The sequence below is a fragment of the Microcebus murinus genome, chromosome 2 (genome assembly GCF_040939455.1).
Source record: "Microcebus murinus isolate Inina chromosome 2, M.murinus_Inina_mat1.0, whole genome shotgun sequence".
Lineage (NCBI taxonomy): Eukaryota > Metazoa > Chordata > Mammalia > Primates > Cheirogaleidae > Microcebus > Microcebus murinus.
Genome location: NC_134105.1, coordinates 80,380,198 through 80,493,976, shown reverse-complemented (window position 1 = coordinate 80,493,976; position 113,779 = coordinate 80,380,198). Strand labels below are relative to the sequence as shown.

Genomic DNA, 113,779 nt, shown 5'->3' with positions numbered 1-113,779 from the left:
AAGTATCCCACAAATGGAAAAACAAGCACCACATATACTCAGCATCAAATTAACTGATCACACATATATATCACACATATCACACTGATCACACATATATTTCACACACATATGTGCACATATAGTAATAATATTCACAGGATGTTGGGCAGGTGGGAGGGGGAGGAGGGGATGGCTATATACACACCTAATGGATGTGGTGTGCACTGTCTGGGGGAAGGACATGCTTGAAACTGACTTGGGTGGAGCAAAGGCAATATATGTAACCTAACCATTTGTACTCAGATTAGCCAACTATTAACTCAGGGCATGCCAGAAAACCAGATAGGCTCCATGGCTATGTTTATTTTTTATTTATTTATTTATTTAGAGAGAGAGTCTCACTTTGTTGCCCTGAGTAGAGTGCTGGAGCATCCATCAGCCTGGTTCACAGCAACCTCAAATTCTTGGGTTCAAGTGATCCTCTTGCTTCATCCTCCTGAGTAGCTGGGACTACTGGTGGGTGCCATGAAGCCTGGCTAATTTTTCTATTTTTAGTAGAGAAGTGGTCTCGCTCTTGCTCAGACTGGTCTTGAACTCCTGAGCTCAATCAGTCCTCCCACCTTGGCCTCCCAGAGTGCTAAGATTACAGGCAAGAGCCACCACGCCCAGCCTATGGCAATGTTTAAAGAGACTTCTGTCTCCTGAAGCCAGAGGGCAAACTGTGTGAGAATAAAACCCATGCTTCAATCCTAAAGGTGGCAGGGCTACAAAGGAATGTGCAGTTTTGACAGGTCACTTAGGCTCCAGTCAGAGCCATGAAAGGAAAGGAGTCCCTTGCACTTGGAATAGGGGTATTGCTGAAAGAACCTCAGAAATGTGAACATCCAGATTTCCCAGAACATTCCAGGCCAGTAGAAGGGGCTCTCTCCTGCTAGAGAACAGCTGCCCATTGCAAAACCACTCAACTGAGGCTGATGCTTTAATGCTGTCCTCCTCAAGATCTGTTTACTTTACCTCTCATTGCCTCCAGACAAATAAGTAACATAAGGTCTTATCAAACATAGTTCCAGCATGGAAATTTCAATTTCTGTCCTGGGAGGAAACAGACTATTCACTGAACGCCTTGGAGGACCTGGGTAATGTGTTCTGGCATGATCCAGGGGACCATGTGTGGGAGTGGGGCTTGAGGCTGTTGGAGGGAGGGAAGTATAATAGGGCAGGGCAGGAGAGAATTGGCATGGGAGTATCCTCCTTTAAATTAGGGTTTAATATCTTGGCAAGAACACTGAAGAGTAACATGCTGTACACATTTTTATTAGTCTTAATATTAAGATTCTACCTTGTTCGCAGGAATTGGTTAAACATTAGATCAGATCTGTGCTCTTTGAGAATATAGAGAGTCCTCTATCCAACACCCCTTAAAGACTAATCCGTTATTGTGCCATGGGGTTCCCACTGAACTGAGTGAAAGGATGACAATTTAAGAAGACTGAATGTGCCAGTTATCATCTGCAAGGTCATGTGCATTGTCAAGACACTCCAAACCCAGTCCCCAAATATGAGGATCATTATTGCATGCATGGTTTGGATATGTACAAGGGTTTGAAGTCTCTACCAAACCAATTAAATTGTTCCTTAGCAGGGAAATGTAGTTGCCTTGAGGCATTATTAATTTGAGATGACATGCTTACCTGTCAGAGTTGAAGATGAATATTTCTGTGATAGGGTACAATGGCTTCCTAATCTTTGTATTAGTAAAATTACAATCCAGTCAATATAATAGAGTCAGGATATTTTAAATAACTTTATTCTGAAATTTAACAAGCTCTTATTAGAAATGCTTTGGTATCAATACAATAAAAAATGCTGGTTTTCCCTCCATTGAATCTTGTCAAGTAACTGGAACAGTTAAGCATCTGTTCTCGCCAGTTTTTTGGAACTGTTCACAAAGAATGACTACTACTTATTCATCTGGTCTAATATGGGTATACTGTAATTATAAATTTTTGGAGTTCAGAAAAAAATAAACAAAAATATCCAGAAGAGAAATTGGCAAACATTTCTCAGTTTCTTCTTCAAAAGATGTTTCCGCAGGGGTTGCATCTCTCAGATCACTTTTTTCCCCAGCTTTGCCATTCTCATCCTTAAAGCTGCAAGTTAAAGGAAAAAAAATAGAGAGTTATAAAACAAAAGCCTCAATTTTCACTCTAAATGACCATTTCATAGAATGCAGGAAAGTTTAGAACATACCTCAGATGGTTTTATCCAACAATGTGAGCATTGATTTAGTAGCACAAAAAGATAGTAGAAATAATAAGCTATGGTTAACTTAGGGCAGAAGCAGGTTCAGAACTAGAAGGAACCTATTTCTATAAAGACTAGAAAAATTAGTACAGCAAACATAGTACAAATAGAATAAATATAGGATTAGCGCACAATTTTACTATAAGTCATACATACATATGCCTATAGGTCACTGTGTTTTGTGTATATTTCTGAGCTATGTAGCACTGAAAAAAAAAGGTGTTGACACAAACTCTATTTTATGATTGTGTTATCTTTTAGTTCATTAAACTTGGCTGTCCAAACAAGCTCTGGCCTTTGGATATACAATGACAAAAAGAAATTTCTTTATGAATGAAACAACATGAACCAGTAATTAAGAGTTGTGTAATTATAAAATGTCTTTGTCAAAATATAAGTATACTTTCAAATGGCAAATATATCTTTTTGAGTAAATTCTACTGCTAATGATATATTGGATGTAAAAAGCATTTTTTAAAATGTGGATTTAGAATTTACAACGCTCCTCTAATATTCTGGTATTATGCCCTTAATATTTAGGACTTCAGAATATAGCTGCCTCAGTCATGTTCCAAAAGTTGAGAGATGCTGTCAAGGCACTGATCTAATGATTATATTAATGATCTAATATTACATTCACATGTAATATGGCCCAAGGACCAGCTATTTAGCTGATCGTACAATTTTGTTTAGTGAAAAAATAAAAGGGAAGACATACGCTCTCATTTCTATGTCATATATTAGTTATCTACTAACAAAGGAAATGACCCTATCTCTAAGAAGCCCTTTTGCACAAATACGAGAGGATGGGGATCCATCCAATCTTGTAACAAGACCATGATCATTTTCGTTGTCACTCCATTTATATGAAATACTTTCATTTCTGTGAAGTTAAAGAGGATTATTTCCCTTGAAACTTTCAGAGGAATGATCATTTCTAGTGGCAGGGGCACCACGAACAACCCCTTGAATCTAGGATGGGCTGAGAGAATCTCTGTAGCAAGCAGGAAGGTCTCTATTCCTTGGAGCTGCTGGACCGTGACACCCGTGGGAAGGCTGTAGTTACACAGCAGGAGGTGAACAGAAGGCAGCACCACAGCTTTTTAAAGTTTCTACTGTTGGATTTTATGGACCTCTACTTTGCCTATACGGAAAAAGAGAGCAGGGGTGAGGGACTTTCTAAAGTCTCTTTTAAGGCAGGGGCAAAGTCCTCTTCCCTGCAGTCACTCCTCACCTCATGAAGACACACAACAGGCACACCCCGTGTGCCGTGGACGTTCAGTGACGTTTTCTAGAATCTGCTTTTCGTTTTCTCCTTTTTTTAAGCCTATGCGAGAAGATGGTGTGAATTCCAGGTGAATGTGTGGAGCCAGAGCATAGTGGCCATGAAGGCTACTTGGTGTAGCAGCTAAAAACCATGGGCCGTCAGCTTTCCTTCTGACTTTTCTTTTCTGCTTTTCTCTGATCCTTCCTCTCCCCATAGCAGTTCGGATACATGCATGGCTTTGGCTGGCTGAACTTGGTGGGAGGGAGCTCTTTACTCTCAGCATCCTTTGGGCCCTCATGGCTGCCACAGGATGGCAGTTTCAGCACCAACAGCATGTGAACCTTCCAGAACTGAGGCTCCCCACTCCTTCATCCTGGAATGCCACTGACATCTCCAAGAGGGCAGGACAGAGCCAGAAGAGCAAGCATACTTTAGTGAGGACTGCCAAGGAAAGCCAGGTTGGTGGGGCCAGTAGTGGGCTCCCAGGCAAAGCTTGCTGGGGCCATGCAACGGTGGAAGTATGTGGCATGAAGCTAAACCTTGCAACTTGGTTATATTTACATTAGCAGAGGGACATAACATTGCCTAAATTTTTCTGTCATGTCTTACCCTGCTCAAAATTTGGACTGAACAATCTTGTCTTTAGAATCTCTAGGCTCCACCTTTTCCCACCTTTCTTCCTCCTTCATGCTGTTTTCCAAATTAAAAAATTGCTCTTAGATAAGGCTTCCATCACCAATTTGACACCAAGGGAATAAAGATGGACAATTCTTATCTATTATGCCTACCAGGACTATTGATTTTTAATAGGGGGCTTATACCACAAACAAAGAAATTGACTGAGATGGTGGGTTTTCTAGTATCATAAACATTTTTTAAGCTCAATCTATTGGTGTTCATGAAATTGAAGTGAATGGGGGGCTGTGTACTCTATGTATATGGGTGGCCCCTGATGGTATATGACCCTATGACATACTTATTTTTAAAACCCATCTAAAAAATACATAAAGGCTCTGTAATCCATGTGCTGAACTAGAAAACAGGATTGTAGAACAATATCATGATGGAAGGCAAGGAATTTGGAGCATTCTGTTTATAAGATATTTTGATTGATAGTACAGAGCTTTGTATTGTTACTTTGTCTGGAATAGGTTTTCCTGTTTTCATTATTTTAGTTCGGTGGCATGGTTAGTTAGTGTTGTCTGGAAACATTAGTCACTTCCTGCCATTTTCCATGGGGTAAATGTGTTGACACGGTTGGGGGAGAAGGAGTGTTGGATGTTCAGGAGGAGCTGGCTAATATCCAAGTTCAAAAAAGGGAGGTTTGATGGAGGGTGATGTCATTGCTCTTGCCCATAAACAGCGTGTTCTTCTTTTCTAAGTCTTCGGTGGTGGTGTTTTTTAAAATGAATTTAAGATGCCAAGCTTTACCAGCACACAAAGCTCATTGTCAAAACAGAAAGAAATTTAGTATTTGCAGGTTTCAGACACATCACTGAACTCTGAGGAAGACAGGTAAATGCACCCTTCCCAAGAGGTTAGGAATTCTTCAGGTGGTTAAATTTATAACTGGTAGGCCTAATTTAACTACTTAAAAGAATGAAAGAGAGTACATTTGACTGTATGATTGGCAACCGAATATTGAGTTTATGGGTTGCAGAGGAAGAAACATTCTTCAATTGTGCAGGTACTACCACACTTCCTTAGGATTATCAGGTTCTACTTGTTGGATTAGCTGGTACTTAATATTTATTGCTTTTTAATGATAATCTTCCATTAGAGACATTTAAAATTATTGTCCCTATCAAACATACAGAAACTGTATGTCTGGGTAATTTGACTTACATCTTTAGCCAAGGTAAGTACAGCTATTATAATAGATTTTTTTTTTCAGGTTCTTATTTATCCTTTATAAATAATGACTAGAATGTAATGTTTAAGTGCTAGCAAGAAATCCAAAATTGAGAACTCTCAGTTTTGTAGAAAAAAGTGTTAAAGTTATTTTCCATTCAATGCTAAAATAGCTAGATAGCTATAAAGCTATAAAAAACTTTATAGAGAATGAAAAATGCAAATATATAGAAAATAGAAAAAATAAATATGCTAAGTTGGGGCAGACTATGCAAAGTTAAATGTTACAGAAGATGTAAGATATATTGACATTCTATTTTAAAATGTAGAAAAATCAGGGAAATAAAGTTAATAAAACTACAAAACTATAGAGAAAAATACATTGCAAAGTAATAAAATACTATGAAAATAAAATTTGTTTCTTGTATTTTTTTGCAAAATTAAGGCAATCTGTTAACTTATGCAGGACGTTTAAATCACAGCAAGGCACTGACAAATAGTTGTCATCAGATTCTGGTGGGAAAAGATGTTATTGATGATTCAGCATATTAGTGACCCAAATACATTCACAGACAGTACCATACCATGACAGAACTTGAAAGTCAAGACATTAAGGTCAATGAATGCAATGTCCAAATGAGGCAACAATTTGTTTTCACTTTATCTTTTGAAGTGACTTAATCGCTTTACCGTGGTGACAATAAACCAGATCAGCATTCATTAAAAAGCCTCAGTGTGTATGAGTTTATGAGATGGGCAAAGAAGCTGACAGCAAGAGGATTTGTTAGCACAAAGAAAAGATTGTCACATGACTAAGCAGCAGTGGCATGCCTTGTCACTTTTATTACCTGTCAAGGATGGATCCTCGGTGCCATCGCCAGCTGTCTGAACCTCTAGCGGAGAGTGGACAGGCCTCCCTAAGCTCTCTTCTTGCTCTTTCAGAGATATGGAATTTTTGTGGGGAGATTTATGATTTGTGTTTTCATGGGGACTACCTTCCAATCTCTTTCTAGGAAGTGGTGTTGGTTTGGCTGGCTGGTAGACCTGACTATAGGGAGCTACAGGATGGTAGGACGGGGTCTCAGCCTCTCCTTCACCCTCCTCCTCCTCGTCATCAATCACCACCAGCTCAGCGTGGATGATCCCGTCATACCCTGTCAGAAGCTTCTTTTCTTCTTCGTTGTCTTCTGCATGCTGATACCCCATGAAAACCATTGTCACGGGCTCTGCATCATTTATGTCAGGAGGCAGGGAATGAACGATACTGTATCTAATGTCTTCCTCATCCTCCTGGCAAGTGGGTAGAGAACCCTGGTGTTCAGACTCTCCAACTATTGTTTCTCTGGGGCTCACCCTTGCCTTTGGAGAGCGTGCATCTTTGTCCCGCACGACATTCGATTCCTCCCAAGGAGTCATCAGCCTCTTTTGTGGGGTGTGGAGCATCTCAGCTGTTTGTTGAATCACTGATCGGGGGTGGGGTATCGGCCGAACGGGACTGACGTGATTGAAGTTGTTGCCCCTTTCCTCTGCAAGTCCATTGCCCATGTTGTGTGCAGACTCATGGACCTCACTGTCCAGTCCATTAGCTTTTATCTTTATCCTTTCTTGAAAGTTTGGTCCAGGACTTAGCTTTTCTCTCTGTGGGGTTGTGGGCCTGCAAAATGGATTGGCATATACAGGGTCGTGATACTCTGTTGGGGATTTGGAGTTTCTCTCTGAGGCTTGTCTTAAAAGGTCCTCTACCTCAACTGGTGCCAGGCCATCGGTGCCATTGTACGCCGCCCTGTGATTAGAGCTTACTGCATATACTGACTTCTGCCCGTCGTCATAAACTTTTACTCCTGTACCTTTAAAGTCGTCTGACGGGAGAGGTATTGAAGACAGAACTGTGCTTTCTCCAGTCTTCAAATCTTTTTCAACTTTAATTTCCATGGCATACAAAGCTGTTAGGAAACAAATTTGTCTTTGATTTAGTTAACTTTTTCTTTTATAAACTAGCCTGATTTGTGTTTATATATATATATATATATATATAAACAATGTGTATATATATTTATATTTTTAAACATATATTTATATTTTTAAATGTATATATGTGTATATATATATTTTAAGAGACAGGGTCTTGCTCTGTCAACCAGGCTGGAGTGCAATGGCATGATCATGGCTCACTGCAGCCTTGAACTCCTGGACTCAAGTGCGCCTCCTGCCTCAGCCTCCCAAGAAGCCAGGTGCATGCCATCATGCCTGGCTAATTTTTAAAAAAATGTTTTTGTAGGCCAGGTGTGGTGGCTCATGCCTGTAATCCTAGCACTCTGGGAGGCTGAGGCTGGCGGATTGCTCGAGGTCAGGAATTTGAAACCAGCCTGAGCAAGAGCAAGACCCCGTCTCTACTATAAATAGAAAGAAATTAATTGGCCAACTAATATATATAGAAAATATTAGCCAGGCATGGTGGCGCATGCCTGTAGTCCCAGCTACTCGGGAGGCTGAGGCAGAAGGATTGCTTGAGCCCAGGAGTTTGAGGTTGCTGTGAGCTAGGCTGACGCCACTGAACTCATTCTAGCCTGGACAACAAAGCAAGACTGTCTCAAAAAAAAATATGTTTTTGTAGAGACAGGGCCTATGTTGCCCAGGTTGGTCCCAAACTCCTAGGCTCGAGCTACCCTCCCACCTTGGTCTGTGCAAAATTACAATGTGGCAATGCTTGCTTTTGTTGCACCCACCCACCTTCCTTTGTGAACCTGTCTTCCATTTTATACCTCCTCTATAGCCTGATGGTTCTTGGCCTTTCCTAGGTACCCAACTAAAACTTCAGCTTTCCTTACTGACACTCTCCTTGTACAGCTTCTGTGCTTTACTCTTCTGCATTTCACTCCTTGGCATGATATATTTAGTGAATACCTACTATTTGCTTATCTGAGCTTGGCTTATCCGAGTAGGTAGTCACTAAATATTTGTTGAATTAATGAATGTCTGCTACTTGTAGATGGAGAGTAGCTTCTCCTTCCACACGAAAATTCGAAAGTTTCCTTTCTGCCCTAATACAAATCTTCATTTTCCCAGAGACTTTGAAGTATTTGTTTTATGAAAATCAGCCTCCTATAGGTAAACAGTGCCTAACATTCCTATAGGGAGTATTTTCATTTTTAAAAAGGATCTTAGTAACTCAAAAGAATGTCTATTGGATGGAATATGTTGGGAGAGATATTTTTGACCAGGAAAGCTTTGATTTTTCAGAGCTTCTGGTATCTTTCAGGTCTTTATCTTTTCTGTCTCTCCCTGGTTTGCTACAGAATACAATGCATAAAATGAATACTGTAACCTCATTGTCTCTACATATGCAAGGTACTCACGTACCTCATGGAACTTTGTAAAATGGACCCTCACTTAACCTAGAAGCATAAGATGTTGCAGCAAATTGTGAATATTTGATATTGTAAAACCTGAAATTAAGAACATGCCCTTGAACACAGATTTCTCATATACCTTTTCTATTTTGTTCATCATCTTCTATGTCTTCATTTCTTTCCTTCCTTAACCTGGAAGGTATGTAGGATTTTGGAAGGTCAGGGATATTGGCATAGATGTCCTCAATTGACTCTGTAAAGTTAATGTAATTTTAAAATACATTTAGATTAAAATACATTTAGATTAAAATACATTTAGATTAGTTTAAAATATATTTAAAATATTGAGAAAAGTTTTAAACTATCAAAAAATAGCTTAGACATAAAGTAGGCTGCTTAAAAACATACCTCCTGGTGTTTCTTCCTTTTCCACTTTCACAGACTATAAGAAAAAAGAATTCTTCGTGATTAATACAGTTTAAAATATAAAATCTAAATGTGGATATGCTTTGAAGAATTATTTAGAATTTGTGGATTTATTTTGAGAGAGAATTATAGTTTTAAAATTGGTTAATGCTCACTCTTATTATGTCTTCTGTTGTCCTTTCAATTGATTTTAGTTTCTTTAAAATTGCCTCTTCATTTGTTGAGATTTGAAGTTCAGCTTTTTCAAGATCTTGGATCTCTTTCTCCAGCCTGACAACAAAAAGATATACTTTTATTGCTTAACACAGTACAAATGCAGGGTTCTCAAATTTATCTTCTCCATATATAAACCTGCCTTGGAATACTGTGTATAAGTAGCCAGATGCCTTCTAAGAACAGAGTGTCACACTTAGCGTCACACTAAGCGTTATGCTTAATATATACAAGTTACCGAACACCTGACTTTAAACAATTTTCAATTCAAGGGTTTTTAAAAATCTTTTTGGACAAAGGGATTTCTTCTTAGGCAAAGTACTTGACCTATGCTCTGTTTTCTTCATTGCATTTACTAATGTCACTTACAAATAAAATACAGTGCCTTTTTTAATAATGAGACTTAAGTTGAACCAAAAGGAATGGTACATTTGTAGTTATTTTGCAGTTCACTAATTTTCCTTACCCCAGTCTACTTATAAATTATTTGGAGAAAACATTGTAATTATTAAACTTGATTTAATAATCACAGTTATTTAATACTTAAAACTCCTGCACATCCTAACATTGAAAATGACACTTTGGGCCAGGCGCGGTGGCTCACGCCTTATAATTCTAGTGCTTTGGGAGGCCGAGGTGGGTGGATTGCTCAAGGTCAGGAGTTCAAAATCAGCCTGAGCAAGAGTGAGATCCCATCTCTACTAAAAATAGAAAGAAATTAATTGGCCAACATAAAAATACATAGAAAAAATTAGCCGAGCAGGGTGGCCCATGCCTGTAGTCCCAGCTACTTGGGAGGCTGAGGCAGAAGGATTGCTTGAGCCCAGGAGTTTGAGGTTGCTGTGAGCTAGGCTGACACCACGGCACTCTAGCCTGGGCAACAGAGTGAGACTCTGTCTAAAAAAAAAAGAAAATAGAAAATGATACTTTGTTTTAATTTCAGTTTCCTAAGAGTTGTGCCATATTATAATGAGTAGAGTGAAGAGATGGGGAAATGGACAAAACCTAGTACAGTGGCTTCGCCTACTGCTGTTTATAAAGAGTACATTTTCTGGGAAAAAAAAGAAACAAACAAACAAAAAAAAGGATGCAGATGGCCTCACAAAACATAAGATAACCTATAGGGATAGGGACATTTGAAATTGGACTGTTGCAAACATCCACCAGCACACAGCAGCATGTTAGATTTAAATGAACTCCAGGGGGCAGCATGTTGACCTCTACTCTGTATAAAAACAAACAGCCACTGGCAGCCCTGCAGTTAGTAAGGCTGGCCCTTGGCAGCCATGAGACACACATAATTTCTCAGCCAAATACTCTAAGCTCTAAAGTCAGCTGCCTCAGAGGATGGCTGATTAGATACAACAGCTGGTCCAGGAGATGACAGCTGCGGATATTTATGTCAGCTAAGATAATTGTCAGTTTTCTTGGCTTTCTTCTCGAAGATGGTCATAGGTCTGGTAGCTTGAAAATCCTGTGCTATTGTCACACCAATGAAAGCCCAGAATGCATTCTACTCAACCGTTCTACTCAACTCATTGCTTCAGTTCCGAAATTTTGACTTTGCTGCTGCCTCTGGCCATTGATAGCTAAGGAGGTTTTCTGGCATATCACAGAACTCCATGTGAAATGTAGTACTCCTGGGTTTCTTAGAAGTTACTGAGGTGTGACTACCTTTCCATTAAAATTCCTCCACCTCCATGGTAGCACTTTTGCCCATCAGCAGAGCTGTGGGTATATATATTGGTCCAGTTTAGTAGACTGGAAAGATCTACACTAAAAGTTATAGATCTAGATTCTATTCTGTTTCTGCTACTCATGACTTGTGATCCCCTTAACCTCCCTGAAACTCAGTTTTGTAATATGTATGATGAGAATAACAGTACCTGCCTTACCTTACACAGATATTTGGTAAGGTAAGAAGAGATGATATATATGAAAGAACTTTGAATATGGTTGATATCAGTTGTAAGTTTATTATGGTAAAATTCTTAAAGGTTTTCTGCAATATATTGTGTCTCTTTCTCCTTTTATTCCCTGTCCCACAGGGTCTTTTACCTGATATGCACATATTAATATGTATGTATATATACACACATAAATAAATGTATATATATACATTTACATATATGCATTTATTTATGAAGAAACATATTTGCCATGAGAAAGGCAGGATAACGGCTATAAACAGCAGGATAAGGAAGATAGAGAGAGGCCAGGGAGGGGCACTGTTTTACACAACGTAGTTAGGGAAGATCTCTCTGATCAAGTGTCATTTGAACAGAGAGATGAAGGAAATGAGGGCAGGATACATGAGGGTTTTAAGGGGAGTGTGCTCTAGAGAGAGGGAAGAGTAACTACAAAGCTTGAAGTAAGAGAAGAGAGAATAAGGAGGTGATTGATAAGAAATGAAATCAGAGAGGTGGCAGATGGCCAGATTACACAGGGCCTTGTGCATGGGAAGGCCTTTGGGAAGCCATTGGAGTTTTGAGCAGGGGAGAAACATATTATGACTTGAAATTTAAACAATTACTTCGGCTTCTGTGTTGAGAATAGGCTAGATGGGGTAAACATGGAGGTCACTTGTCCTAATAGTACTGGTGAAGACAGCTTAATTCCAATTGGTTGTTGGTGGAAGGGAAAGAAGTGGTTGGATTCTGGAAATATGTAAAAGAAAGAGTTGCCAGGATTTGTTTGAGGATTACATGTGGATTACATGTGAGAGAGAGATGTCATGGGTGATTCCAATGTTTGTGACCCCAATAATTGGAAACACACAAGTGTAATTGGCTGAACGGAAATTTGGGAGAGAGAAGAAAGGAGATTTGTGAGGGATGTGTTAAATTGGAGACAATCAAGTGTGATGTGGAGAAGACAGTTGGATATAAAAATCTTAAGAGCTTAGGGAAGTCTGGGCTTGAATATATAAATTTAGGAGTTGATATTTATAGCCACAGGAGTGGATAAGTTTTCCTAGAAAGCAAGGGAGAAAAAAATTCCAAGGACTGAAGCTGGGGCAAGTCGACATTTAGGGGTCTGGGCAATGTTAACAACCTCACAGGGTTTTAGTAAGTAATAAAAGAAAGAGTGAGCACTCACTATGCTGGTTTCTTCCTGCCCCTTTCTATTACTGGGGCACAGAGCCAGAGCTCTTTGTCTGCCTGGACAATGACATCTTAGGGAATTTTGAAATGCACTGATATCTGTAGTTGCTCCTCTCTGAAGCAAAGGCCCTGGGTAATGCAAGGTCGTACGATTTTCATGAATATCTTTAGACTAATATGGCAAGATTATGAAGTTGAAAGCCTGTAATCCTAATCAGAGTACCTGCTAATGAATGTTTTTGAAGGTTTTCAAGTCGCTGGGTGAAAGCTGCATTAATGTGAGACTGTAGTCTTATGACACCTCATGACATGTTTGTGAAAATAAAACATAAACAAACACCTCCCTCCCGTTCTTTATCACTTAGTTACAGCCAACTCCCAGGTGAAAAGGATAATAAGGAAACATCTTGGTACTAATTACATAGAATCACAAACCTCTGACGGGAGATGCTTACTGATGTAGAACATTCCTTAAAATTTCTACTTCAATGAAAAACTTAATTTCTTATTTTTGTAAGTTGGTTTGATACTTCTGTCTGTTATTTATGGACAATATAAATGTCAATAAGAGATAAATGTTAGAGACTGGTTATTCTAGAAAAGATCAGAACACCAGTGGAATAGTAACTGACAGTAAGGGGCTGGATGCTCCCCAACTCCCCCCAACCCCCACCACTTGGTCAGAACTCACAGGTGCCCAGCAATGGAAAGAGAGGAAGTCTGAAAGTCTCCACACCAGATAATGCACTGAGTTTTTGAGGAGTGATCATTTCTTAAGGAGCATAAAACAAAAATTGCAACTAGTAGACAGGCAATCTTTGTGTATCTAGTGGTTCTCAACAGGAGCAATCGCTCCCTGGGGATATTTGGCAAACTCTAGAGACACTTTTGGTTGTCACAACTTGGAGGGTGCTGCTGGCATCTAGTGGGTATAGGCTAGTGATGCTGCTAAACATGCTGTTATGCACAGAGCAATGCCCCCACGGCAAAGAATCATCTAGTCCAAAGCGTCCATAGTGCTGAGGTTGAGAAACCTTGGGCACCTAAAAGAATTGCTAGTATAGCATAGGTTCTTGAAACACGCTTTATAAGGGCTTTTCTCTATATCCATCTCTCCGATAGTTTTACTTTTCCCTCATTGTTTATTCCCATAAATACACATATATGTATGCACACCTATCTTTTATTCCTTGTCCAGGAGCCATTCACAGCTAAGAACTACTCAACCCCAATATAAAGCTCAAAAAATGCAAGGCTTAAATTAGCGACTCATACCAATCCCTTTCCAAAGGGATTTTTGGGAGAGAGAAAAAATTTAGCAAGTTAATCATTAGGGAAATATATATATATATACACACACACATATATGTATGTATGTGTATCCATATATGTACACATAAGTGTATGTGTGCATATATATATTAATAAATACATATATATGTAAAATTAAAATTTTTATATACAAAAAGCTTTGGGGAGGTCACTGGGGGGTAACTCTCTAAACTTCACCTGCTCATCTTTCAGTTGATGGCTTAGAATTTCCATAAGTGCTGCCATCCCGGTCTTTAGAAGGTATTGCCTTTCAGAATGGGAATTGAGCTCCTTGAAATGCTGATGCAGTTTGGCCAGGAACAGGCAAAAGAGAAAGAGAAATATCCCTCTTGGTGCCTCCCTGGCTGTTAGGCGGGGCTTGATGGAAGAGTCAGTACCTCTCACAATTTCTGAGAGATGGTGGGCAGGCATCATGTGCCAATTTAGATAAGCAGAGTACATGAAAAAGGATTTGTAATGCTATCCATTATGGAATCTTTCTTCTCCTTGCCTATTTGCTGGGGAAAAAGAGGGTTATTTTCAAGAGCTCCCTAGGTGAAAGCAGGTGGCTTTCATTTCATGCACTGTTGTAGTAATAACCTCCCTTAATCATCACGAGATAATGTCCCCAATTCAATTCCAATGTGCAGTTTTTTGTCTTGGAAAAAAGGACAGCACATAAATGCTGGATGCATCAAGAAGTTATTTCAGAAGGCAATTTTTCCGCTGCTAAGGGTCCATTTATCTCTCTCAGTTTTGGGTGGAGTTAACAAGGACTAACAACCTGATAGAATTTGCCATTTGGGGCCAAACAGACTGGAAGTCATGGGGGGAAAACACCCCACTAACCCAAATTCAAAAGTGTATATCCTACCTTTCAGTACTTCACGTCTTAGCAATTATAACAACATTTAACATGTATTGCATATTTCCACTGTACCAGGCACTGGCCTAATTAGTCCTTACAGCAGCCCCATTAGTTTCATTTGACAGAGGAAACAGCTGGGCACCTAGGCAGGCAACTGGCCCACAGGCTCACAGGTAGCCTGAGGCAGAATGGAATTTGAAATCAGATCTTTGCTTACAGAGCCTGAGCTCTTAACTCCTCTCCAATAGCCGCTGTGGAAAAAAGACTTTAAAAAATTGATTCTTATGAACTTAGACACAACATTTATTTTTCTCAGCAGTATAAAAGGGTTTCTCACTTACTGTGGTAATAAAGAAACTGAAGATTGAAATGGTAGATGGGGTCCACCAATATGTAAAAGTGTTGCCCAATTACATATAAAGGTGATATTTCTGCCCTAATCCTCATTAGGGTTATTTTGCTGTACTGGGGATTTTTCTGTTCAGTGGGTTAGTCAGTTGAATAAGGATTAAAGTCCAGGCTTTATCATTTTTTTTTTTTTTTCCTTTGGCTGCTTGACTTCGGTTCTTGGTAGGAGTTCTTAGAACAGTCTCCTTCAAAGACTCTGGGGTTTCCTAAGCTAATGCCACTTTATAGCAAGACTTTCTTTGCTTGGACACAATTTTGTTGTTCAAAGTAATTGAAGCTGCAGGTCTTAAATATGAAGCTGGCTAATGCAATTGGACTATAATACTGCAGTTTTAATGTAATCACCAACGCTATGTTTGAAATTAAGTTTATGACTGGCTTTTAGCTGTATGCTTTGAAAGGACTGATGGATTACTTACATCTCACTAGCCCAAGCTCTCTTATTAAAGGCCAGGACTACACCCAAAGAGAGGTGCAATGGCTATTTCTCTGGGAAAGCCTGGGTCAGCAGGTGTTATGCCACCACTACTGATGTACCTCTGAGACCAGTTGATGGAAGTGCTAGGACCACTACCCCCTGCCCCATTCCTTAAGCCAGACAAGGAAGGATCCAATTTCTTCTGGAACTCAAAGGCTCTCAGAATATCTTTGTCTCCAATGTATGTTGAATTCTGTCTAGAGTGCTGAGCAACTCTAACTCTTGACTCTTCCCTTGGGCTAGAGATTCTCTCGCCTTTCTTCCCCACTGAATCTTGGGATAACAGGAGATAGGTGGTGGTTTACCTATATTTTGTGAGTCTTTGTGTGAAGGACCACTTTTTTTAAGGGAAGAAAAGACTTTTTCCTCCAGTTCTACTCAGGGAAACATAAACTGAGCCCATACAAAGGTAAAATACTTGGCTTAATGATTTAACCTCTCTAAACTTCAGTTTTCTCATCTGGGGAATAATAATAGTATTCGCTAAGGGCTGTCTTAAGGAGGAGATAGTTGAGATAATGTTTCTAAGTCCCTAGTACAGGGCTTGATGTGCAGGGTGTTCTGAAAGTCTCCATACAAAGGAAAACTTTTGCAAAATTTCGTAATGAATATTTTGTAAATAAAGGTACATTTAGCTACAATTTTCCATTTTCCCTATGTATAGAAACTTTTAGGACACCCTGTAGAGGAGTTCCTTAATAATTGTTCTTTTCCTTTTATCTCCTAGTATGCTTGGGAGAGGAGGGCCACCTGTGACAACCCGAGTGAAAAAGAAAATCTACCAGGTCCATTTAAAGATTTGAGGTTCAACTTTAATATCAATGATTTTGGAATAAGCATAGTACTAACATAGCTTTAGGTACACACATGTCTTTGAAAATATTGTTCTAGACAGGAAACCTCAACAGTGCTCCAGCATTATCAGGAGAATTGTCCTAATATGTATGAGGATGGTGTCCATTTAATAAATGTTGGCAGAAAGAATGTTCTAGTCTATTTCGACAACCTGCTGTTTCCTCCTCTCAGCCCCCAAATCCATTCCCCTCTGTTCTTTTTATGTTCAGAACTTCCTGGGTTTTTCTTTTTTTATGTTTCCCTGGCTACCTTGGTATAGGTTAAATTTCCCAGTCTCCTTCACATTTAGATGGTGCCATGTGATTAAAATCTAGCCAATGGGATATGAGCAGAAGTGACCTCCACAATTATCAGGTCACACCCTTAAAATAGAGCTGCTTGTCCTCCATTTATCTGCCCCTTCCTAAACTGGAATGCAGATGTGCTGGTGAGCTGGCTTTGACCATACAGCCAAGGGCATCCTGTAGGGGTTAGCAAAGCAACTAGGCAGAGAAAGAAACAGGGTCTCTCAATAATCTCATTTAACACAGTCATTTCCATCCACTTGACTGTCTACCAGTTAGAATTTTTATGTGTGTGTGAGAGAGAAATGAACCTTTCTATCTTGTTTAAGCCACTGTTCTTAAAGTCTCTTTTAAAGCAACAAAATTAGTTATGCTGCAATTGCATAACATTATGGGGAATGAATTATGGTGTGATAGATTCTGTGAGATTTTTTATAAATTTTTTCATTGATTTGCAGAATTACTTTTTAGTATCTTGCATTTCAGGGAGTGAACTAGTAAAAACAGAAAAATTAAGCAGCCTTTGCTCCTAGTGGTTAAAAAATTTAGATGATTCTAAATGATATATGGTTCTGACATGGTTTGTGTTTGTGTTGACAGCTAGCTAATATTGAATGGCTAAGGTTAGCAATGACCAAAAAAAGGTCTTTTTATTTTGTTAAATCATAGCTCATGCAAATGAATGTCTCTGGAAACTCAATAGATACTACTGAGTACACACCGTTGACTTTAGTCATGTATTCTTAACTGCCATGTGTTAGTCATATGTGATAGGCAGACAAAGCATAATGGGTTAGAGGTTCAAGATATCTTATCTTTATAGATAATTTGATCAATGGTAATTCCAAACTATATTTTCTCAATAAAATTGAGGGCAGGCAATCTGTTAGAAGGTGGGATTTTTATTTGTTTTATTTTTTAAAATCAGGGTTTGATAAATTTCATCAAATATTTAATGGACCTTTATTAAGAATCTATTAAAAGTCAGGCATATTTTCTTCGCCAAATAAAAATACATAAAAAAGGATGAGGAGTAATTCTCTGCACAGACATATAGGTAAGGACAAGAACTGCCTTAGAATCAGCCATTGTCAACGGGCATGTGTATAAAAAGGAAGATCTAACTGGCCACTGCAAATAATCACATGCTATGTAAGCCTGCCAGAGTATTAAAGGGCATTTGGCATACAGCCGGCAGTAAGTTTGCCCCAGGCCAGATCTGTTGCCTCTAATCCTGAGCATTTAAGAACAGGACAGGCAATACAATGCAGCAGCTTTAAGATAACTAGAAGCAAAGAGCCAACACAACAATGACATTGAAACAAGTGTCAGTTTGCTCTGATGACTGGGAAAAATGCAGATGCTTAGAAAGCTGAATAATTTATTTTATGTGAATAACTTTTGCATGGGTGACTCTCATCTCCTAATATAACTCTGTACATATTAATAATTATCTTATGGGCAGAGGATACTATCATGACTTGAAACTGCTGTGTAGTTAGAGAGTGATTTAGTAGAAAAGTAAACCCTCGCAATCAGCACAATATTTTCAGTACAATATTTTGTAAATTAAGAGTTCCATTTGCCATGAAGAATACGAAACCAAAATGGTATTCAAAGACTCAGCCACTGTCATGCATAAGTTACAAATGTAATTTTCAAATAAATAAGCACACATCCTGGAGGTTGGTGTGGTGTGGGGAATTGGTTAGTTACAGGTTTCTCAAATGCTCTGGTGGGACAGAAGCTGAGTGTGTGGTTTTTAATTAGGGCCTGTAGAGGACTTGGTAGTCCTTTACATTTCATGTTTAATTTGTTTAATAGGAGCCAACTAATTGTAATAATAATTCAATTTGATCTTTAACCAGATGTCATGAGTTTCCCTAGTGACCTTCAACTACTGTTATAGCCAGGGCATGGCAAGTTAACTGAAGATGTGCTTATCCATGATTCTTTTTTTTCTCATACAAAAAAGTTGTATGGGTGTTCATTGCAAACATGTGGAAACAACCCAAGTGCCCATCAGTACATGAGTGGATTAGTAAAATGTGGTATACGTATACCATGGAGTTCTACTCAGCCCCCCAAAGCAATGGTGATCTAGCACTACTTGTATTATTCTGGATAGAGCTGGAACCCATTCTACTTAGCGAAGTATGACAAGAATGGAAAAACAAGCACCACATGTACTCACCATCAAATTGGTATTAACTGACCAACACTTAAGTGCACATATAATAATAACATTCATTGGGTGTTGGGCAGGTGCGAGTGGGGAGCAGGAAATGGGTATATTCATACTTAATGGGTGCAGTGTGCACCATCTGGGGGATGGACATGCTTGAAGCTCTGACTTGTGAGGGGCAAGGCAACATATGTAACCTAAACATTTGTACCCCCATAAGATGCTGAAATAAAAATAAAATAAAAACAAAAACAAAACGAAAAAGTTGTAGAGAAAAATATTTCTAGTAAATATACAATTTGTAACTATATCATGAAGTGGCAAAATATATTCAGTGATATAGATAGCCATGGACTCACCATTCAGAAATAATTCCTGGCTTTGTATCTTGTAACCCTTAATGTTTATTACTAACAATATTATACAGCATCCACCATATTTTCTATTTTCTATCTACTTTGTTTTTGCTTTGCTTCTTAATTGTTCATATTTGATGCCAAGAACAGGGCTCCATTATTTGAAGACTAACAAATGTAAATTCCAGCGCTAATATAACATAGACTAATCAACAAGGATCAGGTAAGCTTAGGTGGTCTAAATGGGCTGAGTGATGTTTGCCTTATGGCAGGCAAAAGACGCATTGCTAGGAATGGGCTTGGAAGTTTTCTTAGCTGGTAGAATTACTCACAGAGCCTCTCCTGGGGAAAGGGGAAGCCTGGGCCCTATGTCAGCACAGATCCTTTCTAATACAATGAGTCTTTGCTCTGGAACATTCTTTCTTTGTGATCAAGTCTTGGAGGATGAATCACTAAAATGAATTCACCTTCCACTTTCTGGATTGTTCAGTTGCTCCTTTGTTCTATCTTCGCTCATGTCAACACAGCCAAAGATCTATGACAAACAACCCTGCTCATGGTTTTAAATTTACCTAAATGTTTCAAGGTACCTAATATCTTTTAGAGTGAGGTAATTAGTATAAAAGCACTTTGAAAGTTAAAGGATCTAAAGAGAGGCAAACACTAATATACATTTATTTTGGGGAGTTTATGATTCTGGAATCTTCTCTATAAGACCAAAAGACATATACACATCTTTTGTATATGTTTTTAATAATGTTCTCCATAATGTCCAGGTTCTCAATAGTGTTCATTGAAATAAATCAAGAATAAGCAAGGTGAGGCCTGGTGGAAAGGGTCTGAAGTCAGGAAGGCCTGTGTGTGACTCATGGCGTGATTGCTAACAGATTTATGGCTTTCTGTGCCTTAGAGTCCTTATGTGCAAAACAAGGCTAATTAGACTCCCTCTGAGAATTGGCCTTCTTAGAATAATGCTTAGGGTATAAAATGTGCTCCATAAAGGGTATGAAATTGAAGCAGGGTGAGGGAGGACCCTCAGAGGGTATTCTAACATACCTTTTAGCCTGTCATGGTGGAGGGAGGGTTGTTTATTCTGGGTCAATAACCATTTAATCCTTACTTCTATGAACATATAGGTGAGATTGATAGGTATGAGCAAGAATAAGTGCTGGGAGGTGGGGATAAGGAGATAAAAGATTCTATCAAGGAGGGCGAAAATGGAAAGAAAGCAAACAGAGTGATGTGAGATGTTAAAATATGCCATCAACAATTGCCTCGAAAACCAGGGCACCACCGCCACATAACTTTGCCCTTGGCCCAAAGATAGTTGGGTGCTTATTCTTTCTTAGTTTTTTAAAGAATGGCAAGGCCTTCCTTTTTAGTTCATCAATGTGCAAGTAAGTCATTGTCTAGGGTTTTCCAGCTGGTCCTCTTAAAAAGGTAGTATTTTTAAGTACTACCACCCATCTGTCCATCACCTATTTTTCTCATTCATTGATTTATTGAGCTATGTATTCATGGGTATTCCTACTATGTGCTAGGCATTATACTAGGGGCTTTGTGTGTATGTGTGTTTTGGTGGGATGAGTGGGTAGACTTTTTCCCTTTTTTGCTTTTAAGTTCAGTTTACTTAGCCCTTTTGGTTAAATTAAAAGTGAAGCCCCTGAATTAAAAATAATCAGACTATCTGGGAAATTAAAAACAACAACAGATGAGCTATTACAAATCTGGTAAACCAATTAGTCAAATATAGAGAGTGAAAAACATGCTTGGAATGATTTTGACTCATATAATTCCCTCAGAATAATTTCTTGAGTGTTTCTAGGCAACAGCAAATTTAATAAGAAACAAGTGGTGGTTTTTTTTCCTCCCTTTTTTTTTTCTTTCTCTTCTCTCTTATGTTGTCATAAGAGAGCAGCTTGTCTATTTCTCCCTGCTATGTGGTATTAGACATGGCTGGTTGGGTCACAGCAGGAAGACAGAAACATTTAGAATGTGATAGTTTTCAGGAAGCATACCTCACCTGTGTTTGATGAACCATTAGTTTCATTAAGGTACAATTAGCCTGCCCGGGTAGATAAGAGCATTAGGTAGAGGTTGAACTTGGATAGAAATCATAATGGGCTAAACTTTGATAAATGATAACCAGCAACAAAAACCATTTAACCTTCATATTTCTACATCACTGTTTTAGGTTCCCTTTTGAAATTGAATCTTGCCTGCTACCTTTTGAGTTAACTGAGTAGCTCGTTGCTTTGCATGATACTGAGCAGAATGCATTCTCTCACATTCCGGCTCCATTTGTGGAGGAATTTTCCTTAAGTTATGTGAGATGCGGCTCCCACTGCTGTAACAGCCCCCTCCTCTGCTCTTCTCGTGGACGTACAGTCACGGAGAAACCCAAGGCATCGCACACACCTTAGCGCCTTTGCGTGAGATGCAGAAGGCAGTCTCTAACTATTGGAGCGCGAATGAAAGTTCCCTGAAAGAAGGCAGAAGGTCAGAAGAGTGCTTTGGAATATTAGAAAAACAATCCTTGCTAGAGAACATTTAATCATAAGTAGCTTATCCTTCTCAAAGGGAATGTGGTGTATTTGCATCATTCTCCTCGGCAGTTAACCTTTCACATTTTATGCTTATGACATTTCTGTCCAGCACCCTGTGTGCTCCAATTAAAGTCAGAGGTCTTTGGAGACAGTTCAAGAAAGTAGACAGTGTCTGGAGAAGAGCTTATGCTAGGCAGTTTGGCAGAGGGACGTCATGGATAACTGTGGGGCCACTGGATGGGAAAGAAAAACTCAGGGTGTGAATGACAATTTGTGGGTCCAGAGCTTCTTGGGGCGTTGTTTTGGGTGCAGGATACTGGGCAGAGGAAATCCATGGAAGTGTCAGGACAGGATTTCTAACCCCGACGATAACCTGGTGCACGTGGATATGTGGATTAAATCAGTGCACCTGTGCCTACAATCAGTAAGTTTATGGTTCAGTGGTCGCAGGAAGAGCAGGGCTCATTTGGGAGGCAAATTGAAACTCTATTTAAGCAAAGTGACTCAGAAGGAGATGTTCAATACAGCTTTCCTCCTGGGAACATTTTCTCCTAAGGTATTAATCGGGACACCAGGCAAAATACTCAGTAATATTGTTCCAAAGATAAAAATGTGGCTCTGGGACAGAAAACCATGGAAACCTACTTATTTTTTGAAATGTTGCCTTTCTTTGGAAGAAAAGAGGACAGGATGAATAAACAGATATGGTTTACTTAAGGGTTATGTGTGAGTCAGGGTACCCTCTGAATATTTTTAATATTTGGGTGAATGACTATATAAAATGATGGGTATAAGAGTGAAATTGTAGCATGGATTAAAAATTAAAAAATGCTACACAAGGGGAGAGTTTACAGAACTTTTGTAGAATTTTTCTGTAGGACCTAAGGCACAATTTTATTTTTATGATTAGGACTTTTAATTAGATTTAAAAATCCTGCCTCTTAACTTTTAGCTATGTGACTTGGGGTAAGTTAGTCTCCATAAATGTCAATTTTTCTCATCTGCTAAGTGTTACCTATCTCAAAGAGTGGTTGTGAGAATTCAATGAAATAATAGTTGGGTGATATTCTCAGTTTACTCAAAGAAGCATAAAGAAGTGAGAGATTTTGTTCAAAAAATAAAAATACCTGAATAATTCAGGCAGGGTCCTTCTTTTAATTATTTTTGACTTTTAATAAGAAATAGCATTTAATATTTTTTGAACACCCACTGTGTGTCAGGCACTCTAGAAGATGCTTTATTCATAGCAGTCCTGTGAAGTGACTATAATTGTCCCTTTATTACAGGCAAGGAAACTGAGGCTGAAAGAGATGAAAGAACGTGGCCAAGCTTAGGTAGGTACTGTGGTCAGCAGAACAGGGATTTGAAGGCCGGAGGCCATGCTCTTTCAGTTCATCTACAAAATCTTGCAATTAGAAGGAATGAAAAGTTCACGGGCGAAGTCTGGCCCTGCTACAGACTCTGAGGTAATAGCAATATTTTTATTTTGATGTTCCCATTAAAGTCTTATCCTCTGGCTGACAGGCCTGGCAGAATGGCAAGTGTCACCCTTGAGCAGGCACCTAAGTGACTATAAATCACATTGAGCGTTTGGGTAACTTCACCTACTTAGGGAACGTGAGTGGCTCTGCCTACTTCAACTTCATCAGTGGGCTTGACTGCTGTTCTGAGCTAACAGGAAGCTGTACTGATTTCACTGGTGATAAAAGCTTCTTAAGCACTGTGGGCAGTTGTTTAGGAGAAAGACTGCATTTAAAAACATGCACCTGATTATTTAGCAGCTTTACAAACATCTGAGAAGAAAATGTTCAGTTGTCAGGTAAAGCTGCTTTGGCAATGTGATTTCTATAATGCTGGGCAGTGGCGGAGGCTGCTTAGTACAGACAAAGCACAGATATTTTTTGCCTTCGTATGTTGCTTCGGAACATTCTGTTCCTTGCCCATTTTTTTTTTTTTTTACCATATAAACATGCCTCTATGGGCCACAAGAATGCAAATTCTTGACTAATTCTTTGCAAACACATCTTTTAAGGAAAATTCCTTAACCAGAGCAGTTTGCTGATTATTAGAGATACTTGTCTGTGTTAGGTGTTTTATTATTTCCAGAGTGTTTACATCTACAGCTGTTTTTTCATTTTTCAGCTGGAGAGCACTGAACCTGCCTTGCTTTGAGACCCAAGCCTACCCATTACGGGCTCTGTGACTTTAATTAAGTCCCTTATCCACTCTCAGCCTAACTCCTCATCTATGAATTGGAGGTGTGGATGCTTTCCTTTTAGATTGCTGCATCAAATGACTTAATGTAAGTGCAAGTGCTTTGTAAGTGCAAGGCCCCATAAAAGTGAACTATTGCTGTTATTATTATTTATATTTGGGACTAAAATCATTTGGTGTTCATAAAGGAGTATTCATGAGTTAACAGCATCCTGAAGATCTAAAATAGAGTTGTAGTGAGATGCCAGAAATTGGGTAATGAACAGACATGTAATTGGCAGTTTACCAAAGAGAGCAAAGGGACAAGGAAGAAGAACCCGAGTGTGATAGAAGCTTTTGGGAGAAAGGAGAGCAAAGAGACAGAACATGCTTCCCAGACTTTCTATAAGAGATAACCCCTTTTCAGTCCACAGAGATTGCTGTGTGCCATCATTTTCTAGGCAGTGTAGGGCAGTCAAATGAGTCAGTCTCTTATCTGCCACTTCCTAGTGGTGTGAATTCCTTAATTCTCTGCAGAAAGTGAAGATAATAATACCTACCCTCTCAAAGGGTTATGAAGATTAAATGAGCCAATATATGTAAAATGCCTGGTGCAAATAAGCCTTATTAAGTACCTCCTCCTCCTCCTCTTCCGTTTAAATTTTTGGTCAGATAGGAGCTCTAACTAGCTAAACCACTATCAGTATTTCTAGAAGCTTATGTGCTTCTCAGAGCATTCAAGCAAGGTCTAAAAGCAATCAGTAGAGTTCTAGTAAATACTCTGGGATTACTCAGAACGTTGCTCAAACTTGTTAATGGAGTTTGAGTGCGTGTAGCCACTTCAATTATCGTTAGGTGCAGAGAAAGCTGTAGGTGTTTGGTATGTGGAAGGACTCTAAAAGAAGGTTTTGAGGGGGAGCAAGTAGGTGTCTGTGCAGCGGGAAAGGTTTCCAGGGATTAAACTCAGGACTCCTTTAGAGATAAGGGTTCTGTGTTGAGGAATGAAGAAAGCAATCATTTGCTAAAGCTGTACTCTGGGGGAGAAGGTCTTACTAAGAGATGCCTTATGGAAAATTATAGAGGAGGTTTCCAAACTGTAAAGCTGATTTATTAGGTTATTTTTAAAGTGCACTTCATATCTTTGAGTAAACAACCGAGAGGTTTAGAAGTGTAAAAATTTCAGTTATATAACCTTTTAAGAATTGTTAATTTCGAAAACATCTAGATAAGGATGAGCAGTCAATGATTTTAGCTATTAAATGTACAAGTACATGCAATTAGGAAAGTAAACTGGAAATCATTTGAAAAAAGGAAGCCTTTTTCAGTTTGTGAATATTAAGCCTAAAATGATGTGTTTGTATAGTGTAGTGAGTACAGACAAAATGTGGTCATTGCACAACTACTGAATACTTTTGTCTTCCAGGTCTTTCCTGGAGTTCTCACTAAAGATAACATATTAAAGTGAGTGAGGTTTTGAAACTTGCCTATATTTCAAAGATGGGGAGACTTTAATTTATTGTCACAATTATACCACAAGAAATTCCATCTTTTTTTCCATGTGTAGGTTAGAAAATGATTCCGACCTTTCCCATACTTGTTTCTTTCATGCCATTTTCTTGTGATGATAATACTAATAATCTCATTTTTTTTTGAGACAGAGTCTGGCCTGTCACCCCAGATAGAGTTCAGTGGTGTCATCATAGCTTACTGCAACCTCAAACTCCTGGGCTCAAGTTATGCTCTTGCCTCAGCCTCCCAAGTATCTGGGACTACAGGCATGTGCCACCATGCCCAGCTAATATTTTCTATGTTTAGTAGACACAGGGTCTCAATTTTGCTCAGGCTGGTCTCAAACTCCTTAGTTCAAGTAATCCTCCTGCCTTGGTCTTCCAAAGAGCTAGAATTGTAGGCATGAGCCACCAGCCCAAGCCATAATCTCATTTTTTTTTTTTTTTTTTTTGGGGAGAAAAAACAATTTTTATTTTTAAATTTCATGATTCAAATTTGTGTTATGTACATTAAGTACTTAATATAAACTTTAAGATACCAATATTTGACTTGGGCGATATTCCTATGAATTTAGTTGGAGAACTACAAAAGCTACTCTGCTTATAAACATCAAAAAAAGTGCCAAATTAGAAAATAGGACATTAATAATCCAAGCTTTTTAACTGATACTCATACTTTTTAAACTTGCGATTAGGTTAAGCTGTTACATTTAGCATTTACCCTTACAGTTGGTAAAACATGTTATCAAAGTATTATGCAAGAAATTACATCTTCTGCATAAAGTAGTCCCCTGGGTTGCACTTATTCTTGACAAAAAACCAATGGTACCACCTTACACTAAGCAGTCTTTGTATCACAGGTTGTAAGAATTGGTGAAACAAAATGAATCTTTAAGGGACCCTTTAATAGTTCATCTTTGGGCTTAAAGAAGGGGGGGAAATAGTCCCATACTGCATTTTACCTCTTAAAAATAAGAAGTGTTTTAGCAGCTTAAGTCTGTTTACTTGTAATATAAAACTTATACTAGGCTTTACTTTGAAATATAGTTTACAACCAATACAATTATACACACTGGCACTTTAGCACAAGGGCAAACTTTAAAAACAAATTATTTTTGGACCTTTAAAATTAGGCCATAGTATAAAAAACAGTCCATGGTCTTATATTCAGCAAATTTATACTAAAATAATTCTATTTTTGTAGGATAAAGGCCAAGAAAACTTCACATATGCTATAAGTTTATTACATGTATTTACATGGCTCTTTCTTCCATAGGTACTTAAAACTTTCACATTATACAACTCCCCACTTAAGCAAGCTTTGCAGGGATGATGAGGCCAGATCACTGTCAGAATAGCTTATGCAGTGCTATAATACAAAAATGTATTTTGAAAGCTATTCAGTGACCATTAAATACTGTTTCTATAAAAAATGGTTTTGGTGCATTTGTTAGCAGACACCTATCCATGCATTAAAAAATAGGGCCATCAGGGTATTTTGTGCCTCGTTCTAGTAAACCCCAAGTACCCTTTCCACATCCACCACTGCACAATTTACTAAAATGCAACTACTAAGAAAAATTCACATTTTCTTTTGGCAGTGCATCAAGTTGTTGGCGTATTACTGGTGTGGCTGTTTCTAGTATACTGAACTTTGAAATGTTCATCTAGTTTTCCATCTCTGCACTTCTTAGCTAGATGCTTATAATCTGATTCACTAACTCAAGTAAATCTACTGAGATCCATGAATGATAAATCTTAATTATTATGTTTCCCCCCAACAAACAATAGAAAAAGTTTATTCCTTTACCATTTCCCCAAATCTAAACTTGAATAGTTTCACTTACAAGATACTCGATTGAGAATACTTATTACCAAATACAATTATTTAGTTACCTTAAGCTGCACTGATACTACTATTACATCACAGTGCACACAACACATAAAGCAAATGAGATGAAATCTAATTATATTTTTTACATTAATTAGTTCTACACAAAAGGATTCCCTAGTGAATCTGTTTCAGACCAATTGACTATCCATAAACCACCTAAGTTTTAAAAATGCTACTTTGTTATTTTATATCTGTACTTTAAGTAAGGTTTTAAGTTGAAATGTCATTATTTCCTTGTCTGAAGGATTAAAGGAAACAGGAACCCAGTGGCTTGGTGGTTTAGGAAGAACACTTGGTGATGGCGGCTCACTAAATTTGGCTCCAGCATAGTTTTGATTAGCTTGAGATTTAAAAAGCAAGCTGGGACTTGATAAGCTAGAGTTCCAGTTTTGATTATTTGGAAAATTTTTGTTCTTCCCCCCATTTTGCATGGCCTGCCATGCAGCTGCTGATGAGTTATAACCATGTCCTCTTTCTTTTTTCTTATGAACAATCTTCATTTGGGAATTCTGATCCTTGGTCTTCTGTCTATTAAGCGGTTGTTGGTTCTTACTAACATTTCTAGACTGAGGGGCTGGAATGTTATACCTCTCTGCGCCACCCATCTTCAGCTTCTTTGTCACCTTTCAGTCTGCTTTTCAGATTGTAGGATTTCCACTACCTGTCCTCTTCCTTGTTGCCAAGCCCAGGATAATAGGTGTTGCTTTCTGAAGGATCCTTTCCTTTGTGTCAATACAGAAGTTTTCATGGGCCGATCTGCTGAGTTCAGCCTAGGAGCTGAGGCCAACATCTGAGTCTCCTCAGCACACAGGTTTGAGAGAAGCCCTAGCGACTTCGAGCTCGGAACTGCGACGGCGACCCCCTCTCGACAGCGAAGCCTCCCTCCCTTTCCAGGGAGAGACGAGGCACGGATCGAACAAAGCCCACGAGCACCGATGCGCTAGTTGCTCACCACCTAGCGTCTCCTGCCCAATCTCCTCCTTCTGCCTCTACTCCATAATCTCATTTTTTATTTGAGCTTTTCAGTTTTTTTTTCATGTCCATCACCTCATTTTAAGCCAAGGTTATTTTATTTTTATTTTTGAGACAGGATCTTACTCTGTTGCCCAGGCAACAGATGATAATACTAATAATCTCATTTTTTTTTTTTTTTTGAGACAGAGTCTGGCCTGTCACCCCAGATAGAGTGCAGTGGTGTCATCATAGCTCACAGCAACCTCAAACTCCTGGGCTCAAGTGATCCTCCTGTCTCAGCCTCCTGAGTAGCTAGGACTACAGGTGTGCATGACCTTGCCCCACTAATTTTTTAAAAACAATTTTGTAGGGACAGGATTTCACTATGTTGCTCAGGCTGGTTTCAAACTCCTGGGCTCAGGTGATCCTCCTGCCTTGGCCTCCCCAAATGCTAGGATTGCAGGTGTGAACCACCACACCTAGCCAAGGTAATTTAAGAATGTTACTTGTTAAAACAGAAGTTTCCTGACTCTGTAATGATTGTGCTTGATGGCCAGGAAAGGACATAGAGAAATGAGGTGAACACATGTGACCAATTCATCAAGGAAGCAGAAGAGGGAAAATGTGGGCAGAGTATCCCAACAGAATCTTCTCTTCCAAAATATCATGGTTGTGACTGGGGAGGGATAGGGAGAGATATGATGGAGGCACAGTATAAAGACACCTGTAGGCCTATCACCTGTCCTAAGGTGAGAGTGGGGGCCATGGCTGTGAAGAAGGACTGCTTTTTGTGTACCTACCACGTGCCAGGTAGGTGCTGGTAGTTTAGCACATTTTTTAAAAAATATGCTCAACAACACTGAAAGATAGGTATTGTTATTACCATTTTGTAGGAAATATGCTCAGAGAGGTATTGGTAAGTCACCAATATGCATTGTAAAAATAAATTCAGTGTTGCTATATGCAAGTGATGTTTATAGTAAAATTTCTACTGTTGCCTTCTGGTGTGTTTCCCTAGTCGTTTTTGGAAATCTAAACGGAAGACCTGATTGTGCCTCTGACACTGAGAATGGCTCTTTTACATACCACGTGAGACAAAGTCAAAATGAAGGTAGTTGTGGAGTGTCAGTGAGGGCCATACCTGAGGATACTTTGTTCTAGAACCTGGATCTGGTGCTGGTCTTGTTGGTTTTGCTTCTTCATCTCTTCTTGTTCTTTTCCACTGCTGATTCCATCTAGAAGCCATTTCTCCCTCAAGGCCTTTTTCTGATGTTAGGAAACATAAAGATATGTTCTTATATCAGTCAACAATCTCCAAAATCTCTTAATGCTTTCAAATCTTATGAATTTCAATAGTGGACATATTGAAGAGGAATTATTTTCTCTCAGTGCCTTGCCTGAATAAATCTGATATTCCCCTTGCCTTCATTGCAACTTTCTTGACCCTCTTCCAAAGTCAGTTTTTATATATGTTAAATCCTATTTATCCCTTGAGGTCTGGTTCAGGCCCCTCCTTCTCTAAGAAGATCCCTGCCCCCTCCCTCCCAGTCCCCTGGCAGCACCATCCTCACTCTCAGAGAACTCTCTTCAAAATCATCCTGTACTGTATGTTTATCACAGTCATATATGGACCTCAGCATGTGATGTCTTTACTGTTATTTGTTTGTTTGATGGATATATATCTTGTATCCTTGACAAAGTCAGAAGCTCCTTGAAGCCACTTTGATATTCACCCTAGTGACAGGATACAATAACTGCTCCCAGAAAATCTTTTGTGGGATTAATTGGAGTGGTAGACAAAACAAAATTTGCTATTACATCTCAAATTAATTCAATGTTAGTCTTAGGCTGTGTGGTAGATATTTATTGTTTTTCCCACTCAGCACTGCTTCTTTCCTCTGGGAATCTCCCTGTAAGTTTAGCTCCCTAACCGTTCCAATAATATATGATGCATTAAATTCATTGATCTGTCTAAATATTGAGTTGAATATTTGTCAACTTTAACAACACAGAAAAAGAAATATATCTTATCATATGGAAAAAAAATCCTCTTGAATTTGCATAAAAAAATTAAACTCTTGAACCTGAGCCAAAGAAGATTTAAAAGAAGTGAAAGAGACCTGCAAATTTTGGAGGCTCTTTATTCTGCATATAGTCTATGTCTCAAGTAGAAACTGTCAGATATATAGTTATATTATTTTCAAGGAGCTTGTTTCTCCCCTTCTTCTGGAAGAAAAGGGCTGCCATTATGTATCTAATCTGCTTCTAAATTATTTGTTCAGTTTTATTCATTGTTAATTATTCATTGGGGATTCACTACGTCTAAAATGGTGAGGAGAGAATGGAAACTTTTATTTTGGGGTTCTTCTTTCTCTTACATTACAGTTAAAATGAGAGCAAGTAAGAAGAATTTTGTTTCTTTTTTTTTTTTTTTTTTTGAGACAGAGTCTCGCTTTGTTGCCCAGGCTAGAGTGAGTGCCGTGGCGTCAGCCTAGCTCACAGCAACCTCAAACTCCTGGGCTCGAGTGATCCTACTGCCTCAGCCTCCCGGGTAGCTGGGACTACAGGCATGCACCACCATGCCCGGCTAATTTTTTTTTTTTTATATATATATCAGTTGGCCAATTAATTTCTTTCTATTTATAGTAGAGACGGGGTCTCACTCTTGCTCAGGCTGGTTTCGAACTCCTGACCTTGAGCAATCCGCCCGCCTCGGCCTCCCAAGAGCTAGGATTACAGGCGTGAGCCACAGCGCCCGGCCTTTGTTTCTTTTTTTAAAGGATGCTAGAATTAATACCACTGGGACACAAATATCTCTGAATTAAAAAATGTTTTTAATTAACCTTGGTTATACTAGATAATTACCAAAGCATGGTTATTTTAACTAAGGCAATGACTTTCAAACCACTTTTTTAAATAAAATAATATTACACTGAGTACAAATAAATATTGTATGGAACTAAGTTTGGACTACTCTAGTTGAAGCAGTGAGAGGGCCTGGAAACTTATGGATGTACAGGACATGATTTGAAAACCACTAGATTAAGTGAATAACGACTTGACCCCGGATCATCATATTTGTGTTGGCCTTTTTATAGTCTTATGCAATTGCAGGTGTACAACACGTACCATGAGAGCAGTTGGTATTACTTTACTCCATGGCCAGAGATTCTTCACCCTGGTGTTATCTTAATCATTTATTATAGCTGTTTGAAAAAATGTTTTCTCACGTACTCAGTAAATATTATTCATGTAGATTGAGATTTAGTTCCTGAGGTCAAAGATGCCAAGAAAATCTGAATATATCTGCATTTTAAGAATTTATTTTGACTTTATTTCTATTTGATGGGATATGAAGATAGCTAATCCATAGTCAAGAAAACAGATGACACCTATCAAAGTTAAGTTACAGTCATTACAAACCACCTATAAGGATAGTTCTGGTGAACTGCACACATATATTCATAAGAAATACTCAGATGGGATGGTCTTATCATGCTGAGTTGTAGAACTATTGTTGTGACATGATTAGGTTAACTTGAGGCTACTTTCTTGGTTCTTAGTCTGGTTAGGAATAAGAGCAATTTTAATTCTACTCTTATAAAATTTTGTTCATACTTCATAAATTGTCATTTAGCCCTGGTGGAGAATGCTTTCAACTTAAATATAAATTATACAGTTTGGATATGCAGTCAAAATGATCTGATATGATCACATATTATTATAATCAAAGCAGCTGTTTTGCTTTCATGTCACAGTTTTGACTTATGCTATAGTATATGAAGCTAATGAATATAATAAAATATATTTCACAATGACATTCAGAATCAAAAGCCATATGAACTAAATGAAAGTAAAAGTGACTTGCAGGCGATAGAAGATCTTTTGGTAGTTTTTTTAGGGAAAGGTTTTCCTGAAGCACTTCCATATTCTACCAAGCAGTTATAGTAGACTTTAGGAATAAATTAGTGTTTCATACCATGAATTGAATGGACTTATAGAAAAGTAAATTTTCTAGCTTGAGTGTGGGTGGCATGAGATTGCGATCACATTGCTAGTTAAGAAAATCCATAGTGTACAAATCTCAGAATTGTCTGAATATCAGAATATTAACAGTGCCCCTGGAAGTTCCCTTGCTAGCACCTCGTGTATGATGCCAGGCTCAGGAGCCAAAGCACATCAGAGTGAGTTACTACAACTATTTTGAAATGTGTGTGTATGCTGATGTAGGAGGAACACTTTGTAAATGTTTCAACTCATGTTGTTTAACAAGCGTCAGTGAAGTCTAACAAAAATGTTTGTAGGCCGGGTGTGGTGGCTCATGCCTGTAATCCTAGCACTCTGGGGGGCCAAGGTGGGCAGATTGCTCGAGGTCAGGAGTTCGAAACCAGCCTGAGCAAGAGCGAGACCCCGTCTCTACTATAAATAGAAAGAAATTAATTGGCCAACTAATATATATAGAAAAAATTAGCTGGGCATGGTGGTGCATGCCTGTAGTGCCAGCTACTCGGGAGGCTGAAGCAGAAGGATCACTTGAGCTAGGCTGACGCCACGGCACTCACTCTAGCCTGGGCAACAAAGTGAGACTCTGTCTCAAAAAAAAAAAAAGAAAATGTTTCCAACTGGGGACATGGTCAGGACAGTCATGGGAAGCAGGATGAATGGGTGGAGAAGAAACTTAGAGACAGGCTGGTAACTGTAGAGGCCAACAGAGTTTTCTTGACTTGGGAAACATGTTGTAGAATTGATTTTTAAAATACTTTTGCACATTTTTTAATCTCATTTTGGAATTATGCCTACTTTCTGTTTGATATAGCCAACTACTTTCTGAAAACTTGGAAGAATGTTCTCTATTGAAACAGCTACTCTGTGTTCCCTTTGCAGTTTCTGTGTCCCATACACTGTTCATCACAGAATAGATGTCATGAGTTCATGTGTCAGTTATCATTTTAAGGGCAGGCTAAGTTGTATTTTATACTCTTCATGTCCCACATAATAGGTGCTTCATAAATGTTTGTTGACTGAAAGGCCCTATTTACATCCATGTAAATTCTACTTATCAGACTCAGCTTAAATCCCACACCTTTAATAAAACCTTCTTTGGTCATCCCAGATTAAAGAATCAATGCTTATACTCTAATTTAAATTAAAAAACACCCATCATTTAATACCAAATTTCCCAAATTGAGGAAAAGTGTCATTTCCTTCTCCTCCCACTCCACACCACGCCCACCACTTTTGGCCAGTGCACACCTTGGGAAAGTGGACAGCACCTTCGTGCAAAGAAAATGAAAACCTCTTGCCCCAGGTGGGAGCAGCCCTGGGACAGAATACATTAGAATGTGGGCAGAATTTTAGCACCCCTATTTCAGCTAACTTTGTGCAGTACACGATCTGCGCAACTGTGTACAGCAGTCCAAAAATGATAAATGTTTTGATTGGATTGGATTAAAGGAGGTCTCCTGGGTTCCAGAAAACAAATCCACAGAAAAGATTGTGTATTACTCCCTGGACTGGCAAGTTCCAAAATGAAGTGCCACCTCAGAAACGGAGCTGTCAGTTAGTCAGGCTTTTCCTATGTGAAAGTTACTTTCTAGAATGAACTGGGTGGATATTTAAACCTTTTCTTCTATTGTGAGCTCTACTGTTCTTTGGCTATCTGAAAAGTTGTTCTAGATTTGACTGTTGACTTCTTTTGAATTATACTGAATAACTTGGTAAAATTTGTTTTTATCTCATTGATTTTCTGGGAGTACACAAGGCATTTCTTGAGTATGTCTACTACTCATGTAAATTTGATGTGACGTTTTGTAAGGACAGCAGACTAACGATGCCTTGAAATTATCCATCAAACATCGGAAATGTCAACTTGTATACTAGCAAAGAAGCAAACAGAGTCCAGAAACTGAGGCTAATTGGAATCTTAAATTATGTTTGTTTCCAGAGGTGATCACTTGTTCCATTAGAAAAATGGATTTAGTTGAATTTGGCAAGTTTAACTTAAGTTTGTGGAACCTATGAGTGTACAGCATTGTTTCATTAAGGGGATTCATTATATCTATTGATAGCAGCCCTGCCAGATAAGTACAGTTTCCTGCTTGGGCCTGTTCACAAGGAGCTCCTGTTTGTCATTTGCTTGCATCCTGTCACTAAGCTACGTAATAAAATGTTGAAACTCAATGTGCTTTAATTACACAATGACCACACCCAATGGAAGATGTAAAGTCTGATTTTAAAAATGGAAGTTTATTTCTGGTTATGATCTCATGTTCTGTCAAAACAAAATAAAATAAAATCCCAAACTATACTTGAACAACATTGGATTCATAGCATTGGGCTTTTAAATGCAAGCATCTTTGACCAGGCCAGACACTGTCTGTTCTGAACCCCCGGGGAATGGCTGGCCTTTCATTGATTTCAAAAGGCACTTCCTAGCTGGATCCACTCCCTAAGGATGTTAAGCAAGCCCGCAAGCAGGGCCAATTCTCAAGGCTGAATTCTCAAGGTTACCTAAGAAAATTAGGAAATTCAGTAATAAAGGGTAAAAGTAATAAAACTATGTTTTCAACTTTCCACATGTTTGCCAGAAGATATTAGTCTTATATGCAAATGAGACTTCTTGGCCTCATTAGCTTCTTGGCCTTCCCTATGGTTATTAGAGTGCTAGTAAAACTATGTTGGGTTTTTTTCCCTAAAATATCTTCACTATTCAAATTTCAGTGCCATTAGGATATTTGAATACAAAATAATTGAAATGAAATTAAAGTCATAAGTTACCTTCAAATGCTGGTGCTTTAGTTTCTCTTCCTCTATTTTCAGACGTTTCTGTGATATTTCTTCCTGTATTTTTCTTTTATCCTGAAATGAAAAAGTTCCAACATATTTTATTTTTTAAATTTGCTTAAATGTGTTTCTTTGCGGTTGTTGTCATTATCTGAATGGCTGGCCAGCAATATGCTCTTGGCATTGATAAGAAGCTGCTTCAGAAACTCATATTTTAAAGCAAAGGAGTGCAAAGTGAAACAGTCAAAGCATTTTCCTTATGGGAAACAAAAGGTGCTTTTTCAAAGAAGACTTACAAATATTTTAGTGTCTTTCCTTCCTCACTCCTCTTTTCTTTCTTTCTTGTTAGTCTAGCAAGATTGACCTACTGAGTGATGCAATAGAAAAAGTGAATTTTAAGGAGGGAGTTTTGAAATAGGCATGAGGAAACATTGTGAGAAGAGAGACTATTCCGAGCACAAGGCTGAAGAAGTTTCTGGGTGAAAGACGTGCTTCATGTGGAAAAACAGGATAGCCTGTGGATCATTAGAAAACTAAGGAAGCTAGAAAGTAGGACTGTTTCCTCCTTGTATAACTTGCTGTGGGAAGATAGAGAAAAAGAATTCAGATAATATTTCTTAGCACTAGCAGGGCTTTTAGCTGAAGTAAAAAAAATTCACATGGAGATATGATGTTTTTTACAAAGTTTACATTACCTCAAAAAACTCAGAAAGCATAGGTATTAATACACAGAGGTTGTACTTTTTAGAAAATATGGCAAATATACTAAGTAGACAGTCTGGGTTTGATTTCTGGCTCCTCCATTTACTAGCTCTGTGTCCCTGGACAAATCCTTAACTTTTCTGTGCCCCAATGACCTCATTTGTAAAATGGGGATACTAAGAGTACCCATGTCACAAAATATGAGCTAATAAATGTAACTATATATTAGATGAACTATATATTAAATGAACTAATATATGTAACAGTTCCTAGAACAGTGCTTGACACATAGTGTTCTAGAAGTATTTAATGAAATTAAATAAATAAACACATGACTTTTTAATTGCACAGAAAGCAACATGTTAATTCTGACAATGCTTTCATTGAGATGTTTTAGAGATTCTCTGTCTGGAATTGTTTGAGACATTTCATTGGCCATGAAAAAAGGTCTTTCTTTCCTCATTTTTGATCAGAGGTGACATTCTCCTCCATCTTTTTTATAAGTGTTGGTTTTAAATCTGCTTTTAAAATTGAAAACTCCCAAAGGATAAAATTTTGTTGCCAATGAAGATATCCAAAAGAATTTGAAGCAGGCTCAGGAGGTAATTTGGAAGAAAGAGTTCCAAAACTATTTGGCAGCATTACTGAAATAAGTACATGACTTCCTGATGTGACTACTTTGAAGATAAAAATTATTTGTTGATATATAAGTTCAGGTACATTTGTTGAAGAAAAACAATATGCTGTTCTCCCAACTTTGTCATATTTCTCCTTATATATAAGAAGAATATTTGCCTTCATCAGCATTACTTTTTAAATTTCATAAACAGTTATTTTTTGTTTTTGGAAAAAATAGGTAGGCAGCAAGCATGGGTCTTCAAAATCACTTCTTTCTTTGGATGAAATTGGATTATTAGTAAAAATAACTCTGAAAACCTCTGTGAGTCAATTCTCCACTATATCTAGAGGCTGTTATTGAGAAGATATTAGTTATATTTTAAATTTAATGTGCCAACATTTTGGTAAATATTTTATAGGCACTACTTCACTTAATATTCGTAATGACAAAGAAATACTATAATAATTTTCATTTCACAAAAGAGGAAATAAAAGTTTAGGGGAGAGTAACTCATCCAAGTTCTCATAACTAGTAAGTGACAAAGCCAGGATTTGAACCGAGGCAGTTTGAGGGCAGCTGCCATATTCTTGGCCAATTCACTGTACCATTTCCTTGAGTGGGCATTTAGTCAAGCGAGTCACAATTTCCCTCGTTGTCCTCTCCATCATGAAGTACTGTGGCCCGGAGGCAGCGCTAGGACAGCAGGCAGCAAGTGGGACCTCTTACTAGAAGGGAGCACCTTTCTAGTTCCCTAGATGCTGGTGCTGGACCTGTCCCTCCATGAGTAGCCCATAGAGAAGAGCACACCGTGTGTGGTGGACAGGGATTGCTGAACCCAGCGATGCCTCCCACCCCTGTTGATTGCCAGTTTGGGCTGGTTTCATCTTGGGGTTAGTAATCAGTTAATTGAAGCTGTGCATAGAGGCAGGGCATCTGAAGTGTTTTGGCAACACCAGGCTCATACAAGGGTTGCTATGGAATACCAATGTTTTGTCACTCAGAGGTAATGTGATGCCTCTCTTGTATCAGTCTAGGTAGGTAGGAAGGTAATTTTCTAATGTTATAGCCATGATCCTATTTTAAGATAGGAGTAATTTTTTTCTCATAAGATAGCCATCAGCAGTAAGTTATTATCCTTTTGCCAAATTTTACTGAAAATTAGTATGACAATACTTTAGTTTTAGTATGGTGGGATAAACTATAGGTCAACCTTAAGTTGTGTATCTACCTCTATTGCTAGTGTACCAAAAGTTATCATGGTCAGCCAATTCCTTCCCACATCATCATGCAATAAATAGATGTGAAATGCCATCTACTTCCTAAAATTTCCCCAGAAGCTGACGCACCTCTATAGATAGCTGTTGTAACCTGGCAATTCAGACATTAATGGTTACAATGTAACCATTATGGTTATTAATGTAATCATTATGAATAAATTATATTTTTATTTACTTCTCAATGTTTAATTACCTACACTTTTTGTTCAATGAACATTTGCCTAGATTTTTAGCTGTCTTAGCCTATTTTAGTAAGTGACATTCACAAATTCCAATTCTGTAAAAGGCTATCTCTTAATTATTTTGAAATTAATGTATTTATCCTATGCAACTACAAAGTTATTATGACTACCTATGATCCAGTGATATTACCGCAATCACATACTTGATACAAATAAGCACAATACTTAAGAGTGTAAGTATTTTAGAGACATTATTGATTAATTGTCAGCTAATATTCTAATATGCCTGATTCTGTCAAAGGCAGGATTGATCCTGAGTTGTATAATTATTAATTCATCCAATACTTAAGTACTTCAGTACAAATGTTATATTCCAGGTGACATTAGGAGTTGTGCAGTTGTGCAGTTATTCAAAAGTAGATGTTTTCCTTAAGGAGTTTATATCTCATAAAGTCATTTGTGTAAGTAACTATAGTCTAAGACATAATGTTATTATATGAAATAACTTTAGTAGTAATACATGTTATTACTAAGGCACAAGTAAGGTACTGTTAGGGTTGAGGGGAGATAGGGAAAGGTTGCTTTCATAAAAGCTGATGTCGTTAGGAGAGGCATTGAAGTAGCATCTGAATTGGGTAGTTCCTAGGGGGCCTGGGGAGTGGAGAGAAATGACATTTAAGTCTAAGGCTCTATGTGAGCAAAGGCCTGCAACTGGAACATTGGGAAATTCTTTGGAACAGCAAGCCTGGAATCTAAGTTACTGTATAGGGAAAGTAAGAATAATTGGATGAAAATAGATTCTCAATTAAGAAGATTGAATGGCATGACAAGGGGTTTGGAGTTAATGTATTGAGGTAAGGAACAATATCAGGGGAGGAGAATGGTAGAGCTAAAACCATGTTTTAAAATATAGCCTTACTGTGTAGTAAATATTGAAGGGGGAGGACTTGAAGGGGCTAATCAGTTGGGCCACTGCACAACTCATAGATAAGGCCCCAAGAACCTGAACAAGAAGGAGCAGAAGGTGTGGGTGTCAGAGATATTAAGGAGTTAGAATGGCAGGACGTGTAACCAATGACACGTGGATGCAGGAGAGAGAGGTCCGTTGAAATGCTTTTCTGCCTATGTAACTGACAGGAGAGAAGAATCACGCGTAGAAATAGGAAATTCAGGGGAAGGAAGAAAGAGTTTGGGAGGAGAAATGATGGATTCACACCAAGTTTGATGTGCCCCTGGGACAAGTAGGTGGCATTATCTGGTAGGCACTTGGAATGCTGGATGGAGAGAAGAAAATCAGAGCAGGAAATAAAGATGTGGGCATTGTGGAAGGGATGTATGAGAGCACATGGGGAGATGTTTCTATGAAAGGGAAAGGAGAGCTAAAGACAGATCCTCCATGAAGCACTTCCATTTACGTGGCATAGGAGGAGGGGCACCCACATGGAAGTTTATTTTGGGGTCAGTTACATATTATTTATAATAGAGCTTGATACCTGGGCCACATAACTGAAAGGAGCATGTGTCATTTCAAATAAACAGATCATGAGAAGCAACAAGACAGAACAGTCACTGCGTGACTGTTACCACAGGTTTTAAGAGATTTAGTGATCCTGTGGTCCAAATACTTCATTTTGCATGTAAGAGTTTGAAACCTCAAGAGGTTAAGTGACCTGCTTAGTAAGGTATGTAGAAGCAGAGCCAAGACTAGTGAGCAGATCTTCTTACTTCTCAGTCCTGGGCTCTTTTTACTTTTCCTTACTGTCTCCACCCAAAAGAAGAAGAAGAAGAAGAAGGAGAAGGAGAAGGAGAAGGAGAAGAAGAAAAAAAAGGAAAAATATAAAGGGAAAAAGCATGGTCATGGTTGTGGGCATTTAGACAAGGATAAAAGTAAATAAAAATAGAAGCCATCATACTTCCTGACCAGAAAGAGGGGATAAGTGTTTTCCTACATCAGCTGAAATAGTTGGAAGAGGCAAGTTAGAAGCAATCATGAGCAAATTCTATTAGTCAAATGTTTTCTGACTCATTCTGCTAAAAGCTGAGCATCTTATAACTTCATGACTAGCTTTGCTGATATCTTCAATGCTTAGGGTCTGAAGAGAACAATAGTAGAAGCTGCTTATTTGAATTAAATACTACCAACAATGCAGAGCTGGCTAGTGGTGTGCAAATAATGGTAACCTTGGAAGAAAGGGATGTTCCCCATCAGAATATCAATAACATTGTTCACAAAAATATAAAATATAATCCTAAAATTCATATGGAACCACAAAAGACCCAGAATAGCCAAAACCATTCTGAGCAAAAAGAACAAAACTAGAGGAATGACATTCCCTGACTTCAAATTATAGTACAAACCTATAGTAACCAAAATAGCATTGCACTGGCATAAAAACAGACACAGAGACCAATGGAAGAAAGAGAACCCATAAATAAATTCATACATCAATTTATCTTTGACAAAGGTGCCAAGAACATACAGTGGGAAAAGGACAATCTCTTTAATAAATAGTGCTGGGAAAACTGGATATTCTTGTGCAAAAGAATGAAATTAGACCCTTATCTCTTACCACATACAAAAATCAAATCAAAATGGATTAAAGACTTAAATCTAAGACCTGAAACTGTGAAATTAAGAAAACATTGGGAAAATGCTTCAGGACATTTGTCTGGACAATGATTTCTTGAGTAATACCCCCAAAACATAGGCAACCAAAGCAAAATTGGACAAATAGGATCACATCAAACTTACAAGCTTCTGTACAGCAAAGGAAACAATCAACAAAGGGAAGAGACAATCCACAGAATGGGAGAAAATATTTGCAAACTACCCATCTGACAAGGGATTAATAACTCGAATATATAAGGAGCTCCAACAACTCAATAGGAAAAAAATCAAATAATTTGATTAAAAAATGGGCAAAAGATCTGAACATTTCCCCAAAGAAGACATACAAATGGCCAACAGGTATATGCAAAAATACTCAACATCATTAATCATCAGAGATATGGAAATCAAAACTACAATGAGATATCATCTCACCCCAGTTAAAATGACTTTTATAAAAAAGACAGACAATAATGAATGCTGGTGAGGATGTGGAGAGAGGGGAACACTCGTATGCTTTTGGTAGGAATATAAATTAGTGCAACCGCTATGAAGAACAGTATGAAGATTCCTCAAAAAACTAAAAACAGAACTACCATATGACCCAGCAATGCCACTGCTGGGTATATACACAACGGATGAGAATTCTGAATATCAGAAAGCTATTTGTATGCCCATGTTTATTGTAGCACTATTAACAATAGCCAAGATTTGGAATCAACCTAAGTGTTTATCAACAGATGAATGGATAAAGGAATTATGGTACATATATGCAATGAAATATTATACAGCCATAAAAAGAATGAAATCCTGCCATTTGCAACAGCATGAATGGAACTGGAGAACATTATGTTAAGTGAAATAAGCCAGGCATGGAAAGAAAAATCTCACATGTTCTCACTCATATGTGGGAGCTAAATATTAAAACAATTAATCTCATATAGACAGAGAGTAGAAAATGATAGTTACTAGGGGGTGAGAAGGGTAGCAGGGATGGGGGGAATAAAGTGGCGATGATTAGTAGGTACAAAAATATAGTTATATAATTAGACAGAATGAACAATATTTTATAGCACAACAAAGTGGCTACAGTCACTGATAAGTTATGGTATACTTGAAAATAACTAAAAGTGTGGAATTGGAATGTTCCTAACACAAAGAAATGATAAATGCTAGAGGTGATGAGGTGATGGATACCCCAATCACCCTGATTTGATTAATGTACATTTTATGCCTGTATCAGAACATCACATGTAACACTTTGTATAAATATATAAAACTACTATGTATCCGTAAGTACAAACAAAAGATTTTTTAAAAAAGAAGAAGGAAAGGAATGTGCTAACAATATTTCTAGAGACGAATCCTGGGCATAGATAGACGTTCATTAGATTTCAATGAAAGTAGATTTTGAGAATTCTTTAAAAAATTCTTGAAAATGGAGGAAACATTTTAAGAGGGAAGAGAGATCATAAAGAACAGGCAATTTACAAATGGAAACATGGACACAGTTAAAAATGATCTCAAGTAAGAAGGAAAGAGAGCTACTATAAAAGAACCAAACCAAATAGTTAAATAGCTTAATATCATTGAGAGCTTCCCAATGAGTTTGTGCAGCTGAGAATACAGATAAGAGGGTGGCACCTGTTTGTGATAATGTAAATAAGGCACAAATCCAGGATGATGTGAAGATGCGAAGCTCATGAAAAACACTGAGGGCACAAAAAGCCTGTGTGTCTGTGTGTGTATGTGTGTGTGTGTGTGTGTGTGTGTGTGTGTGCGTGTGTGTGTGTTATGCTGAGAGCAAAAAGATAAAGGCAATAAGACTACTGCTGAGCTACACAGTGTAATATTAAAATGACAGTGAGAAATGCAACTATTCCACTCCTACTTTACTTTCATATTTTTGATTAAGGAGAATAATCTTGATCCTGAAAGGGTAGAACAAAAATGCTTAAAGGGAAATTGAAGCCCAAGAGGAAACAGAACAGCAAAGAGAGAGCTACTGTAGTCTTTTGTCTCTGACGAGTTTCATTTCAGGAAGTAGAAAAATTTATAGACCTGACAGGAAAATATTGTTAAGTAATCTCCTTGGAATCTTGGATGAGGTGAAAAGATACCAGAAAACTGAAAATGGAAAATGCTCCAAATTTTGAAGAGGGAAAAGGGGGAATTATGAATATTTAAAGACTGGTGAGTTCTTAGCAAAGTTGTAGAATGCATAATATTTATTAATAGACAAGGAATATGGAATTTAGAAAAGAAATGTCTAGGCGGAAGCATTCAATTATTAAAAACAAATTATTTAAAACTCACATTATTTCTTGTTGCTTAATTATTTCAAGATCTGTAGATGTTGAAGATTATTAGGATTATAATAATAGCTAACATTTACTGAGATTTTTTTATGTGTTAGGAACTACTTAAAGTATATAAATGTTTCAAGTTACTTAATCTTCTCTAAATCTCTGTGAGGTGTGGATCATGTTTATTTCCATTATGTAGGTGAAGAAACCAAGGAACGCAGATATCTAGATCATGGCAATGCAGTATGTCTTGGTTTCACCATAGCTTTTGACTGTTTTTACTTTATTCTTGTGGAAATTTGTGGAACATGAACAGAAAGGAATATTTATTTGAAGGTGACTATCTTAAAATTTTTTTGAACCAATGCCCTGTAGGAAGATAAATAGAAAACGAAAATTAAACCCAACAAACAAATACACATAGACATATTGTGGTAAACTTATTTATGTATTTATTTATTTAGAGACAAGGTCTTCCTCTGTCACTCAGGCTGTAGTGCCATGGTGCCATCATAGGTTACTGTAACCTCAAACTCCTGGGCTTAAGTGATCCCTACTGCCTTAGCTTCCCAAGTGGCTAGGACTACAGATGTGTACCACCATACCTGGCTAATTTTTAAAATATTTTTGTAGAGGGATCTCTCTATGTTGCCCAGGCTGGTATTGAACTCCTGGCCTCAAGAGATCTTCCTGCCTCGGCCTCCCAAAGTGCTGGGATTATTAGTGTGAGCCACCACACCTGGCCTGTGGTAACCTTCTGAATCAGTATTTCTAGGATGAATTTGGGGTGGGCTTGAAGTTTTATGTTAAAAACTGCTTCTGGTGATTTTAATGACTAGCCAGATTTGGAAAGCAATGCAATAAAAGACGACCAAATCAAGATTTGAAAACAACTTGGCTGGGGCTGGGTGTGGTGGCTCATGCCTATAATCCTAGCGCTCTGGGTGGCAGGAGGATAGCTTGAGGTCAGGAGTTTGAGACCAGCCTAAGCAAGAGCAAGACCCTGTCTCTCTAAAAAAAAAAAAATTATGAAAAAAACCCCAAACAAAACATCTTGGCTGATAGGGGTGATGGACCCTAATTAATGATTAATTTTATTATTAATAAGTATAAACTATAAAACTTTATAGGATATGTTAATTGTAGAATATTTGGAAAATTCAGATAATTTTAAAGAAAAATATGAAAATCACCCAGAATTCTATTACTTTAGAAATAACTACTAGCAACAATTTGGTGCATTTTATTCCAGGCTTTTGTCAATACACCCAAACCACAGATATACATGCTTATACAAACACATGTGCACAAACCAAAGAGGCCCATACATACAGTTTTGTGTTCCATTTTTTGTATTTATTATGTCATGAGCATTTCCCTTGTAAATTTTATTAAAAATAAAAAATTAAATTTTATTCAAAATATTGTTTGTTATTAAACAAACCCCTCTTTACTAGTTTTTAGGTTGTTTTGAATCTTTTGCTATTACAAGTGATTTTGTGATGAAGCTTTTTGTATTTAAATTTTAGGCCATTTTTCTCTCATTATTTCATTTGGATAGGTTTCTAGAAGTTAGTTACCAACTCAAAGGGTGTGGATGTTTTAAAAATTGTTGATACAGATTGCTAAAACACTTAAATGAAAAGTTGTTGCTTTAACATATATTTTCACAAAACAGTGTCCATCATCTTTCTCTTACTAATTATAAATATTACAAGTAAAAAATTCTTTAGCAATTTAAATAGAATAAAATAGTATATTTTAATGGGATTTATGATATTAACATGGTTAAATATTATTCATAATTTTCTTGGCTATTTGTATTAATTTTTTTTACATTGCCTATTTGTAACGTCAACTCATTTTTCTGTAAAGCCTATCAATTATTTACTTAACAATTTGTAAGAGCTCTTTAAATTAGATATTGTAACTTTTTGTTTACCAATTAGATGTAAATGATTTTGCTTATTAATATTTGGCTTTAAGTTGTATTTATGGTGTCTTTAGAAGTACTGAAAACTTTTTGCTATTGCTCGGATGTCTTTTATATATTATTTGTCATCTGAGATCCAGTAATTATTAATACATATTTTCTTCCAGATCTCTAAAGTTTAAAAAACCTCTATAATCCAACTGAATTTATTTTGATTTATGGTAGATGCTGAAGATCTAATTGTTTTTCTAAAATTTTAAGTAGTTATCTGAAATTTTATTAACGAATTCTTTCCTATTGATTTAGGATATAACTTTTGTTATTTATCATGTTTTAAAATATAAGTTATGGTCTTGTTCCAGGTTATCTCTATAGTTTTTCTAATTATTGATTTTGGAACCAGTACTACACAGTTTAGATCATACACCAATAGGTAAATTAACATTTTATTGGACAAGTTTTTGTTTATTGCTTTTATCAAAAATGTCTTGATTAATAGCAGTAACTTATTTTTCTAGTTGGACCTTGGAATTTTTTTGTTAAATTCCAATAGAAACAAAATTGAAAACTTCATTAATTCTTTATTCCTCCTCATACTTCGCCAAGTTGAAGAAACCAACCAACCAACCAACCAAAAAAACAAAAAAAACTATACACCTTGATGGAATTTAATAAATTACTCTTAATAATAATGATCATTATCCAGAGATAGAGATTGATAATATTATATAAGATTTGTATCCGCATGATTTATTATAGTTCATATAAAATTGAGATTAATTTTACATTTAGTAATATGAGATGTTTCTTTTAATATATGATGAATATAATGATATCCCATGTCATTAAATATTCTTCTAAATTATTTCTAATGGCTCGGTATTATTCCAACACACACACACACACACACACACACACACACACACACACACACACAATCTGTTAAGCTAAACTCTAATTTTGACCATTGAGTATGTTTCCACTATTGTACTATGAGAAATGACTGTTATATTATGAACATCTTAGGATGTCCATCTTTGTGTGTATCTCTTATTTTTTTAGTATATGTTTCTTGTAATGAAATTCTAGGCCAAAGTATAAAATAGTTTTGAGTGTTTTTATACCAGTTGCCAAGTTGTCCTGTATTAGCAATTTCATGCTTTCACTAGCAGTGAATGAGAATGCCTTCTTAGAGATTGTGATTGGAATTGAATTAAACTTAAATTTGGGAGTATATGATAGATGTTCTGTTTTCAAACTGCACATTCAGGAATGGTATGCATCTTCAGTCACATATAGTATGCGACTTAGTAAAGTTTAATTATATAAATCCTGCAAATTTGCTTAGTGGTATAAAAACCATTTCTTCATATAAACCCAGAACATTTCCTTATTAGAATTATTTTTAGGTTTTAATTTTTTTTACCTTGTAGTTATTAGCAATGAGATATTTCCACATTATATTTTATTGATAATTATTATTGTTCAGAAAGCTATTGATTTTTGTATATTCATTATATATCTGACTTCTTTACTGAACTTTTATAAATTAATTATTATTCTAAACTTTAGAGACCCTGAAGATGAGAACTAGAGAGCTTATTCATTTCCTCAAGTCATATGGTTGGGTCTAATGGTGGATCTTTTGTTGAACCTAATTTTATAACTCCAAGGATGATGCTTTTTATACCACATCTTACTACCTCCCAAATACATTAGTAGAAATATAATTCCCCAAATAAGGGACATTATAAAACCAAGGGCTCTGTGGTAGTCAGAGTTCTGTTCAACTTTCAGCACCAACCTATAACAGTGACACTGACATTTTGGAGAGTGTCCAGAATGAGTCTGTGCTATGAGGAATGATTGAAATCCAGAAAATGAAGCTGTGTAGCTTCACGGGCTAGAGTCATGATGACTGGGTGGAAATTAAAGGCAACCAGATTCCAGAACAGTATGTCAGAGCTCTTAACCCAGAAGGCTGTTCTCAAATGGGTTAGAGTGTTTTTGGGGGTATTAATCCACCTGATATTAAAAATGCTCAAGGAGAAGCTGGGTGAGCTGCTCTTGAACATGGTATAAAGAGGGTGGGAATGTGACAAAGAGATCTCTAAGTTTTCTCCTGGTCTTATGATATGTCTGCACCTAGATTTGGAATGTCCTAGTTTTTAAGTTAGCCATGGAAATTGGGCATGTTTATCACTACTATTAAATACTTACGGGGTGAATTGAAAAGCACAAATTTTCTAAACCTCATTTTATTCAGGAACTTTAATTTCTTTCCCAACCTTACAACACATTCTAGCAGATCTCTAAATGGGATCCAGCCTGTGTTCTTCTCTTTTATTCCTTTGTCTATCCTTTCTTGTTTGTTCTAATGAATAGTGACAAAACAAAACAAAGCAAGGATAAACAACAAACACAAAACAAGTCCCTGAATAATCAAGGGGTCATGGTAAACTTGGCCAGGTCTTCAGTGAAACGAAATCTGTTAGCAAGCCAGATAATCATTAGCTTTTCCCCCTTCTCAGCATGATTGTAATTGCTCATTCATTCATTCATTCACTCAGGGTAGTTATGTTTTGTTTTGTTTTGTTTTGGGTGCTCCAGCTAGTAGTGAGCTCACTGTTGGGTGAACTGTGAAAGATGCAAAGACGTCTTTGCCTTAAGAAGTCTTAGCGGGAGGGAAGAGACTGTGCAATGTCAGAGGAATGGTGAGGCGGTAACAAAGGAATATCCTGGCATATTGGATGCTTTGAAAAATGGCTTTGGTTCCATTCCAGCTCTCTTAAAAGAATGACAAATGCTTCTGAAATGGAACCACATCCTCATGTTGCCCACCTTTACTCCTTGCAGACTGGGGAAGCTTGGAGGAGACTGCAAGGGGTCAAGGACTGTTTGGGGGTAAAAAATTTGGTTAAGCTCAATAGCAAAAAAAAAAAAAAAAAATCAATCACTCAATTAAAAAATGGGGAAAAGATCTGAACTGATGTTTCTCAAAAGAAGACATATAAATGTCCAACAGGTATATGAAAAATGTTCAACATCACTAATCATCAGAGAAAATGCAAATCAAGATCACAATATCATCTCAGCCCAGTTAAAATAGCTGTGTCAAAAAGACAGACAGTAATACATGTTTTCACTTATAAGTGGGAGCTAATCAATGTATAAGGGATAAGAGATATTGGAGATCCCAAGAAGTGGGAGGGTGGGGAGGGAGTGAGGGATGAGATATTATCTATTGGGTACAATGTACACTATTCAGGTGATGGTTACACTAAAAGCCCAAGCTTCATCACTGTGCAATATATTTATGTAACAAAACTGCACTTGTGGGACCTCAATCTATTAGAAAAAAAAAAAAAAAGACAGGCAATAAACAGATGCTGGCGAGGATGTGGAGAAAAGGGAATCCTCACACACTGTTGGTGGGATCATAAATTAGTACAGTCACTATGGGGAACAGTATGGAGGAGCTTCAAAAAACTAAAAATAGAACTTCAATATGATCCAGTAATTCCACTCCTGGGCATACACCCAAAAGAAAGAAAATCAACATATCAAAGAGATATCTATACTCCCATGTTTATTGCTGTGCTACTCACAATAGCCAAAATAGCTAACAACTTAAGTGCCCATCAATGGATGAATGGATAAAGAAAATGTGGTATATATACACAATGAAATATTATTTAGCCATAAAAAGAATGAAATCCTATCATTTGCAGTAATATGGATGAAACTTGAGTCTATTATGTTAACTGAAATAAACCAAGCACACAGAAAGAAAAATAAGCATGTTCTCATTCAAATGCAGGAGCTAAAAAAAAAAAAAGGGGACTTCATTAAAATGAAGACTAGATTGGCTATTACGGAAGTCTGGGAAGGAGCAAGGGAAGGAGAGAGGAAGGACAAAAAAGAATGTAAATATATTTATTAGCACTGATCTGTACACTTAAAGATGATAAAGATGGTAAATTATATATGTATATTTACCTATTAAAAATTTAAAAAGTAAAGACAACGTGGTTAAGCAAATTAGAATTTCCAGAGATTCTTCTTTTGGCTCCACTTCAAACTCATTCATAAGAGTGAACAACAGAAACCTGAGGAAGTTCTGAAGAGAGGTGAGGATTTCAGTTTCAATGTTTATAAGAATTTATGATGTTGTGATCAGAGAAGCTGACAAGCAGAAGAGTGGATTCAAGTTCCAGCCTTTAACTAATCCTGTAACTTGTCTTGGCCTCAGGTTTTCCACCTGCAAAATGGGAATGGTAACATCTGCTTTTGAAAACACTATTTAGATAAAATAGATAATGGATGTGCAAGTTTTTACTTTTATTTATTTATTTTCTATATCCCAAGTCGTCGAACAAAAATGTTTTATTTTTTTAAAGCCTAAATACTATGTAAGAATAGATGCTGTTATTTTTGGTAGTAATCTCAGAATTCTTTTGCTGAAGAGATATCCTTTATAGTCTAGATTTATTAGCATAGATACATTACGAATAGCTGTTGTAGCTTATTTGACTATGGTATATCATCCTATGTCAATCACCGATGCACTCTTACACTGAAAACTTGACGCTTAGGACAGAAGCCAGCTTTGATTTCCATTTAGAGCCTCAGAGGATAACCTTGTGCTATGTCTTAAATGGCTTGACGGAATCCTCTCATTCCCTGGGGATTTACATAAAAACCGTCAAGTACAGGTCTCACTCAAACTACTTTGATGATGTTTTAGGAAAGTATACATGCCACAGGTTTCTGGGTGAGGGACTTAATTCATGGAGTCTCTTCCCAAAATGACATCACTGCCATTAAAATAAATTAAAATATTCTCATTTTATTTTAAGAGAGGCTAGGTAGTTTGAGACTGTAGATTAGGAAGTGGAAGTCCTATTTCAGCGATAGCACTGAACGATGCTGCATTTGTTTATACTCTAGTTGGTCTTAGTGGCTTATTCTCTAATTTGTTTTGATCACAGTTTTCTAAAGAAGCAAGATTGGCCTTTTGACCATCCAGTAACATTCAGAAAGTTCATGGGGGCCTCGTTAGTGGAGGACTTAGCAAAGCAGCATTATCGTTCTGTTGCACACTGGGAAAACCTTCCCTGTTATCAAAAAGCAACTTCCTTAATGAGCTATCAAAATTATTATATCTCATCACACGCTCTCCTTTATGGGTGGGCTATTATGTTTGGCAAAGAAATATGGTGTAGCATATTCGTTTCCCTCTCTGGAAGAAACATGTAATCTTGGTACAGCACTGTGGAAAATTGTGCGGAGGCTTTATTGTTTGAATATTCTGGCACAGGACACTTTCATTTAGAAGACGGCTACATCTTCATGTACACCTTCATGTGAATGTCTTTGGATGCTCATGACAAATTAAAAGTTTTTTCCATAACTATGTCTTAACCATGAGGTATGTTGGTTAACAATGACACATTATGAGTTCTTTTAGCCATTTATACTTTGAGAAGTCCTTAGAACTCTAAATAATACATAATCCAAACACGTTAAGGTAGACTTTGGTCAAGATCCAGGCTGTTTGCTCTTGTTTTCATGCTCTTATTTGTGCAGGTAGAATGAACAGGGGAAAATATATCGGGCTGGACTGGAACACAGAAGCAGGACTGACTTCTTGTCCATGTGACTTGTGAAGTCATCAGGGCATCATGCCCAGAAGGCCCCGGCATGTAGTATAAAGCTCTGATGTTACCATCTTGAAATTATGAGTACTTTTTGAACAACAGCTACCACATTTTCCTTGTGTACGGAGTCTCACAAATTACATCGCAGGTCCAGTTTTTGGGTCATGAACTGCCTCACTGACTGATAGAAGATTCCAGATATTGACAAATAAAGAATGAGATGAGATAGAGCACCCAGTGGCAAGAAACACATGCTAAAGAAATAGATAGAACTTGTCTCTGTTCACCTTATCGTTTTAATATTAGTCTTTGTATGTGGAGACTTCTGTTTTATGTAAAAATCTTCCTACCTCTTTAATTCCTGTATTTACAAATCAAGAAAAAATTCTTTGGGAGGGGAAAGAAATAGAGCGTAGATCTGGGGAAATATGAGAGCTCCTTATTTTTTTGTGTGTCATGAGCTGCTTTGGCGAGCAAATCTGGCTCTGTTGCTCAAATTCCAGTGTCAGGACTTTATGTGGCTCCTTTCCAAATGGAGGGAGTCCTGGGCAGGTGCTTGTACTTGTGACTATTATTGCTGTCTAGCTTTTGACAGAGCTCACCTCCTTCATGTTTATGCTCAAACGTCACCCTGTCTGTGAAGCACACCCTGACCACTCTATTTAAAATTGCACCCCACTCCCATGCCCACCTCGGGAACTCCCAATTCCCCTTATTGTACCTCTTTTCGTTTAAATGCATACGGCTTGGCACATGGCAGGTGCCCAATAACCATTAATTGAATAAAGGCATGAGAGAATGAGTTGATGATACACATTCCTTATGGTTAAAGGCAAACCTTCATGAGAATAAAAATGTCAGCTTTCTTCTTACCTCTCCTTTCCTTAGCTCGATCTGTTCTCTGAAAATTGATTCTAGTTCTCAGAATTCTTCTGAGTTCACCACTCAAACAGTACAGATTTCGCTAGTCTATGATCTCCAGATGGGTTAAGGTCTAGTTCTCCAGTCTGAGTATCCCTATATTAGTTAGTAATGGTATTCTCCAATAGCACCCACCGTAGGCATTGAGATAAGAATATGTGTTCCTTGTGGAGAAGGATGTCAAGAGTGTACGGAATGTTACTCGTCCTAGGGGATCTTTTCCTTTCTGTGGGGAGTCCACCTGGGCCTCTGCCTGCTCTTCAGTGTGGGCCATGTTCGTGTCCACAGAAGAACTCAGGAGGGAGGGACGGTTCTGTCAGTGATACCTTCAGTCTTTCCCCCAACTCTTCTCCAGAACGTTGGTGACATGGGTACTTGTCAGTTCCAGTAATGTTAAAAGTGAATTTCACAATTCATAATTTCAAGGCTGTGGAAACAGCCCAAGTGCCCATCAATCCAAGAATGGATTAATAAAATGTGGTATATGTATACCATGGAGTACTATTCAGCTCTAAGAAACAACGGTGATATAGCACATCTTATATTTTCCTGGTTAGAGCTGGAACCCATACTGCTAAGTGAAGTATTCCAAGAATGGAAAAACAAGCACCACATATACTCACCAGCAAACTGGTATTAACTGAGCAGCACCTAAGTGGACACATAGGTACTACAGTAATAGGGTATTGGGCAGGTGGGAGGGGGGAGGGGGGCGGGTATATACATACATAATGAGTGAGAGGTGCACCATCTGGGGGATGGTCATGCTGGAAACTCAGACTCATGGGGGGTGGGGAGGAAAGGGCATTTATTGAAACCTTAAAATCTGTACTCCCATAATATGCCGAAATTAAAAAAAAGTGAATTTTAAATTATTAGTCTATTTCAATTAGCTCTTCTTTTGTATAAAAGTCAGCTATTTGTTAAAATTATGTAAGGACTTGAAAAGAGTCTCAAGAGACTTTTAAAAGATGAAGCCTAATATTTAATCAATTCGAATCAGCCTTTTTTTCAAATTATAGTTGAAAACTGAACTCTGGCTGAGAATCACTTTAACCATTAATTTACCAAGGGAAGAGTTGGCACATGAATGAAGTAATGAAGGAGGAACATGAAAGTATATAATTGTGTAAAATAGAATCTATATTTGGTACACCCAAACTGAAAAACCTCTTTTAAAAAAGTTGTTTTTTTGTACTTTCATCATTTTGTCTTTATTCTCTTTAAATCTTTGGGAAGACTTCTGACTAATCTAGACTTCAATTTACTGATAGGGGACATGAATGGCACCATCACAATAATGTTTTCACTTTGAGAGCCTAAGTGCGACATTCCAACTACTTAATGTGTTCAATCTTTTTTTTTTTCCTTTGGAGAAAAAGAAGACTTATACTTGGTTCTGTCAAGTTATAGGCATATACATTATTTTTTTCAATTCTTTACATTGGAAATTGTGACTTTTACACACCTAAAATGAGGTAAAATGAATACAACAGTGAAATTATTTCATTTCAGAGCCAGCAATTAGAGAAACAAATTTTAATATAAAAATCAAATAGCACTTATAGTGCAAAAGTTTTTTTTTTTTTCTTCCAAAGTGAAGTCTGTGAGTTGCTGTGTCTGGGTACATTAAGCAATTGCCTTGTCATTTTGTTCTTGAAGTATATAGAAAAGTTCCTTCAGTGTAGAGAAGTAGGAGGAAAAAGTTAAAATGAGAAGATACTCTCTGAGTTTTAGCTGAGGTCAGAGATTCTGAATAGTTTAAGTACTTCCAAAAATAAGATGATCCTTGCAAACTCTCTGAATACTATGTGTTTTCATTTTCCCAGGGAGAAAGAGAATAGCTGGGGTGGCTTCCTGGGTAAGGCGAGGGTGGAGAGAGCTGGCATTTTCCAGGGTGTCCAGGAGAGAAGAGTGGATGTGTTGTTTCCATGGACACATTACTGCTCCATTTTTCCTCTAGGTGGTGACAAATGTGATTGGATTTAGCCTGGTGAGGTGTAGGCTAGTTTATGGGAAATTTGTTCCCATAAACTTTTCCCAATTTTTTTTCCCCTAGAATCTTTATACAAGTATATTACTTCCAAGCTAGAATTACTTTGTGATCTTGCTTTGGAGATTTGCTTAATTCTTTCTAATGGGATATGTTTAGGCTAATGGAATAATCCAAAAAGTTTTTTTTTTTTTTTTTTTTTTTAATCATCAAAAAAGCTTACATCTGTAAACTCAGGAACCTATGTACTCTCTTGGCTGCTTTTAAGGCATTATGATTATTTGCATTTGGAACCCTCAGCGAAAATTCCTCGTCTTCCTGAATAAATGCATGCAGCCATATCTTTGGATCATGTACTGCTGCAGTGAGAATTATAAGGTGCACTGGAGGTAATAAGGGTTTAAGAAGGGTGCGCCCCAATTTAAAAAGGAAAATGTGGAACAAGGGTCTACTTGTGTATTTCAATTAGTTAATTAGGAGATAAAAGCATTAGAAAAAAGCAGAGCTTATGACCACACAACTCACGCAGTCTAATAAAGTAACCTTTAGACAACAGCTGTGATGTAAAAGGCCCATGCCAAAAACAACAGAGCAGAGCCCAGTTCCTGTCCCTTAAAGCAGGACAGCTGAAATGGTAGCTGAGTTTAACAACAAAAAGAACAAAACAAAACAAACAACAATCCAGACCCAGGTTTTTTGAAGGAAGGAAAATGTAATCATTAAGAGTTAGACTTTTAAAAAAACATTCTCATATGGAAAAGTGCCAACCTTATCAATAGGCTTCTGGTTCCTTACCATGGGCTAAGAAAACATTTTAATTTATTAAATCCTTTCTGGGTGAAACTGGGACATTGTATCCATTTAGTAAAAATCCTAAATTGAGATTAGCATTATTAGTTATGCTATGAGAATTTGAAGGGTAAAGAAAAATATCCCTGATTTAGCATCAGTTTTTAAAAAGTATTAATTTCTTCCTGACAGCTAGTATCAGTGGCAAAAATACTGAGAAATTGAGATGTTGATTTCCAAAAAATTTTTTTTCTTAAAACAATTATATTAAAAGTTGTAGCTATGATAAATGATTGTGCCACAGGGGTTTATAACATTTTTTTAAAAAATAGATCATTTAAGAAAAGTAATTCATTTCTTCTTTGACTCTTTCCCAGAACAAACATAAAAAATGCGCTGTTATCCTTCCCAGAATTAACAAAATATTTTCCAAATCCATTGCATGCACTGCATTCCTGTATCAGGATCTTATTCAGTTTGTGACTTTGCTGGAAACTGATATCTTAGAATTAATCTGATACGTGCTTTTACCTACTTTTCTCTTGTTTAATGCTTAGATTATGTATGCCAACATTCATTTTAATTCTGTTAGGCTTTCTGGAACATACTACTACACTATGAATAAAAAGTTTCAGGTCATTTGTTTTAGTTATTTTTCTCTCCCCGTTTTAAAACAATCCTAACTTTTTGATGCACTCATTCCTTAGAAAGTTTCCAAGTTGCGGATCTGTTTTTTGATCTAATGTCTGTCAAACAGAAATAAATACAAGGGAAAACTGCATTTTTAAGGCACACAGAAGGTGAATGCTAGTTAACCAAAGTGCCTTAAAGCTTTTGATTGCTGTTTAACATGTAGGCAAGGTCTTTTCAAAAATCAAGAACATTGCCCTGCACTCAGGTTCCTAAGCCCAGGAGTTTCAGAGGGTCACAAGGGTTAAAGAGAGAAGCAGAGACGCTAGCTCCGGTGAAAGCTGACAGTTCTGTTTTCCCACTTACGGGGGCTCAGCGACAGGGGCAGCTAGCAACGGTTCTGCCGTTCCTCTAAGCAACCACCTTAATGAGTTATAACTGTGTGCAGACTTACTGTGATGGCCTGGAGTCTTCCCTTCACCAGCTCAGCTTCTTCCATTCTAGAAGTCAAGGACAGGCAGACGGTGAAGCAAATCCGAAGCTACCATAAATCAAGGCGCTTCCTTGGAGAGAGGAGCAGGGGTGACAGAAGAGAAACGGGGAGAAATCCGCCCTTTGCACTAGTGGAGAACTGGAGAAATTTCCGACTTGTCAGGAGCGTCTGTGAGCAGATGCACGGATCAGGGCAGACAGACACATGTAATGAGGGTGTGCTGGGGAGGCAGACGCTGAGGCTGCTGGCACGAGTTGACTGACAAGTTTGAACGGCAGCGGCACAAGCCCTTTTCCTTCAGGAGCTGCCAGCTCTTTGTTATAATGTGCACAGTTAGCAAGGCGCATTTTCTTATTAACTGTTCCTTACCCAATTCATTATTTTCCAGGAGTGGCTCAGAGAGCCAACATGCTGAGTGTTTAATCAGCCTCTGCGCTGGCAACACACAGCCTTCCCTGGACGTGTGTGTTTGCACAAAGCTCGTTTACCTGCTCTCTAGCTCCAGAGCCTGTGGGGAGAGAGAAACTCAGCCTTGACTGGGGCAGAAATGCCAAGTCACTTGTTTGCCTTTCTCCCTCCGATGGGCTTTAGATAATAATAGAAAATTCTACGGTTACTTTAAACTTCATATAGTGGTAAATCTATATAAAGCTGCTCTCCCTTCTCCCCATCCCCCCTCCAGGAGTTTGTCGTGGACTTCAGAAACTTTAGGTCCTGGTGAAATGAAAGGTGTTAACGTGACTGTATTAAGAAGTTGGCCCACCAGGGGTGTTCAGTGTGGCTTCACCATCAAGTGCCACCCTGTGTTATTGCTTGACGTGGATTTCTATGGAATGCAGTTCTTTCTTGGACCTTGTTCAGAAATGACACTCTCAGCTTTCAGGAAGGTGCCCATTTTGACCTCACTAGTTACGCAAGAGAAAGGAGTGAGCCTTTGAAAGTGTGATGAGACATTCTGTAACTGCCTGCAGCCTGACCCTGTGCGGTAGTCTCTTGCCCTTCAGAGAAAGGCCGTCGAGCCCAGGGAAACTCAGTTCAAAGCAGAGGCTGGGAAGCTGTGCAATTCACTTTGTCTGTTTTCTTTCCCTTACCAGTTCTTTAATTAAATTTTGATGTAGTAAACATTCATTACCATCTACCTCGTTATTATGTGTTTGGCTGTTATCGAGCACATTCATATTAACACTCAGCTGAAGAGGTTAAAAAGACAACCTAAGCACTGAACGTATAGTTTAATTTCCTTTGAGTAATACTAATAGCTAATATTTGTTGTTGAGTACGAGAATAGGCAAATGTGTAACCGTCCTATTTATCTTACAAGGTGCTAAGAGGTACGTGCTATTATCCCTATTTTAAGAATGAGGAAAAGGGCCCAAAAAGGTAATTTGCCACATGTCTAAAAAGTAGCAATGCCAGGACTGGGACCTCGGCCATCTGACTTTTAACAGCCATTCATCAAGGCCTGCCCAAGGACACAGGGCAAGGTGAGGCATGGGCTGAGGGTTAGATCAGTCTTTATGAGGAAGAGTTGGACCCCAGCCTTCTCTTCCATCTAGCTCACAGAACATTACACTGGGCGTAAAACCCTGAGGCAGAACCCTGTGGGACCTCCTCTGCAGAAACCTATCAGTCTTAGACAAGATTTCCCCACGTTGTCATTTGGAGCTCCCCAACCACACAGCCCACATCCAGAGCCAGTCATACTATGGTGAAAACCACCAGTCCCAAGAGTCTGAAACAGTAATTTGTCCTTGCTCATACGTGCCCAGAAGAGACATTGAAGGAGACTAGAGAATAGGAGAAATGGTTAGGTGTGGGCCAAGTTCTATTACTATTGGATGGATATTTAAACTTAAAAAAAAATTAAGCCCTCAAAAGTTCTGATTTGGTTTATTTGCAGATTATGGCTGAATTTAAAGACAAGAAAGCAGCAGTGATAAATATCTCAGTCAGAATTATGTATTTGCTGCCCAGAACAGATGGGCAGTCATCCAATTATTAGTCTGGATCTTTTCCTAAAAACAATTTACCTCTCAAATCTCTTTTCTGCTATAGGAAAACCCAACGGTTTCCTAGTGTGGGAGAGGACTAGATAAAATGAGAGGATCGGAGAATTTAGGAGGGAGCAGAGTTGTGACAAGTGACTAATATCATCATGCATTCATTCATTTATATACTAATAATTGCTAACATTTTTGTTTTTTTTGAGACAGGGTCTTGGTTTGTCACCCAGGCTAAAGTGCAGTGGCATTATCATAGCTCACTGCAACCTCAAACTCCTGGGCTCAAGCGATCCTCCTGCCTCAGCCTCCTGAAGAGCTGGGACTATAGACGCTCACTACAATACTGGGCTAATTTTTCTATTTTTGGTAGAGATGAGGTCTCACTCTTGCTCAGGGTAGTCTCAAACTCCGGAACTCAAGCAATTGTCTTGCCTCGGCCTCCCAAAGTGCTAGGATTACAGTCACTAGCCACCATGCCCCGCCAATTACTAGCATTTTTAAAGTGTTTGTTATCATTTATTCTGCACATATTAATTGAGCACCTGTGATGTATCAGGCACTGTGCTAGGTGTTTCGGATACATGGATGGACAAAATTCCTGCTCTCCTGGAACCCATATTCTTTTTTTTTTTTCCAGCATATTATGGGGGTATAGATTTTAAGGTTTCAACAAATGCCCTTTCCTCCTCCCCCCACAAGTCTGAGTCTCCAGCATGACCATCCTCCAGACGGTGCACATCTCACTCATTATGTATGTATATACCCACCCCCCGCCCCCCTGCCCAATACCCTATTACTGTAGTACCTATGTGTCCACTTAGGTGCTGCTCATTTAATACCAGTTTGCTGGTGAGTACATGTGGTGCTTGTTTTTCCATTCTTTGGATACTTCACTTAGTAGTATGGGTTCCAGCCCTATATTCTTATATTACAGTAGACAATAAAAGATAAATATAACAGATAAATAAAATACAGTAGATGAAGAGGTGATTACGCTACTCTAGGTCCTCTGAGAAGCAAATGCCAAGATGGGTTAAGTGTGCAGGACTTTATTAAGAGAAACAACTGCATGAGAGAAAATGGGGAGATAGGCAGAAAAGGTTGGAGCTGGGAAACCCTGGGAGACCTGCCTGGAGTCCTGGAGCTCAAACTCTCTGATGGCCTCGCTGGTCTCTGCAGACTGCACTGCAGATTAGGCTGTTGGCACTCACCTTTCCCTCCTGCTCTCTTCCACTGGAGTCTCCCAGACTTTCCCAGCTCCAGCCTTTTCTGCCTATCTCCCCATGTTCTCTTATACAGTCACTTCTCTTAATAAAATCCTGCACATTTAATCCATGTGGGATTTTGTTGTTTAGAAGTCCTAGAATAACATAATAACCTCCTCATATTTGATTTACTTATTCTATTTATATTTTATTGTTTACCAGGGTATAGGTTCCAGGAGATTAGGAATTTTGTTCATCCATGTATCCCAAACACCTAGCACAGTGCCTGGCATATCACAGGTGCTCAGTAAATATATCCATAATCAATGAATAACAAATGCTTTAAAAATATTAACAGTTATTAGTATTATCAACTATGCACATGAGTGAACACATGATGATATCAATCAGTTGTCAGCTACCAGAGTGGTCCAGCATGTCTCACTTTAGCATTCCTGCCACACTCAGTCATTGGCTGGGAGTAGCCCCTGGGAAGCATGGCCTTGATGCAAACACGGGGCTGGATTTCAGAGTGCAACAGCTGGTACTCTTCGTCAATTATGCTCCTGTAGTTCAATGCCTGAGAGGCACTTACTCATGACAGCCACAGTGATAAATGCTATGGAGAGAAAATAGAGCAGAGAGGAGAATAAAGACTGTTAAGGCATAGAAGGTTGTAAGTTAGAATTCATCCATTAAGGTGGTCAGTGAGAGGTGGGACTTAGCCATGAGGTTTCTGATGGGAAGAGCATATCCAGACAAATCTGTGCAAAGGCCCCACAATGGGCCATACCTGGTATATTTCAGGAAAAAGGCTAATGTGGTTATAAGGGGTTACTGAGAGAGGAGAAACAGGGGATGTGGTCAGAAATGTAACAGGTTTCAATCTATGCAGGGTTTGGTAGGCCATTGTACGAACGTTAGATTTTACTCTGTGTGGTGTGAGAAGTCATTCCGATGTTTTGAGCAGAGAAGTGCTTTGCAAGGATGGAAGCAGGGAAACTAGGTGGGATGCTATTGCAGTAATCCAGGTGAGAAATGGTGATGTGGGCCATGGTGGTAATAGCAAGAGTGGTGGGAATTGGTTGAACCATGGATATCTTTTAATCCTGCTGGTAGATTAGATATGGAGTTTGAGAGAAAGAGAGGATTCATGATAGCTCTGAGACTCTTGGTCTGAGCAAATAGAAGTTGCCATCAATTGAGATAGGAGGGTTGGTGAAATATAGTCTATTTGGAGGGAGAGGATGGGTACCAAGAGCTCGGTTTTAGACAAGTCAATTAATTCTATACACATGAAGATGTTGAGTAGGCAATTGGATATATGAGTTTGGAGTTTAGGAAAGAAGTCTCAGATGGATGTATAAAATTTGTTATATCTCTGGAAGTAAGCAGAATTACAATGTATCTAGATTAGTCTGGGGGACTCTAGACATAGAGAAAGGTCCCCAGCAGCATAGTTTAGTGAACTACTGTCCATTAGATTTTAATGATATATTCATGACCAAATTCAGCCTTTGTAAAATAGATACCTAATAGAGCTCTACCTGCTTTCAATTGTCTGGCTTTACTAAACATTTTGTTTTTTGCCAGCCAGTGTAAATGAAGATGGCTAGAGTTAAAATTTACAATCAACTACCTGACATTATATTAGACATTAAGGGATATGAGAAATTCTGAGACATTGCCCCTTCTTACAATGAATTTATTGTCTGGTTAGAGAGATAAGACACATGTTAAAAACAATTAGAGGACAAAAGAATAGTAAACTAATTGTCATTATATTTTGACAAAACAAAACACTAACTATTGCACTATACGAGACCAGGATAGTATCACAAAGTAAATAATAATAGTGTATATCACAAGCAGTAAGTTTAATCCCAGTTGAAGAAGAGTGAGGTAAATGAGAGTTGCAGAAAAGCTACCACAGGGAGAAAGCAGAACTTAAAAGTAGAGATGGCATTTCTAAGCATGAAAGGGAGGAAAACACAGAATGTGTTAAAGGTCCAGAAAGAAGATTGTCTTGCCTGGAGCGGAATGGGGAAATTAGATAGAAAGATTAATAGAAATATACATTCATACACAGAATTTGCTGTTCAGGGAAGCGGGAGAGAAAAGATCAGATTCATAGTTCAGGAGAACAAAACTGCCAGCTCTCTCAGAACATAAAGAAAGAGGGAAAGATTAAGTAGAATGATCTGTTAGGAAGATATGAAATATGAAGAGTAAGTAACTGTAGAAAGAGTTAAAAATTTGCCCATGTTCCATAAAAAGAAAGACCCCCAGGACTCTTCCTAGCCTCGGAAGGTCTGAACTCAGAGGCCAAGAAGTGGATGAACATGAAGGACAAAGTAAGTGGATTAGGAGTACCTAGGGTGCTAATAGAAGTATGTTAAAATGCAAAGGCGATGGCAATGGGAATGATCAAAAAGGGGGAAGTCCAAAAACATTTCAATGAGAGGATTGAACTGGAGAGAAGGTTGAGAATTTGGTAGGTTCCAAATTAAGTACAAAATAGAAGTTTGGATTAGAGATTTTGGATTAAAAAAACATATAAAAATAAAATCAAATGAAACAGTGGCAGGATGAGAATTGAAGGAAGCCAAAGGCAGTAAGTATTTCTAGAGTGTATATGTGAAAAGACTTTTCTAGAGCCTTTTGGAAACCAGATCTCATGTTAAAAAACCTGGGTGCTCACTTTCCTTCTGACCCCCCCCCCTCTTTCCTTCTTTCCCTCTTTATGATTTATCAGACTTTTGGAGGCTAGAAGTGGTGTCAGCTGAAGGACAGGTAGTTTCTTTCCTATGTTGTATCTCTGAGAGAATCATTTAAAAATTTCTGATCCTCAGATTTACTGTGTGCTAACCACTCCATTTCTACCCTTCTTATCCTTGACTCTTTCTCTCCCACATCACTGGATGATGTGAGTTTTTTCTTGTCCTTTCCTTCTCTAGTAGACCCCTGGAGGGGACTTAATTGCTGTAGGCAAGTAAATAACATGGGAGTAGGGTGACCACGTAACTTACAAGACATTCCTGATACTGCTTTATTTTCATTCTAGGGTACACTATACTATATAGTCCGTAATATATACATTTCTTTGTTAGGTAATTTGAACTTTATGGTTTAGAGGATAAATGGGGAAAAATACTGTAGGCTTCAGGACAGCTTATAGCACAGGTGCTTCTCTTGAACTGTGTATGGCATTTGAGCAGACGTGATCCCTCCCTCCTTCTTTCTTCACTTGGCTTCCAGGACACCTCACTTTCTTGATTTTATTCTCCTTCTTAACCTTCTTTGCAGTTCCTTCTCTTTTTTCCAACCTCTTAAAATTGTAGTGCACTAGGGCTCAGTTGTTGGTGATCTTTTCTCTATTCCTCTCTACTCACTCTGTAGAGATCTCATTTAGTCTCATGCTAATGCCATTTAGATGCCAAGACGCATGCATTTATTTATATTTCCAGCTTAGACTTTTCTTTTGTCCTAGGGTCCTGGGCTCTTACCTCTGCCTTCCTCCAGAAATCTGGACGCCTCATTACCTTACTTTTTGTAGGTCTTTGCCCAGATGCCAAATTCTCAATGAGGCCCAATTCGATCACACTATACAAAACCACAAATCCCCTTTGATATTACCAATCCTCCTCACCTTACTCTATTTTTTACCATAGCCCTTGCCATATTCTACACTATTATATAATGCATTTTTTTTGGTTTATTGTCTATCTTCTTTCACTATAATGCAACCTCCACACAGAGAATGGATTTGTCTGTATTCTAACTGCTTAGAACAGACTGGTACCTAGTGAATACTAAGTAAATGTTGAATGATGATCATTGTGTCTGTTTGATTGTCCAATATGTGTCAGATGCTTTTAGGCTTACTTGATGGATTTGGAAATTGATACTCAAAAAGATTAACTAACCCACCAATGGGTGATATATCCAGTAAACAGTAAAGCCAGGATTTAAATCTAAGGCTGTCTGGATGCAAAGCTCTATCTTGGTCCACTATATCATTCTACCTCTATTTTTCCCTAGTTGTAATGAGACACCATAGCACAAGTTTTAATCAGATGGATTATTACATGCCTAGAATAATAGGCAGATATAGGCAGAATAATAATCAGATGGATTATTACGTGCCTAGAATAATATATTATGTCTAACAAAAAAATTCAATACTTTTGATGATTTGTGGAATTGCTTTTTAAGAATGAACATAGTCTACAGCCATTTCTTTTCTTAGAAATTTGTTTAAAAGTTAGACTATAATTGTTTTTCTAAGTGAAGTATTCCATTGGTACATGAATAAAAAAAATTCTACTAGCATAGAGTGGAATAGTGTTTTCTTCTTGCTTTCTTTTGAAACATCTATATAGTTCTTTCAGAGTCTCCTAGAGGTCAAACACCTGCTCCATTTAGGGGAAAAGGATATTTAACTAAACCAATTGACTTTTTGAAGATAAAAGGTGCAGCTGTTTTCTGAGCACAGACTACATTATCTAATACATTATCAAAAATAACCACAGATAAAAAATAGCCTATTAACAACCCAAACACACAGCAAATAATTTCCCCAAACACCCATCAAACAAACTGAAAATGTTTCACGATTTATTTCCCTTCTCATAACATGAAAAGCTAATATCGAACATATTTTGGATCTTATAGTTTCCTCTGTCTTAATTTACAAATGGCTGTGACAATAATCAACGTTATAAAAAGTATTAGCAAAGTTTTAAACTGGAGGCTAAACTCTATAATTATCACTCCACAAAGATCAAGTGCCTCAGCACACTGCATTTTCTTCTGTTAATTTACTGCTCACACATCCGAACCTCGTGGCGTTCGTTCCTTGTATGGTGTGCACCATAGAGGAGGATGAAAAGGACCGTCTGCCTAGCTTGAACTTTAAATATACTTGTTTTGAGTAAGAGCATTTGGTGAGGGCCCTTTGCCTTACTCACTTTCCTTCCTTTGTTAGCAATGTAAGGAAGCCGCCCTTCCCTCAGCATTGTTTTGGGCTTCGGGTATTTTCAAAATCACTGTTCCACTGTGATACCTTCACTTGACACTTCCATTTTTATCCAGTCGATTCAACATAATATTTAAAATATTTGGACCAAAAAATGCTCCTGAAGTCAAAAGTATTTTGAATGGTGTTCATAATATGTAATAGTGCATACTAAACTGGATGTTTAAATTACCCAGATTGCTTTTGTGTGTGTTCAGCTGTTTTATGAACTTGAGAAATATTGGCCTTTGATTTTTTTTTTTCTTTGAAAAGTATTTCTCCTTTTTCTCTCAAAGTTTGTGGTTATAGTTTAAAGAGTAACTGATTATAAGTTTGAGCATTCGAGTAGTTGAAAGTTTTTGCCCTAGATTTGTACAAAGAAATATTGAGTTTCTATTTCTGAACTTGTTGCATTCCCTTGTTTTCTTTCTCCTTAAGTCTGGATCTTAGTTTTTGTTGGTATAGCAAGATAAATCCCCTTACGTTTGTATTGGGATCATAATTCAAATAGAGAAATTGAAACTGATCATTGAGAAGCTATCTTCCCATAGAGAATTGTTGATTCAATAGACTCTACTAGACTCACAAATTTAGACATGGGGACTCCTGGTCCTAGTATTTAGATCTAAAATACTTGTATTCTTTCAAAGATTTCAAAGAACTGTTTGGCCACCACAGGAATGCAATTTGGGAATTGGATATGGAATTGTAAAAGAATTTCACTACTATGTGGAAGCCCAGTACTTTGAGATCTGATCATTTATTCATTCATCTATCCATACATCATACACTGGTTAAACATCTACTGACTGTGTAACTGATATCATGCTATGCACTAGAAACCAAGATAAATAAGACAATGAACTCTTTTTAGTGGAGAAGACAGGAGGTAAACAGAAGATAGGTAAACGCTTCATGAAAAGTCAGAAGGTCACCAAAGTCAGAATCAGGGCAAGGAAGGCCAGAGTTAGGCTGAGTCATACTAGCAGAGACGACAGTTGAGCTGAGTGTTCGAGTCTTTTAGATTTGGACAAATAAGGAGTTAATTAACCAAAGGAATGAGTCAGGGGTTTGGGGTGGGGAAGCAGAGGGACATTGTATAATCACAGTCCCTGAATTTCTACATCATCATAGATGAACTGAATAATCTTCCCAGGTGCAGATTCCTTAGCTGATGATGGAATGACATACTACTAAATCGTCCATGTACAGGCTTATAAATTCTCATTTATTATGTAAGGCATGTGGAATTCAAAGATTATATATGTATACATGTGTACATATACACATTATATTTGTCTCTCTATATTTATTAATGAGCCTTAGCTAATTCACATACGTCAAAATCTTGGTTCTCTTCCATTAGAGAGTTAGTTAATAAATGTAGGTGGTTTTAGAGAGACATGGGCTTATTTTCTAACTTTTCCAATTCCTGGATGAGTGAACTTGGGAGAATAGCTTAAAATCAGAGATTAAAAGCTATTTTAATCAAATAGCTTAAAAACAGTGTAAAAACAGTTTACATTGTTTTTCTGGGTGTAAGCTGATGAGAATAACAAATATCTCAAGAAAGTTTTTCACCAAGATTAAATGTGTATTTAGATAACAGTGGTCATGGAGTATAATAGGTACTTAATAAATGACTACTATTATTATTACTATTTCTTATTCACAAGACAAGTTCATACAAAGGGACAATATATTAAATCTTATAGGCACATTATTATTTCTTTCAGTGTTTTCTCATTTGCCAAATGCATCTCTCTGCACATATAACCTAATATTGTAATTGATTTGTTCAGGAGTAAGACCAGAGTCTCATTCTTCCTCATGAACCAAGATGCTATCAGATGTTTTCATTTCCAACATGGGAAAACGCAGGCGTAGATGGACTGAGTGATTTGGGCAGGGAGCCAATTCATTAAACGTTAACACTGTCTGTCCAGCAATCTTTCCTATAGACTGGCTATGGAAATCTAGAAGGGCTTGGTCTGCTTCTTTGTCATTATGGAAATATTCTATAAGCTTATCCAATTAGATTGGTTTCTAAGCAGAGCCACCACTCTGAAAGCGAGGGTGTGAGCCAGTTATGTTAAAGTGGATTTACATGGCAAAGCAAGAAATGAGCCAGCTGTCAGTGTGTCTGCCCTTCAGCCCATTTTGCTATTAAGAGGGAAAGCTCAGAGGTTTCACTTACTGACAGATTGGGTTCCAGACAATTGTAATTCTAGCTTGAAGATTTTTTGGAAATAAGTATTTTGAAAGATGCCAACTGAAAGTTTACTTCCAAAATATTTAATGGATCTGTCTTTGGAGAGATGAATGCTTTGTAAGGGCCAGTGTTTATTGCATGCCTTAGATAGGCTTTAAAAAGGAAACTAAAAAGCTAAAGAAAACCAAATATTTTCCATTTAGAAGTTTTACTCTATTTTAGCATAGTATGAAATATCTTTGTTATTTCATCCTTAGATCAGTTGTGCAAAGTGAATTCTTTGGGGTTCGTAGTCTTTATTTTTCTCCTCTCCCATCCTTACCCTCCCTTCTCTTGTCCTCTCTCTTCTCTTCTTTTTGGTGAGATTCTAACTGTAGGAGTTAGATTGCTTAATGCGTGCCCAGGGCAAAGACTGAAAGAATTGTATTATGCAGTCAAGCAGTGGTGTGGGTGGGGTGAGATTTAAGAGAACACTAGGTTCCAAGAAATGTAGTTGCCACAAACAGATCTGTAGGAACTCAGATCTGGAGCTGGAGATTAATTAGAGTCCTTATTTCCTGTGAAATTTGAAGGCCTAGAGCAAAGCCCAAATAGTGACAGAGAGAGTTGTTACTTTATACCTACATCAGCTGTCCATTACCTCCTTAAAAAAAAAATTAGCAGCAAAAATATTCCTTTGTGTATATTTAATTTTAATCTTATAAGAAAAAAATCTTCAGAAGAGAAATCTAAAAACAATTTAAGTGTAAATTTCCTTCTAAGTGAATTTCCAAAGAGCAGTCTACTCCTTTCCTCATGGACCTTGGTATTCTTAAAAATGAAATCCTAAGCTATTATGGTACCACAATTGTAACCAGCACTCTAGAGTTTGCCCATGAATAGAGTAAAAACAGTAATTGAATTGGAAAACAAAGGTTAAGCTAGATGAATATCTCTCATTAATTTTGTCTGAAGCTTTATTAACCTACTATGGTTTGCTTGTTTGACATTTGATTTTTATCATGCTATATTTTTATCCCCCTCTTTTATTTACATATCCCTTTTAAAAATGGATATGAATGAAATAAAAATCACAATGTTTTAGGGAGTGGGGCAGATCTATTTTCCTTTCTTTGAATTTATCAAATCTGTGTGAGGAAGCAAAAATGCATTGTACGATGGCCTAATGGAGTAAGTGCATATTGTGTTTCCTGCAGCTATTGCAGGCAGTAAGCTCACTTCCAACTGGGCAGTGTAAACACTGTCCATTTTGTGTTGAGCTTTGTGAGACTGCTGGGTCTTCTCCCCCTTCTCACAAATCTACCAGGCACAAATGTACACGCTGACAAATGGAATATAAACAAATGGTGTGCAATAGGGAAATGTGCAGAGAGGTTCTTGCACGCCATTACAAATGGTAGCCTCTAAATGCCAAGTTATTTGTAAAGAGGAGAAGCAGTGACTCCCTAACATAGGGCTTAAAATAAAGACGGGCTTGTCCACAACAAAGAATGTCATGATTCAGTTCTATGCATTTGTTTATTGATGATCTCTTTTTCCCCTTACGTCTCGACATTCCACCAAAGCAGACTGCATGATCTTCCCCTTAGGAAACAATTCAAAGCTTAGCTTTATTTACAAGCTTCATTATACTAAAGAGCAAAATGTTCTAGCTGATAGAATAGATGTTACACAGCAGCCTGCTGACCTCTCTATTTGGGAGAAATACTTGACTCCTACAGAGAAGTCCTAAGTATTAGCTGATTCACGTTCAGTTTTTCTTTTCTCCTGCATTTACTGAAGCCCAAATCACTGACTAGCTTATTTCTTTATTTTTCAGTAGAGTGTTTCCCTATTTCAAGTAAAATTCTGCAATAAAGAAGGCTGGTAATCTGAGCTTTTTTAATTTTTAAATTTCAGCATGTTACAGGGGTACAAATGTTTAAGTTTACATATATTGCCTTTGCCCCACCTGATTCAGAGCTTCAAGTGTGTCCATCCCCATGCGGTGCACACTGTACTGTTAGGTGTGTATATACCCATCCCCCCTCCCCCTCCTATCTGCCTGACACCTGATGAATGTCACTACTATATGTGCATGTAAGTGTTGATCATCAGTTAATACCAATTTGACGGTAAGTACATGTGGTGCCTATTTTTCCATTCTTGTGATACTTAGTAGAATGGGCTCTACCCAGGATAATGTGAATGCTGCTATATCACCATTGTTTATGTGGCTGAGTAGAACTCCATGGTACACATATACCACATTTTATTAATCTTCTCATGTATTGATGGGCACTTGGGTTGTTTCCACATTTTTGCAATTGTGAATTGTGCTGCTATAAACATTCTAGTGCAGATGTCTTCTTTATAGAATGTTTTTTTTCTCCTTTGGGTAGATGTCCAGTAATAGGATTGCTGAATCAAATGGTAGTTCTACTTGTAGCCTTTTGAAGTATTTCCATATTACTTTCTACAGAGGTTGTACTAGTTTGTAATCTCACCAGCAGTGTATGAGTGTTCCTATTTCTCTGCATCTATGCCAACATTTACTGTTTTGGGACTTTTTGATAAAGGCCATTCTCTCTGGAGATAAATGATACCTCATTGTGGTTTTGATTTGCATTTTTCTGATGATTAGAGATGTTGAGCAATTTTTCATATGGTTGTTGGCCATTAGTCTGCCTTCTTTTGAAAAGTTTGTTTATGCCCTTTGCCCACCTTGAACTTTTAAATTTTTTACCTCCATTTGCTTCAAAGTTTATGCTACATTAAAGCGTTTCACCTCAACAGGAGAAGGATGGTAGGGGGTAGCCGGCAGGGTAGGAGGAAGCCTAATCTGCATATCCTTTGGGAATGCTGTGATATCACGGCATTTGCATGTGGGCTTCTAGGTGAATGGGGAGACAATGGTGGAACTGATCCTTTGATTCTGGGGCTCCAGGAACTTCTAGAAACACCCTAAGTAGTAGTAAGAAAACTCACCTTGATATCAGAGACTGTTGAAAAGATGTGCACCTTAATTTAGGATACTGAGGATTATTTTGGGGGAGGGGTACTTTTATGTGGAAGACCTAGGTGTCTCTGATTTCAACCTGAAGGAAGAAGCTGATCTCAGATCCTGAGTGAGAAAGAGGAGGTGTAAAAACAGATGGAGAATGCTACCATTTGGGGTCTAAGAGGAAACTGTAAAAACCAGGGAGGAGAGGACCTATCTCCAAATTGAGTCCAGAACGTAGGTGCGTAAGTGGGGAGAAGAGAGAAGTCCAGCAGGGGGTGGTGGGGTGGCGGGGGGTGGGGGTGGGTGGGGGATGGGTGGTGGGGGGTGGGGCCAGCATGATTGAAGCAGCAGCTGCTATAGTAGAGATCACCAGAGGTTGGGGAGGGAATTACAACAAAGGACTAGGAGAGTGTGGGAGCTCCCTGGGATCAAAGAAAAGGGCTTGGACTTTTAGGAGTGGCATGCCTTCACAGGCCAGGAACTCAAGAGCCAACGATGACTGCAATCCTTTGTGGTTTCCCTAGCTCTCTAGGACTGGTGTGGCCTGGGAAGATCTTTCAGCGCACCGTGGCCATTCTGCTATCAAGATGTAAAGTAAACACTCTGGAAAAAGAAATATAATTTGAAGAAAAATTAGATTTTTCTAAAATCACTTCGATATAGTGTTAGAATAACAGTTGAGAGTCCTTATTTCTCACAGCAATGTTGCTGCAGCTTTTATTCCCATTTCTGTCAATAGCTCTTGGTTCTTTCCACCAAATAAAGAAGCGCTAACGCATTTGGAGCTTGTAGCCAACATTCTGACTCAAGCAGCATGCATAATTAATCCCAATCATGGCCAGTTTTATTTTTCCCTTTCATCCTATTAAGCACAGAGCTTTTGGTTGTTACCTATATCTTCACTACCTAAATGGAGCTCATCTTGTCCCTTCACGTGTTCCCTCCCTCCCCTTAATCTCAGAGTTGTCATTCTTAGGGAAAACAGAACTAAATGAGTCTGGATATATTTATTATTCTACTATCTTTCAAAGCCTTTAGGGTCAAACTGAATGATAAATTTAGCAGCGAAAACACTTCCAATAGTCTAAATGGAATGTCAGCTTAAGCATTCACGATTTATTGAGTGATCAACTCATTTATGAAAAGAAGTGATCCTTCCCCTAAGGAGAGGAAACCAGTAAGCCTATTGTGGGAATTACATTCTGCATACCAACTGCGTGTCAGCTGGTCATGGGTTGGTGCCTGTGTGGTTAGTGGGAAAGGATGAATCACTTGGAGTGACAAATATAACCTTGGTTTCAAACATGTTGCTGGGAATCAAATGGTAACTGGAAGTCTCTTAAGATCTAAAACTGTTCACAATGTGAAAATTTCCAGTGATGTACGCCTCAAAGCCATGATTGTTGCAGCATGGTTGATTTCATGCATTCCACAAATATTTATTATGTATTAGCCATGAACCAGGTACTGTACAAAGGGTTGGTGATAGAATACGGAGCAACATGGACACTGTCTCTGCTCTGTTGGACCTTAGATTTCAGTGACGAAAGATATGAGAGATGTAAACAAAGTTTTAGATTGTGTTAAGTGCTATGGAGAAAATAAAGCAGGACTTTGAATAGAGTTACTGGTTAGATGTGATGGTGTTGGTAGAATGTACAGTTAATTTAGCCTGAGAGGCCAAGGAAGGCTTCTCTGAAGAGATAATATTTGAATTGTTTCAAGCAAATAACCCAGTATTCTTTCTGAAGTAGATTCCTCTTTTCATAGTTATGGACTTATGAAATTTAGCTAAATACAGTACTTATTTGGTTTTTATTTGCTTCTTCTAAATTAGGCAAACCTTTTTTTCTGTTGCCATGTAAACATTTAATAAGCTTGCAAGTCGGGGAAGAGTTTATTTCCTTTTAAGAATTACAGTAAATATCTCACAACTAGGGAAAATTGCCTCCAGGTAATTGGTGGTACTTTTAAAAAAATACACTCATGACTTTAATAGTGAGGCTCTAGTTGTGAGCATAGTTATTTCAGAGATAATAGAATTTTTTCCCAATGAAAAACTACTTTGCTTTTAGTAATTTCATATATACTTATGCCTTTTTTGATAGCTTCCTACTCAAAGAAGTTACCGAAGAAGTTATCTCAGAAGTTAGCAGAAGTTAGCTATGTGAAAAGAGAATAAATTTAGGTAATTCTCACCTATGGCAGAGCCATCAGCCTCTTCAGAAAACATATCCCACCTGATATCTTCACTGCTAAATCAACTTGCTTGACCTTTCTTTATTCATTCTAACCAGTTACATAGGTAATTAGATTCTGGGGTGAAACTTGCAAGGATGATACTTTTTTGTACTCTAATCCAATCTATAGTTTCCAAAACATAGACATTGATGCTGTCCTCATGCTCCCTCCTGTGATGCGTCAGGAGATAACCATTAGGGGCTTACCCTGGCGGTCACCCTGTCCCGAACCATTTCCACAGAATTAGAGGGAAAATATAGCTCCATAACAGAAAAATTTGAGAGACCATTTTAACAGTCATGCTGATTTAGAGAGAGTGTTGGATTGAGGCACTGAGGTGGTTGTTTGGTTCACTTAGGATTCATTTATTCACAAATATTTATAGGGAGGGAGCGTGGGTAGGTAGGGAGATTTCTAGGCTGTGATGCAGGTCTGCTGCTTTTGAGAGGAGAGGGGGAAGGAAGGAAAGATTGTGTAGAAAGAGCTTCAGGCCTCTGCAGTTTTGAGAAAGTCTTGAGTAGGCTGATGGGGACTTCCTGAACCAAGATTGCTCGTCAGGGAAGTTCCACAATGGAACAACCTGAATCTTGTTCTCCTTCTGCATTCACTCATCCTGGGAGCAGCCAGAGGAAGCATTGCTTTGGAGTGAACATGGGATAGGATCTGAGGGTGGGTTCCTGGAGGCTGCCAGTCAACCACACCCTTTGAAGCAGGTTTCCTTGAAGGGAGTTCTGAATGGTGCATCTCCATGGCTCCCACAGATGACTTCTTGAAACTTACCTTCGATGACTCTTGCTTGATGAGAAAGGATGATGGGATGAGAGACAGGCATGTTTTTGCTTTGTTCTGCTTATAAGTTAAGGATGTAGTTTCGGACATGATAAATCTGCAATACCTGAGACATTTACATGGCTAGACTAGGATATACTAGACAGGAGCTCAGAGAAGAGGTTTGGGCTGGAAATGGTTCTGGAGTCATCATCTTTTATAAAAAGTATTTAAAGCCATGGAAGTAGTGGTGATCGTTTTGGGGAAACAATGTAGAGAAAGAAGAGAGTGTCCAGGACCAAGCTCCGAGGAACTCCAAAATCAAGGTCAGGCAGAGGAGGAGGTGACTGGGAGGGGGCGACCAGAAGGGTACGGGGAAGCTGAGAAAGTGTGCCCGACGAGAGTGTGACAGCAGGGACCAAGGGAGACAATTGTGTCCAACCAGAAAAGAACAGAAAAGTGGAGATGAATATTAGCAATATGGAAGCCTCAGGTGACTTTTCTGTTTCTTTACTTTTAGTGTCATATTGAGTTCAGAGACAGTCTGTAGTAGATTAAAGTGAGAATGGGAAATGAGAAAGTACAGTAAATATCTATTTAAAACTCAAGAAATTTGGCTATTTATGGGAGCAGGGAAATGAGGCAGTGCTGGAAGTAGGTATAGAAAGAAAGAAGTTTTTGTTTTCAATGACTGCAGATATTGGAAGATGTTTGTAAATAGGAATATGAGACTGTGGAAGGTGAGCAATTGCTTTGGTAAGAGAAAGAAGGAATAGCTAAGAGGAGTGGGTCTCCTAGCACAGGTGGAGAGATTGACCTTTGCTGGGAGGAGAGAGGTCACTAACCACTTGTCCTGGCATAATGTATGGAATTTCATCCTTCCCCAGGGCTCTGAGGGAGACTGGGACAGAATCTTCATTCTGCCTGGTAATATGCCCAGCAAGAGATTCTGTTACCAGGGAAGAAGAAAAAATAGATATAGGGGGACAACTAGAAGTCTTTGCCATAAAATTTTTTATTAGATTTAATACTAGGTGCTATATGTTTTTGTTGTTATTATAAATAATATATCTTTTTTTTTAAAGGTACCTTTAAACACTGATTTCATTGTACCATTTTCCTGTTCAAAATTGTTGGTTGTTCCCTTTAATTACAAAATAAAGCCCAAACCTCTTGGTCTGGCAGTCAAAGCCTTTTATCCTGTGTTCACCTACCTACTCCCCACACTCTTCCCATTTTCTCGCCATTCCCTTGCTAGGGTGGGGAACCTGCAGCCTCAAGGCCACCTGGGCCCCTCCAGATTCCTGACTGTGGCCCCTCGACTGAATCCAAACTTCACAGATTTGGATTTAGTCAAAAGGCTGCACTCAAGGATCCAGAAGGCCAAATGTGGCCCCAAAGCTGCAGGTTCTATTTTTGGAGAAGTTTTTTGATAGGTTTACAAAGGCCATTCGGTGGCATTGGGCCTGATTCATTTCACAAAAGGTAACAGCACAGCATTTGTTCTTCATTGGGTCTGGATATTTGGGTGGGAATGTAGCTCCCCTGCAATATTATCATCTCTTCTTGTCAGCAAGGACCAATTTCACCCAGGCATGAATATTTGTCACAGGGGAAGTGCTGGCTGGGGAGAGAAGGAGTGGGGAAACACACTTCCCTTGAATGCACGCCTCTTCTTTCTTCTCAATTTGATTGCTCTGAAAGGGCATAAATGGGGAGTGCTGGAGTATGCACCTTAAAATGTATTATAATCTCTAGCCACCTCTTTTTACATTTCTAAAGTTCTATAATTATTATAACTAAGCAGTCATTATGTGCCAGCTACTGCAATAGGCACTTTGCCTTTCTTACCTCATTTAATTCTTACAATAATACTGGTACTTTGATGATTTCCACTGGACTTTGAGATCAAAAGCAACAAGGAAACTTGCCTAACGTCACACACACACACACACACACACACACACACACACACACACACTGCAGCAAAGTGAGAATTTCAACTCATTTCTCTCTGAATTTAGAGACTGAGCTCTAATCACTGTGCTCAGAAAACTCTAGGCTGGTTTGGTCTGTGTGTTTCTGCTGGGGAGGGGTCAGCAACCTTGGGCAGATCGGCCCAAGGTGGTGGTGGAGCTGATTGAATAGATGCCCGCCGTGTATGACTTATCAGCAGGGTTACAGGTCAAATTTCGAAAAAGGTAGAGCTTCCTTTAGTGTTTCCCAAATTCTTCTTTCCAGCAGTCTATTTTAACGCTATCCTCCAGCTGCCCAAAGGCCACCTGAACTCACTCAGAGTTTCTTTATTTTTTTCCAAAAACATCTTTATTGAGATATAATTCACCAATGTGAAGTGTATAGTTCAACAGTTTTTAGTATATTTACAGAGTTGTGCATCCTTCACCACAATCAATTCTGGCACATTTTTATTACCCTGAAAGAAACCCCGTCCCCTTGGCTGTCACCCTTGTACCCATAGTTCCAGGCAGCTACTAATCTACTTTCCATCTCTATTTATTTGCCTATTCTGGACATTTCATATAAATGAAATCACATGATATATGACCTTTTGTGTCTGACCTCTTTTATTTAGCATAATGTTTCCAAGGTCTATCCATGTTGTGGCATATATCAGAACTTGTTATATTTTTATTGCCAAATAATATTCCATTGTACGGCTGTACCACATTTTATTCATTTATTCATCAGTTAATGGACATATTTAGGTTGTTTCCTCTTTTTGGCTATTATGAATAATGCTCCTAGGGACATCACTCAAAGTTTCATATTCATCTTTTCATTTTTCCACTCAGAACTCCCACTTCCTCATTGCATGGCTCTGAGTTAGGGGTCAGAGAGCACTGGAATAGTCTAATTATTGCAATTCATATTGCGGGGTAGGTGACTGTCACACTCATGCATTTTTAAAAGAGGAGTGTCATAACCTCAATAAACCTCTAATTGGTGAAGTCATCACAGGCAGTTCTTTTTGAGAAAGGAGGTCTTCCCAGTGCCCTGTTCTTCCACTGGCTGCTACCTTGTCATTGTTTTCTCCACACTCACAAGATGCCCAAAGGAGATACTTAGCAGCCCACTTCTGAAAAGCTGCCAACCCTGTGAACAGTTCTGTGTTCAATCCTTTCTCATTTTCTCCTGCTTACATTCTATTTTTCTCCTCCACAATAACTTTCCCCAACTAAATAAAAAGATTTTTATCCTGAAATTTTGTCTTTACCCACAATTGCAACATCTCTGTAATCTCTTCCCACTCTGTGACAACTTCCTATCTTCTAGCTCACTTTTAAAGTAAATGCACAATTTTAGAAGATTTTAGTTATCTACTAAAATAATGCTACTTTTAAATGTAGACCAAAGCAGGTTTTTCTACAGTAAACTCTTAAAATAACAACCATTTCAATAAAAGCTTACAACACGGGTGGCATGACCACTATCCCAGCAATTTGATCCCACCTAGAGCTCCAATCCATCCATCCCACTACCTTTTCACTGTCTGTTACTTTCTTGATGTCCTCTCTTTCCTCTTGACCAAGCTTAAATTCCATTTTCAAACATTTTAATCTCTCCTTTGCATAACTCTCAATTCCTCACCTGCTTTGGCTTCAGTGTTCTTCCTTGCCAAAGCCACAAGTTAAGTCCCTCTCTCTGTCTACGACATAACTACACCAATGAATCTGAACAAAACTAGAGAAAAATAGAAAATCTTGCTCCTCTGCTCCTCTGTGAAATTTGTAGAGATTTGTCCCACTGTAAATGAACAACTACCAACCTGAGGTGGGCTTCTGATACTTTATGCTTCATTCTTAATGCTGTCAAGAAATTATGCTTCGTTAGTCTACTGACTTTCCTACTTTTTTAGTTAATTTTTTTCACATCTCTCCTCAAACCTCAAACACCTCCTCCATTATCCTCAATCACAACTGAAAGAGAATTCTCCAGACTCCAGCCACCATATTTACCCATCTACCAGAGTCTGCTTTGTAAGATCTACCATTTGTGCTTGTTTCTATTGTTTCTTCTTAGAGAGAAAGCTAATTCTTTCATGCATGTGCTAGACCCCATCCTTTCTTACTTACTAAAGATCAATACTCCAGCAATCTCCCCCCTGTCTCCTGCTTCATCAATTTTTCACTTTTTTGGAACACTGTCATCAATATGCAAATGTATTATTATATTTCCTATCTCAAAACAATGAAAACCAAAGTTTTCTGCTGACTCCACCATCTCTGCTAGTTCACACCCCATTTCTGGGCCTTCCTTTGCAGCAAAACTCTTTGAAACAGTTGCTTCTATCCACTGCCTTCTTGAAATCTCCACTAAAAGAGCTTATCTATATCTCAAACTTAATGTATCCAAAATGGAATGTCTAGTCTTAGACTTCACAATACTTTATTTACCCCTTATTGCCCCATCTCAGTTGACAATATCACCCTTTTAATTGCTCAGGGCCAGATTTTTAGAGTTACTCTTGATTTTTCTCTTACTCTTGTACCCCATCTCCAATCAGTCAGAAAATCCCATTTGCCTTACATATAAACTATATTTTTCATCTGATCAACTCTCATCATCTCCACTATTAGCACCCTGGTAGGAACCCACTCCTGTAACTCACCCGCAATTGGTCTCCCTGCTTCCATTCCTGCCTCTTACCATTTGTTTCAACAAATGGATTAGAATGCTTCCTGTAAAGCATGGCAGATCATGTCACTCCTGTGATCAAAACCCTTAGTGTAAAATCCAAAGTATTGACAGTGGCCAAGAAAATCCTCCATGAACTGAGACTCCATCAATCTCTGACCTCATCTCCTATGACTGTGCCCTTCTTACTCACACAAGCTGGCATGCTACCTCAGGGCCTTTGCACAGGCCTCTGCCTGGCAAGCTATTCCCCTGGAGACCTGCAAGACCAGTTCTTTCACTTGCTCCAATCCTTCCTCAGCATCAGTTTCTTAATGAGGTACACCTGAACAACCCAATTCAAAATTGTATAGCATCTCCACCCTGATCTCCCCACCCTGTTCTGTTTCTGCATAGTGCTTGTTACCTTCTAATACACTATATAATTTCCCTACTTTAAAAATGTTTATATTTATTTATTTATTTTGGAGTGCCAGGGGTCTGGGATGAGTGAAAAAGTTACAGTTCGTGAAAATGACCCTTCTGTTTCAATGACAAGGGTCATTGAAATAGACCCTTTGGTAATATTTAATTAAAACTTTAACTTGTATCTGTATTATAACCTTGACTAAAGAAAAGAAATTCCCCGTTTAAAAAAATGAGCAAATCTTTATGCATAGAATCACTTGACATCTCTGAAAGATTTTTAAATAAGAGAGTGATATAATCACATTTCAAAAAGATCACTGGGCAACAGGGAGGAAAAGGAGATGGAAGAGTGCCCAGTGGAGGCAGGGAGGCCAGGTGGTTGTTGGAAACTATTATAGGGATCCCAGGGAAGAGTGACAGAGTTCAGCAGCGAAGATCAAAATCAAGCGGGATGGAAAAGTGAACCATATGCATGCCAGAGCTCCAGGACATGCATTTGGGAAAGGGGGGAGGAGTGTAGTATGGCTGCCTGGTTTGTATCGTTACGGCAACTGGCTACCTGGTGTTGGTGTCACTAGAGAGGAAAAAAATAGGAAGAAGAAAAGAATGAATGCGATTTTGGGAGATGTCCCATTTGAGGTACCTCTGTTAGACAAGTAGTTTTCTTTGACTAAGAGGACTGATGATCCTTGTCTTCCAAGAATTGCCTTATGGATTTTCTATCCAGTAAAATTCAGCATTTTCATGGGGTTCACAGTGCCTAAGTCTTGCCTTTTAAACTACAAGTGTCCACTTTAGAAAATGTTTATTTTTTGCTCACTGTCTCTCCCGCTTCAAATGTAAGCTCCATGAAGTCTGGAATTTTTTGTTTTGTTCACAAGCATTTAGTGCTAGCCCATAGTAGGTGCTCAGTAAGTATTTGATCAATGAATTAATCTGAAATTGAGACATTTGTATTCAGTATTGTCTATTAAATTTACTGATCAAATTGTTCTTCTATGTAAAATATCAATTTTCTTTGAAATTTTAGTACTGGAATAATTTAATAAATCTGATGTTTATATTAACAAGATATATATAAATATTTATCAACCCCATTGCCACCTCTATTGTAAGCTTTCATTGAAATGGTTATGAGTTTGCTATAGAAAAATCTTCATTTTAGCCTACTTTATATTTAAAAATAGCATTCTTTTAATAACAAAAATCTTCTAAAATCATGCATTTATTTTAAAAAGATAAGTTTGAAACAGTGGCGTTAGCTTCATGTCCTGGAATTTGGCATTGAGGACTCCTAGGAATTCTCCAACTGCTGTCGACCTAGCTGAGAGCTAAGAATAGTGCAGAATGTAAACTTCTATAGAGCTAACTGTGGAAGGAATTTGAGAAGCAGAGTGAGCATATAGCATTGTCAGAAAGTTTGGTAAGTGATACTCTTTAAATGTCAAGGAGTACATATTTTTAATGATATAGTTTATTGTTCTAAATTCACGTGGAAAAGCTTGTAGGACCCCCCCCCCCCGAAGAGGTTTCATTCATTCTTTATTCATTCGTGTCTTATTTAACATTATTAGGAGAGAACACAGGGCAAAGGCCTGCCTTTGGCAAAGGGCACATGTTTATTGCCACATCTTGTGGGAATACTTTCAAATCTTTTCCGAAATGCATGTGGTGATTTTATTCGACACCAGATTATAATTTGTAATGTCTGTTTTGTTTTGCTTTTATCTGCCCTTCCAGCATTCTTATTTCTCTTTCCAGCTTTTAGTGTTGGGTTTGCTCCTGGGAAAACCCACACAGCTCTGCCCTCCTCAGGAAGTGCCTTTCAGGCCGGACTTACCTGGCCCCTTCCCCTTCAACCAAAACCTGTTCTTAACTGGCTGATCATCGGGGGAAAAAGTTAGACTACATTTTTTTTTTCTTGCAAAAATAGGAAATTGATCTAGATGACAGCCAAGATCCCTTCCTGCTCTAAAATCTTGTGATTCTGTGATTCTCTTTTCCAGGCAAAATGAAAACTAGACGATAAGTTTTCCTGAGAAAATTGTGTCATTTTCACCATATGTATAGAATTATCCTCTCTGTCTCTTTTTGTATTCACAGAACTGTGATTTGAACCTAAAATAGTATTCTGCTTGCAGCACATTTCATAGAAAGCAGTTCTGTGTCAGACCCAGTTTCTGGGTGTGTGGATTTCAAGCTACTAACTGGGGCTGGCAGGCAGTTTGGTGGCCAGAGGCTGGTGCGTTTCCCACTCTTGATAAAGGCGTTGCTCTACAGTCAGCTCTGCTACGTGCTTTTCCACTTTTGGACTCAGCATGGACCACGGAATCCTTGACAGGATCGCTTATTAAACGGTGTAATATCACTGCGTGTGGTTCGATAGACTCAGTCTTCCCAGGCAGCTCCATGGGAGAGCACACTATGGACTTGAAAAAGGTAAACGAGTGTTACTGTCCACCCTGGACCTCGCAGGCCGCTACTTGGATTAATTGTTGGCAGACTCCCGCTAAGATCGTTGACTATGAAGCACTCTAGGGATTGCCAAAGCTCACAGCCATGACTCTGATGGAAAGCCGAGCTCATTTTGCCTGGGCCTGACCTTCTGGTTCCAGAGAGTCTAGCTATTTCGGTCCCGTCACTTAGATGACACACCATCATGACGCCATCGAGAGTTTGATCAGCTGCTCCTCGGGTGCTGGCCACCCGGCATTTCCTTTACAGCTCACAGATATTTCCTTGAAACTTAAAACGCCTTCCCAAACATGGCATCTTCCATTCTTTGTCAGTCCCCCCTGCTTTGCAGCTGGTCAGTTTGTCGAGGTAGCCAGAGTGTGGGAGGACGCGTGAACCTGTGGTGAGTCCTGTGGAGCCGGAGGAGTGACAGGGAGGGAGATGACAAAGCCACGGGTGCAGGACCTGGTGCACAGGCAGGACAATGCTCTCTCCGTGAGGGACGAGTGGGACGGAGGCAGGCTACCTGCAGGGGGAACTCGTTCAGTTTCATGTTATTTTCCAGAGGGTTCTTCTTTGTTTCCATATGACTGACAGATACCCACAGTCACACTTGATTATAGGATCACTTTCTTTGTTACCAAGGCAGCTTTGTTCCTGAAACCTGGTGAAACATCATAAAGGAAAGAGTCATGACGTGCCATGAAAGAGCTCCAATGAAGGAAAATAAATTCTGCATAAAAGAGAAGTGATGATTTGGTCCAAGGTTTCTCAGCACTAAACATTGCTGTCTTTGTGATGCAGAATAGATTTGGGAAACAGTGAGAGAAGCATTTAGAAGACTATTTTTAAGTTAAACCGTGGCTTCAGTGCATAGGTAAACGCAGTGACTTGAGATTAATTAGAAATGAAACAACTTGGTCAGATCTATTTCGGTGATAGCTGTCAAGGGCCTGGCATTTCCTGAAGAGGAGGAGAAAGAGCCGGTAGCTCCTAAGATCCTCCGGCTTCCAGGTGGTTGATTCTCAGGAGCTACCCTTTGGGGAGGTCATTACAGCTCCTGTGAGATGATAAATAGAAAGAAAGAAAGAAAGAAAGAAAGAAAGAAAGAAAGAAATAAATAAGAAAGAAAGAAAGAAAGAAAGAAAGAAAGAAAGAAAGAAAGAAAGAAAGAAAGAAAGAAAGAAAGAAAGAAAAGAAAAAAGCAGGCGATTAGAACACAGTGGCCTTGAATGCTCACCCACTCAGATTTCTCTGAGGAAACTTGTCCCATCCTCATCCCTTTTGTGGTTCTTAATGGCAGAGGTACAGAATACACTTTTCTAGAGTGTCATTGATAGATGCTAATGTGTAGAACTCGGGTGAAGCTTAGAAGACACGACACGAAAAGGGCTTTGTATGTTATCAGCACTGAAAGCACATATAGTACCTTAATTGTACTTTATCTTTTTATAAAGTGATTCCATCCCTTATTCTACAACACTGGAGCATTTTTTTTCAACAATCATTTTTCTTTTTTTTTCTTCACTGAAGTTGCCGTGCTCTGACTTGCTCCCTCTATTGTAAAAGGCCTATTTATAACACAGATAGCTCAGTGTGGATTGGAAATCCTGACTCATCCATTCTTACGTTTAATCACTACCTAGGCATAAATGTTTGCCTTTTGATGGTGCTCAGTCTTTGCTATGGGAAAGGGATAGTGACCAAATTTTGGTTCTAAGTCACTGTTAAGAACTAGATTTCATTTTGAAAACAATAACATACATAGCCTGTATCTCTGAGAAGTTTTCCACCGCTTGGTAGGCATTCTGAAATGTAAAATAATAGCAATAATAACATTTAGTGAGAACTTGCTATGTAGCTGTCAGTGTAGATCCTTAATATATATAGACACACTTAACTTCCAGAACTACCTGGTGGGATAGGCCCTATTGGCATCACCTCAAGGGGAGGGCTGAATGGCCTTTGTTTGGGGTTCCATACATGGGCTAAAAGTTAAAGAGGAGAGGGACTGAAATTGAACAGTGCATAGCGAATACCCTTTTAGATCCAGCCGCCATGGTGCGAATTGTGTTCTCAGAACAATGGCTAAGCATGTGGGAATTGAAGAGAAAGAAGTGCAGTGCGGGGAAGCAGTGTGGTCATCCTTGTGGTCTGCTTCACTATGGGCATCACCTGAGCGGTGGACAGTTGTCTCCTAGGTAGTACAGGAGCTCTGTGACAGTGAAGAAAGCTATGGACGGGGGCTTTTCCAGTCTCTCCCTTCTCCTAGCACTTGGAAGAACAACTGAGCCTTGAATTAAATCGTGAAAGCCCCTGGGATTCTTGGACAATTCAGGGTTAGGATGGGGTGATATTTTTAGGAGTGAAATTCCAGACTTCCTGCTAGGACAAATGTGGTTTCCAGCAACTAATTGTAACTATAAAAGAGATACGACTGTATTTATGGTAGAAGCTGGAGGAAGGCATTATCTATACAAATATACATTTCTGTGGGTCACTGCCTTGCCAGAAATCTATAATGATTTTCTTTCCCCTTCCTTCCTTCCTTCCTTCCTTCCTTCCTTCCTTCCTTCCTTCCTTCCTTCCTTCCTTCCTTCCTTCCTTCCTTCCTTCCTTCCTTCCCTCCTTCCTTCCTTCCTTCCTCTCTCTCTCCCTTTCTTTCCTCTTCCTTCCTTCTTTTCTTTCCTTCCTTCCCTCCCTCCCTCCCTTCCACTTCCCTCCCTCCCTCCCTTCCTCCCTTTTTCTCTCTCTTTCTCCCTTTCCTTCCTTTCTTTTTTATAGGGTCTGTGTTGCCCAGAGTACGGTGGTGTCATCATAGCTCACAGCAACTTCAAACTCCTGGGCTCAAGCCATCCTCTTGCCTCAGCCTCCTGAGTAGCTGGGACTACAGGCACATGACACCATGCCTGGATAATTTTGATTTTTGTGTAATCTGGGCCTCACTTTTGCTCAGGCTAGTCTTGAACTCCTGACCTCAAGCAATCCTCCCACCTCAGCCTCCCAAAGTGCTAGAATTATAGGCATGAGCCACCACTCCTGGCTTCCAAAGACTTTGCGTTGCATACAGTTTCCAGCTCATTCCTCACATCAGCCTGCAAGATACCTCATCTCTAGTTCATTTGGGGTCAACTTTGGATCTTTTGCTGGATCCAAGCAGTCTCATTTATGTTTGCTAAATGTGCTGTGCTTCCAAACTTGAAGCTTTGCTCATGATTTATTCTGTGGCCTTTGAGGGGAATAAGCCCTCCCCTCCCACTGTCCAAATCATATCATTCCTCCACTAAAACTCCCATACCCTCCATGTAGCTTTTCTTTGGCCATGAGAAATCTCTTCCTTCTCCAAATTCCTGTAGTAATTCCTGTCTACATTTTCTCTTTGTTTCCTTGAGAATAAAGTACTAGTTATTAATTGCCTACTCTGTAGATTTATATCTTTTCTTCTCAACAAGGCTTTAAATTCTGAGAAGGTAGGACTGTAAGACTTAGCATTTCTTTTGCACCTACCACAGGGCAACTGTGACCGAAGAGAGGACAGTCATACATTGTATTGGAAGACTTAAATTTCAGTCCTAGCTCTGCCATTTTCTCACTGTGACTTAATTAATAATAGCCATCTTGCAGGTTAATGTGAGAATTAAACATGTTAAGGTATGTGAGAGTAAATGTATAAGCACCAGACACACGATTAAGAGTATTTGCTCACAAAAATCATTTCTGAATGAATGACTGTCACCATGACCATACTTTTCTAACCACTGGAATTTACGCCATTTCAGTACTTTCATTAGGGAATGCCAGAATATTCCAGAATACTTATACTTCATTTTAAATATCTCTATTAAAACCATGACCTTCCTTTTAATTATCATTTGCTTTCCTATGTAGCCTGGACCCAGTTGTCAGTCATATCAGAGATGTGCTACCTATCATGTTGTATCATGTCCCTTCCCTATCTAATCTCCTAACTTTTCAGCCTGCCGTATTTGTTATCTATTGCTGTATAAAAAATCACCCCAAAGCTTAGTGGCTTAAGATAGGAATAATTATTTATTACCTTTCAGAGGTTTTTTGGGTCAAGAATTCAGGAGCATCTCATGATATTGCAGCCAGCTGTCAGCTGGGATTGCCATCATCTGAAGGCTTGACAGGCACTGGAAGATTCACTTCAAAGATGGCTCACTTATATAACTATTGGCCAGGGTCCTCAGTTCCTCTTGCCACGAGGTTTCTATGGGATTGTTTGAGTTTCCTTATGGTATGATAGATGGCTTTTCCTAGAGTGAAGGAAACAAGATAACATGGCAAAAGTTGAAATGCTCTTTTTGACCAAGTCTCAGAAGTCACACACCAAGACTTCTGCCATATTGTATTGGTCACACAGGGGCAGCCCTGATTCATTATAAGAGGGGCCTATACAAGGTCTGAGTACACAGAGGTGAGGCTCATTGGAGGCTATTTTGAGACTGATTATCATAGTTCACCCACTGGTCCCCAGTGATTCATATTTTTCCTACTTAAAAAAATATAGATTTCCATCCCCTAGTATCATGCTATGATAGCATCAGCTCAAAGTCCAACATCGGATCATTTTAGTCAGACCTGGATATAGATCCTTGAATATTTTTCCTTTATCTGAAGACCTGTGAACTAAGGAGACAAGTTATCTGTCCACCACACACCCAGCACCCCCCAAATTATGGGAAAGGCAAAGGATAATAGCTATCCACCCTCTTCAAAAAGGGAGAAAACAGGAGTCACATAGCAATCACCAATCCAGGGCAATTCTGAAATCTACCCAAGCACATATTGCCAGCTTCTTGATTGGGGTTCAACCCTACTGCATGGGAATGATCCTTTAAGGTTCTTACCTCTGTCTTCTGAACAATTAGTTCTGCCTTTGGGGTTTTCATTTTTCATTAGAAATGGCCAGTATTTGCAGCTAAGTAGTTTTCTAAGCCTGCTTTGTGCCCATAGTAGATTAGGGATCCAAATGCAAGGGATCCTGTAAATGCAAGAAGACACAATTCTTTTTTAAATTAAAAACATTTTATTTTCTTTTTCTTTCTTTCTTTTTTTTTTTTTTTTTTAGAGATGAGGCCTTGCTCTGTCACTCAGGCTGGAGTGCAGTAATGAAATCATAGTTTACTGCAGCCTTGAACTCCTTAGCTCGAGTGATCCTCCTTCCTCAGCCTCTACAGGAACTCCTGGCTCAAGCAATCCTCCTGTTTCAGTCTCCCAAGTAGCTGGGATTATAGGCATGAACTACCACTTAATATAATTCTTTTAAAAATTTTGTTGAGTTTTTAATGAACTAATATAGAGTTGACTTCATTAGACAAAAACCACACATACACACCTTTTCAAGATAGACTAGAGTCTTAGAGGGCTTTTTGTTTAGGGGAGTAAATTTGTGAGACTGAGTTTTGGGTCCATAGAGGGCCTTTTGTCTGAGTGAATGCTTTTCTCAGGGACTACCTTAGATCTTTCTAAGGTTGTAACAAAGGATCTTATAGTTCTCCATTGGATTTGGTCTTTGCTGTGAAGGCATTTCTTAATTTGAGAATCTTGAAAGGACTGAGAATGAGAAGCAATTTCATTGTTGAACTCAGCAAATCCTGCATTGTTTATATTTAATTTATTTTCTTCAACTCATCTCTCCTTTCACGTTTTTTCTGTAAGCAGCAAAAAGAAGCCAGGTGGCACTTCTAGCACCTTGTCCAGAAATCTTCTTAGGCTAGATCATCTAATTCATTAGGCACATTTTCTATCTTGTCCATTACTGCAGGCAACAATACTACTAAATTTTCTGCCACTATATAACAAGGACACCCTTTCCTCCAGCTTTCAACCACATTTCCTCACTCCCTTTTCTTTTCTCTTTTAATGTAGACTTTTTTTTTTTTTTTTTTTTTTTTTTTTTTTTATAAATAACACTTTTAGATTCATAGCAAAATTGAACAGAAGGTACAGAGAAATCCCACGTATACCCGGCCCCTAAACATGCATAGCCTCCCTCATAATCAGCCTCCTGCACCAGAGTGGTACATTTGTCACAATCAGTGAACCTCTATTAACACATCATTATCACCCAAAATTCATATTTTATATTAGAGCTCACTCTTGGTGCTGTACATTCTATGGGTTTGGACAAATATTTATTGACATGTATCTACCATTGTAGGATCCTACAGAGTATTTTCACTGCTCTAAAAACCATCTTTCTTCTGCCTATTTACCCCTCCCTCTCCTCTAACCCCTGGTAACCACTGACCTTTTTATTGTCTCCATTGTTTCGCCTTTTCCAGAATGTTATATAGCTGGAAGCATACACTATGTAGCCTTTTCAGATTGGCTTCTTTCACTTCGTAATATGCATTTTAAAGTTCCTCCATGTCTTTTCATGGCTTAATAGCTCATTTCTTTTTAGTGATGAATAATGCTCCATTACCTGGATGGGCCACAGTTTAGTCATCCATTCACTTCTTTTAAACTCTCACTGAAAGCCTCCTTGAAACATCAGGCTTTCACTAGCAGTTTCTTTGAAGTCCTTTAGGCTCTCACTGACATGCTTCTCAAGGTCCTGCCAGTTTCTGCCTGTCATCCCATCCCAAATCACTCCCTTACATTTGAAACTTTTATTATAGTAGCATCCCATTTCCAGGTACCAAAATATCTGTATCAGCCAGGGTTTGATCAGAGAACCATTTTGTATGTGTGTGTGTGTGTGTGTGTATCTTAGTATATAAAAATCAATGTACACACATATACTATGAAGAGATTTAGGAATCTTTAATTTATACAATTATGGGAGCTGATTGCACAATTTATCTGAGGCTGTTGTTTCTATATCTGGTAATGGAGCCCAAAGTGTGCAAAACAGGTAGTTGGGAAGTGAAGAAAACACAAACTAATCCTGAAGACAGCTGGGCATGGACTCAATCTCTTTGTGACTCTAAGCCTGTAACTTGATGGGCATATCTTGCAAGAGAAGCTGGCACCCTTTGTCACTGAGCTAAACATGCGCTTGGCCCTGGATTTGGAGAAGCTGAAGTGGGGTCCAGCAGGAGCTAGGGAAGCTGTGCGCCTGCCTGTGGCCCCGTGCGGACCAGGTGAGCAGGACACCAGCAGCACTGTGTACCATCATGGGCCGCAACAGCAAGGTGAGCCTCCCGCTGGCCTTCCCAGAGCACAAAAATGACCGCTCCTTTTCTTTTGCCTTCCAAATGTCTTGTGCTTCACACTCACCTGGTTCTTTGCAGGGGAGGGAATCCTGGGATATTTAGCTCAGTCGACACAGTACAAACCCACCACACAAGTCTGTATTTTGTCTTTTCCCCACTTTGCAAATTATTTCTTCTTAACAGCAAGGATTGCAAAAACTTTTCAAAAACTTTTGCAGATTGGATTAACTATCTAAATTCAATTGAATCATTGTTATTACAGGACTTCTCCCCAACTGGGCATGTTCAACTTCTATGTAGTCGTCACTGAATTTCTTACAGCAGTAGTTTTAGACTTTTTTTAGTTTTATCAAATCCTTATTATTCCCTTATGGTTCTCTCTCCTATTACCAATGACTATTAAGGTGAAGGGATATAGGACAGACCAGGGCTTCTCGGACCTCAGTGTGCTTGAGATCCCCTGGAGGCCTTATTAAGACACAGATTGCTGGGTCCCTTCCTGATAGTTTGATTCGAAAGGTCTAGCTAGGTAGAACATGAGAAAGTACCTTTCTAACACATTTCTGTGTGATGCTAGATGGCAAAGATCTTTAGTGTTGAGCTAAGGATGGGGAGTGGGGATTGAACCAGGTGGGCTGATTATGTTATCATGGTAATGGTGGGATTTGGGGAATAGACACTTCCAAAAGGACCTAGTATTTTAAACATTTGAGTGGATTCCCTATGCCTGGTGCTGCACACACTGCTGCAGCTAGGATTAGCTTTATGGGTTTACAGGAAGATCTTGAAACTATGTTATATGTGTTTTAGTTTTGGCAAGAAAAAACCTACTTGAATGAATACATATTTAGACTATTGATGAGATGGTGAAGACATGAAGAAAAGAAGTTTAAATCTTGCCAATTTGGTGTAGCCATCTGGAAATTACTTTGCTGTGTGCCATTTCATGTGTGTGGCAGCTGATATCAGCCCCCTAACCTCGTGCTTTGTTGATGTTTAGACATGTGGTACCCTGTAATTGCTGCATATCTGTGGGGGAAATTTTCACACTTCAAAAAATATTTTTTCCTAATTGTTACCTAAGTATGGGCAAGAACCTGGTGATATACTAATCATAAATATTCTTATTGTATTTGAGATTCTCATCCATATTTGAGTCTCTTATGTCTTTGACATATTGAGTAGATTCTGATGGAAGTGAGCAAGAGGAAGTTTTTTGTAGGGACACAGACAGGTATGATGAGATTATGGAGTGGCTTCACTTCCTGGTGAAAAGAACACTAGACCGAGGAGTCAGAAGACAGATTCTTGCCTCAGGTCTGCCATTAACATGCTGCAAGATTTGAGCAAATCACTTAAATTATTTGATCTCTGTTTTCTGGACTGTAAAATAAAGGGGATGGATAATTCCAAAGGTACTAAGTCTAAAATTCACTGATGATTTTAATGGGAATATAGGCTACTAAATAACAGGCTTGATGTTGTTATTCTGGGAAGTAATATAGAGCCATATTGAAATGAAAAAATTTGAAAAGTAGATTGAAATGACCTTTTGTAACTTTAGAACTTTGATCAGAGTCTTACAGGACAAACTCATCTTCTAACTGGTTTTAAGTGAATTGAACTTTTTGAAGAAGGTGAAAGGGCCAGCTCTAAGGCTGTGCACCTTGGCACACCAATCTCTTATTTAATGTAATTTCATCTCAAAGGCCAATGTCAACAATCAGGTATGTACAAATAAAGTCACTGGGTCAAAGTTTCAATGCCTAAGTGATTGTGGCAAAGTTTTAATGGTGGAATTTGACAAAGCATCTAGATTATTTATTATCTTCATCAACTGAAACTTAATTATAAATAGCTCTGAAAAAGTTAGACATGGACTGTCCTCTGTGACTATATCCCTTTGGAATTTGGCCTCATCATTTGGTGATAATAATTGCACGGAACAATTCATAACCTGATTTATTCAGTATGAAGACAGTAAAAATTTATATTATTTTTCCTGGAGTAAACCATATTATTTAGTGTTCCAAGGAATGATGATGAATTAAAATATAGATAATTTTTTTTTCACAAGAGAAATAAAGAGTGATAGGTAAAACTTAGATTGAAAAACTCTCTTCTTACTTCTAATATCTTAAACAGCAAGAAGGAGAAACCTTGAGCAATCAGACTGAGGGGGAGAGATGTAGGTTTATGCCTTTGGTGATGCAGCTGGACCAACTCTTGAAAAATTATGAATAAAGGTTATTTTTGATGTAGTCCCCATTCTCCTTTTATTCATTTCCTAACAATTTAATAAGGGTCTGCCAAATGTAAGGAACAGTGATGTATGCTGGCACTTATTCTCGATCCCTTTGTATTTTTCAGCCAGGACACGGATATGTGTAATAAACTTTTGATGGCAACATGACAAGGTATAAAAGAGCCCTGAACTGAGAATGGTCCAAGGGGAGGAAGCCTAAGGGATCTTTAAAGTGTTCATCACCCAAGGGTGTGCATTTTTATAGAGGAAATACTTAATAATATTTATTAAGCATATATCACTTCCTAGTTTTTAAAAAAAATCTTTTGAAAAATCTACAGATAGATAGCATTTCTGTTACTTAAATTAAAAAAAAACCTGACCATCAATGGATGAATGGATAAAAAGGTGCTATGTATACACAATGGAATACTATTCAGTCTTAAAAAATAAGGAAATTCTGTCATTTGTGATAACATGGATAAACCTGGAGTACATTATGCTAAGTGAAATAAGCCAAGCACAGACGCACAAATACTGTATGATCTCACTTATATGTGGACTCTAAAAAAGTTGAACTCCTAAAAGCAGAGAGTAGAATGGTGATTACCAGAGGCTGAGAGGTAGAGAAAATGGGGAAATGTTGGTTCAAGGGTACAAAGTTTCAAAAAGACAGGAGGAATAAGTTTTTTGAGCTGTATTCCACAGAATTGTGACTGTAGTTAATAATAATATATTGTATATTTCAAAATTGCTAAGAGAATAAATTTCAAATGTTCTCACCACAAAAAGTGATAAGTATTTGAGGTGATGGACAGGTTAGCTTGATTTAATCATTCCACATTGTATGCAATATAACGTCACTTTGTACCCCATCAATGCATACAATACAATACATACAATAAAAAACTCTGAGCCTCAGTGTTTAAATAATTTTCCCAAGATCAAAAGCCTGGAGAGTGGTAAAAATAGGATTTGTACTCATATCTGTCTAATGCCAAATCTCATCCATCATACTTTGTTCCCTCAATTCTAGGTCTTGGTACAGAAAATAGGGAGTTAATTGGGAAATGGGGGAGGGATTGCTAGGTATAGAACCTCAAATCATAAATCTTAAGTCTATTTATTTATCTGGACCATTAGAAAGCGTTTGTTGAGTATAAAAACTGCAAAGAACATTTCCTACTGTAATGCCCCTCCCCACTTTTCCTCCACCCTACCCTTGTCCCTGACAAACAAGGAGAGAGGAATTTACAGAACTGTAGTCTTTGCAGAACCAAGTTGGCTGATTCACAAGGCTATGACCCTAAAAATATTCTGTTAGAAGGAAACAGTATGAACAATTTTACGGAGTGCTCTTGCATTGCCTTCATTATTGATTAGAACACGGTCCTGACATGACTGGCTACATAACTTGTGGAGTCCAGAGAAAACTCAAAATGAAGGACCCCTTGTTAAAAACATATTAAGACAGAGATAGGAGAGCATTAAACCAAGTGGGGTTCTTTGCAGCTGTATGTATTAATAGGATGCAAATCTTGAAGTTGGTCCTGGATCCTGAATGCAGAAAAGGAATTACCTCTCTCAGTTTTTCTTTATTGATCTATATTGAGAGTAGCTTGCTATAAAGATTGATAGTTTATACCCATTAATAGGTTGTAGAGTGGAGAGAAAAGTTCACATTAAATTTTAAAAAATTTTAGTCTGTATGGTATTTGCAGGCACAGATAAGCTCTAGAAATCCGGGGAGGAAGGCTAAAGACATGAGGGCAAGATATCTATTTTAATAAATGAAGGAGAATTAGAGTTCATAATTAGCCTGTTATTGAAGCTACATACTGTATCATGGAAACTGCGCATGAGATCATGGACAGAGGAGGTAATAAGAATGTGAAGATGCCTTTTATTTAAAGTGATAATCTATTTTTCTATTTTGTTTCTTCAGGGTGGAGGATAACAGGTAGATTGCACATAAATTACACCTTGAGTATTTATAAATGTCTACTTATTGTCTTCTGACTTTCTGGAACTGTAGGGAAAAGGGAAGAAATAAAAGACACAATCTTCTTTTTGAAGATGACAATTTAGCTTATATTTCAGCAAACAGATTTGGGAAAATACTCTAGAAAGTGTCTGATTGAACTTAATGAAGAAAGTTGAGGATGATATAAAGATAACTTTCCAATATTTTTGGAATAATTCTACCTGAAAAAGGTCAATGGAAAAGGTGCCATGTAAAGTATATAATATACAAAAGATGGGTTTCACTAGGGTTTTGAGGGACCATCATGTAATTTTTCTTAAAATTAATAGTTTAGTGCACTTCTGTTTGAGAGCATGATGCTGTGAAGTAGGACAAACAAGTTGTTCATTACCATTTACGGAATTTTAATGTGCCTTGTAGAGAATTACCATATTCTTTTTCTGAAATTAGTTTGTTTTATGAACAGCTACATTGGCTACAAATACCCTGAAAACAAAGATTGCTTTAACTGGTCATTTTTGTTTGTGAGTGATACAACACTATTCACAGATAATTGGCCTAAGGACTTGCAGTCACCAGTAGTTGTTGACATTTTTATAGGAGCTTTTAACTAGGATAGTTTTAAAAATTATGTTAATAAAGTACTAATGCTACAATCTAATTTTATGGTTGAACTAGTTTAAGAATGATTTTTCAATCTGTAGTCTGTTTTACATTTTTAAAAGCTCCTGGAAGGCAGTTTGGCAGTTTCTCGTAAAGTTAAACATATACTTACCATATGATCCGGCAGTCACACTCCTCGGTATTTTTCCCAAGCGAATTGAAAATTTATGTTCATACAAACATTTTGTATGTTCATACAAAAACATAAAACCACAATGAGATATCACCTAACACCAGCGAGAATGGCCTTTATCAAAAAGTCCCAAAACAATAAATGTTGGCATGGATGTGGAGAGATAGGAACACTCTTACACTGCTGGTGGGACTGCAAACTAGTACAACCCCTGTGGAAAGTAATTTGGAGATATCTCAAAGAACTAAAGATAGAAATACCACTTGATCCAGCAATCCCACTACTAGGCATCTACATAAAGGAAAAAAAAGACATTCTATAATAAAGACATCTGCACCAGAATGTTTATAACAACACAATTCAGAATTGCAAAGATATGGAAACAACCCCAAGTGCCCATCAATACATGAGTGGATTAATAAAATGTAGTATATGTATAAAATGGAGTTCTACTCAACTACAAAAAACAGTGGTGACCTAGCATCTCTTATATTATCCTGGGTAGAGCTGGACCTCATCCTTTGAAGTGAAGTATCATAAGAATGGAAAAATGAGCACCACATGTAATTGCCATCAAATTGGTACTAACTAATCAACACTAAGGTGCCCACATGGAAGTAATGTTCACTGGGTGCCAGTCAGGTGGGGGTGGTGGTGGGGGTGGTTAAACTCATAACTAATGGATGCGGAGTGCTCTGTATGGAGAAGGGCATGCTTGTAGCTCTGGCTTGGGAAATGCTAAGGCATTATATGTAGCCAAAATGTTTGTACCCGCATACTATTCTGAAATTAAAAAGAAAACCTGCACACAAATGTTGATAGCAGCTTTATTAATAATCACTAAAACCTGTAAGCCACAAAGATATCTTTCAGCAGGGAAATGGACAAATTGTGGTATATCTATTCATTGGTACACTCTTCAGCAGTAAGAAGGAATGAGTTACTGATTCATTCAACAAAGTGATGAATCTTAAAGTGAAAGAAGCCAGCTCCTAATGGATTCATATCATATCATATCATATCATATCATATCATATCATATCATATCATTTTATTCATGTGATATTCTGGAAAAGGCAAAACCATAGAGACAAAAAACAAGTCAGCAGTTGCTAAGGGTTGGTGGCATGGAGCAGTGGTTGACTACAAGGAGGACGCACAGGAAAAATTTGAGGTGATGGAGCTATTCTGCAAGGTCCTGAGTGGTGGGTTGCAGGGGTGAACATGGAACACTGTGGCTGATCCTGACATTTGTTTCTCTAGTTACAGAGCACCAGAAGCTGGAATCTACAGCAAGAATGGGATGTCCCAAGGCAGAAGTTTCCGCAAATTTGTTGGGAAAGGAGTTGAGTGGGAAAGCGGCCATATTTCCTTTCAGAAAAAAAAAAAAGACAATAGAAAAAGTATTACTAATGGGGTAGAAAGAAGAAAACACTAAAATCAAAACCAAAACCAAAACCAAACCAAATCAAATAAAATTCCTTTTAGTGGAAGTAAACCTGTCCAAAACCACTCTTTTTAAAATAACCTCTTTGCTCTATTGTTCCATTTGCCTTCCTGCCACTAATTTGTCCCTTCTTTAGTTTATTCTATAAACTACTTTCTGGATGATCTTCCTAAGACATTTTAGTGACAATGTAACTTTCATGATCAGAAACTTTCAATGACTCATCATTGTCCCAGGAAGAAAATACAAACATTTCAGTTTTGAATTTTAAGTCTTTAGATGATTAGCCCAATCATAAAACTTTTCTAGGCATTATTTTCCTCATCTATAAAATGACATTAGCATATAGAAATTTATGTTATCTCAGCAGCCTCAGTCAGCTATGTGTCTAAATAATTTTTTAAATGGTTCAGAAATAGTATTTTGCTGTATCTATCTATCTACCCACCCATTATCTATTTCTTAGCAGTAGTAGTTAGTACCTGGAGTGAATATAAATATGGAATGTTTATTATTCCAGTTTCTAATGTGATATTGATTTATTTATACAAGTAGCTTTGATTTTAGTTACCTTAATTAAAATATGCCAAAGAAATAAATCCAATATCCAAAAAAAAATCACACTTTTATTATTTATTAGACCCTTAGATCAATCCTGGAAATATTAATGAGAATTTTTTTGATATCTGCTATTTATTTTCAAGAGATTCAGTAAGTAATTTGTCTAATTTGATCTCATAATCTTCAAAAGTATCTTGAGCAAAGCCACGATAACATCTACTTCCAGTATGGTTAATTATAAAATAATTAGGTTCTAATGTGGCTTTTGCTTCCTGACTCTGTTTACCAGCAACAATTTCGACATCCTTCTATTATATGAAATGTGTGGAAACATAATTTTTTTTTCTTTTTAATTTTGATTCTGGAAGCCCTGGTAGAATACTTAAGGAGATTTCTTAATAGTGAACAGGGGAAGTCTTTTATTCACTTCTGGTTTTGATGGTACACAAATTAACTTGTTTCCTCTACTGAGCTGGGAATTCAGATAAAGGAACCTGTTGGAAATATGAACATTCCTGTTCTTCCTGACTCTTAAGTTTCATTAAAACAGTTTTTGCATCATGTAACTTTTACTAAGAGGAAACTGGAGGCACTGTTTGCCAAGAATGTTTGTTAATGTAGAACTTTAAAAAAGCATAAAATCCCCGGCCACTTATATAATGAAAAATGTAAACATCATTGCTTACAGAAATGGTGTCATTCTAGAGCAGAATTTTAAGTTCTGGCTCAGGCTGCCATTGAAAGAAGAGTAAGCACCTACTATGTGTCAGGCATTGTGTAAAGCTTTTGTTTCAAATTTCATTTCATTTCATTCTCAGTGCAAGCCTGTGGCATTTTTTCAATCCAAATTGTTAAAGATAAGGAAATTGAGACTTGATATTAGCGATAATGACATGTTCAAGGTCACACAACTACAGGGCTTAGTTTTGAAACCACTTTTGTTTGATGCAAAACCCATCTATTAATAATTTCCACTAGAGCACACTGTCTTCATGCATGTTTTTATATGCAGACACCTTCAGTGTCTGGTTTTCTGGTTTATGGGACTAGCCTAGTAATCTTGATCCGTTTTGCAAGAATGAATGGGCTAATGAATTACTAATTGTAAAATATGCTTGTACTTGTAAAGAATATGTGATTATTGAAAGAAAAATCATGACATTTTGTAGTTATCTTCTCAGATTTTTTTCTTCAAACAATCCCAGGACAATATATGAAGCTATCTGTGCTCTCTCTTTAATAGCATGACTTAATGGAGAACAAAGTCTTTGGCAAGCATTTCTACCACAGTTAACCCATCCTTCCCTGCTGCTAGTTTCTCAAACTTTTAGATACATGAAGGCATAAAAGACAGACTGCTGTCTTATTAAATTCTTCTTTTCATAAGAATGTATATGATGCATATGAGCAAAATGCTAAAGCTCTATAAAGAGCATCTCTGTGTTTTATAGCCCTGCTTCAGAAGGTCTATAGGATATAAAGTGAAGAAAAAAAACATGCATAATTGTATATGTAATCAGGCTGCAAATTTGCAATGTGTAAGATAAAATATAAACGCATCTACAGATGAATGACCTGAAATAAATACGTGAGCCATAGTCCTCTGTAGGTGAAGTGCTCATAGAGCAATTCAATTTCATTTTTCGAATATTTTTCTGTGTTTTTAAAAATAAAAATATGTTCTTTCTATAACCAGAGGAATGCAATGCATTTCATCCATATTTTAAAAAGACATTTTTTAAAAAATTTTTGAAAGCAGTTCTGGTGGCGTGTGAGGGTGAGAATATCCTCAAATGGAAACAATTTTGTTTGTAAGGGAATTCAGCTTTAAAATGGAAGCAAGGCATTTGTCTCTCGGATGCCATGGCAACCAGAGGAAAAACTCTGAAGTCCAACAATGGGATAAAAATGTGCCTCAAGAGTGGGTAAGAAGGAGGCAACCTTGGGTTTCGTTTTTTTCCCTAGAACAGAAGTTTGCATTGTGTTTTTCTAGCTGACTTCACTTTCCAGCTAGGCTGCTGTGATCGGAAAGAACAAACAACAAGAAGAACCTTTTTCTTGTGAAGTTTTGGGCCTCTCCAAGAAAGGGTGTGCTTTCTCTGTGGAGAAAAAACTCAGTTTCTTTTGGTTCAGTTTCTTTGCCTTCCCCTTCCCTTGACACATTCAAATTTAGTCATTTTTATCGCAACGTTTCTCAATCCCATCTACACTTTCACCTCAGAATTCCCCACTCATCCTCTTTGAAGCTATAAGGCTGGATTGATCCTTTCTCTGTGGTCACTGTTGTCATCATACTCATAGAAGGACTCCTTCTATAAATGCTCTTTCTCAGATTTCAATCCTCAATATGTTTCTGTTGGTCTCCAATGATTTGGTTGTCTGATTCTCTCTCTCTTTTTTTTTTTTTTTTGAAGATTTTTTTAACCTATTTTTATTCCTCAGGTAAATCGAATTTCCCTAAACCACCGAAGATTGCTAAGGGTCCTCATGTTGGCAATATGAATTCAAATATTGTGATGAGAGAAGTTGCCAAGGGACTTCTTCCCCGTTATACAGGTAGGTAGTGATAATGCTAAGTTTCCTCCTGTGGTCTGTGCCGTGCTGCCTTCTAACATGGCAGTGGCATTGATACAGGAAGGATCGTTGACCTCGGTGCTGGATTTTCAGATTGTGTGTGGTTGGCCTTAAAGACTTCAGTCCACTTAGAAGCCACCAGCAACCCGAGCAAGTGGCCCTCTAGTTTTATACCTCAAACCAATGTAAACACTGCTTTTCAATTAAGATAAAGAAAAGGAATTGGGGAGGAGGGTCTTCAGACTATCCAGGAAAGTAACTTGAATTGCAGGTTCTTAGTTTGGTAGCCAGAGGTACAGTTTTCAGAGCAGAGGATCCTGGGTGGCAGATCTGGGCCATGATGCTGTGTGACTCCCTTGGTATCAGGAACCACAGGAGAGTCGTGCAGCTGCTGGCCTCTAACCGGCCTGGGAGGACGGTCAGTCTAGGAAACTGGCAGCAGTAGTGTCATTCCTAGGAGCATGATCCAGCCCAGAAGAATAAAGATCTTATAGCCATGAGAAAGCTATGTGGAGGATGGAGGGCTCATCTCATTCATCTTTGTTTCCTGAGCCCTCATCAGAATATGTTGCCTTAAATGAAACGTGCTAATTCTAGCTGCTGCTTAGAATGGATAGTTGTATGGCCTATAAAAAAAATCTCATTTTTTTTAACAACTTTTTTTTGCAGCTTACATAAATTTTCTTTTGTCCTGAAATGGCCCTTGTGCAACTATATATTGCTTCCCACAGTTGTAAGCCATTATAATGAAGTGTACCAGTAACTTCCTATCACTTGGAGGCTAGTGAGGATACATGGAATGGTAGATGAGGTCAAATTCAACTCAATAAAAGTTGGGGATCACTTCAATCCTGAGCCAGGTGCCAGCCTGACTTGGTGCAGAAGTACCTTATAAGGTTAAACATTTATTTGGTATGTGTAGTGTGTTTAAAAAGCCTGATCACATAGACTGTCTCATTTGACCCTCACTGGAAGTAAAACCAAGGTATCAAGACTGATCTCAATAATGAACAGCCTCAAGTGGGCTCAGGAGCTCTCTTGCAATACCCTTCCAGAATCCTGGGAAGGTATAGGAGCCTCAGTAAAACCATATTCTTTAGTTTATGAGGAAAGTTGCACATTTCTAAGACTGAGAGTGCTGATGAGTGGGTGTTGGGCTGGGTTCTAGGGAGGGAAATACACAATCAGGTGTGCCTGACCAAATTGCCATCCAGATGGAGTCTAGCTCTTTCCAGTATGATGACAATGCTAGTGGACTGTCTCAGATTAAATGAATTTGGATTAACTCAAGGTTTTATCACAATGGTACTGGATTTGACATATAGTAAAGAGAGCTGCTTATAAGCCATGTTCTACTTCTTGTTGATAAGAGAGAAACAGAAGAATGTGAAGCCGTACAAGGGAGTGCAACTGAGCAGTTCAAAGCTGAAATAATTTCACTTGCTAAAGTGATCTGGGGATGGACATGTCTTTCCATAAGACATGTATACACTTAGCACAATGCCTAGTACTTAGTAGGTCCTCAGTAAATGTTAATAAGATATAATAATAATAAATTATAGATTGTGCATGGCCCTGTTGTTTTTGTTTTCTTCTTTTCTTTTGTTAGTCTTGAGTTCTAATTCCTACATTGCTTTCAGCTGCCAGGATATTTTGTCTCCTTACTTAGTTCTTGACATAATAAGTACATAATAAACTTTTTTGAATGGATAAATGAAAGAAGGAGGGTTTGCAATGATACTCTGCATGTACTTCTGAGGCAATGTTAATACCCTTCACTCCAGAGGAACTAAAACAGATTCATATTCATTAGCATCAAAATTTCCAATAAATATAGTAGTGTTAGTCAATCAAGTTAATATTAAAATAATCGTTACGGCTTTCTTTTTCTTCTCTTCTTTTTTTCTTCTCGGCAGATTTTCTTATATAGTCCTTAAAAAGTGGGACAATTCTGTCTGTTAAGTTGGCAGCTTTGAAAGTCATTTTATTTGAATATTTAAGTATTAGTAGATCACTTTGTTCAACTTCTTATTGTAGATATAAATTTTGGTCCAAAACTCATATGTGTAAAAAAACCATTTACTTTATTTTCTGAGAACAGAATGTTTATTTTTACTTTTTAGAGACAGGGTCTGGCTCTGTTACCTGTGTAGTGACACAGCTTACTGCAGCCTCCAACAGGGCTCAATCAATCCTCCTGGCTCAGCCTCTCAGGTATCTGGGACTGTGCCTAGCTAATTTTAAAAAATCATTATTTATTTATTTTTTATATAGAGATGTGGTCATGCTATGTTGCCCAGGCTGGTCTCAAACTCCTGGCCTCCTATGATCCTTGCACCTCCACCTCCCAAAGTGCTAGGAGTACAGGTATGAGTCACTGTGCCCAGCCTGAGAACAGAATTTTCAAGTGACATTTTTACCAGGAGTTGCAAACTTAATCTCTGTCAGTGTCTCTCTCCTCCAAATTCCCAAATGCAAGTCTAACTTTGGGGGATATTTTGAAGGCAAGAAGTCAGGTGCAGTAGAGTTTATTCCTGGTCTGGACATGCTGGCATTGGCTAGGCATTCTCATGCCTATCTGCTCCCTGGTCATTGGTCCACACAACATAGATTGTTCTGCCATCTACCCATCTTGACTCTGATGGCTTTTATGTCTCTAGCTCCCTTGATTACTTGAATGTACCCATTGTATACAAAGGAAACACTTGGTTCTTCCAATGCCTCATTAGGACACAGAGAATTCTGCAAGTCTCTTTTGCCTAAGCACCTCACATAACTATCTCTTCTCCACTATAACTTTACTTAGTTGGTGATGGAAACTCTTCAGGCCTTGTTACCTCTGCAGGATACCCCTCCCTCCAGAAGTGTGAAGATCCTCTTTGCTCTCGAATCTCCCAAACCAATCTGGGTTTCTATGAATTCCCCCATTGTGGGAAACTCAACCCAGGGAGTGCAAGATCAGTTCTTCTTCTGAGGAATACCCCATTTGCCTCTGCTTCCCTTTCAGCTCTCCCTACTCCACCAAATATGGCTATGGAAATTTATCTAGTCTAGTTTGGGATGGAGGAAGAGGGTGGAGTTCTGGGCAGGGAAATCTTTTAATTATGCTGAATTCTTCAAAAACTGCTGTGATACCCTGAGTTTCCAAGAGTCCCAGGGTGGAACTTTGAGGTGAAGATTTTGATTCTCAGAGCTTTATAGTTGTTAAATGCTGACAACTCTTTAAGCTTCACTAGGTTTGACTGGGTCAGTGAGTGCTATTTGTCACCAAGCACTTACTGTGTGCCATGTGCCAGTATGATATTAGGTTACTACTAGGAAATAAAAAGAAATAGGATAGGATTAAACTAAAAAAGCCAAAGCTTTTTGTGATTGTGTGGAGGTGGGTATTCAATTCAATAATTACATATTAAGTGTCAAGAACTGTGCTAGGAACTGATGGTGTATCAATGAATCAGATAAAAACTTAGAAACAATGCAATGTGGTTAAGAGCGTGAACTCTGTAGACAGACAGCTGGTTTAAAGAATGTCTTTTGTGATCTTAACCTCTCTGAGCCTCAGCTGGCACACATGTAAGGGAAAAATGGTAATAACAATAATAATACACATTTTGTGAGATTATTGTGAGGATTAAATTACATATGCAAAATATTAACCACATTAAGCACATAGTACATAGTAAGCATAACAGATATCATACATCGGCTGGTTCAACATCTCTTCCAATCTCTTTCTAGTGTGCCTTCTTGTAAAGCTTGAAGAACTGCATTGCCCAGACTCCTTTGCAGCTAGAGGGCCATATGTGATTTAGAGGCTCCTATCAGATGCATTTATTTGAGGCTTAAACTTGAGCTGAAGGCTCAAGGCATTCATTTCATGGCAGAAGGTAGTGGATTTGTACTCTGTTAGCTAAACTTGAACTATATTTTTCAGAATTCCCTTCACTGTAATTCTGGGTTTGACTGTATGAATTTGCATGAGATTTGGAGGGTGAAAATGAAGCAGTACCCATGTTCTTTTTACCTTCAGAGCACAGGCACTGTTGCAGCTTGTGCATGTCATCTCTAGTTGCTGGTTCACCTTGCAGATGTGGGGCAGTAAGCCATGGTTTCTGTTTTCATGGAGCTATGACATAGCAAGGGAGAAGATGTGTGTGATGTGTTCCTTTTTCTTCCATTGAGAAGATTTCCTTTAACACTTTTCCTAGTTCCTAGGTGGGAAGTAGCATTGTCTTTTCCTTGCTACATCAAAAGGAAGCTGGGGCAGAGGGCATCTTGCTAAAATTCACATATAAGTTTGGTGTGAGCCCCAATGTCTCCCTGTGTGCTAGCTCCAGGATTTTGGGAACTGCTGATTCAGAGAGGCAGCTGAGTTGGGAGAAGGTGCTGGGAAATATTTTCTTGCTAAACATGGGAATTATTTTCTTGCTAGTGAAAGAAAATGCCTGGTTTGGAATCTTTTAAAAGATAAGAAAGAAAAACCAAACCAACAAACAAATAGAAAAAAAAAATATCAAAAGGCCTGGCACTCCATATATCTAATATATCATAAAATGTCAAAGCCATCTTTTGCCTTATATTTGTGATCTATTTTTGCCTTTCCAAAAGTAGCTGATGTTATTTTCACAGGAGTATTATGTTACATAATAGAAATTGAAGTATTCAGAGTCATTTATAAACTACTATATTAAATTTAAGGTATTGCCATTTAAAATTTCTAAAAGCTGTAATTGCATGTTACATTTTATATTTTTTCATTTGGCAGGATTTTAGAATTTTACTACACTTTATAATTTTACTACACTTTATAATTTTACTACACTTTATAAATAAGAGTGTGAGCAGGTCTCCCCTTAGATTTTTCAGTGATGGAAGTTGTTTCTGCCACTGTTTTTCACCAATAATATTAAATACAGATGAGAATGGAACATAAAGAAAACAAGTATAACTTTCTCTCCTGAATCCCAGGGTTATGGAGCTCCAATTTTAGTTTTCATATCTTCCTAATGCACATATGACATTCCCTGAATACCTAATACTGGTAGGCAAAAATACCTAAAACATACTTTTCGCCCCCTGAATCTAAGCCTCCAACTTGGAAGGAAGCCGCCATCATGGAAATAGTGAAATTGTCAGGAAATGGATGTCACCAACTCAGGAAATGGTGGGGCTAGATCACAGGATAAGGTGTCCCTAGGAAAAGTAACAGTCGTTAGCTGATTTGGGGTCTTACAGCCTACTGTTTGTTTCAAGATAAGAAATTTAGATCCGTGAGAAATTGAGTACTTATTATATACTAGACCTGTGCTAAACACATTATGTCATTTAACCTTTACAACAACCCAGAGACACTAGCATATAATGCATTATTATCTCTAATTTGCAGGGAAGGATATTGACACTCAGAGAGGTTAAGAATGTGCTAGAAGTTGCATACTGAAAATCAGTGGAGTCAGATTCATGTCCAAATTTCTACTTTATGCTGCTGTTGCCTTTGAGAGAAGATGGAAGTAGCTAAAGTCCTCTTTCCCCTACGCTTCAGCCCCCTAGATGCTTTTGATCACATGCACGGTTTTGTGGATTTTTCAGGTGGGAAAATAATTTAAAATAATGCATCTGTACGCAAATCAGAGCTCATGCAATTAAGCAAAACCGAGAACCACTAATGTTGATTAGCAAAATAGGCACAATAAATCAATTAGCCATTTAATGAGATAGTGACCCATTTGTCTCTTAAAACTTGCTGTACTTTAAAATAATAATGTCCGTAATATACATGCAAGAATTATCAATCTATTATTTAGAGAGAATCCTTCAAAATTAATCTCTACTTCTTGTTTGGGGAAGGTGAAAAGGCATCTGGGGGAGAGGATAGGGAACGTGGAGTGTACTTTGGAAGCCTTTTGTTTTTTTTTAACATATTAGATGCTCCACAAGTATTTGTCAACTAAATAAACTTGTATCTGTTTGTTTTTCCTCTGTCTTCCTTGTAACCATCTTTTCTCAAGACTCTCTCCCCTCTAGATAATGGCCAGGCATATAAAATTTTAGCACATACTTCTTTAGATTAATAAAATACTCTGTAGAGTTTTTCTGCAAATACTTCATATATGTGTAAAGATGTTTCCTATTTGTGAGGTGCAGGATTCTGTTTATGTCTATTAGAGTAATCTTGTCAAATTATATTGTCTGAATTTTCTAAATCTTGATTTTTTTTTCCTGCTTGGTATATTTCTAATAGAGGTGTTTTATTAATAAAATCTCTCACTATCATTGTTGTTTTGTCTGATTCTCATTCTGTTAGTTTTAGCTTTACAAATTTGAGGCCACATTTTTAGATGTGTATATGTTTATTATTGTAACTTCTTAGTAGAATGATCCTTTTTTATTATTTAGTGCCCACTATTTTCCTTTAATATATTTTCTTATTTGAAACATGAGCTTTCTTTTGATTAGTATTCTCATTCTAATGCTCTCCCCAACTGAACTATTTTGGCAGCTCTTATTCTCATAATATATCTTTTTTAGCCCTTTATTTTCAAACTTGCTGTACACTTTTACTTTAAATTGTTTCTTGCAAACTGTATATATATTTTTCCTTGATCATCTATGTTATTTAATGAGTGATTTAATCCATTTACATTTATTAGGATTATTGGTACATTTGATCTTTTTTCTATCATCTAATTGTGTTTTCTGGTTATCTCCTTTTTCTTTGCTTCTTTTTTTTCCTACTTTCCCCCACCTTTCTTCCTCCCTGCCTTCCTGTTTCTTCCTACCTTCCTTTTGTCTTTTTCTTTCTGTTAAAGAGATAGAGTTTTATATATCCTTCCTCTTTTTGTTTCTCTTCTGGTTTAGAAGCTAAAATTTTACACACACATACACACATGCATTGCATAGAAATGTAAATGATTAAATATAAATATACATGTAAGGATGTGTACAGATGTAAGGAAGTGCATATATTACATATATGCACAGACCTTTCTCTCTCTCTACACACAAAATAACTCTTGTTTATATAGTCTATGAGTATTCTTACTATTTCTGAAATTATGTTTATTTCTCTCATGCTCTTGAAAGATAGTTTGCCTGAGTATAGAATTTTAGATTGAACTTTATTGACCCTAAGTTTTAAAATATATTATTTCATTATTTTCTGGCATTTATTGCTATTGATGAGAAATCTGCAAACAATGAAAATGTTAACAAAAATGTTGCTACTTATCACATTTTAGGCATTTTCTTTATTCCTTTTAAAAGCTTTCTCTACATAGTAATATTCTTCTGATTTATTCTGAGGTGTCTTTCTTGTAGTGGGCTGTCCTGTGCTCTTAAGGTATTTAGTAGCATCCGTGGCTTCTGCCTACTAGATGACAGTAGCACTTTTATCCCACCAGTTGAGACAACCAAAAATGTCTCCAGTAGTTGCCAATTGTCCTCTGGTTGACAAAATTATCCCCAGTTGAGAACTACTGATCTACAGTGAATTTATACTCTGTTGGTGTTTTTAAAATGTAGCATGACCTCCCTGGCCTCTACCCACTATATGTCAGTAGCATCTTCACTCCCTCCACTTTGTGATGACCAAAAATGTCTCTAGTTATTGTCAAATATACCCTGGGGGACAAAAATTGAGAACTACTGCTCTAATCTATGAATGTCTCTTCTTCTTCTGTACATGTCTCACCCTGGCCATGTAAAATCAGTACTCGATTCTTAAAGTACATAAGAAAAATTTAAATTGATTTTGCATTTAGTATATCTTGTTTTAGACTATATATTGTTAGAGCACTGGATTTTCAGTGCATTTAATTAACAAGCATGTCAAGGTGATGTTGTCTGATTTTGATGTTAGTGGCTTTAGAGCTTATGTGACTTGGAAGAATGTTCTGGAGGGCACCAGAAGCCTATAAACAGTAGTGGGCTTGAGCACTTGTGATTTGTCCTTGACCTTCTCTTGTTCTAATCCCTCTGACAGAACTGCCTCTAAGCGACGATATCACTTTCACAAATAGTTTCATTTAATAAATGCCACTTGTACCCGGCCCATTGTTGATAGACATTTCTGTCAAGATACAGTATGAGGGAAAGGACATGGAGGCTGAGGTTGTTTTGTGAAAGGCTCTTCACTTCTGACAGTTCTTGCTGGGCCAGAAAAGTGATTGTCTGCATTAGGGGTTCTCTAATCTAACCCCTTCCCGAGTGCTCTCCTCATTCTTTCAGAAAATCTAAGATGGAAGCTTGGTTTCGATTTGGGTTTTATTTTGCACTGAAGAATAACAGTTCTACTCCTGTAGAAGGACTGAGCTCCTCTGGTTTTGGGCTGATGTCTGAATGAGTAGTAGACATTGGCTACATTACTATAAGGAGGGGACAATGGTACAAAGTGCTCAGTGGGATGTCTGAAAGGCGGCAGCTCTAGATGCTGCTGCTGTCAGGGATCAAAGAGGTTCAGTCTGATGAATCGGAGCCAGATTGGAAAGATAGGGAAACAAAGGTGAGCATGTCCGCTCACAAAGGGACCCTGCCCTTGGAACAGAAGCTGCTCTGTTCTTGCTCTCTTGGTCTTGTAGAGGAAGCTCTTTTTAACAGACTCCTACTGTTGTGCTTGTTTTGTTAGGCAAGTCATTCTCTCAAAGTCTGGGAGTGTGTTGCTCCACTTGGGATTTGATGGACCGCGTGAACTCAGGTGTGGCTTTTGTGCCCTTCAGAATACAAATGCTTGTGATCATCAGTGTTACTGTAGACTTGTTCATTGCCAAGACATACTTCTTCTCCTCTTGATTCTAGATCTTCCTAGCTTTCCAGGGCCTTAAATCCCAGGAAGGCATAATGTCACATTATCTTCTGCTTAGTTGGTTTCCTAACTCTCTCTAAATAAAGGTTCTGATTTCCAAGTCACAGCTCCAGGTGTGGCTATATTATAATATTTATGCATCTCTATAAAATGTGATTACATGTTGGTGTACAATATCTTAAATAAAATATGTATAAAGGAATAAAACATTACTAAATTTTTATGGCCCTGCTCAAATACTAAAGGAAGTCCTTCTTGAACCCAGTAACACACCAGAAACAATCTATTTTGTTCTTAGCGCTTATTTACCATGTTTAAACTTCTATTATCACATTTAAAAAAATCTTTTACCTTTCATTAGAGTTATCTACATTGTAGATATCTTGTTTACTAGACTGTAAATTCTTAGCAGAATTCATATCTTATCATCCTTGCCTGACTTTGACAGGGTTTAATTAGAGATGGACAAAAGAAGCTCCTAATAAACATCTGTAGGATTAATTTATCATTAAAAAGAAAAAGAGGAATCATATATGTAAGTCTCCCCAACCTATCCATTATTTCCCATTCTCTGATGTTAATATAAGTACTTAGCCTCAGGAGGGTAAGAAAACATAAGAAACAGTTTTGATACATCCTCTTTGCAGCCTATGTGCTTAAATACTTTTCTTCGTATGGCTCAAGTTCAAGGCTAAGATGAACAGCAGATACTCTAATACTTGGCTTGGGGTCTTATATGATATAGATACATGCAATTGAGAGAAAAGGCCGTTTTGTGCCCCAGTGTTCACATTGTCATAACAGGCAGGAAATGGATTTGCTAATATCACTGATCCAGATGTTCCCATGAATTTCCCATATGGAACTCTATTAGTCAGAGTCCAGCCAGAGAAGCAGATCCTATGAGTGTTATAGAATCAGACCTTAAAAAACTATGGGTGGAGCTGAGCAAGCAAATGCCAAAAAAGGGGAAGTTGGAAGATGAGAAAAGAGTCACTAACTGTTCCTTTTAAAGCACTTTCACAGGTGGAGAAGTCAGGATTTATAGGGCAAATCCAAGAAGCTAAAGATTGTCCAGCAGTTGAAATAAAAATAATAACAGGAACTCATGTAAATGTCTATAGAAAACTGCTGCGTCTGTATAGCTACAACCTCTGTGAGTCCATAGCCAAGCATCTGGTGGTGGGCATGAGACCACACTTGGCCACCAGGGCCAGCAGTCAGGAAGAAAAGTTGGAGGCATAGTGGGAGAGAGCAAAGACAAGCTGGAACCTACTGGTCAACTCTGCATCTGCCCCTCACTACATCTCATTGCAAAGACCTCCAGAGAGCAATCCTACTGCTTTACTTCTAGCTACCAAATCTCACATAAGTTTCTCTTTTGGCCAACTCTAACCTAGAACCACATAGAGAAGGTGGACTGTGAGAACCTTTGTTTCCAGCTTAATGATGTCAATATTAGAATGATTCAGTACCACAACATGATCCTATAGCATGTAGAAGGGCACATAGGTACAGTCTACTACCAAAAAATGCCAACATGCTGGAATTTAGGAAAGAGTACAAAAACATCTAGTTTCTATACACCTTGGATCATCTGGTAGTCCATTCATATTCAGCTATAGGTGGTATGGCAGATTGTATTTTCTAAAGATGGCCACACAAATGTGTTTATCCAATTCCACTTGCTGTTCTTATAGTCTGACTTAATACTGCTCACACCAAGAAGTCCTATGTCCTCATCCTGTGAATCTGGCATCTGATCAAGTATGGTGGACTTTGTGACTTGTGAGGATAGATCATTAAAAAGGATACAGCTACTGTCTGTGTGACTGTCTCTCTCTGTCAGGGTATTTGCCCATGGAACCCAGCCACCATGCTGTGAGGAAGCCCAGGCCACGTGGAGAAGCTACATGCAAGTGTTCTAGCCCCTGGCCTTTGAGTCTCCCAGCTGAAACCCAGATGCCTTGAACAGAGACAAGCCATCCCCAATATACCCTGTGAATTCCTTATCCAAAGAAATCCTGAGAGATAACAAATAATTATTGTTGTTTTAAGTTGAAAAGTTTTTGGGGTAACTTGTAAAAATATCTCTCAATAACTAATATAGGTGGGCCCTGGAACTCTTCTCCATCTTCCCCTATAACTCTCCATCTTCCTGGTATGCACCTTTTCCATTCTTTGATTCCATCCTGCTCCCACCAAGATATACCCAAGGCCAGTGGTTCTTTCCTAGGAAAACTAAGAAATAACCTTAAAGTCATTAGACTGTGACTCTTGCAAGCAAATGATCCTCTCTTGGTAATACTGATCACCTCTTACAGTACAACTTTAATGTTATTAGGTTAGGAAACTTATCCCACTCACAACTAAGGATAGGAATACAAAGAACAAAATGGGGAACTAGGAAAAAGAAGGCTTTCCTGATATCACTTGTGTGGCAGAATGGGGTGTGGCACACAGTGGGCATTCAATAAATATTTGTTGAATAAATGAATAAATTACTATGACCTGGGCATAAAGGGAAGACTCAGATAGATCCATGGTGGACTTTGTTGAAGTTTCCATCAAAGCTGGTCTAGGGGAATGGTGGATGGCCTGGGTGTTCTGCCATATAGTGGAGCAGTTTGAGAGGTCTTATCTGGGCCTAGTCACAAGAAGGTGGGCCTGAAGTATTTATGTCTGTTTTAAGGTAAGCCAGGGAATCTGTATGGCCTTGGTGAGGACTTAAGTGAGTGCTGTCCCTATACAACTCCAGGGATTTTCTGGATTACTGATCACCTAAAGCTGTGCTGTAAACTCTGGGACTGCCTTGGGTTACAGTGTGCAGTACTTTCACCTTTTAGGCCCAACATCTGCATTCTTCACCAACAGGGCCCTGCAATCTGTTTACTAAGAAAATCAATGACCAAATGAGTCTAGTGCTGTCCTCAGGAGGGCCTTGCTAACATAGTTCTCTAAACTAGTATCATTCAAGGATGAAGGTTTTAGGTACCTTGAGCAGCATGGGCTCTGACTGGGAATTTTTTAACAACTAGCATCCAGGCATTGTCCTTTCTGTTGGCAACACTGATACAGCATAAGGTGTTGGTGAAACTCACCAAGGTCTTGGTTCTGGAGTCCGATAGGGTTATGTTTGAATCTTAGTAGTGGTGTTTACTATGACTTTGAGGAACTACTTAATTACTTTAAATCTTAGTTTCATTATTTTTTAAAGTAAGCTAATAATAGTATCTGAGTTTACTATTAATATGTAGATTAAATGCCATTATATATTACAGCATATATGACATTATACTGTGTATCTTGCACATAGTAAGTGCTCATTAAGTGGTAACTCTTACTGTTATCATTATATTCGTTGGCAAAAGATACTTCCTGTTCATTTGTCCTTGGAAAACATCAAAGGCTTTCATTATGATGCATTCACTTTTCCTACTTTCTGACTTTTTCTACAAAGCCGAGCACTATAAATTCATCCTTTATGTTAAATCTCCTTCATGAGGTATTCCCCAGTACTTCCATGTCACTCATGTCTTTCCTTTCTTGAAATTTTTATAACTCAAATTACCAAGACCTGTACCATTGTATTTAATTTATGACCACTATTTCTCTCACACAGCTCTGGGTGTGCGGTTTTGTCTCCTTAAGAGAATTTTAAGTACCTTGAGGAGAAGGATCGTGCCTTATACCACATCTGTATCACATAGATGGCTTTGGGCAAAGAGCTAGTGATCTCTTATCAACAAAAATAATTATTGATTTCACTTTTTATTTGAAAGATGATTGAAATAACATTCCTCCATTGGGATGGATCAAAATGACAGCTCATGAGACATCACTGATAGCTCTGGGCTGGGTTCAAAGAGAGATGATCTCTGGGCTTCATGAAGACCAAAAGGTATCCTGGCCACACATCATGTGTGTGCAGGATATGTGAGGTGCCCAGCACACATTCAGTATAAGTATCTGCTTTAAACAAACCAAATTATTACATGCCTTATTCTTTGCCCCTGCCTGTTGCTGGGGACATGTGGCTAGTGGGATGTGGCCTGAGGTGTGGAAGGCTCAAATGCCTGGCTGTGTGGCATGCACCATTAACACGGCTCTTGCTTTTCCAACAGCTCCCAGATTTCTCAGCAGGCCAAGGGCAGGTCCTGGTCTAGAATAGAAGGTTGACAGACAACAGAACACCATGCTTAAGCAGGACTGAGAGAATGGAAAAACTGATCCACAGGAGGTCCACCCTGCCAATTCAGCGGCAGTTGGAGGAAGTGCTTTCAAAACATAATGTGTGGAGGCTGGCAGACCAGCACAGGGAAACATGCCAAAGCTTGCAAGCTCCGTATCTGAGACAGGGTGGATTCCACATGGCTAAATCATAGCTTTCAAAAGCTATGGTACCTCCCAACTATCTTCTGTATCGCTGCCAATCTTTCAGTAAGATCTGGGCTGACACTGTTTAGGCAGAGACCAAAGAGAGAAAAACAGTTCAGGTGTACAGAGAATAATAGACTGGCTTATAGCTTACACTTCAAAAAATATATCATGAAATATCCTATTTTATGCTAACTTTCCTATCCTCCATGGATCCTGGTTCAAATAATGAACTCCATAAATGCAACTGGATTGTGGAAGTTAAACAGCCTCCATGCTTGCTTACGTCATTAAACATGTGAGTAGAACATGGTAACATTTCTAGTGCCTTCTAGTTCAGTTTCATAGGTCATGTACTCAGTAATAGATCTCTAAATGACCACAGCTCACAGTGGCTATCCTATAAAAGGGGCTGGCCTGGTTTTTCTTGATTGGGAAGAAATAAACCTGTTTAACCAGATGACTTCATCCTATGCTAGTGACTGAGCAAAAATAACAACAGAAGACTAATAAATGCAAGATTGATGCCTGTTCCCTGGGGGAATTGGTGGATAAAGGGGAGAATGGTGTTGTTAGAGGGACAGGTTATGACCTGCTTGGAAGAGAAGAAATAAAGTTTGGATTAACACGCACAGAAGGATTTTTAACCTTAGGCCTAAAGCAGCTGAGTTCAAAAGAAAACAAATTCACTGATGTGAGAACACCGAGATTACTGGCTTTCATTTGAACGAGAAAATGGAGCCATTGTGGTTTAGAAATCACCAAAACTTTATCTGCCTAGTTCTCGAAAATCTATTTTTCATAGTACATCATTAAAGTACTTTATTTTTATAGTATTTTAATGAAAAAAATGGAAATATCCTTAAACTTTTTTTGTAAGAATACGAATAGCCTTTTCTCACCTCAGTCCTTCAGTCTCACGACTGTCACAGAGTCCTGGGGGAGTCTTTATGGATAGACCGGAATGGAAAAGGGAGACTAATTTTTGATAATCTAGTGGGACAGATTCCTTTTCTTTACTATTGTCTTCAGGTTTCCCTGTCTTTCTAATGTCAGGCCTGTGATGAGAGGACCCCTCAAAAGTCTTTGTAAAGAAAAATCTCACACTTTGACTTGTCGTTTGTGTAGAGCAAAGGAAGCAATAGCGGCATGGAAGAAAATCTTGTTCTTCTTTGCGCAGGAGACTTTGATGGACTCTCAGACTGCTGGGTATGTTGCCTTTCACTCAGATCACTTCTTAAAGGAGCAGAGACTTCTTAAAGGAGCTTAGTCCATTTCCTGCCAGTGGGGAGGCAGAAAAGCAGATACTTTAGTGGGACTTTGTGGTTTTGAAAAGATTTTTTTAGAACTTCAGAAAATTGTATGAATGTCCCCAAATGTCACCACATGAACATGTATGTCTGTAGTACTTTTAAAATTAAAACTGTCCATATTGGGTAAGAAATTTAGAAGTAGAGCTTTATGTAAACGCAATTAGAATGCTGAATTAGTAATCCTAACAGTGTTAGCACATGATACCCAGGAAAGACATGGAGTCACTAGAGAAAAATCTTTATTCTACCAGGTCTGGGGAAAACCAGAACAAAGTAAAAAGCCTGGCTATTTATGTCAAATTTAATTCCAAATAGATTATAATGTAAATGCAAAAAAATAAAGCATAATGGTAGCAGAAGAAAATTTAAGCAAGATTTTCATAATGTAGGAATAGGAAAGAACTTTCTAAACATGCCATCTAAAGCCAAAAGCCAAAGAAAAATTCATAGATTGTCTTACATGAAAATGAAAAGAATCCTCCATGAGTCCTCCTTGTTAGAAAACACAATAAGCAAGGCTGAAAGACAACAAATAAATGACTTTATTACATAAGGGACATTGTATTAATAAAAAGATATATAAACTCAGTAAGGAAATAGTGAACACTTCAGCAGAAAAACAGAAGAAAAAATACAAATGGCCAATAGACACATAAAATAAATAATATCACCAGTGATAAAATAAATGAAAATTAAAAGAATGCTTACTATCTCATCAGTGGAAAATATTTTTTAAAAGTTGGTAATAGCTGGTGTTCAGTAGGACTGAAGAAATGGGCCCTCTTATACACTGTGAAGGGAATGTACAATGGTACAAACTGTAGGGAAAGAAATCTTGAAACCATTGTATACACATGTAAAATATGTGTGCTCTTTTTTCTCTGTATTTCTGCTTCTAGGGAATCACCAAAAGCATAGTCACACACAAGCCGAGATGTATGTGAGGTTCTCACTGCTTCTTTACTTAATATAAAAAAAATAGAAACAATCTCCTCTGTATTTGAGAATTAGTATAAAAAAATAAAAAGCAAAACCATTCCATGGACTACTATTATAAATGATAAACATAAGTGTATTTTGAAGAAGAATTTAGGATATATTTGGTGAGAAAAGGTCACAAAACAACACTTGAATAATAATATAATTTGAAAGATGATCTGGTAATGCACATAAGAAGTTTGAATAAGTTTTTTCCCTCAATATTTTGTTATAAAAATGATCAAGCATACAGAAAAGATGAAAGCATAATGAACACCCACATATTTTCCACCTAGATTCAATAATTGCTAACATTTTGCCATATTTACTTTATTTTTCTGTATATACACACACATATACACACATCTTGCACATCATTTGTTTTCACTGAACTGCCTGGTTTATGAATCTTTTAAAATCATTTATTAAGGCCCATATTCTGCTTGAACAAGTTAAGTAGTGAAGACCTACCTCAGTCTCACTAAAGGCAATCTATTAATCTATTCTGTTTTGGGTCTCACTCTCTAACGAAGTTTTTCCATTGATTGCATTAAAATCTGCATTTTCGGGGTTATCAGTGAACATAATTTAGCTATATATTTTTTTCAGATAGGAGGATGCTGAAACATAAAAATTTACTCCATTAAGTTAAATTAGGGATATCTGAATGCTACCTTTCATGTTATAAAAAGTAGTAGTAATAATAAATCTTCGTTAGATTTGTCTAAAATTGATTCATGTCTGAGTAAGACTTTAGAAACAGCTGTCTCCTAGGGAATGGGAATAGTACCCCTCACACAAATGACTTCATCTGTGGAGCAGCGTGCACTTATACAGTCATGATGAGCAACGCTGTGCTTTGGGAAAATTCCAATCTGTCAGGTAGGCAGATGCTAGCTCAGAAGATGCCGACAGGCGTTCTGGTGCTGATCCAAGTTCCCCTTCCAGAGTTCGACTCCTTTGTTCTGATCTCCTCACCTCCATCAACCCTCCCTCCTTCCTGGACAGGGCAAGGATTATTCTCTTGCCATTCTCCTTTGCTTAGCCACATATCTCAGTGTGGATTATTGGAATCGACTCTTTGGTGATCTAACACTATTGAGAGTGTGCGGGCTCTGTGTGTGTGTGTGTGTGTGTGTGTGTGTGTGTGTGTGTGTGAGAGAGAGAGAGAGAGAGAGAGAGAGAGAGACAGAGAGAGAGAGAGAGAGAGAGAGAGAGAGAGAGAGAGAGAGAGAGTTGGGTGGGAGGAGGCTTTCAGAAAGCAGAGAGTCAGGACTACCTGTCCTCCTACCTCCTACAGAGTTCTCAGATTTGGCGTTGGCCTCCTCCCTTTTCCCTTTCTCTGCTTCCTCACTTCCATTTCCCATTTTCTTTCTGCCCATTGGGATTTTATTTTCACTAAAGTCGCCTCTTGTCTCAACTCCTCCAGGGTTAGATAGATCAATTGTGAAATCAGATTTCCTTCTTCAGAGCTGTCCATTAGGTTCTCTCACAAACAATAAAGTTCTTCCTAATTCTGGTCACCTCGCAATATACCCATGGGGCAGAAGTTTCATAAATCTCTCTCAGAAATGGTACCAGGACTCGAGGTTAATGATTATTAGAGATGTGGGCAGGAGTTTGGGCACCAGATTGAATGCTGGATTTCCTGCTCAGTACTTATGAGTCTGCTGTATTAGCTTCAGTACTGGCCTACTAAGATTAGGCTTTGAATTAACATAGGGCCAAATTCCACAAACTGGATATGGTCTGAGTTTATAATAGAAACAGGAGAAAACATTCAGCTTTTATTCAAAGTTTATTACCTTCGGTTGTTAAAAGTTGATACCTTTTTAAAATGAAAATATCATTTTCATCAGTTAGTATGTCATTTTTTTTGGTATTACTATGCTCTCTCTCTCCTCTTTCTCTCTATATAGTTCCTCTGCCTTCCAAAAAATGTCTGGAGTTTGGTTAAGGTCTAGAGATTCTTGTCAATCTCATCACATATTTACTTTACAGATTATTAAAGGTCGGAATTAAGTACATGCTGAATGTCAGTTGAATTTCTATGTCAAAATATTAAGATAAAAAACTCTAAAAGGCATTGGATCATTGAAGAGGAAATGGAATAATAAAATTAGGGAACATTTGATAGATCTGCCAAAGCAGCAAATGAACCAATGCCTGAAAGATTCAAAGCTTTAAAAAGATTTATACTGCAGCATTATCTGAAAACTTATATATACCAAAACATGTCAATCAAAATACATAATACATCAGAGTTATTAATGAATAACATATATAATACATCAAAGGCATGACAAAAATAATTTTTTTTTTTTTTTTTTTTTTTTGAGA

The 113,779-nt window shown here is 38.1% G+C and overlaps 2 protein-coding genes across 2 annotated transcripts; both read right to left on the bottom strand.

The window, feature by feature from the left end:
• Positions 1 to 1,762: 1,762 nt before the first annotated feature.
• On the bottom strand, positions 1,763 to 55,684 carry PALMD (palmdelphin). The gene is made up of 8 exons (XM_012748646.2): positions 55,195 to 55,684; positions 35,115 to 35,195; positions 29,479 to 29,603; positions 9,336 to 9,450; positions 9,163 to 9,196; positions 8,894 to 9,007; positions 6,253 to 7,347; positions 1,763 to 2,132 (listed from the first exon to the last, which is right to left on the bottom strand). The coding sequence occupies exons 1-8, from the start codon at positions 55,237 to 55,239 to the stop codon at positions 2,089 to 2,091; spliced, it is 1,653 nt and encodes a 550-aa protein (XP_012604100.2). The 5' UTR covers positions 55,240 to 55,684; the 3' UTR covers positions 1,763 to 2,088.
• Positions 27,382 to 28,138, bottom strand: LOC142868109 (proline-rich nuclear receptor coactivator 2). Its single transcript, XM_075999881.1, has one exon. It carries the CDS (start codon positions 27,986 to 27,988, stop codon positions 27,569 to 27,571), a length of 420 nt encoding a protein of 139 aa, XP_075855996.1. The 5' UTR covers positions 27,989 to 28,138; the 3' UTR covers positions 27,382 to 27,568.
• Positions 55,685 to 113,779: the final 58,095 nt, after the last annotated feature.

Excerpts from the sequence above, each read along its gene's own strand:
- LOC142868109 (XM_075999881.1), bottom strand. The coding sequence starts at position 27,988 with ATGGGTGGCGCAGAGAGGTATAACATTCCAGCCCCTCAGTCTAGAAAT.
- PALMD (XM_012748646.2), bottom strand. The coding sequence starts at position 55,239 with ATGGAAGAAGCTGAGCTGGTGAAGGGAAGACTCCAGGCCATCACA. Across the intron at positions 9,451-29,478 it reads CTAGAACAAAGTATCCTCAG|GCTGGAGAAAGAGATCCAAG; the intron begins GTATGGCCCTCA and ends TTTTGTTGTCAG. Across the intron at positions 2,133-6,252 it reads CGAGGATCCATCCTTGACAG|CTTTAAGGATGAGAATGGCA; the intron begins GTAATAAAAGTG and ends TTTAACTTGCAG.